The 144,179-nt window shown below is 45.6% G+C and overlaps 1 protein-coding gene and 1 non-coding gene across 2 annotated transcripts; both read left to right on the forward strand.

The window, feature by feature from the left end:
* Positions 1-1,273: 1,273 nt before the first annotated feature.
* On the forward strand, positions 1,274-1,346 carry TRNAR-ACG. Its single transcript has one exon. It is a non-coding gene; the product is annotated as a tRNA-Arg (tRNA).
* A 52,026-nt stretch (positions 1,347-53,372) lies between these two features.
* Positions 53,373-119,902, forward strand: PDIA4 (protein disulfide isomerase family A member 4). Its single transcript, XM_030204278.1, has 10 exons — positions 53,373-53,670; positions 73,271-73,454; positions 96,525-96,730; positions 99,392-99,530; positions 99,674-99,879; positions 111,428-111,586; positions 112,232-112,383; positions 112,535-112,691; positions 113,483-113,716; positions 119,162-119,902. Exons 1-10 carry the CDS (start codon positions 53,571-53,573, stop codon positions 119,575-119,577), a joined length of 1,953 nt encoding a protein of 650 aa, XP_030060138.1. The 5' UTR covers positions 53,373-53,570; the 3' UTR covers positions 119,578-119,902.
* Positions 119,903-144,179: the final 24,277 nt, after the last annotated feature.

A 144,179-nucleotide genomic window follows, 5' to 3' on the forward strand; every position in this document is an offset into this window, starting at 1 on the left:
GGCAGCGGTAGCGATGTACACGCTGCCTTTGGCTCTGCCCCGAAGCCTTCTCTTCAAGTTCCTGTTCCCGCATAGGTGGGAACAGGAACTTGAAGAGAAGGCTTCCGGGGCAGACCGAAGGCAGCCGTGTACATCGCTACCGCTGCCAGGAACGCTGAAAAAAGCTGAAGATTGTTGCCTGCACCGGAGGGAGGGAGGGAGGAGAGAGAGGGGGTAAACGGAAGTCACCATCTTGGACCTCGCGGGGGGGGGGGGAGCAGAGGGAAGATGGATGGGACTGGGAGGGGTGGGAAGCAGAGGAAGGAGCAGGAGATGGATGGGTCTGGGTGGGGGGGGAAGCAGAGGGAAGGAGCAGGAGATGGAGGGGACTGCGAGGGGTGGGGAGCAGAGGGATGGACCAGGAGATGGTGGGATTGGGAGAGGTCAGGCACAGCAGAGGGAAGGAGCAGAAGATGGATGGGACGGAGGGATGGTGAGCAGAGGGAAGGAACAGAAGATGGATGGGGACTGGGAGGGTTGGGAGCAGAGGAAAGGAGCAAGAGATGGATGGGACTGCGAGGGGTGGGGAGCAGAGGGATGGACCAGGAGATGGATGGATTGGGAGAGGTCAGGCACAGCAGAGGGAAGGAGCAGAAGATGGATGGGACGGAGGGATGGTGAACAGAGGGAAGGAACAGAAGATGGATGGGAATGGGAGGGGTGGGGAGCAGAGGGAAGGAGCAAGAGATGGATGGGACTGCGAGGGCTGGGGAGCAGAGGGATGGACCAGGAGATGGATGGGATTGGGAGAGGTCAGGCACAGCAGAGGGAAGGAGCAGAAGATGGATGGGACGGAGGGATGGTGAGCAGAGGGAAGGAACAGAAGATGGATGGGACTGGGAGGGGTGGGGAGCAGAGGGAAGGAGCAAGAGATGGATGGGACTGGGAGGGTGGGGAGCAGAGGGAAGCCTACTAGAAAGAAGACACTGCATAAAACAGAAGACACTGGGATCAAAGCGAATAGAAAAACTAAATGATCAGACAACAAAGGTAAATAAAAGTATTTTATTCATAATTTATTAATTGAAATGTCAGCTTTTTGAAATGTGCATCTGTGATATTTTGCCTGTAAATTTCATTTCCTTCCTCCATATTAGCATATTCATTTGCATATGTATATATGCAAATGATATGCTAATATGCTCCGCCCATTCTTTGCCCCCCCCAAATGAAACAGTCAAACTACGCCTATGTCTCTGGCCTTGTAAAACAGCTGGCAAACTCCAAAGCAACATGGGCAGTGGCGCAATGGATAACGCATCTGACTACGGATCAGAAGATTCCAGGTTCAAATCCTGGTTGGCTCGCACAAGCTGTATTTTGTTCCATTAGTGAAAAAAAAACAAAATCATGGAGGTTATATAATTCACCAGCCCAGATGAAAAAAAACACAAGCGTTCCTCACCTTCCGCAATGACCAAAAGGCCTTCAAGGGGAAGTAGAAGATCCAAGAAGCACTCAAGAGCCCAGCAGTATACATCCCACTATAGGCCCTTTATAGAGAAATATATAGCTTTGCCCAGACTCCTCTTTCAGGCTTCCTCAGCTCCACCAAGTATCGCAAGAACTCTAACAGGGAACCCACAAGAGAACTCCTCCACTGCTGTTCCCATCTACAGCAAGCCTCAGATAACCAAGCAGGCTCCTACCTGCTTCCTAGCCTATTCCCATAGAGTTTTCCTGGCAGAAATTCAGTCACCAATTGTTGACACACAGCCAGAATTACCAGCCAAACCTTTTCCTCCCATACCAAACATCTTCCGAGGCGTAGCTACAAAGGACGTCCTGGCACCTGGCTGGCTCCAGAAAAATCAGGAAATATTCACATCTTAGCACGCCAGAGATGCTTATCTTGTGCCGAAAAGAAGGGCTGCTTTAGGCCCAGGTCTCTATCAATTTGTCAATCGCATTCAGGTGAGGGTGCGAATTGCTAACAATCAAATGGAATAAAACCTCAAAAGTTGCAGATCTGCCCAATCACTGGACCCTTCAAGTTCCACTGAGATCCCGAAACATGTCAGTAAATGCTTGACTTCCAGCAGACAAAACAGTATATTCGGGGATACAATAAACATTCCTCGGAGACAGGAGGACGTCCCACTGCTAGGGTAGATTCCACCAAGAAGTACCTAGGAAATGAATCACTCGGTGCGAAACATTCCAATTTAGGGGAAGAAAGGATCATCTTTTCAAAACCTTCTGATGCATTTTCGTTACGGCATTATCCTCCACCAGGAAGCACACAGTGCTAGAAATCATACACTTACGTTTCAAAGTGATTGCCTAGTAGCCAGCTTCCAGCCCTGGTCCACAGCATCCCATGAGTAGGCTGCATGCTAGCCATCCATAACAGATGATAAGCAAAAGAAAGCTGTTCACAATTCCCCTGTAGAAACACATCACTGGAGGAAGAGCAGCTTCAGGTTGTGCCCTTCTCTCGGCCTTGTAAAACAGCTGGCAACTCCAAGCAAATGGGCAGTGGCGCAATGGATAAAGCATCTGACTACGGATCAGAAGATTCCAGGTTCAAATCCTGGTTGGCTCGCAAAGCTGTATTTTGTTCCATTAGTGAAAAAAAAAACAAACTCAGGAGGTTATATAATTCACCAGCCAGATTGAAAAAAAACACAAGCGTTCCCTCACCTTTCCGCAATGACCAAAAGGCCTTCAAGGGGAAGTAGAAGATCCAAGAAGCACTCAAGAGCCCAGCAGTATACATCCCACTTATAGGCCCTTTATAGAAAATATATTAGCTTTGCCCAGAATCCTCTTTCAGGCTTCCTCAGCTCCACCAAGTATCGCAAGAACTCTAACAGGGAAACCACAGAGAACTCCTCCACTGCTGTTCACATATACAGCAAGCCTCAGATAACCAAGCATGGATCCTACCTGCTTCTAGCCTATTCCCATAGAGTTTTCCTGGCAGAAATTCAGTCACCAATTGTTGACACACAGCCAGAAATTACAGCCAAACCTTTTCCTCCCATACCAATCATCCTCCGAGGCGTAGCTACAAAGGATGTCCTGGCACCTGGCTGGCTCCAGAAAAATCAGGAAATATTTACATCTTAGCACGCCAGAGACTCTTATCTTGTGCCGAAAAGAAGGGCTGCTTTAGGCCCAGGTCTCTATCAATTTCTCAATCGCATTCAGGTGAGGGTGCGAATTTGCTAACAATCAAATGGAATAAAACCTCAAAAGTTGTAGATCTGCCCAATCACTGACCCTTCAAGTTCCACTGAGATCCCGAACCATGTCAGTAAATGCTTGACTTCCAGCAGACAAAACAGTATATTCGGGGATACAATAAACATTCCTCGGAGACAGAGACGTCACACTACTAGGGTAGATTCCACCAAGAAGTACCTCAGAAGTTGCAGATGAACTTGCTCCAGAAATATTTGCCCTTTTGAAGTTTTCGCAGCTGACCTGCTTATTGTTTCCATAGTTTTCAGCATTATTCCCATTTTTACCTTTAACCACTCAGGTCTGTGCTCCTGCTGTCTTTTGTTGTTATTATGGCTAAGTGATATGTGTCACTGTGCACGTTTTTTAGTATCTCTTAAAATTTGTGTTTTCATTTTCACGTTTCCTTTCTATTTCTCCACTATACTTTTTTGCTTTATCTAGTTCTTCTCATTATCATTCCTCTACTTAATGCAGCACATATATGAAGTCCATTCTGCCAATTTTCTGGTTTCTTCACCTCATCTGCCAGAATTTTTTTCTACTTTTTCCTTATCTCTCAAGCTTCAACATTTCCCTCTTTTCCTGAGCACATGTGATGTTCTTCACCATCGTCATGCCTCTCATTCTCTTCCTTGTACTTTCTTGCTTCTTTTCCTCCTCTCTTCTGGTGTCTCAATTCTAATCCTTGCCTTCAAAATCAGCTCTCACTGTACTGGTGCTGGTCAAGTCTCATTCTCTCTCTTCTGTTTTCTATTCCACTGTTTCCTCTCTCATCTCTCCTTGTCTCATGTGCATTGTGACATGTGCGCTCTGCTTCCAAGGTTGCCTACATTTGCATCCTCTTGATCCCTCATACTCCTCATACTCTTGCTCTACCTGAAGCTTGGCTTTTTATCAAGGACTTCACTTCTGTTGCTGCCTTCTCTTATGAAAGTTACATTTTCTCCCATACACCTTGATCTGCTCTGGCAGTGTTGATGAGGTGCTACCTCATTCTCACTGTTTTTCTTCCTTTCAAGTCTACTCCATCCACACATTCACAAGGGGAATAGCCAGATACCACATTTTGGGTGGGCCTGAACCCAAAGTGGGTGGCACGAGTACCTCAACGCCCACCTGCCTTCCTGCCATCTATCCCTCCACTCCCCCTCCTCCCTGCAAGTTACCGGTCTTTTCTTAATTCCACCCACTCCTGCCCCTCTGTACATTCAGACTCAGTGCTTTGCCAGCAGCAAGCAGTGACTCACATCCACTGCTCTCACTGGTTCGGAGCCTTCCTTCTGACCTGGCCCCATATATCCAGAAACAGGAAGCTGTTTAAGAGGGAGGCCTCTGGGGTGGCATGAGTAGCGGGTATGAGTTGCTGCTCGCTGCCAGCAAAGCACTGAAGTGTTGAAAAGATACAGAGGAAGTAGGGGGTGGAGTTGACAAGTGCCAGAATGCCTGTAGGTGAGGGGAGGGAGAGATGCTGAAAGTCTTCTGCTGGCAGAGTTTGGGGATGCCCACCAGGTGCATCAGAGAAACTCTACTTATGGGTGGGCCTGTGCTCACCTACGGCTATGCCACTACTATTCATTTACTACTTCATCTAGAATACCTGTCATTTATCAACCCTCTGATAAGTCCTTTCTTTCTTTCTCATGTGCTTTGAATCCTGGCTTCCTTTCTTGAACCATCCTCCTCTTACCTCATTCTTGGGAATACATCTATCTGCCTCTTATGACTCTAAGTTTCTTGCTTTAACCTCCTCAATCAATCTGCAGCTATGCTGCAGGACCCCTACTCACCAGCATGGCCACTACCTTGATTTTGCCTTCTTCTGCAACTACTCACTTTCTGATTTCTCCACCTCAGTTTTTTTCCCTTCTCTGACCATCATCTGATAACTTCCATACTTAATTATCAACCCCCTCAGTCTTATGCAATCCACACAACAACATCTCCTTCCTCTGTTGATCTTCTGATGATTTTTAGCAAACCAGAAAATGTGGAAGATCATACTAGAGAATGATACAGGGACAAAGTTTGTCCCCGTTGGTTCTGTCTCTATCCCAAACCCAACCCCGCATGTTCTGTTTCTGCCCCATCCCATCCTCGCAGGCTCCGTCTCTGTCCCCGCTCTACCCCCACAGGTTCTGTCCCCGTCCCCGCCCCATCCTGTGGGCTCGGTCTTCATCTGCAGAAGCCTTGAACATTTATGATTTTATATTTATATTAAAGTATAAAAAGGAACAATATGCTGTGCAACTGTTGCTTATAAATCACAAATAGAAAACAATAATAACAATGAGCAACTATAGTAACCCCCCCTCCCCCAATCACCACCCTCTGCCCTTCTAACCCCAACAATAACTGACTTCTACTACCCCAAGGAATCCTAATCAACCCTGGTAAAATGTCCAGGGGTACAAAATACAACTTGTTCTGTGTGCCCCTGTGGGGGAGAAATATGCCCTATGAAGCACTGTTATGATTTTTTAGTCTTTGGATAAATAAGTCATCAACAATCTCAGGATTCAGTCTAGCTCTCCTGTCTTCCATTGTTCTTCCTGCAATAGAAGATATCTTCTCAGAAGATATGCTGGTAGCAGGAATGTACAGGATCCCTCATGCAAATTTTGCTAGTTGTGGCCAGCATCCTTGCATCACTCAAACATAAATAACAGTCCAGTTCATTAACAGGCTTCAAAGTAGAAAATGACCAAGGGACAAAGTTTGTCCCTATCCCATTCTCTAATTCATATCTGTAGAATTTTAGATTGCCTTACTTCACTTCGTGTTGCTATTCAGTATAGATACACCCAGGTACTACAATTGGATTTGAAATTTTTTGTACATCTTTTTCAGTAGTAGCTCACAATCTAGGTTTATACCTGAGGCAATAGGGGTTAAGTGACTTGTCCAAGATCACAAGGAGCAGCAGTGGGAGCTGAACCAGACACCTCTGGATCACAAGACCAGTGCTCTAAACACTAGGCCACTCCTCAGCTCCATACAATATTACATGCAGCATCAAGTTACTGCTGTTTAACTTGTGCACACAGTAGAACATCTCTTTTCCCAAAACCAAAGTCATTTTTAAGAGACCTGAGAAAAGAAAAATAACTTGGCTAACATCAATTCAAGAATGGGCTAAACACAGCAAACATTGCTTCTCTGGGTCCTAACACAGTGGATACATACCTGACATTGAAATCCCTTTTGGGAAGTATGAACTCACCCTCAAATCACAAGTCAGGAACCTTGGAATACAGTTAGATTCATCACTTACTCTGATTCCCCAAATCCAAGCAACCTTCAAGAGCTGTTTCTACTATTTGCAACAGCTACGCTGCCTCTCTCCTTACATCAAGAAGGTAAATCTTATCCCAGTTGTGCATGCCATGATAACATCAAGACTGGATTACTGCAATACACTATACAATGGTCTGACTACAAAGGGCCTGCACCATCTCCAGTTGATTCAGAATGCAGCAGCAAGACTCATAAAAGGTTGCAAGCAATATGACCACATCATACCATTTTTGCAAAATCTTAATTGGCTACCAGTACAATACAGACCTAAATTTAAAACTCTATGTTTGATCTTCAAGGCCTGTACTGCTATGGATTTACAGCCTGTCTCACTAACACAGACTGCTCAATAATTACCGTGGATTGTTTTAGATTCGTAATAAGTACATGAAACCTTTATTAGGGAAGCTAAATTCTACAATGATTAAGATATATATATATATATATATATATATATATATATATATATATATTGTGAAGAGCAAAGAAACTACAAGCCCCAGAAGGCAGTGCAGCACCAGAGAGATTCAGAACCAAGGAACTACAAAGCCCAGAAGGCAGGGCAATGTCAGAGAAGCCAGGAGCTAAGAAACTACAAGCCCCAGAAGGCAGTGCAGCACCAGCAGACAGATCAGGTGAAGGGAGAAGAATCTATGCAAGGGAGGGAGGAGCCGGGGTGTGATTGGGAGATGGAATCAGATGGGGGAAGGGAGGAGCCCCTAGACCGGGAGGAAGGGAGGAGAGAATGGAACTGGAGGAGGAGAAAGGAGGGGAGAATGAGGAGGAAATGGAAGTGCTGGTGGAGGGCTCTTAAAGTGAGTTATGAACTGAACTGGAGAGAGTGAATGAAGCTTTGGTGAAGTGACCCGGTGGGTGGATGTCAGGTGGTTTTGTGCTGACAAATGAGGGAGGTGGGTCATTAGGTCTAAGAGTGAGAAAGTGACTTAGACCATATTGCCATTGAATTGAACTGTTTAATTTCATTTCTAAGATGAACTGTGTTTGAAGGCAATGCTAGACTAAACTGTGTTTGAAAGCAGTGCTAAAACTGAATTTAGGAGGAAAACATTGCTAACTGAACTGAATTGTGAGCAGTGCTCATTAACTGTGGGAAAGAGCAGTGCTACTAAGTACTGGATTAGAAGCAGTGCTGGGGAAAGCCATATTGAAAGCAGGGCCAAAGTGAACTGTGTGGAAAGCAGGCCCAAGCTGAACTATATTGCAAGGAGGGCTCCAATGAACTGTGTTTAAAAGTGGAGCTACACTGAGGAGAGGGAAAGGCCTGTGAAGCCTTAAAGCAGAGTAAATGTACTCAGGAGCTAATAAAGCACTTCTGGTGATTTGCCTGTTGTCCGGAGACCCTGATTGCAGACTGTCGACTCGGGAGTGAAGGGCGTGCTTGGTAAAGAAAGGAAGAGACGGAGAAAGAGTGGTGCGGATTTGGCGGCTGAGCATGACAATATATACACACACACACACACACACACACAATGGTTAGCACATATACCATGATTAACTCTAACTCTATACACAATCATTACATCACTGGTTTCTACATCTCTTAGACCAGGACAAGAAGCAATACAGTATATACTTACAATCATCACTGGTCTCCATCATCCAGGCTCTTATCATCAGTGGGGGGGGGAGATTCGCAGCGAGAGCTAGGAGCTTTTTAGACCAGGAACAAGAGATCCTCTGCACAGTCCATATGTTACTCACAGATTAACCCCACCTCTACCGTGACAAGCCCTCCCTTTTATTAGGCTCTGAGCTCATATTCAGAGCTATGGAAAATTACAGCTAAGGAAAATTACAGAATGCTTAACGTGGTCACATGCTTTCCCAAGTCCAGGTGGCCAAGCTGGGCCTGGGAAATAAGAACCATCCTCCCCTTTGCATACCAAATTAGTTAGAGCTGTGTCTTAGCTTCTGCATTCCAACTTGTTTTTATATTTACAGAAAAGTTACTTTAAGTCAAAGACAAGATTTCAGAGTGTATTATCGGACAAAGCAGGGTTGAAAAGCAATCCTTTAAGGTAACACTTAAACAATCAATTTTAAACAGAATTACTTCTAATCAACAACACAGACCCCCAAGTGCACAGGTCGTTCAAGACAGGGTTGAAAACAATCTTTAAAATTCACTTCCATTACAAGGCCCTAAAAGGAAATGGCCCTGAGTATCTGAAGAACAGGATGATCCGCCACACACCACCAAGGACACCAAGGTCCTCCCAAGGACTTTCACTAACTACACCCTCTCCAAAAGACATTACACAATGTGATACCCGCAAGCAAGCCTTCTCCGGAGTAGCCCCCACACTCTGGAATGCATTGCCTGAAAGGCTCCGCTTAACACAAGACTACCTACTTCAGGAAGCAGGTGTAAGCTTTGCTCTACAACCAAGTCTTTAACGGAAGAAGTAACTAACTTGTTAGTCTCACTCACACACACAAGGATTGACTCGGGCTGCACATACTGCAGTGGGACATGTTTATCCACTTCTACCCTAGCTGAGATAATATTTAACCATCTCTCTGACCTCCCGTGCAACTTTCTTCAAATCAATCACCTTACTTTCTAATTCTTCCTTCTTCAGTGCTTCATTTGGGGATCACTTTGCTGGACTTATTCACGTCAGCCTGGTCTTCCATCATCCCTCTTGGCCCTCTTGGACTTCTGCTGTTCCTCTTTGCCTCCTTTGCCTTTCCCTTCTTGCCTTGTCCTCCCGCCCTTTCTGACGAAATGTAACTGTACTGTATTTATTTTAATGTATTTATTTTAACTAGTTCATTGTAAGCCGCTTTGGGGCTGCAACACTGCGGCAAAAGGCGGGGTATAAATGATCTGAAATAAATAATCTATATGTTACAACTTTGCCTTACCCTTCACTACCAATTATAATGTTCTAGTACATATTGTGTTGTCATTGCAAGTAGTATACCATACCATACTTTGTATTGTTGTTCGAATATTTTTACTGCTCTAATTGCCTCCTGCTCATGTTTGATCTATTCTTACTGTATACCGCCTTGAGTGAATTCCTTCAAAAAGGCAGTAAATAAATCCTAATAAATAAATAACATGAAGCCCTCCATTGAAAGAAGAGATATCCTGCTAAATGATGCCAAACCCTCAGAAAGATGTGCTTCACTGACCCCATTTCTCTGAATTCCATTGTCAAAGTGAACAGACTTTTTGAATTATACAAGGATCTTAATAGCATGGATGGATTTAAGAGTGGGGATCCAGTCAGCTTCCAGTTCCCATACAACTGCATCCCACAAGAAGGCTGCATTCCAGCTACCCAGAATGGATGCAAGAGAAGAAAGTTGTCCACAACCCCCTGTGGAGATAATTCAACAGGAGAAAATGGAGAGTATAATTATGTCTTAACATTCAATGGCCATGTCAGAACTCTCTGGCATTTTTCCTCTTTAAATCATGTTTGCAAGAAACTAATGATTTTGCTTCTAGTTTGATGTGTTAGTATGCAGTATTAAAGGAAAACAAATATAAGCACTAAGTGACAAAGACAGATTTATAAAGCTCAGGAATATTTCAGGGTACCTTTTTCTCTGACTACCCAGTAATTCTTGACCCCAGACCCCCTTCCTCCTCTCAAGCTCTGGTGTCAGACAGATGTTTTTTTTCCTCTCAGGAAAGAAAAAAAAAGCATTTTTAGCTGGTGCAGGATAAAAACCAAAATTATATTTTAGGCTTTAAAGGGCGCCAAGGCAAAAGAACTAGTGTGAACGGTTATTGTTGAATTTTAAACAATTGTTCCCCTCTCAACTTCTCTACAGCAAGCTCTTGTATATACAGAAACCAGCAGATCACCTGCTTTAAACACACTTCTCAAATCATGCTGTTTTAAAACTCCTTTTCAGATTAGTGCAGCAAAAAAACTGGTTTGATTTTTAAGACGGTGCAAGCTCTTGACTGTGTTTATTTTTGTATAATTATACTACAGCAAGAGGCCCTCACTGGATGCCCACCGGAAGGGTGGAAGGCCAGATTTTAGGACTCAGGCTGTAAAAAATACCAGCTAGGTTTAAAAATCTATGACTGGCTGAGCAAGGACTTGCTTTTCCTGCAAGTTAATATGTGTTCTAGCTTGAGACCTATCCACTGGAATAGTGGTGGGCCAAGCTACATAGCTTTAAACAGCTGAAGAGCACTGACTAGGCCTGAAACCAGCTGATGGCCTTATAGCAGAGAGCCTGCAAGAGTCTTAATGAAATCTGGTACAACTTTCAAATTGAATGTAACACATACGATGTAGAAATTATGGACGAAAATGGAAAGTTTGGTTTGTAAGATGGAGAATGTTTTAATAAGTTGGCACCCAGATCACAAGATGATATAAGACAGAGATGTCCATGTTTTGATGTTTGGATGTCCGTATCTAGGGAGATGTCCATGTTTGGATGTCCGTATCTAGGGAGATGTTGACAAAAAGGGAAATTGCGCAATAACTTGCAATAGCTAAAACGGAACTTCATAAGAACAAATTGTTGACAAAAAAGGAAATTGCGCAATTCCCATAGACTTGTATTAGGACCAGATACTATATAAGGAAGGGCATCAGATAGATCGTTGGAGGTTCTCCCCAACGCATCTAGGACGCAGAGCTCCGGTCAGCTGAATCCAGAATTTGTCTGATGAATGTATCTGATTAAAGTCTGATTTGCAATAAACTCTTCATTCCAAATGATGATTTGTGGGCTTCACTTAATGATGAAAGGCTGTAAGTACAAATGCTTTTGCTACATCAGGCTATCATTCGCTGCATTATATAACCTGTAGCCTAAATCCAGTTTGTCATAAGGCTGGTATCTATTCCTTGCCAGTGCTGAGAGGCGGACTAATGCCGGTATTTGAGACCTAACGTCTCTCTCAGTGGCAATTCCTTTTAAAACCTCATAACTCCTGGATTACCCCAGTACTAGTGTTATCTAGAGATGGAGTCAGATTGAGGTCACTCTAGCCTTCTTGGGGGGCTCGGGACCCCCCAATTCTCAACATTGGTGACCCCTCCGTTCGATTTAAACACGCCATGAGAATTTTTGTCAAAGTGGGGGTTGATTCTAGCTCTTGACTAAAATTCTGTTGTTTTATTTTTCCTTCCCACCACTACGCTCTGTCTTAATCCTTCCTTTTTGAATCCCTGTTCTCTTGTTCTATGTATTCTGTTCTTTCTTTCTGGCTCCCTACGGATGTTCTTTCTTCTTCTGCCAGGCTTACTCCCCTTCCCCATCCCTTTCTCTGTTCTCCTTCACCCTAACTTTTTCTGCCTCTACCTGTGTCCTTGATGAGCTCTCTTAGTCGTCCCGGAGTCCCTTCTTCCCCCCCCCCCCCCCCCCCCCCCCCCCCCCCCCCCCCCCCCCCCCCCCCCCGTACCCGTAACTGTGATTCACTGCAGTTCCCTGAAATCCTATATCTCTCCTTTAAAATCATTTTGGTTTCTCTGTTCTTCAAAACTGACAGCTCACCACTGACAGCCCCCACCTTTTCACTTCTGCTTTCACTTGCCTATTTTGTGTAGTTAGCGTTATGTATCTTATGAATGTCTACTAACGCTATTCTTCTGCTTTAATTTCACTGGACTGGCATATACCCTGGTGAAAAGTGCCCATTTGAGGGGTACTGGGAACTGGTATTCAGTCCGCTCCTTTTCTAACCCCTCCCTCAAATACTTTTCTATCTTTCTGCCTTCTTCCTCTGTTCCCTGCACGCCTTATTCTCCTGCGCTGGACTGGCACACTTGTTTCTCTGACCCGGATTGCTGATGTATACTTTCTGTTCCTTCATGTCCGTTATATAAGTTTTTTTTCTCCTACTCTCTATGAATTCACTTTTTCCTGTGGTTATCTCCTCGCCACTTGCTCTTCCGTTATACTTTTCTATTACTGTCAGTGAACTCTATAACCTTCGCATATCCTGCAGTGCACTCTATGCTTTCTCCGCTCCTTTCTCCGTACTTGGTTTTGTCATCTTGAACGGAGAGTGCTATCAATATTGACTTCTCCCCACCCTTGTTAGAAATTTTCCTGATGTGTCTTTGTGAAAGATTTATAGTTTAAACCTAACAATTCTTTGTCAGCTTCTTAGCTGCACTTCACTATTTTCTGCTTCCTTATTTTGCTGTTATTGCCAAGCTCTATGGGCAGCATTAGAACTATGCTTCAACACTGACAGGCTTGCCCCCACCTCTGTTCCTGCTCCCTCAGATGCTCGCTATCGCCTATACGCTTTTGTTATCTCTGTCTGACCTTCAACTGCAACCCTCTGCTTAATTCTGACTCAATCGGGTGTTAGATTGAGTTACCTTTTACTGTCACTATGTTAACTGCAAGCTTCGGTTAACGGCGCTCATCATCCTAGCCACTTATTGGCCTAATACTTTTGACTATGAAGGAGATGCCGGTTTCCTATACGGCTGTGGTTTTTCTTCGCACTTTATGTAAGTGCCTGGCTTCTTGGGCAGTGCCCAATTCCTTCCTCTTCTCTGCACTTTCTCCCTCTCGTATATGCTAATCCTATTTCTAATAATCTTTTGTAATAATGTCTTGCCCTGTACTTTGTATTTGCCTCCGTTGGTTACTGCTACGGCTATTTTGCAAGTGCGTCTCATGCTTGCTTGCTGTCCGTTTGTGTGCTGTAAATGTTTTGTGCCATTACTTTTGACGGACTGTCACCATCTTCCGCTTTGATAACTCTTTCTTTCCCCCCCCCCCCCCCTTCCTTCCTGTTATACTGCTTTAGACTTCAAAAACCACACTTATTTCTATGGCCGTCTGCATTGGAAACTCCCGTCTGAAACTTTCATGATATTATAAATCTCCGCTTGAGAAGTCCCGGTCTGTATTCTGTCTCTGTTCCCCGTAGCCACTTTATATATATGAAACTGTTACTATGCTCTAAGTCTTCTACCTTTGTATTTTGTCTTTGCTAAAAGTCCTGCACTAATCCTGACAGTTGTCTGCCTTAAGCTCCCGTTGTTACTGCTTCTCTGAGTGAATTTGCCACTTTTTTTTTCCCTGTACCCCCTCTTTCCTGTCACAGCCTCGGCTGTAAGACTGTTAAATTTATCTCACTTCCACCTATACTTTCTCCTTGACGCTCCATACTTGGGATATACCTCACGGCCCTCCTCTCTGATGCTCTACCGACTCTTGATTTAACACTTCCAGACCATTAATTTACAACCTGGTTTTATTTATTAATTCTGTTCATTTATTCTATTGCTTTTTGCTTTTGGTCATTTCTAGCTTGTGTAATCGGTTCTGAATTCACTTTTATTTTAAGGTTCCTGTTGTTGACAATGCCAGCCGATGTTTCTTTCTCCCAAGCTGTGCATAATTTCATAATAATTGCTGAGGTTTTCCTGAACTAGTAGTTTGAAATGGGGCTTATTGTGACATAATAGGAAACATATCTTTACAGTTTGCTGTTTAAACACTATATAGATTATATCCTGCTCTCGTTATAAGCTAGGCGTTATGCTGTCCTCGCCCATCAGCTTCTAATTGTTGTACTATATATGGACATTTTACTGTTTGTGTTATACTGCGCTAGATATGAGAGGATCTCATTCACTCTCTTGATAAGATTCTAATATGCTTTGCATTTCCGATGCTTATATAGTTCAGGTTTCTTGTGCTCTGTTTTAATGGCGTACTCGTTTAAAAGAAATATCGTTTTAGTTAATGGTTTGACTTTAAATAATACCACAAGCCTGTTTATCTTCAGGAAACATGGGTTTCTGAATCCTGGTTTTGAACAGTATTATAGATTGTCAGAATTATAAATTGTCCTCATATTTAAGTCTCATTTTAAGGATGCTTTTAATAATTTTAATATTCGGTGAGTCTAACTATATTATACCGTTATCTACAGGAAATACTGCACTTCCTCGCTTGCATTGTGGTTTTCGTCCTCCGAGTGCATACAGCCTGGACTGGCTTATTTTAAACACTTGTAATAATGAGCTATGTTATAATGTTTCCTGATGAATATTTCCACGTCCTCAGAATGACCATCACTTTTACATAATATGGTTCTATAATGAATTAAATTGTGTAAGTCCTTATAACAAGTTTTCTGTTTTTACTCAACAGCATTGTGAACTCGGATCCAACACAGAAAGTTACTTGAAATTACAATGGTTAATTATTACATTAAGAGCTAGATAACCCCTTATATAACTTATATGATAGTGGAAGTATTCTGTACTATATAGAAACATTTCTTTGCTTTTACTTTAATAGATATGTATATAAAATAAGTTTTACCTTCCCGGTTGAGAAGATGATGCCTGCATGCCATGAGAATACAGCGTTGCTTCGCTTCCTCAGTTATTTCCTGTTGGTTCATTATAACCCAACCCACCTTCTCTTTCCTTCTAATGCTGCAGCTGTTCTGTTTGTCATCATTTAGACAGGTCATTTCAGTCACTGATTAGTATGTATGTTTTATGCCGTATCGTTGGAAGTTCTTGGTGTAAGAATCACATGCTTTAATTTGTTTTTTTCCCCCTTTCACCTGTTTAGGCACAGAAGCTTCCTGCCATCGCATTCGGGTTTATTTTATTTACTATTAATTTGTCATATTTATGGGTATTAACTTGTGATATTTGCACCACGATTCTGGTGTCCTGTTTCACAATTTATTGAATTATATGCTTCTCTTATATTTTCCTGTTTAGATGCTACTTCCAACCTATCCGGTACCCGCCCCAAAAGCATTTAATATATATTTACTTTTATTTCATTTATTCTAGGGGTATAGCTCCGGACTACACATGATACAATGCCTTTCTTGCCTTTTGTGAAATCGGTGTTTCAGTAACATATTGTGGTTTATTTGCCCCGTCCTTGCTCAATTTTTTGTGTCCTCTTTAATGCTCTTGATTTTCCTTCTCGTGGTTTGTTGAATGGAAAACATATTGTCTAGCGAATGATGAACGTGAAATTTTTTCACATTTTTTGTTCTGACTAATGTGTTCCAACTAATGACTTTTTTATGGTAGTACCTTCCCCGAAGAGCTTACATGTGTTTTATTTCTTTTTTATTATTATCCTTTCTTGCTACCTCTGAAGTAGGTTTCAGGGGTTCTTCCTAGGGATATGTCATACTTTTGTTCTTTCTTTTCCCTCCTTTTTATTTATTATTTTCTACTAGTGTCACGCTATAACCATTGGGTTTGATATCGATGCCTGGGGCTTACACCCATTGGAGGTGATCCTTCAATGGATGACGGTATCTCAATTATTAGATTTAAAGCAGAATTCCATTCCATTTTCGGAGTGGCCTGCGGATTCGGCGTTATTGCCCACATTGGGGTTACTTGTATACATGATCGCTGTGACAATAAAGGGACGCCTAAGACATTGGTTGAGATTGTATACAGGTTGACTCGGGCATCTAAAATCTTATAAAGGTTAGTTGTAGATGAACTCCTAACCAGGGCTTTTAGGACAGTTAGTTGTAGATGAACTCCTGACTGATTCAAATTTATTAAAGGTTAGTTGTAGATGAACTCCTAACCAGGATCCAGGGGGGGTTTTAGTTGTAGATGAACTCCTAACCAGCGGAGACCCCTGAGACCCGTGTCCTCCGACTATGGGAGACTTTCTTCCGCGTCTCCTATATTCTTTTAAGGGTAGTAGCAACCCCCATTTGTTTTTTTGGGGTTCTAACATTTGAAGTCTACCTTGGAGGATAATTAATTTGGGATAGAGTAGAATATATATAACGGCTGACACTATCCACTTTCACTATTTTCTTCAACATTGTGTCTATCTTTGTTAATTTAATCTGCGGTAAAAGCGTTGAGCTTCCCGCCAATTAGTAATTTTTATTTTAGGTCCCTTTGTTGGAGCACATTAATAGATGTGTGAGTATGATTGTGTTATGTCTCTGCATGTTTTACTATCAGAATAATCATTGCATGTTATCATTTCTAAGTCTCCTTGCTATCTCTGAAGCTGCCTTTTGAACCACTAACCTTGTACCAGGTTCTAGATCTAATCAATATATATATATTACTAATCTAGTTCATTTTCCTATAGCATGTTACAGGTCTGGAGCTTATTTGTAGACCCTTGCTCACTAGGTCCAGTTATTATACATATTGGGTGATGTTGTTCACTACCCATTATATCATATCTTCCTCTCCGCACCCAACACCAGATACTGGTGATCTGACATCTATTCAGATTTCTGGTAAGGACTTTCCGTCTGAAACAAACCTTTCTATTTTGCGGTTGACCTCCCTATGCCACCGAGAGTTCGGAAGGGCATAGTGATCCCGCCAACTGTTCTCTTTCTCAATTGATTTTCTGCGCTGGAAATTACATTGCACGAATCGTGAGTATATTTTCATTTATTGTATGTGTTGCTATTGAACTTGCCGTTGTATACTTTCATGGCCTATTGGATTAGCTCTAATTTAAATGTTTTATTTTACCAAATTTAGGATTAAGGTTTTGTCCTCAGTACACAGGGACACCTCTGTATGTGGGACAATAACTTTGCATGTGTATGAATGTGGTTTTCCTTTTCTGTTTGTGTGCTGTGACTTGTGATTGGCTACTGGAATATTTATTTTTATATTTTTTGTTTTGAAACCCTAAACAATTCCTTAACTGTGCACAATTCCAATGATTGGTTTTGATCTACATTTAGAAATATCTCGCTTCATCTTCTCAGCTTTAAGTTTTCTACTTATCAGGATTAGGTTACTGTTTTAATTTTATGTCTATATGTTGCTGTGTGTCCTGTGATATATGGCATATATTAAACCAGCTATTTATTAAGGGATCATTTCTTTATTTTTAAATTAGTGCTTTAAGGTTACTCTGAGAGATTGCCTATCAACTGCAGTGGTAGTAAATCTCAAAGGAGTGTTTTTTTCCAGGATTGTATATTATTTCATTTAAACAATGTTTGTTTGATTTGTGACGTGATGTTAAATACCTAATTGTTTTTTATTTCTGGTAAATTACTTTCACTAGAAATGCAAGCACTTTGTAGTTCTAGTAGCTATAAATAGATTAAGGGTTTACGATAATTTATCTTTGTTAGCTCCGGTAATCACATCCGGATTCTAAATCTGGATAAGACAGATATACCGGACATGATACTTATTCAGGTATCATATGACAGACTTTTTAGTAAAAGAGATCCACTTACAGTTTTAATTTTATAGGTGTGCGTCCGTGTATGTGTTCATTGAAAATTGCATAATTATTCCAGATATTTACTATAAAAGGTTCTATATTATATGCCATCTAAAACACTGTTTATTTGTGACGTTGTTTAAAATAACTAGTGCTGATGTTCACTTCCTGGCTCTTTATTGGGGATGTGTTCCGTAATAATGAATTAACTGTTTTAATTTTTCTTTTCACGTCTTATCTACTACTTTCAAACTTCCTTCCCTGCCTCTTAAAGATTTATAGTTTTAAGAGATATTATTGTATAGAGTTCCAGCATTTCTGGTTCTCAATAGGGTTTAGAGATTAACTCTTGCATAACATAACTAACTGGTAAATCTGAACTAAAGAAATTCAGGTTGCTATTATTTCAGAGCTATGTTCAGATAAGACTAGCTACAATTGCCAATTTCCTTTTTATTGAGAACCGTACCTCTGGAAGCAGATCAAGTAATAACCTTCTTTTCCTCCTTTTTCCTCTCCTGAAGTATTAATTCTATGAAGACTCATTACACCAGCATGAAGTTTTAATACGAAAACTTGAACTTACAGTTTTTGTTTGATGTATAGTCCTATTTTCAGTCACCATAATATCCAATGCTTGTAATGAGCAGTAAACTCAAATTAGACACAGGAAGTACCGTTATTTCGTGATTTCCTTAGGACCGAATGACAGAGATTAACCCTTGTAGTTCTTATTTTCTGTAAAGTTCATCTTTGCAAATGCTTTGAACTCAGTATATATTCCAGGAATTCATTACATTTTCAGATTTTTACAAAAAAACACTTAATTGGTTTTTCTATGATTCTGTGTTATCCTTGCTACTCTTTGTTTAGAATTCAATTTACAATGTAGGCTTACAAGCTGTTCCATTTATCATACTGGTCTATATGAACATATTATACTGGTCAATTTATGCATTTATTGCATTAATAAAAATTGTTATTATATTCTTGATTTTCGAATTTTGGATTTTACTAAAATGTTTTAAGACATGCTCCTACGTGTCTCCTGCTTATAAAGTGGCTCCTCCTCTGTATGTAAAATATACCCTAAATTGTGAATTGGTTCCTGGGAATATATGAGCTTCTTTTTAGCAATCCCTCTGAATGTGAATCTTGATATGCTGTCATAATTTAGGGCCCAAATTGTGAAAGCATAGAAAGGATCAGTTTAATATTTAATATAATTTTCATTTTCCAAATTGGCTGTGAATTATTACAGAGGACTATAGATTATTGTCCTTCTCATATGACCTATTTAAACCTTGTAAAGGTCACGTGAGGAGGCCTCATAGACATATATAGTTTTTACATCTTTGTTTTCTGATATTGGCTTTTCTCTATCTCTCTGAATATAATATTGAAGGCTGTATTTTCCTGGAGCAGACTCTGACCACAATGTTTCCTCAGACTCTGTTGACTTCCTGTGCCAGCAAGATCTAATCTACAGAGAAAAATTGTTTTCTACTTGTAACTTATGATTTTATATATTGAAACTATGCTTCACCTATTGGTGCCCCAAGGAACTAACAATGCATTCTTTGACTTTCCTTTCTAATGATTCTGTGCTAAGATTTAACTACTAGGCATTACTCGTATCTCATCTCTATTTATTAAGTCCTGTAGGTTGAGTGAAGACTGAAAATCCAATTCCTGATCTACCGCCTCTATTCCAGTTTGGTACTTCTGCTGCTACTGACCTCTGGCAAGAAAAAGGAGCACCAACTTCTCCAATGAGAATTTTCTTTTGTCCAAATGATGTCCTTAATTTAGACCTTCTTGGTTATGCTCTTAAATATTCTGTTATATTAAATATTTTTGCAGGCTCATCTTTTCCAGAACCTACATGACACTTTACATATGAGCTCTCTATTACAACAGACAGCGACCGTGATTTCAGAAGATACTTCCATCACCTGGACTAGTTATGAGTTTTAAATTCCTGCACATTAGACTTCTGCTCTGAATATGACTATTTCCTAAGCCAACCCTTGGTGAATGTTAGTCATCGCAGGTGAAGATTCCATACCTACTGGCCATAGATTGCAACGCATTATCCGTGCCTTTAGACTATTTTTTGTTCACCATATTTACATCAATAATTCGAACAATCAATTTTTATTGTTAGTTTTTTTGTACTCTTTTCTTTTGTTCCATATACTTAACCATTATTATTTGATCATGTCTTCGTAATAATTACCAATCTGTCTTGCACATTATGCAAGCCAGAAGTGGGGATATATTATGCAAATCCCAATTCCTAGTATTAAGAGGGTTGAAGTTGAAGCTCTGACCCCTACCAATCAGGAGATATAATTGGCTTTTCATTATTGAACCCTTATGGTTTCGCTTTTGCTTTTGCACTTAATTAGCACTGTTTTCTCCATGTTTATATTCTTGACATCTATATATTATTTTTGCTTATTCAGTTCACGCTGATTATGCCCACCAAGATATAGCAATGTATCATTCAGGCATACAGTCATTTTGCTTATTCCTTTGCCAACCTCTGACTCTTGATGGACTGATTATGATGGTGCATGCCTAGAATAAAGACATGAAAAGATCCAAGTGTGTACACCACAAGTACGTCTTCAAGATCTATCTAGGCCCAAATGATGTTAGATCCCCCAAGGTTGTGGCAATAATCTTTACACCTTGCAAACTACTGGATCACAAGTTTTGGCTCCATGTGAAAGACCATCTCAAGACCAGCCACTTCCTTCAGCAGGCCAGCCTGAAAACCCAGATGAAAGAGAATTAAGAACTGATACTTCATTTGAGATTTACTGTTGCTGTTTATGGACATTATAGATTCATATTTTGTTTTATTTTCAGTTTAGCAGTAATCCTGTCTATATAATGAAAAGGTTTTATTTTTATTTTCCTATTATTTCCTTTATTGTTCTAATTGTTTTTCTAAGAGTTTCCCCGTTATTTCTGTTAATGTAATTTAAATTGAAGTTGATATTGCTCAGATACAGGGGTAACATCAAACCCTAATACTGGCTATGATATCATAATGTAGGTGTAAACCCTGTTGGTATCAACCAGTTATGCAATTGTTTAACTTTGGTGTAGGCTTACTTAAGCTTACTTAAGCTGCATGTCTTTCTGTAGGTTTGACTAAGCTCCAAGTGGGGTAACGGATATATGAAATGCTTCCCATACTTCCAGGTCATTATGCATATGTCAAAATCCATGCATGACCTTTGTTAAATATAAATTTTCCTAGGATTGACCCTTTTTGCTGTATAAGACAACCTCATACCTGTTTAAGGATTCTGAATACCTACAACCTAAACCAGTCTGCAATCTGAGTACTAACCATATATTTGTTGAGCCACCATAACAAAGCTTATCAAAACCACTATTCCTTCCCAAGACCACTGAGATACATACATTAGATTATCTCCCCATGTACTATGCTACAGATATAATAGAAGCCATAGAAAGACCTGAAAGTGTTTATTAGTATGATCCACCTGAAATTGCTATTACCCGCATACCTATACTTCATGGGATTTTGTGGATGAACTCATGGATTTGTCCCATTCATAAAACCTCTCTCACTACAGGTTTGAGTAAGTCTCAAGAGAAATGACATCAGGATTAAGCCCAAGGGGTGGGGTAATAAAAAGGGAATTCCATATGCCCAAATAATATATCACCTGAGAATGAAGTTTCCTATCTTGCACCATACCGTCTAACAATTTGTAAGACCAAAACTCCCCCTCTGGTTTGATAGCTTACCACCTTCTGGAATGGATGATGACAAGCTTGACGAGCTTTGTGTCACCCCTCTCTAGAGGGGGTGACAAGTGGGGAATGTATAATTATACTACAGCAAGAGGCCCTCACTGGATGCCCACCGGAAGAGTGGAAGGCCAGATTTTAGGACTCAGGCTGTAAAAATACCAGCTAGGTTTAAAAATCTATGACTGGCTGAGCAAGGACTTGCTTTTCCTGCAAGTTAATATGTGTTCTAGCTTGAGACCTATCCACTGGAATAGTGGTGGGCCAAGCTACATAGCTTTAAACAGCTGAAGAGCACTGACTAGGCCTGAAACCAGCTGATGGCCTTATAGCAGAGAGCCTGCAAGAGTCTTAATGAAATCTGGTACAACTTTCAAATTGAATGTAACACATACGATGTAGAAATTATGGACGAAAATGGAAAGTTTGGTTTGTAAGATGGAGAATGTTTTTAATAAGTTGGCACCCAGATCACAAGATGATATAAGACAGAGATGTCCATGTTTTGATGTTTGGATGTCCGTATCTAGGGAGATGTCCATGTTTGGATGTCCGTATCTAGGGAGATGTTGACAAAAAGGGAAATTGCGCAATAACTTGCAATAGCTAAAACGGAACTTCATAAGAACAAATTGTTGACAAAAAAGGAAATTGCGCAATTCCCATAGACTTGTATTAGGACCAGATACTATATAAGGAAGGGCATCAGATAGATCGTTGGAGGTTCTCCCCAACGCATCTAGGACGCAGAGCTCCGGTCAGCTGAATCCAGAATTTGTCTGATGAATGTATCTGATTAAAGTCTGATTTGCAAATAAACTCTTCATTCCAAATGATGATTTGTGGGCTTCACTTAATGATGAAAGGCTGTAAGTACAAATGCTTTTGCTACATCAGGCTATCATTCGCTGCATTATATAACCTGTAGCCTAAATCCAGTTTGTCATAAGGCTGGTATCTATTCCTTGCCAGTGCTGAGAGGCGGACTAATGCCGGTATTTGAGACCTAACGTCTCTCTCAGTGGCAATTCCTTTTAAAACCTCATAACTCCTGGATTACCCCAGTACTAGTGTTATCTAGAGATGGAGTCAGATTGAGGTCACTCTAGCCTTCTTGGGGGGCTCGGGACCCCCCAATTCTCAACATTTTTTATGGTGCATACCGCTAACCTCTGATACCCTCCCTCCTCCCGGAGCAAATCCTGCTCTTAGAGCAATATGTTGTATTGTGTGGGAGAATCCACATCTCCTCCCCTCACCCCCTCCCTATCTCCCACCCCTCCTTTCTGCAGCCAGACCAAAAGAAAAAAGCAGTGTTGAATTTTTAAAACAAACCTACTAGTTTTACAAACTTTTTTTTTCATACACAGATCAGCAAATATGCTGATTTTAACCATAGGCGTAGACTGGGGGGGGCGAGGGGGGGCAATGCCCCCCCAAATGACGCGAGGCGCCGCCGCGCCATTAGTTAAAGAAAAACAAAACCACATGCAAGCACGCGCTCCTCTCCATCCGCTTGGCTTCCCTGCCCTCTCTATCTGCGTCCCGCCTTCCTCTGACGTCATTTCCTTTCGGGCGGGACGCAGACAGAGAGGGCAGGGAAGCCAAGCGGATGGAGACGAGCGTGTACGTCTACCCCTCTCCATAGGCGCCCGGTATAAGAGGCTTGGGGAGGCTAAGCCTCCCCAGCCAGAAGTGCAGCAAGGGCAGGGCAGACTGGACCACCCCGGGTGCAGCTCCCGCTGCCTTGAACATCTCCCTCCCTCCCGTGGACCGCGCGATCATTACCGCCACCCCCCCCCCCCCCCCCCCGACTACTGCAGTATCGCTCTCCCCCTCCGCTCCTGTCACGTAGTCTTTGAATGTCAAGGATTCCTTCCGGTAGCAGCAGAATTGGCAATGATGTAAGCGCTGCTTTCAGCCTGCCCCGGAAGCACTCTCTGTACAGTTTCCCGCGTAGGAAGGACGCTGTCCAGAGAAGGCTTCTGGGGCAGGCTGAAAGCAGCGCTTACATCATTGCCAATTCTGCTGCTACCGGAAGGAATCCTCGACGTTCAAAGACATGACAGGAGCGGAGGGGGAAAGCGATACCGAACTAGTCCGGGGGGGGGGGGGGGTGAGCGATGCATCATGCCAGCCAGCTGCTAGACCAAAGGGAAAGGGGGTGGAGAGAGGAGGATGTGAGGTGCCACATCTAAGGGGAAGAGGGAGGAAGGAAAGCAATGGCAGGGAATAGGAAAAGGGGGGTGGAGAAAGGAGTGAGAGTGATGGGAGCAAGAAGGGGAGGGAAGAGAAAGGTGGGATGTATGAGGACGCTGGAGGAGAGAGAGAGAAAGTGGAAAAGTGCAGGGGAGAGCCAGGGACATGCAAAAGAGCAGGGGAGAGTCAGAGAGAGATGGGGAGAGAAAGAGGGGACATGGAAGAGAGCAGGGGACAGGCAGAGAGAGATGGGGAGCGAAAGAGGGGACATGGAAGAGAGCAGGGGAGAGCCAGAGAGAGATGGGGAGAGAAAGAGGGGACATGGAAGAGAGCAGGGGAGAGCCAGAGAGAGATGAGGAGAGAAAGAGGGGACATGGAAGAGAGCAGGGGAGAGCCAGAGAGAGATGGGGAGAGAAAGAGGGGACATGGAAGAGAGAAGGGGACAGCCAGAGAGAGATGGGGAGAGAAAGAGGGGACATGGAAGAGAGCAGGGGACAGCCAGAGAGAGATGGGGCGCGAAAGAGGGGACATGGAAGAGAGCAGGGGAGAGCCAGAGAGAGATGGGGAGCGAAAGAGGGGACATGGAAGAGAGCACGGGAGAGCCAGAGAGAAGATGCTGGATGGAAGAGGAGAGAGAGAGAGATTAGTGGAAAGATGGGGAGAGAGAGAGAGAAGCTGCTGGGGAGAAACTGGGGCAGACCCTAGCTGTCAGACGGAGAAATGCTGAATGAAAGGAGGGAGAAAGAGGGAAAATGCTGGAAGGAGGGGGCAGAAAGAGGGAAGACACTGGACGTAAGGGTAGGGAGGGAAAGAGGAAAGACACTGGAAGGATGGGGATAGAGAGGACATGCTGAATGGAAAAGGGTCGAGAGAGAGAACTGTTTAGAAGGAAGGGAGATAGAGGGAGACAATGGATGGAAGGAGAGGGATACAATAGACGGAAGGATTGGGAGAGGGTAATGGGTAGAAGGATGGAGAGAGAAAGAGGGATGACACTGGATGGAAGGGTAGAAGAGAAAGACATGGATGGATGGAGGGGAGGGAAGAAGGAGATGCACACGGATGGAGTAGAAGGGAGAGAGGAGAAATGCCGGACATGGATGGAGGGGAGGAAAGACAGAGGAAGTTCATGCACATGGATGGAGGGGAGACATGCTGGATTTGGATGGAGGGGAAATTGCTGAATTTAAGGGCTGGATTGGAACACTTTGAGGGCAGATGCTGAAACTGGAGAAAGGATAAGGACAGGGCTACAGATGGTAGACAGGACGCATAAGGACACAGGAGGATGGTGGACATGTTGAGAGAAAAAATATCAAATGGAAAGAAGACACTGGGACCAAAGAATAGAAAAACTAAATGATCAGACAACAAAGGTAGAAAAAAGTATTTTATTCAGAATTTATTAACTGGAATATGTCAGCTTTTGGAAATGTGCATCTGTGATATTTTGCATGTAAGTTTCAATTTTTCTAGTATTGCTGCATGCTGAGTCTGACTTCTTGAGGTAACTTTCCAGTTTTGCCTTCATATCTGTTGTGTCATGTGTTTTTCATGTGTAATCAAGGTGCAGTATTCTACTAGTGTGTAGTATTTACAGCCCTTTTTTTTGTTTGTTTCAATAGGTTGTGTACTGGTGTTTTAGAGCCCGGTGTAATTACAGTGCTGCTTTTCCACGCATAAGGTTGTAGCTCATCCTGTCCTTGGAATTAGTGCTGTTATGGTTTGCTAAGGTTATGAGTGTGTTTTTGCAGAAGTTTGTGTATAGTGTTTTGCAGTGGAGAGATTGTGTATTGGCATTACTGAGGTGGCACCAAAACATCGGAAAGGGTTTTAGAGCCTAAATCATGACACACTACCTCTTGAAGGATCTATATATAGTTGTTAATAAAAGGAGCTCATTGTGAACACTATCCACCCTAAAAGGGTGTTTTGTGGCTCTACATGAGAATTGTGATATTATGATCCCTTGTTTCATATTGTTGACGGTCTGCATTTTCTATATGGGTAGTATATTGGTGTATTAGGGTCTGCCTAGTGTTATGGTACAGTAAGGTTTGAGTATGTTTTTACACAAATATGTGCATAGTGTTTTGCAGTTGAGCGATTGTGGTTAGTATATGCTTTGAGCAACCACTTTATTCTTTGAAATATGATACATATCTAATATCTAAATTTAACAAAAGGTATTGTGACTATTTTATTTTTACTTATTTTTTTTCTGTGTTAATTGTGGCTATAAGCTCCGCCCCTGGCTCCACCCCTAACCCCGCCCCCTTTAGCCTCCCCAAACAGTTGGGCCACCGACCGCCTATGCCCCTCTCTCTTCCTCCCTCCCTCCGGCGCAGGCAGCAGTCTTTTCCAGCGTTCCTGGCAGCGGTAGCGTTGTACACGCTGCCTTTGGCTCTGCCCCGAAGCCTTCTCTTCAAGTTCCTGTTCCCGCATAGGTGGGAACAGGAACTTGAAGAGAAGGCTTCCGGGGCAGACCGAAGGCAGCGTGTACATCGCTACCGCTGCCAGGAACGCTGAAAAAGCTGAAGATTGTTGCCTGCACCGGAGGGAGGGAGGGAGGAAGAGAGGGGTAAACGGAGTCACCATCTTGGACCTCGCGGGGGGGGGGGGGAGCAGAGGGAAGATGGATGGGACTGGGAGGGGTGGGAAGCAGAGGGAAGGAGCAGGAGATGGATGGGTCTGGGTGGGGTGGGAAGCAGAGGGAAGGAGCAGGAGATGGATGGGACTGCGAGGGGTGGGGAGCAGAGGGATGGACCAGGAGATGGATGGGATTGGGAGAGGTCAGGCACAGCAGAGGGAAGGAGCAGAAGATGGATGGGACGGAGGGATGGTGAGCAGAGGGAAGGAACAGAAGATGGATGGGACTGGGAGGGGTGGGGAGCAGAGGAAAGGAGCAAGAGATGGATGGGACTGCGAGGGGTGGGGAGCAGAGGGATGGACCAGGAGATGGATGGGATTGGGAGAGGTCAGGCACAGCAGAGGGAAGGAGCAGAAGATGGATGGGACGGAGGGATGGTGAACAGAGGGAAGGAACAGAAGATGGATGGGACTGGGAGGGGTGGGGAGCAGAGGGAAGGAGCAAGAGATGGATGGGACTGCGAGGGCTGGGGAGCAGAGGGATGGACCAGGAGATGGATGGGATTGGGAGAGGTCAGGCACAGCAGAGGGAAGGAGCAGAAGATGGATGGGACGGAGGGATGTTGAGCAGAGGGAAGGAACAGAAGATGGATGGGACTGGGAGGGGTGGGGAGCAGAGGGAAGGAGCAAGAGATGGATGGGACTGGGAGGGTGGGGAGCAGAGGGAAGCCTACTAGAAAGAAGACACTGCATAAAACAGAAGACACTGGGATCAAAGCGAATAGAAAAACTAAATGATCAGACAACAAAGGTAAATAAAAGTATTTTATTCATAATTTATTAATTGAAATGTCAGCTTTTTGAAATGTGCATCTGTGATATTTTGCCTGTAAATTTCATTTCCTTCCTCCATATTAGCATATTCATTTGCATATGTATATATGCAAATGATATGCTAATATGCTCCGCCCATTCTTTGCCCCCCCCCAAATGAAACAGTCAAACTACGCCTATGATTTTAACTCAGTATGAGCTCCAACAGGCTGAAAAGTGGTCCCCACTATCTCTAACCCTTCAAGCACTCCCCTCCCTTTTTTTCAGGGGTAGATGCATCAAGCAAACGTAAAAAAATCAGAAACATAAAAACCTTTACCGAATCTCAAATAACGAAGCATGCTCCAAAAACACAGCCCCAAAACGTTTGGTGCGGTATTGGAAAGAACGATGCACTAATCCCCGTCGGTAATCGGCTCGTAAAGCATGTGCAAAGCATGCTTTTTCTTCCTGTGTCCGCCCTCCTCTGACGTCAGTTATCTACGTAGATAGCTGACGTCAGAGGAGGGCGGACACTGGAAGAAAAAGGAGACATCGGAGGAGACATAAGAGCTAAAGAATAGCTGATCCATCCTGTGCAGCGCCTTCAAACATAGGTGAGAGGCGCTGCACCGGCCATTATGGTGGAGGGTGGGGGTCCGGTGGGGGGGGGGAGCGGCGGGGACGAAATCGGGGGGGGGGGGCACGGAGGTGGAGGAGGGCAGGAGGCGGAGCATTGCCGACTAAAGAAGAGAGACACAGGAAGGGAGGGGGAGCCCAGCAACTGCAAAGGTTTCATTTTTAAAAGCTTTTATTTCACAAACGGAGCAGCGGGGAGCAGCGGGGACTTCGGGGGGGGGGGGGGGCACAGGGAAGCAGGGAGCCACTTTTCTTTTAAAACATGCCAGCAGTTTGGTTTTTCATCGTGCAGGGGGCAGTGGGGAGATGACAGCTCAGGCTTTAACGACAGGTCTGAGCTGACGTTAAATTTCTGGTGGTAAGTGAATCGTTGCTATCATCGGTATGGTTAGTGCATTCCGAATTGTCTACATTTCAATGGTAGTTTCTCATTTGCATTCCAGTTTCATTAGCTGCTACTGCCGTCGAAAAATAGGCTTTAGTGCATGGAAAGGATAGGAAATTCTTCCTTAAGGGCTCATTTAACGATGAAAAACGTTTAGTGCATCTGGGCCTCAGTGGTCATGTTGAAAGAAAAAAACAGCTGTTTTTAGATATCAGAGCCTCACACAAAGGTCAGTGTGTTTTAAGGTAGAGAGAAAACCCCAGAGCCACACAATTACAGTGTTTTTTTTTTTTATCAATACTGCACAAGTTATGCAAAACACAGGAGTTTTGCATAACTCCACAACCCCCACAACCCTACCTCGGCAGTTCCTTTAGCAAAGAAAACTAACCCTCACAGCCCCCTACCTCTCCATCTATGCAAGTAGAAAGGTGGCAAATCCCAAAGCTTTTGTAGATAGAGAGGTGCTGCATCCAGCTATCCAGAGACCTCCTCCCCACTCCCCTTACACAGTCCCCTCCACCCCACAGCACCAAGGACTTTTTAAAATAAAGCACCCTCTTTTTTTACAACGTAGCACTAATGTTGAAATGTACACAGCCCTATGAAGTCATGTACAAAAAAAAAAAAACCTAAGCAGAATTTACACCAATCCAAAGGCAGTTGGGAGTTTACATTTTTTGTTATGGCTACTGGAGTCTGAGGCATGCTTGTGCCATCCCTTCTCATGCATCATAACAGGACCCTTCAACAGCGATAAAAGCAGTACATTTTTTCTAGCAAAAAAGGTGCTGGTATTCATATGCTAGGCCACCCTTCAGAAGTGAGGTGACCACTGAGGGACCCACCTCACAATAGACAGGTCCCTTGCAACCAATCACAGAATCTATGACAAGGCAGAATTGTTGTGTAGAGCCTGAGTTCTTTCATTAAAACTTAAGGTCCATGGGTCAGTTTTAGCAGACAATGGAAAAGGTGTTGGTACTCAGTACCCCCAAGTACCCCCTCAAAATAAGCCCTGGATAAAAGTTTATTTGTTAAAAAATTGTTAGAACACACCAATCTTATTCAGCATGACATTCAATCAAATCGTATGGTGTTACATCTGTTGGCAACCTATGTATGAAGAATTGGCAGACCGATACCCATTTATACATTTTATGGATTCACTGCTGGTGACCTGTTGTTTCCACCCCATAAAGTAAATCTGGTCATCGTCAATGATTTTATGGAATCTGCTTGTAAAAATGATGAGATCGAAAAACCCTTTATCAAATATACACACCACAGAAATTTAAGATATATATATATATATATATATCATGCAGAACATTTTTTGATAAGGCAGGACAAGCTGCACTATCACCTTAAATACAAAATATATGGTGCTGTTTAAGAATCCGAGAGATAAGGAGCAGATAACTGTTCTCACCAGACAAATGTACCGAGGCAAGATGTATTTTTTCTCAAGGCCTTCAAAGATGCTACCAGAAAACCGTATGGCTATCTCATTGTGGATTTGAACAAATTGACACCTGAGGCTTACAGATTGAGGACGGACACCTTTTTCCCAGCTTTGACAGTCACATACAGTGAGAAAATAGTGGATGCCTATAAAAAGAAGTGACAAACCACCACTTTTTCCACACACACTAATTGTGTTCTCACAGGCAACATGTCTAGCTTTCTGAAGAGGAACCTGGGGGTTTTATTGGACCATTGTTAAATACTGCCTTGCCACTGATCACAACCCCTATCGGCAATACAGTACGCTGGAAAATGTACTTGGTCCCTAGCTGGCAGCTCAATTGTTTAAGAGGTCTTCTAGGACCCCATGAAAATATTAGAATGGATGCTGTTCAAAAGCATGATGAAGAAATTAGAAGTATTCTTCAAAGTTCTGGACTAACCGACTATGGAAAAGGCCAAACATTATTCATCTGTGTTACAGTGCTACCTTCCATTTGCCAGACAGGGTGAAAGGGAAAGAGAACAAATAAACCTGTATCTCCGTAAACAAAGTCATGAGTAGACGGAGGAGTCACTAGATAATGATGGCCCACCTGACCCTGTTCTTCAGGAAGTGTTAAAAGGAATTGGTGCACATTATAGGAAAAATGTCAAAGTGTTGCTAAGCATGTGGTCACCTGGGGTGCAAATGGGACTTTTGTATACAAGGGGTACCCTATCAGCAGGTCTAATCTGCTTGACCTGGTTCATGGGGCTACACAGACAAACACTTTTTCCCAACAAAGGAAACCCAGAGGCTGGGAAGAGTTCATGCGGTCCTTGGCTGAACACAATATACCCTCCATGGTAGTCGGAAATGCAAGCAACGGCATCTGCTCAAACTTCTTAAAGAAAAGCCCATGGAGCTCTCTGTGAAATTCACCACCCCTGTGAAAACAGAAGAACCTCTTCCCCTTAAATAAATTAAACCTGTAAAATACATTAAGCTCCCCTATAAGAAGCAATCTGTATTGAACAGATGATAGTGGTTAAATATGTAATATGTACAGTTTTAATAAACATTTTGTACACAGACATATGACACCAGACCTATAATTCCTTTTCATAGTTTTATTTAGTCGCTGTATGGCACTCTTTATAGGCAACACATCTCTGTAGGTTTCAAAACAGACATTGAAAAGATCTACACACACAACTCTTTCTTTATTTTTCACAAACTGTAACACCGTTTCACCATTTTTCAGAAGGTCCTCAGAATATAATTATAAAATATTTTCAAAAGACAAGTCTTTAAAACGTTAGTGTAACAAAAACATGCAGTGGTAACCACAGGTAGTTGATAGGGTGTTCTGTCGTGGTACACAATAGTTTCACAGTGCTTCTGTAAAAAGTCCATAATACTGCTAGGAACCAATAAGCTATCAGGGGGGATGTCCATAAGAATAAAACAAAACTCACCAGTGCCTTTCTGATACAGATAGATGGCTAACCAGTGATAGAGAGAAAAATGATAAAATTAAATGTACTCTTCCATATCATCAAGCTGATCAATCCATAGACTGGTGGGTTGTGTCCATCTACCAGCAGGTGGAGATAGAGAGCAAACTTTTGCCTCCCTATATGTGGTCATGTGCTGCCGGAAACTCCTCAGTATGTTCTCTATCTCAGCAGGTGGTGGTCACACACAGCAGCAGCTCTGGCTAGGCCTCCAAGCCTAATCCTTAGGTTTTGTTGAGGCCTGGGGTTGAGGGCTCTTTTGAGCAAGTGCAAACCTGGTGGTGCCAGGTCCCTCCTTTTCTCCCCCCTCCCGCTGGCTCCGTTTAAAAAAAAAAAAAAAAAAAAAAAAAAAAATTTAAACGTCTTTAAAGGCGTTTAATTCGACGTTTCTTTAAACGTTCATTGCAGCTACTCACTGGGACACCAGTTCGTTACAGCTCGGAGCGGCAAGCAGGTAATTTTACCTTTTTATAGCGGGCAGGGGGTTCCCCGATTCTTCTCCTCGTGGCATATGGCGTCGGAGGGCGAGGGCGCAAAGGGTCGCTCCCCGGATCGCTGGAGCGCTTCTAGAGGGGATGCGGGGGTTTTACAACCTGATTCGCCCTTGATGGGTGACAGTTTAGTGACCGATGAATGTCCCGGTCGTTCCTCCGGCGTGGCGGTTTTTTCCCGCCATAACGCCCATCCCCCGCTCCTCGCCTCCGCCATCTTGGCCGGCCACGCGGCTCGGACGGCTTCTTCGTGGGCCGCCCTTGAGGTTGGAGACATTAATGCCATGAACGCCCTTAATTTGGGCGACGGCACAAAGCGGCTAAAGTTAAGCGCCGTTCTTCCCGCGCGGCTCCTTCGCGGAGTTTCGCGCCGGACGCCATTTTGGATGCGCAGCATGTCTCTCCCCCGCTATTGCGAGCGCCGGTTGAGAGTGCGTCTAGGGCTGTTGCCCAGGCTGCGGAAGTGCATCAGGCTTTCCTCATGCAAAACGCTGCCCCTGCTCCCTCTTCTGATAAAGAGGTTGAGGTTCCCAGAGGTAAACGCCCTCGGGTTGATTTCCAGGCCTTGGAGGACTTTGTCTCCTCCGATGTAGATGAGGGCAGCGTGTCTGAGGTCTCCCAACGGTCCTTTGCGGATTCCTTGGAGGAGATAGATCCCCGCTCGGATGGAGCGGATGACCCCTCTGCAGCGCGGCTTTTTAGCCCAGAGGATTTGCCCAACCTGTTGTTACAGGCCATGGACACTTTGAAGATTTCCTCTCCGGAGGACGTCTCTCCCTCAGCCCCTGTTGGCTCTGCCATTATGCTGGGGACGAAGCGCCCGCCTAGATCCTTCCACGTGCATGATGCCATGCACACCTTAATTGCGGCTCAATGGGATGTCCCGGAAACGAGCCTTAAAGTGGCTAGGGCTATGTCCCGCCTCTATCCTTTGGCTGTGAGTGAACGTGAGGCCTATCTGTGGCCTACCGTGGATTCTTTAATCACTGCGGTGACTAAGAAAACGGCGTTGCCGGTGGAAGGTGGCACGGCCCTAAAGGACGCCCAAGACAGAAGATTGGAGGTGGCCTTAAGGTCGTCCTTTGAGGCAGCTGCTTTAAGTTTGCAGGCCTCAGTTTGCGGCTCCTATGTGGCCAGGGCGTGCCTGACTATGGTGCAGCGGGCTTCCCCCTCGGATCTTTCCTTGAGGGCTGATTGGCCGGCCCTGGAATCGGGCTTAGCCTATTTGGCAGCCTTGCTGTATGATGTCTTGAGAGCCTCAGCTAAAGGCATGGCTCAGACAGTCTCTGCGCGGCGGTGGCTTTGGCTGAAACATTGGTCTGCTGACCACGCCTCTAAATCCCGCCTGGCTAGATTGCCTTTTAAAGGCAAGCTGCTCTTTGGGGTCGAGCTGGACAAAATCGTGACCGATCAAAAAACGGCACGTCTAAGGGCAAGAAATTACCAGAGGTCAGGGCTCGGGCTAGTACTCGTCCCGGTACCTCCAGAGGACGGTTGCTGGAAGCCCGTCGGTACCGCCCGGGCAAGTCGGGTTCCTCTGCCCCCTCTTCCTTCAAGAGGAATTCTCCCCCAAGCAGCATTCCTTTCGCAGAGACCGCCGTCCCGGAGGTGCTCCCTCCGGTCCTCCCCCAGGGTCTCGTACCCAATGACGGGGCCTTGGTCCACGCCCCAGTGCAGATTGGAGGACGGCTGTCCTCGTTTCTGGGCGAGTGGACCACTATAACTTCAGACGCGTGGGTGCTGGAAGTCATCAGAGATGGCTACAAGCTAGAGTTCTGCCAACCCTTAAGAGACGGGTTTGTACTCTCTCCCTGCAAGTCTCCGGTCAAGCTGTGGCAGTGCAGCAGACCTTGGACAACCTGATCCGCCTGGGTGCGGTCGTTCCGGTGCCAAAAAATCAGATTGGCAAGGGACGTTACTCCATTTTCTTTGTGGTTCCAAAGAAAGGAGGTTCTGTCCGGCCTATCCTCGACCTCCAAGGGGTCAATCGGGCCTGGAAAGTGAGGCACTTTCGCATGGAGACTCTCCGCTCTGTTATAGCGGCAGTGAAGGCAGGAGAGTTCTTGGCTTCCTTGGACATCAAGGAAGCGTACCTGCATATTCCCATCTGGCCTCCTCTCCAACGCTTTCTGCGTTTTACAGTCCTGAGACGACACTTCCAGTTCAGAGCCCTCCCTTTCGGGTTGGCTACTGCTCCGCGGACCTTTTCCAAAGTAATGGGGGTCATAGCGGCCTTCCTGTTAAAGGAAGGAGTACAAGTCCATCCTTATCTGGACGACTGGTTGATCCGAGCCCCCTCTTATGCAGAGTGCGGCAAAGCTATGGACCGGGTAGTTGCTCTTGTGAGCTCCCTGGGATGGATCATCAACTGGAAGAAGAGCCAGCTGCGCCCGACTCAGTCCCTGGAGTATCTGGGAGTTCGATTCGACACCCAAGTGGGCAGAGTGTTCCTGCCAGACAATCGGATTGTCAAGCTTCAGGCTCAGGTGGACTAGTTCCTAGTAGCCTCTCCTATTCGGGCTTGGGACTACGTGCAGCTGTTGGGCTCTATGACGGCCACGATGGAAGTAGTGCCCTGGGCCAGGGCTCATATGAGACCACTACAGCTATCTCTGCTGCTGCGCTGGACTCCGATGTCGGAGGATTATGCTGTGCGCCTTCCCGTGGACCCAGCAGTGCGCAAGGCGCTGAGCTGGTGGACGCAGACAGACAAGTTGTCTGCAGGATTGCCTCTGGTGACCCCGGAGTGGATTGTCGTCACGACAGACGCCTCTTTGATGGGCTGGGGAGCCCACTGCTTGGGAAGGACAGCGCAGGGGCTCTAGTCTCCTGCAGAGGCAAGTGGTCTATCAACCTCCTGGAACTCAGAGCCATTCGGTTGGTCTTATTGGAGTTCATCCCGGTACTGGTGTTGTAGCCTGTACGGGTCCTGTCGGACAATGCCACGGCTGTGGCCTATATCAACCGCCAGGGAGGTACCAAGAGCGCCCCTCTAGCCAAGGAGGCTATGAGTCTTTGCCAGTGGGCGGAAGCGAACCTGGAGCAGCTTTCAGCGGCCCACATTGCCGGAGTCATGAATGTCAAGGCGGACTTTCTCAGTCGCCATACCTTGGAGCCCGGAGAGTGGCAACGATCTGCTCAGGCGTTCTTGGACATCACGAAGCGCTGGGGCCAGCCGAGCCTAGATCTGATGGCGTCATCGGCCAATTGCCAAGTGCCGCGCTTTTTCAGCAGAGGACGGGACCCTCGATCCCTGGGAGTAGATGCTCTTCTCCAACAGTGGCCGACACAAGAGCTCCTCTATGTGTTCCCGCCCTGGCCCATGTTGGGCAGGGTGCTAGACCGGGTGGCAAAGCATCCCGGCAGGGTAATCCTGGTGGGTCCGGATTGGCCCAGACGTCCCTGGTATGCGGACTTGATCAGGCTCTCAGTCGACGATCCTCTGCGGCTGTCAGTGGAGCAGGGCCTGTTACATCAGGGTCCCGTGGTGATGGAGGATCCCTCTCCCTTTGTTCTTACGGCCTGGCTATTGAGCGGCAGCGTCTGAGGAAGAAGGGCTTCTCAGACAAGGTCATCGCCACTATGCTGAGAGCGAGGAAGCGCTCTACTTCTACTGCTTACGCCAGGGTTTGGCGTATCTTTGCAGCATGGTGTGAAGCAGGCTCACTTTCTCCCTTCACTGCTCCAATTTCTTCAGTGTTGGCGTTCCTGCAAGAAGGTCTGGAGAAAGGCCTGTCGCTCAGTTCCCTTAAAGTCCAGGTAGCGGCTCTGGCTTGCTTCAGGGACCGCCTGAAGGGTGCTTCCCTGGCTTCGCAGCCAGATGTGGTGCGCTTTCTCAAGGGAGTTAATCACCTGCGCCCTCCTCTGCACTCAGTGGTGCCTGCGTGGAATCTCAACCTGGTGCTAAGAGCATTGCAGAAGCCGCCTTTTGAACCCTTGTCGAGGGCATCTCTGAAAGACCTGACGTTGAAAGCAGTCTTTTTGGTGGCTATCACTTCAGCCAGAAGAGTTTCCGAGCTCCAGGCGCTCTCATGTCGAGAGCCTTTTCTGCAGTTCACTGAGGCAGGAGTGACTATTCGCACAGTGCCTTCCTTCCTGCCCAAGATTGTTTCTCGCTTCCATGTGAATCAGCAGCTCTGTCTCCCTTCCTTTCGTAGGGAGGACTACCCAGAGGAGTACTCCGCTCTTGAATATCTGGATGTGAGACGAGTCATCATCAGATACTTGGAAGTGACCAATGATTTCCGGAAATCGGATCATCTGTTTGTCCTGTTTGCAGGTCCTCGTAAGGGTCTGCAGGCTGCTAAGCCTACAGTGGCAAGATGGGTCAAGGAAGCCATTGCAGCGGCTTATGTGGCCGCGGGGAAGGTGCCGCCTATCCAGCTGAAGGCTCACTCCACGAGAGCTCAGGCGGCCTCGATGGCAGAGGCCGGATCCGTCTCCTTGGAAGAGATATGCAAGGCGGCAACTTGGGCTTCGGCTCATACATTCTCCAAGCATTACCGTTTGACTGTGGCTGCACGGGCGGAGGCCCGGTTTGGAGCTTCAGTGTTGAGGTCAGGGATTTCAATGTCCCGCCCTGGGTGAGTACTGCTTCGGTACATCCCACCAGTCTATGGATTGATCAGCTTGATGATATGGAAGGTAAAATTATGTATAATCATACCTGATAATTTTCTTTCCATTAATCATAGCTGATCAATCCATAGCCCCTCCCAGATATCTGTTCTGTTTTTATTCTGGTTGCATTTCAGGTTCAAGTTTAGTCTTCAGTTATTTCAGAAAGACTTCGTGTTCAAGTTCTTTCACTTGGATTCTTCAAGAGTTGAGACGAGTTTGTGTTACAGTGAGCTGCTGCATTCCTCTCCCCTCCGTTTTACGGGGCTGGATTGAGACATAAATTCTGCCGGCACTCCCTCCCGCTTCGTGCGGCTGTAGGGCAGCTTTGTACCCCTCCCGCTTCGGCGGTGTTAGGGTCAGTCAGCTCCTCCCGCGGTTGCGGTTGCAGGATAAGCCAGATCCCCCCGCATCGGCGGGTGTGGTGTCCCTCCCCCGCTCCGCGGGGATGAGCTGGACGGATTCCCCTCCCCCACTTGTGTGGGGATGAGCTGGGTTAATTCCCCTCCCCCGTTTCGGCGGTGGTGAGCTGGGCAGAGTGTCCCTTCGTGGTGTAATTCGTCTAAGTGCTGAGTCCTGCGGATGGAGCTTTGATATCGACATACTGAGGAGTTTCCGGCAGCACATGACCACATATAGGGAGGCAAAAGTTTGCTCTCTATCTCCACCTGCTGGTAGATGGACACAACCCACCAGTCTATGGATTGATCAGCTATGATTAATGGAAAGAAAATTATCAGGTATGATTATACATAATTTTACCTTCCTTTCAATCATATGTCCAGTAGCATTGTGAAGATTTTAAAGGACAATTGGCATATTATTCAGAGTTTGGCTCCTTTCTCACAGAAAGGACTGATGATTGCATACAAGAGGGAGAAGAATCTTAAAGATATGTTAGTGCCGTCTGCTTTGCCAGTATCTAGCCAAGAGAGGAACTTACCCAGGGCATTATAGATGTAGAAACTGTTCTGTGTGTAAAGTAAATTTGGTTATCAAAAGTTTTACAAACCTCTCTACTGGAAAGGAGTTTGCACTCAGACAATTCTCCAACTGTAAGACTAAGGGTATAATATTTGCTGCTTTGTGCCCTTGTGGCTTAGTTTATAAAGGGAAAAACAACAAGGTTTAATGTTAGAATTTACAGAGCATAAGAATGCTATGAAGAGAAGAACAAAGAAAAACCACTGGTCGAGCATACATTAACGGCTGGAAACACTTTTAAGGAATACAGATTATGTGTGTTGTCAGTACCAAGAAGGTCATGGAGAGGAGGATCTTTAGATGATCTATTGCTTAAACTGAACAGAGGTTTGTTTATTTATTTATTTATTTATTTTAATACCTGTCTTCAAACGGTCTAACTCTGGATACCTATATAACTATATATTTATAATTGTAAGTGAAACATGGATACAATGTACCCTGTGTATATGCCACATCTTCTGGCACAGTTTCATTTTCTTAATGTTCTATTTTTTTATGCTTTTTAAGTATTTGTTTAGTTTAGTCAGGGCATCAATATTTGTTTGATGCTATTCTCGATAAGGTTTAAGTATATCAGTAATGTCACTGGCACTCATAGACAGAAGTACATAAGTACATAATCCAGGTCACAAATACCTGGCAAGATCCCAAAAAAGTACAAAACATTTTATACTGCTTATCCCAGAAGTAGTGGATTTTTCCCAAGTCCATTTAATAATGGTCTATGGACTTTTCCTTTAGGAAGCCGTCCAAACCTTTTTTAAACTCTGCTAAGTTAACCGCCTTTACCACATTCTCTGGCAACGAATTCCAGAGTTTAATTACACGTTGAGTGAAGAAGACTTGTTTTTAGTGCTGTATATATTTTTAAATGGCATTCTGCACGTTTTTAAATAGCATTTTGCATATTCTTTTTAGCATTCTTTTTAAAGTGGCATTCTACACTTACTTTCTACACTTGTGGTGCCACTTTTTACTTTTTTCCATTATTTATTGGTTTTAGCTGCTTTTGTAATTATATGAATCTGCCTATTTTTGTTGCTCTCATTAATAATATTGATAGCAATTAGCAATGTCAGTGGCACACACAGAAGTCACCTAGTTTCAATTTCTATTTTGTTTTACAATGTTTGACTTACAATTAATATGCAAATTTTATTTGTTTTTGAGCTGAATTACCAATTTCTATGATGGCATTCACTTTTATAACCTTTTATTGGTTATAAATTTGGCTGCTTAAGTTGTTCTGATTTGCTATGATGAGAAGCAAAAGTGATGTCACTGAAATGCATATAGAATACCAAGCCTCGCTTTCATTTCTACTAATAATGTCACAGGAATGCATATAGGATACCAAGCCTCACTTTCATTTCTACGAGTGATGTCATTGGAATGCATGCAGGATACCAAGCCTCACTTTCAACACCACTAGTGTTGTTACTGGAATGCTTATAGAATTTCAAGCCTCATTTTCATTTCCATTTTTTAAAAGCTTCATTTATTGATTATTAAGCATTTTTAACTGTCTCTTAGTGATTTTGTTTTTATTTAGTATGGCATTTTACATGGTATGAATTTGTATTATTATGATTGAGGTCACATGACCTACGACCTAGATCCTCTTGGACATTTTCCTTTGTTCATACCATTATACTGCTAGTTGCATTACTAAAGTGCTGTGTGAGGTTGCCATCTTTTGGCACAGACTGTTAAGAGCTTTTTTTTTCTGTTTTGCTGTGAGACTGCCACCTCTTGTCTATTGTGATTGAGAATTCATAGCATATTTTATATGGTGCTTTCTTCTTTTTTTTAGGTGAAGTGACTTGTAAACAGCTCTTGAGTATGTGGCCTTGTTTTACATTTTCATTGGTTTGGAGGATCTAGATATATATTTTTTATTTAGTGTGTATTCATTTACCAATTTTATATTCATTTATTTGGTTTGACATGTTATATATTTTAGAATTGGTATGTATGTTATTATTTATATTAATGATTGTTTATTTACTACTACTCAGTGTTAATATGTTTTGATTTATTTGTTGTCAGTTGCTTTAGAACCTGATGCAGCCCTTGCGTGGGCAAAACACAGCCAGTGCCGGGCTTTTTTATAGACCTCATATTGTAGCATGATATGAGTTTAATTGTCAGAGTTATTGATTTTGCTGGATCAGATACAAATGTAAAACATACAGCTGCAAAGACTTATTGGAACAGTATCAAATAAATTGCTCTGACCATCACCCTCCTATGTAACAACAACTAGCTGGGTGGATACCCAAGTCCATCAACACATCTCCAAAGAACAAAAATCTGAAGATGGACAGCAATCACAGAGACTGGAGTTAACAAAAGACAGTGAAACTCCACCTATTCTTAGACAATGACTCAGAGACTGAAAGCCCATTTTCCTATCTAATCTAACAAAAGAAAGCCAAATCCTTTCACTACCAGCAGATGGCCAGACAGAAACTCTTATGATGTCATTAAAACATGTGACCAGTTACCATGCTCCATCTCAAAACTAGATGAAACTAGTTTTCAGCTATCCCTGAGTTTTCATTGGATCAAGTGCATCCCACCTGACTTCAGCCTATGGTCCAACAAGAAATTTCAAAAAGCTTGGAACATTTTCAGTTCGCTGTCTTGGCTCTTTTCGCTCTTCTCTCTGGCCCTGCTGTCTTGCCTCTCTGCTGGACCTTGCTGGACTTCACACACATCCAAGATCAGACTCCAGGGTCCAGCGACAACTCTGCAACAAAAAAACTTCTTTTCCAGCAAGGACTTGCTGGAGTGGAGGAGTAGCCTAGTGGTTAGTGCAGGAGACTTTGATCCTGCGGAACTGAGTTCAATTCCCACTTCAGCTCCTTGTGACTCTAGGCAAGTAATTTAACCCTCCATTGCCCCTAGTACAAAATAAGTACCTAAATATATGTAAATTACATTAAATGTAGTTGCAAAAATCTCAGAAAGGTGGTATATCAAGTCCCATTTCCCTTCCCCTTTCATCACTCCAACCAGCAGCCTCCATCAAAGTGAGTTACCATTAATTCAACCTAATCTATAATTCAGACTTCCTAATCTTGTGAAGCACATTTCCCTTGTGAAAGATGCCCCTAAAAACTGCCTCTTTTAACTTTATTACATTACCTGTATTGTAAGTAAACATTTTAAAGTTAAATATATGGTTTATGTTCTGAGCACATGTCCTTAAACCTTACAGTGCAGGTCCCAACACAGTTTTTGGAGTACAGAGTACAGTGTCCTCTTGTGGGTAGTTGGACTTGCGTCACACAGTTCCACTGGAAAGACGGCAAGTGCAACAGTGGGCTCGCTTTGATGGGCAATGTTCCATTCAGGTAAGGGGATTTCTTCCTGTAAGGTAATGTCTGTAGTTGTCAGATGCTCGGTCATGGGAGTGAGAAATTTTGGAAAATGTTCTTTTAGTCCATCAACTTGAAGTGGTGGCGGAGGCTGCAGAACCAGTGGTAACTACTGAGCTGGTGGGGATGGCTTGAAAGGGACTGAATCAGGAGCCTTGTAGATGCGGATATCTTTTAGGTGGACCCAGGAAGTGTGGTCTCGCAACTTGACTAATTTGGAAGGGTTGTACTTAAATAGGGGTATAGTACTTCCGGTGAACCAAATCTCCAACTGTGAGAGCTTTTGGATGACCGGTGGCAGGGGCAGGGCTATCATTACGCTCCCCTCTTCTGACTGAGATTGCCTGTGAAATCGAAGACAGAAAAGTAATGATATTTGGTAACACATCCTAATATACAGGGGAGAGTGTAGTACCCCATAGGATGGGTATTACTAGAGTGATAGATTATTCCAGAGCCCTGGTGGGAGGGAGGTCCCTGCTAGAGGGCTGGCATGGTAGTATGTCCCTGGGTGGAAGGAGGCCCAGCTCATGGGAGTAATTTTGAAGTAGAATGAAGGAGAAAAGAGTTGCCTTGATAGTGAATTGCAAGGGGTGAGGAGTTAAAAGGTTGGAATTATGCCCATAGAAGGGTCGTCTTTGGTTGCCTGATGGTCACCTGCCATGAGACCAGGAGGAGAAAAGGGGAATCCTGGGTGAGGAATGTGACCCCTCGACTGTAAGGAGGGCTGTGGCTCCTGAAAGCGATAACCGAGACACGGTGTGCGTTACAGGTGGGCAGAGGAGAGAACCATCCCGGGAACAGGGGACTGGAGCTAGGGAGAACTCAGTTCCAGGACCAGGTTAGATCCAGAGGGGGGTCACCAGTAGAAGAAAGTCAGACCAGAGAAAGGTCTGAGCCTGCAGAGATTGAATTTGTGCTGAAAGAGAAACAACCATGGAGAATACCACTGCCCTACAGGATAAGCACGGACAGGAGAACTGGAGCATACCAGAGTTGCAGGCCCAGCTGGCGGAAATCGCGGCCCGGTGCTCTCCATCTTCATCCTCGGCACTGCCGGTTCAACGCGATGCCAATCTGCAAGGTGGATGTTTGACGCCACTCAATCAGCACTTCCCTGGCACCTTTGTGTCCCGATTCTTCACCAGCCTTTCCAATGTTCCCGCAGGCTACGGTCGTCACCCACACTGCTTGTCTCAGGCATCTGTCACTACCTTCTCGGCTTTGCTGTCCTGTTCGCCTGCCTTAATGAGTCTCAGTGAGTCAAGACCTGATTTTGGCCTTTTCCTTCCTTCCTCCTCTTTTTTGCTTTCATTTCCATGCCTACTTATTTATTTGTTTTAAGATTGTATTTATATTCCCTTCCTTCCTTCCTCTCTCTGTTCCTTCTACCCTCTCAATTCTCATTGTAATTATTTCATTGGTTCATTGTAAGCCACTTTGGGGCTGCTAAAATGCGGCAAAAGGCGGGGTATAAATGACCTATATAAATAAATAAAATATAATAAAATGCACCTCCAACATTCTGAAGCCGAGAAAGTGAAGCCTTCAAGCCTTGAAGCATTCCTGCAACGTTCCGGAACTACATGTCGTCAATTGAGGAGATGGAGCCTTACAGAGCGCATGAATGCTTCAAGGCTTGAAGGCTTCACTTTCTCACACACACACACACACACACTCACTCACTCTCTGTCTCTCACATACACTCTCTCTCTCTCTCACACACACACTCTGTCTGTCTGTCTCTCTCTCTCTCACATACACACTCCATCTCTCACCCACACACTCTCTCAAACATACACACTCTGAGGAAAGGGGGGCATGGAACTCGGAGGGAAGGAGAGAGAGGGAGGGAGGGAAGGAGGAGAAGGGAGCGAGGGAGGGGGGCCTGCACCTCGGACAGAAGGGTGGCCTGGAACTCGGAGGGGAGGGGAGGAGAGGGAGGGAGGGAAGGAAGGAGGGGGTCATGGAACTTGGAGCCCCACACACACACACTCACTCTCTGTCTCTCACATACACTCTCTCTCACACACTCTATCTCTCTCTCACACACACACTCTCACACACACATACACTCTGTCTTTCATACTCTCTCTCTCTGACACAAACACACACACACACTCTGTCTCTCTCTCACTCATTCTTTTTCTCACTCACACACACACTCCATCTCTCACACACACTTTCTCTCTCACACACACACACTCTCTCTCTCTCTCGCAAACATACACACGCCGAGGAAAACCTTGCTAGCGCCCATTTCATTTGTGTCAGAAACGGGACTGTTTTACTAGTATATATATATATATATATATTGTAAGGAATATGCCGAAAGGAAGAGGGACCCCAGCTACCCACCGGAGAAAAGAGAGCCGGAGGGTAGGAGGGAAGACCCTAGGGATGCTCAGGTTTTGCCCAAAAGGGACATAAAGATGGGAAACTACAACTCCCAGAAGGCCACAGGAGAGCTCCGGGGGAGGAGAAGTAGGGTGCAGAACCAAGGAGCTCCAGAAGAGGGCCGCCAGGGAAAAGGAAAAGCTGATTCTCCCACCTGGTGGAGGAGGTGGTGGAACCGGTGGCAGGAGAAGGAAAAGCAGCCTAGCAGAGTTAATGAAGAAAAGTGTAATCAGCTGGAAAAGGGGTGGGGGGGGGGGGAGGAGAAAATGGACTGGGCTACTGAAGGAGAGGGGGAGAATGAACCAGAGGCGATGGAGCAAGAGGAGGCTGAGCTGGTCTTAGACGAACCCATGGAGCTCTTGGCTATGGCTCAGCCAGCACTGGAGGTATAGGGGAGAGGCCTGGGTCAATGCGGGAGGAGGTCAGGAGAATAGAGACTGACCCAGAGGGTGGGACCCAAGGCTTTGAGCCCGCGCAAAGCCTAGCTCTATTGAACTGTGCTGAGAGAAGCCAGGCTGTAATTGGACTGTGTTAGAAACAGCCTGACTTTATTGAGCTGTGCTGAGAGAAGCCTGGCTGTACTTGGACTGTGTTTGAAACAGCCTAGCTCCATTGAACTGTGCTGAGAGAAGCCTGGCTGTAATTGGACTGTGTTAGAAACAGCCTGACTTTATTGAGCTGTGCTGAGAGAAGCCTGGCTGTACTTGGACTGTGTTTGAAACAGCCTAGCTCCATTGAACTGTGCTGAGAGAAGCCTGGCTGTAATTGGACTGTGTTAGAAACAGCCTGACTTTATTGAGCTGTGCTGAGAGAAGCCTGGCTGTACTTGGACTGTGTTTGAAACAGCCTAGCTCCATTGAACTGTGCTGAGAGAAGCCTGGCTGTAATTGGACTGTGTTAGAAACAGCCCGACTTTATTGAGCTGTGCTGAGAGAATCCTGGCTGTAATTGGACTGGGTTTAAAACAGCCGAGGAGCTGTTGAAGAAAAGGGGGCTGGGTTGCAAATCCCAAAAACAGGCCCAAGAAAGAAGAAGAAACACATAAAGAGGAAAACAGAGAGCTCGGTGCTGGTGATGAGGAGGATTCACGGACTTAGCCAGTAGGAGCTTTGTTTACAAGTGGTGGCAGTGGTGGGATTTTGCTGTGGGACCTGTCGCTAGAGGAGGCCGTGACCCGACTGGACGAGAAGCCCCACGAGAGGGCCAACGCTGAGAAAGGCGCAGACCCATCTTGGGTTCCGGTAAGCGGGCCTAACTGGGGGAGGGGGGGGGAGGTGTTAGAGGGATCAGAGAAAGAGTCCAACTTAAGTGAGGTAATCACACTTGGAGGTGGTTCTCTGTTGTTTTGTCCCTCCCCCAGGTGGCAGTGCCAGTGCCGTGATGGACCCCAAGGAGATCTTCGGGTGGATGACTCTCCAGTTCCAAAAACAGCAGGAGCTGACGGCCAAGATAGTCGAGGACTCTCTGATGGCGGCCCGGGATCAGCAGCAACCAGTACTCAACAAGCTACAAGACTTTTTCCAGAGAGGGGCTAATGTTCCCCGTGAGGGGGAAACCGGAGCAAATGGACACGGGCCCGGAGGAGGCGGTGCGGTAGGACATGTCTCCATGAATGCACTTAACTGGGGGAAGTTGTCCGAGCAGGATAATGTGGACGATTTTTTGACAGCATTTGAGAGGGTGGCTGGGGCGGCTGGGTGGCCACAAGAGCAGTGGGCCATGAGATTGGTGCCTTCTCTATCCGGGGAGGCTTTGGCAGCCTTTAGGGATTTGTCTCCGGAAGAGGCTGCCAACTATGGAAGGTTGAAAGAAGCTATCAAGGACAGATATGGACTCAGTACTCAAGCTTACAGACGTAAGTTTAGAGCCACCAAATGGGAAAAGGGGACCCCCCCTAAAGCGGTAGCAAATAAGCTAATGGATTTAGTGAAAAAATGGTTGGAGCCCGAGCGACACAACCTGCACGAGGTACTGCAAGAATTAGTAGTGGAGCAATTCCTCCAGGGTCTGCCCGACGAAATTAGGGCCGAATTAATAAAGAGGGGATGTAAGACGGTAGAGGGGGTGACATCGGGTTTGGAATGTTACCTGGAAGCCCAGCAGTGGGGGGGGCCAGAGCGGGAGGGAGGCAGGACTCGGGCGTTAGAAAAAGGGGGCCCGAAAGTTTCCCTAATTAAGCCGGAGACCCCCGCAGGGAGTAAAAGACCGAGTTAGACGCCGGCCCGAGTAGAAAGGCTATTCCTTTTGGGAGCAAGGGGTGTTTTAAGTGTGGTAAGGTAGGCCATTTCAAAAAGGATTGCCAGTGGCGGGAGGGGTGGATCTCTCAGGTAGAAAAAGGAGTTAGGCCCAGGTACCTAACTCAAGTTAAGGTGGAGGGAGTACCCATCACCGCCATGTTAGGCTCTGGGGCCGACCAATCCATGATCTCCCGTAGGCTGTGGCAACAGATAAGAAAGAGGAGGGCCCCGGGCAGGGAGACCTATGATGGAGGGGTGTCTATCCAATGTATTCATGGGGCCAGGACCCGTTATGCACTCCAGCGGGTCAACTTACAGGGGCCCACCGGAGAGCTAGAGCTGGCCATGGCCGTTCTACCCAGATTGCCGCATGAGATGATTTTAGGGAGGGATTGGCCTCCATTTATAGAGTGTATGGGGGAGAGAAAAGTGTTAGTCACTACCAGGGCCCAGGCTCACCGCGAGGTAGACGAAGAAACAGAGGGAATAGGGGGGGGTTTTCCTTTTCAGGGGGAGGTATTGGGCGAACCGGGCCGGGAAAAAAAAAAGGAAAGCCGTGAAAAAAAAGGAGCAGAAGGGTAGAAGGGAGGCTCTTCAGCGGGCACAGAGGGAGAGTTACCTGCCAGTGGCCCCGGAAGAATTGAGGGAGCAGTTTCCCCAATTTCATAGGGAGCAGGCCACGGACCCTACCTTAGAGTATGCCTGGGAAAGGGCGCGCCAGGGAGAAGGCCAGGTAGCTCCGGGGTTCCTGATAGAAGGGAACATCCTATATAGAAGGGTGCCAAATTGGGAGCACTCGGGCGGAGGGAAACAGCTGGTGGTACCCCGAGCTTTTCGTCCGCTGGTGGTAAGGCTGGCCCACGACCATCCTCTGAGCGGACATAAGGGCTCCCAGGCCACCCTGACCCAAATATTGGCGAGGTTTTATTGGCCGGGCATATATGGGGAGGTGGAAAAATACTGCAAGTCCTGCCCCAGATGTCAGAAGGTATCAGACAGATTCCCTCCTAAAGCCCCATTAAAGCCGCTGCCACGGGTAGAGCAACCGGTGAGAAGAATAGCCATGGATATTGTGGGACCAGTAACAAGGTCACAGAGAGGGTATCTCTATGTGTTAGTAGTTATGGACATGGCCACCAGGTATCCATGGGCCCTACCCTTAAGGAACATTTCGGCCAAGGGTATTGTCTGGGAACTCATAAAAATTTTTTGTGAGGTAGGTTTTCCCCAAGAAGTTTTGACAGATCGGGGTTCCAACTTTATGTCCCACACCTTAAGACAAGTATGGGAGGCCTTTGGGATAAAACATGTACGTACGGCGGCTTACCATCCCCAAACCAATGGGATGGTGGAACGCTTTAACAGGACCTTAAAGGGGATGCTAAAAAAAGCCTTGGGGGAGGATAGGACCGGGTGGGACCAACTTTTACCCTTTGTGCTCTATGCATACCGGGAGAAGGTGCAAGACTCCTTAGGAGTTTCACCGTATGAGTTAATGTTTGGCAGAAGACCCAGGGGTATATTAGATATCGTACAGGAACACTGGGTACCTCCGGAAACCAGCGAGCAGTCCGTGGGCGAATATTTGCAGGATCTAAGGGGCCGATTGGGTAGGATGCAGGAGTATGCCCAGGACCGGCTAGAACAGAGCCAAGAACAACAAAAGGGATATTACGATAGAGGGACTCGGAACAGGGAGTTTGCCGCCGGGGATAGGGTCCTCATCTTAATCTCGGAAGATCCCCATAGGTTCGCCTCTAGATGGAAAGGACCCTGGGTGGTGAAGAGGAGACTCGGTCCCCTCACGTATGAGGTGGCGAATGAGAGGGGTCGGGTCTAGACGTTTCACGTTAATCTTATGAAACCTTGGGTAGCGAGGGTAGGGTTTCAAACGCGGGGGGACGAAAAGGAAGGAGAGGAGTTAGGGCCTCAAATAAGAGAGATTTTCAAACCCTGCGAGCCCGGAGTTAACCCCCGGTTACCCCAGGGGCAGCAAAAAGAGATAGGAAGGCTCTTAGAGCACTTTAAAGATGTTTTGACAGCATGCCCGGGGAGTACCCACCTAGTAGAGCATGACATTGTAACTGAACAGGGTAAGATAGTAAGGCAAAGGCCCTATAGACTCTCACCAATGAAAAGGAGGGAAGTCATTAAACAAGTGCAGGAAATGTTGGACTTTGGGGTAATTGAGGAATCCCATAGTCCCTGGTCCAGCCCGGTGGTGTTGGTGCCAAACCTGAAGGGAGTGGAGATTTTGTATTGATTTCCGTCAGCTTAATGCTATCTCTCAAGCTGATGCCTATCCTATGCCTTATATTGAAGAGTTGGTAGACAGGTTGGGGTCAGCCCAGTATCTTACCACTTTAGATTTAACAAAAGGGTACTGGCAGATTCCCCTTTCCCCCGGAGCCCAAGCAAAGACAGCTTTTAGTACCCCTATAGGCTTGTACCAATTCAAAAGGCTGCCCTTTGGCCTAAATTCGGCGGCGGCGAGCTGCCAACGATTGCTGGACCAAGTCCTCAGACCACATCAGACATATGCCGCGGCCTATATGGATGATGTGGTAGTACACAGTGAGGACTGGAACAATCATTTGAAACAGGTAGGGGCAGTGTTGCAATCGTTTAGGGAGGCTGGACTTACCCTTAACCCGAAGAAATGTTACTTTGCCCAGTATAGGGTGAAGTATTTGGGGTATAATGTAGGCCGGGGGGAGGTGCGACCCTTACTGAATAAAGTTAAAAGCATCCAAGACTTTCCCCGACCCAATCGAAAAAAACAATTGCGTAGGTTCCTGGGTATGGTGGGGTATTACAGGAGATTCATCCCGCACTTTTCTGTAATGGCTACTCCCTTAACGGACATGTTGAGGGGTAAGAGCCCGGACCAGCTGAGGTGGGGGGAGGCGGAGTTGCGAGCGTTAGAGCAGATGCAGCAGGCCCTGTGCCAGGAACCGGTGTTGAAGGCCGTAGATTTCGAAAAACCCTTTATCCTACAAACGGATGCGTCGGGGAGGGGGCTAGGGGCAGTGCTGTCTCAGGAACATGAAGGGGCAGAACATCCCGTGCTATATCTAAGCCGTAAACTCCTACCTCATGAGAACCATTACTCCACCATAGAGAAGGAGTGTTTAGCTATTAGGTGGGCAATACAAGAGTGTACGGTCTATCTCGAAGGGAGGCAATTTAAGCTAGTAACGGACCATGCCCCACTGAAGTGGCTAAATTTAATGAAAAATAACAATGGGAGGCTAATGCGGTGGTATTTAGCACTACAACCCTTCCAATACACAGTGGAGCATCGTCCGGGGAGATGTTTGGGAAATGTGGATGCCCTATCCCGGGTAGGCGAGGATAAGCAAGAAAAGGGGGAAGAATTGGGGAGTAAAAGCTTAAGGGAGGGGGTATGTAAGGAATATGCCGAAAGGAAGAGGGACCCCAGCTACCCACCGGAGAAAAGAGAGCCGGAGGGTAGGAGGGAAGACCCTAGGGATGCTCAGGTTTTGCCCAAAAGGGACATAAAGATGGGAAACTACAACTCCCAGAAGGCCACAGGAGAGCTCCGGGGGAGGAGAAGTAGGGTGCAGAACCAAGGAGCTCCAGAAGAGGGCCGCCAGGGAAAAGGAAAAGCTGATTCTCCCACCTTGTGGAGGAGGTGGTGGAACCGGTGGCAGGAGAAGGAAAAGCAGCCTAGCAGAGTTAATGAAGAAAAGTGTAATCAGCTGGAAAAGGGGTGGGGGGTGGGAGGAGAAAATGGACTGGGCTACTGAAGGAGAGGGGGAGAATGAATCAGAGGCGATGGAGCAAGAGGAGGCTGAGCTGGTCTTAGACGAACCCATGGAGCTCTTGGCTATGGCTCAGCCAGCACTGGAGGTATAGGGGAGAGGCCTGGGTCAATGCGGGAGGAGGTCAGGAGAATAGAGACTGACCCAGAGGGTGGGACCCAAGGCTTTGAGCCTGCGCAAAGCCTAGCTCTATTGAACTGTGCTGAGAGAAGCCAGGCTGTAATTGGACTGTGTTAGAAACAGCCTGACTTTATTGAGCTGTGCTGAGAGAAGCCTGGCTGTACTTGGACTGTGTTTGAAACAGCCTAGCTCCATTGAACTGTGCTGAGAGAAGCCGGGCTGTAATTGGACTGTGTTAGAAACAGCCTGACTTTATTGAGCTGTGCTGAGAGAAGGCTGGCTGTACTTGGACTGTGTTTGAAACAGCCTAGCTCCATTGAACTGTGCTGAGAGAATCCTGGCTGTAATTGGACTGGGTTTAAAACAGCCGAGGAGCTGTTGAAGAAAAGGGGGCTGGGTTGCAAATCCCAAAAACAGGCCCAAGAAAGAAGAAGAAACACATAAAGAGGAAAACAGAGAGCTCGGTGCTGGTGGTGAGGAGGCTTCACGGACTTAGCCAGTAGGAGCTTTGTTTACAATATATATATATATATATATATATATATATATATATATACACACACAGTGGTGTACTGGTAAATGTTTAACAACAGGCTCTCTCCCCGGTCCCCCTCTGCGCCCCCCCCCCCCCAAATTGCAGAGCTCGCTATAGCTGGGGAGAGAGCCTGGGGGGGTGGCAATGCATTCCTCCAGGAAAAAAAATTAAATGATCCCAGGTTCCAATCTAATTCATGTTTAATGTGCGATAAAATGCCATAAATAAGTAAATAAATATAAACTTTTAATGTTGAGCACCTGATTCTCAAAGTGAACATATTCCAAACACTATAATGAAAATAAAATGATTTTTTTCTACCTTTGTTGTCTGGTGACTGTTTTTCTGATCATGCTGGCCCAGTATCCGATTCTGCTGCTATCTGTCCTCTTAACTCCCTTTCCAGGGCTTCCTTTCCATTTATTTCTTTCCTTTCCTCCTTTCTTCTTCATTTCTGGTCCTCAGCTTCTGCCTATTTTCTTCATCCATGTGCAGCTTTTCTCCTCTCTTCCTTTCCCCTCATCTCATCTCCTTCCTCACTCTTCCCTCCCCTCCATGTCCAGCATTTCTTCTCTCCCCCCTCCTCCCCCTGCCCTCCATCCACCCATGTCCAGCGACCCTCCTCTCCCCTGCCCTGCAAGCACCCATACCCAGCGACTTCCTCTCCCCTGCCCTGCATGCACCCATACCCAGTGACCCTCCTTTCCCCTGCCCTCCATCCACCCATGTCCAGCAGTGACCCTCCTCTCCCCTGCCCTTCATCCACCCATGTCCAGCAGTGACCCTCCTCTCCCCTGCCCTGCATGCACCCATACCCAGTGACCCTCCTTTCCCCTGCCCTCCATCCACCCATGTCCAGCAGTGACCCTCCTCTCCCCTGCCCTGCATGCACCCATACCCAGCGACCCTTCTCTCCCCTCTATCCACCCGTGCCCAGCGACTCCCTTCTCTCCCCTGCCACCCCCTCCCGAGTTGTTCAGCGAACTCCCTCCCTCCCGGTCCCTCACCGACTCCTTGTCCTTCTAATTCTTCGGGGCAGGCAGTCTTGCCTGCCCGCTGCCAGCGCTGACTCTCCCCCGCTGCTGGTTCGCGCTTCAAAATGGTCACCGAGACTTCAGCAGAAGTCTCGTGAGGCCGCCTCTGGAAGTCTCGGCAGCCATTTTTAAAGCGCGAATCGGCAGCGGGGGAGAGTCAGCGCTGGCAGCGGGCAGGCAAGACTGCCTGCCCTGAAGAATTAGAAGGACAAGGAGTCAGTGAGGGACCGGATCCGGAGGGAGGGATGAGGAAGGGAGGAGTGCCAGAGCCGGCTCGCGATTTTTAACAACCGGCTTGCAAGTCGGTAGAAAGTTTAACAACCGGCTCCAGCACACCACTGTGTGTGTGTGTATATATATATATATATATATATATATATATATATATACCGTATTTTTCGGACTATAAGACGCACTTTTTTCCCCCAAAATTTGGGAGGAAAATGGGGGGTGCGTCTTATAGTCCGAAGGTAGCGTTTTTGGACCTCCGTCCCGTACTTACACGATTCCATGTTCCCTGGTGGTCTAGTGACGTCGGGGCAGGAAAGAGCCCCCTCTTTCCTGCCCATCGCGCTGCACTCCGTGCTCCTCAATGCTTTCTGACGGTCTCGGCGAGATTCAAAATTCTCGGCGGCCATTTTGAATCTCGCCGAGACCGTCAGAAAGCATTGAGGAGCACGGAGTGCAGCGCGATGGGCAGGAAAGAGGGGGCTCTTTCCTGCCCCGACGTCACTAGACCACCAGGGAACATGGAATCGTGTAAGTACGGGACGGAGGTCCAAAACTCGGACAAGACGCACCGGAGCACCTAGGTTTTAGAGGAGGGAAAAAGGAAAATTTTTTTTTTCCTATTTCCCTCCTCTAAAACCTAGGTGCGTCTTATGGTCCGGTGCGTCTTATAGTCCGAAAAATACGGTATATATATATATATATATATATAAAAGGCACCACCAACGTTCTATGAAGCCTCCAGTCGGAAGTGTGAAGGGGGAGAGATATCCGGTTTCCCCATGAGTGTCTGCCCCGCCCTCTCTGTAACACAAACAAAGTACGAAATCAAATCGCTCTCTCTGTAACAGTGAAGGACTCAGAGGGGGGAGGGGAGAGAGGGCAGAGGGCAGGGACACACACACTCCCACATGCACACAGAAGAAAATCTTGCTAGCCCCCGTTTCATTTGCATCAGAAACGGGGTTTTTTTAACTAGTATATATATATTTGGTGCCCATGAGGAGAAGTGGTATATAAGTTCCCCTGAGGAACACCAGAACAATTGGATCTAAGTTGGAATTTTTATGCTTTTTGGACTGCTTAATAAAGGTTTGAAGTACTGCTTGTTGCAGAGTTGGAAGAAATAAACTGTTTTCAGTTTGCATAAGATGTGACTACAGTGTATCTTTGAGCCCAAGGGCACAAGCATCTCCCAAACCCTTGGATCGCTGTTCCAGATCATCGACCCACTCTGAAGCTTGACAGCAGGCAAACTAGAATGGATAAGTGAGGAGAGAGTGGCCTGGAATGCAAAACTGAAGTGAACTGATCTGCTTTGTGGCCCATGGCCAGAGATAGCACACAGGTGAAACCTGGTTAAACTGTTTGAGTAGAGATGTGATGATAGCTGTGTTAGTCCACTTTTAAAGGTAATCAATAGAAAGAAAAGAAAACAAGATACCTTTTTTATTGGACAAATACATTTTTTGATTAGCTTTCTGAAGGTAGCCCTTCTTCATCAGATCAGAATCCTGATAAGATGAAAAAGGACTACCTAAGTTCGAAAGCTAATCAAAAAATGTATCAAGTTAGTCCAATAAACAAAGATATCATCTTATTTTCTTTGCTGCGTTTTATTTTATTTCTATTGATTACTGTTTTAGTTGGAGACCATATGACACACCAAAAGTTATTTCTTCTCAGGCTCTGCATAATGTTAAGATGCCAAATTCCAGAATTTAATCAATTTTCCTCTTTGCTATTATTCCCCACCTCTTTAAAGCCCCTGAGGGACGCTAGGAATAATTTGTCTTTTGTTTAGCATACCCCGCCCCCCCCCCCAACATTTTTGTAAAATTAGCTCCTACTTCTATAATGTGCTAGTGAATGGTGATATAATTATACTGTACTTCCCAACCCTGTAGAAAAAAAACTAAGTTAATGCTTAACTCAATAAAAGTTTGTGCCAGTTCTTAATCTCTATCAAGACTCTGTTATTGTATAATAACGCCCCCCTCCCTTGCCGAAGCCAACAAGTTTGTTTGCTTGTGTTCACCCACACCCACCCCTCTGAAAGCACATTACGCGGAAACCGCTCATAGGCTCTTTCCGTGCTATTTGAACCTTCCGCCCACATCGAGAAGCCAACCAGCTTCTAGCCCCTGGCCCCTATCTCCCACCGTATAACCGCCTATTTTAGATAACTCCACCAATACGAGAGCGACGTGTTTAGTATCTGTTTCCTGGTCAGCGCACGTTTTCCTGCTTTGCCTATTGCGGAGAAGTGTCAGCGCGCTATTGGTTGGGTGTACAGGCGGCCAATAGGAGGCGGGCAGCTCATTCTCGCCGGGCAACTTAGGAAAGAGAGGGTGGGCGGGGAGCAGAGCAAGAAGGTTTGGTTTTTCATCCAACCTCTTTGGAACAGGCAATGATCCTAGGTCGCCTTTTTACGCCGAATCAAACGCGAGACGATATTACTCACACACGGCCTAGGGGATGGGGATGTAGAAGAAGGAGGAGGAGGAGGAAGAAGTTGTAGGGTGTAACTGATTGGCTACTAGCTTAGCGTCCTGTCAGGTCGACCAATCGGTGCGAGGTGGTGCTGGATTTAGGTGCACGGACTGTGGTGGTGGTTGTGGCGGGTGCTGCTGCTGAGTGAGTGGTGCGGGTTCACGATGTCGCGGGGTAAAGTGACAGTCGGGTGGCTGCTGCTGCTGTTTCTTGTGGGGTTTGCGCGGCTGAATGAGGTGGCACGCGCGGCGGAGGCAGAAGGAGGTGAGCGCGAAATGCAGTTGGAGGGAGAAGGGTAATAATGTGAAGAAACCCGTTCGTTCCCCGGGCCTGGCTGCACTTCCACCCCAGTGGGCCCGGGGAAGGGGCTCCGAGATGTGATACTATAACCGAGAAACTGCGTGTGAATTCATATTCCTGTTTGGGAGAGGTCCCACCCCTGTCCTCTTCTACAAAAAAATAATCTGAAAACCCAATAACATGTTTTAATTGGGAGCCGATTGTCCTTTTGTTCAGTTTGATGAGTCCTGAAGTTTGTCGTACCTCAGAGGGGGACGGGAGGATCCCGAGGATCCCGCAGATCTGGCTTTTACACCGTCCCACCTCAGAGGTGAGGGAATCCCTCGGTGCCCTACAAAAAGAGACATTAAAGTTATTAAATATAACCGAAGTGATAGTAGTATTACTTGTATATCGCCTACAAGCCTGAAAATGATCTCTCGTCTATTTAATTTTTTATGTTTCTTATTGGGTTAGATACATTTTGCTGTCTAATTTTCGGGAGAGAACACCCACATCCTTTTGCCTTGTGGTAAACTCTGCTAAATTTTATACTAAGTTCAATAAGAAGCTATCGTTATATTTACTTTGTATTGCTCTTTTCATTCTTTGCCGACACAGCGGCCACACTACATTTATTAAAGCAAAGAGAGATAAGGCAGAGGGGAGGAGGGAGATTAAAAAAAAAAGCAAGCAGTAAGATGAACTTGTCTCCGATAGTGTGAAATATTGTAAAACAAAATGACATTATTGCTTTTAAGGTTGAATGGAGGTGTTATCTTAGGGTCTCTGCCAATTCATATCAGATTTGAGGGACATTTATACTTTCCTTTTAAACTTTATTCTTGTAATATAGAGCACCCATCGAATGCGCTCTTTTTACCTTCATGATGACAACTGGAAATGGTGTAGACAGTGATAATACTCGTGTCGAAGATCTATTTTCTTGGCTTTTATTTGAACACTAGTAAATAATGTATTGTAGTGTTATGGAGAAAGATAAGGGTTGGCATCTTGGCATACAGTAATAGGATCACAGCTGGATGATAGTAAAGATAGGCTGTAACATACAGCGTTCAGAACATTTTTTTTGTTTGCTGTTTTTTTTTTGTTTTGTTTTGAACTCCTATCTTATTTTCTTTGTTAAAATGCATTTTTTGCATTTAAACATTTTTTAAAGGTAAAATGCCTTTTAAAAATTGACCACACTTCCAAATTCTGGTGTAAATTAGTCATGTTGTAGTAGATGTGCTTTATTTGCATTTGTATGGTGATTCTAAGACCAGGACAGCATTATTGATTTGTACTTCATGTTTATCATTACTTGCTAAATAGGTGATGCTTTCAAGAACAATTAAAAAAAAATTCTTTGGAACAAAACAAAATTCAGGATGAACAGGGGCACTTTCCCTCTTTTTCTGAAACTCCCTGGTGGGAATGGTTTTACATCCAGTTTTTCCATGAAGATAGAGAGGTGTGGTAGCCGTGTTAGGCCACTTTTAAAGGTAATCAATAAAAATAAAACATGGAAAAGAAATTATACTTTTTTTATTGGACATAATACCATTTCTTGATTAGCTTTCGAAGGTTGCCCTTCTTTCCAATCTGACGAAGGGAAACCTTTGAAAGCTAATCAAGAAATGGTATTATGTCCAATAAAAAAGTATCATCTCATTTTCTTTTCCATGCTTTATTTTTTTATTTCTATTGATTATCCATGAAGATAGGAAGCCTAATGCAGTTAGGAGTAAATTATCTACAAGTCACCTAAAGTTAGGTACTATGATGCTGTATTATCTACAGGTCACCTAAAGTTAGGCGCTATGATGCAATGCTAACTGCAAATTCTCTATCAGCAATTAAGCGTACAAGTCCATGGTAAGTCCATAGTTGTGCACTAACACAATTAGGTGGGTTACACCATGTCAGTGACCTGTATAAATGTCCGCAACTAGATGTTACAATTGTACGTGTAAATGTTGATATTGGTAGCCTTCAGCATGTAAGTGCTGGGCATACCCCTGACCTCCTTATGTTCCTCCCATATGCATGCTTCCCATGCAGTTGTGTGCTGTTTATAGGATACTGACTAAGTTAGTTTTGCAGTTAAGTGCAGACTGTGTTATTTAACTCCAATTATCACTGATCATTGACGGTTAGCACCAGTAATACCTAAGGAGTCCTTTTACTAAGCTGTGGCAAAAGGGGGCCTGCACTGGCCTCAGTGCATGTTTCTTGATGTGCTGAAACCCCATTTTACCGCAGTGGGTAAAAGGCTGGGTGTTTTTCCCTTTTTTAAAGAAATGGCCATGTGAGAAGTGAAGCACTTGCACAGCCATTTTGGGGGGAGCACTTAATGCCACCCATTGAGGTGGTAGGGGCTCCCACGCTAACTTGCAGCAACCGGGCAGTGCAGCACTGCCTAATTACTACTGGGTAAACACCGGCACTACAAAAATATTTTATTTTTGTAGTGCCAGAAATGGTTTGCACTGGGGTGGGAACTACTACTGGGTTCTGCGATAGCTCGGCAATAGTTCTTGTTTAGTGAGTGGCTTACTGCTGCTTAGAAAAAGACCCCCTAAGTTACATGCATAACTGTCGCTGTTCTATAACCTTCACACACAATTTTGTATGCTAAGGGTGGCAATGTGTGCACACGATATATGAATTGGGAGATTAAGTGGTAGTTCTATAAAGTGTACACCAATGTGTTGATTATGCATGTAAATCATTAGAATAATGGTATATAGGCACGTATGTAAATGCCAAAATTCCACCTGTATGCTATTCTGTACATGTCTCTTAGTGCATATTTTACAGGTAAGCATACAAATGGGTGGAGCATGGTGAGATTAATGCTTATGCATATCTTGTATCTCCTGGCATTTAGGTGTGAGCAATTATGCCTGCTTTGACATGTAAGTGCTTGTGCCTAAACTAATTGAACATTAGTATAACAGCAAAAATACATACCTATACAAATAAGGTACCTACCGTATTTTTTGTACCATAAGACGCACCTAGGTTTTAGAGGAGGAAAATAGGAAAACAAATTTTGAAGCAAAAAGTGTGGCGGAGATCTGCTGGAGCCACACAGGTTGTGGAACACTCTTGTTATGGGGACAGCAGTTTTGCACAACCTATGTGGCTCTGCAGTGGAATTTGTCCTCCCCTGCCATCCATGCCCAATGATTCTCCTCTGTCTCTCTCTTCCCCTCCCCATGTCCATCGATTCGTTCAAACTCCTGCCCGCTGCCTGGCCACCCTCAGCTCCCCGACTTTCCGTTCATGCAACCGTGCTCCCTGCCTTGAAAATCTTTAATTTACATACCCGAAGTCGCAGCGAACCAGCAGTAAGTAAAAGCAGCAGGCTCCCTGTTTTGAAATCTAATTTACTCGAAGTTGCGGCGAACCAGCAGTAAAAGCAGCAGGCAGGCTCGCCTTCTCGTTGCTTCCCTTCCCTCTCAGCGCGTCCCGCCCTCACGGAAAGGAAGTTACACCAGAGGAAGGCGGGACGCGCTGAGAGGGAAGGGAAGCGACGAGAAGGCGAGCCTGCCTGCTGCTTTTACTGCTGGTTCGCCGCAACTTCGGGTAAATTATATTCAAAACAGGGAGCAGGGGTGCACAAATGGAAGGGAGTGGGCAGGTGAGCCGGACCTCACAAAAAAAAAAGCACTGGGCAGGGCCCCTTTGAATGCGAGGCCTATGCGGTCGCAACGCTCGCCTCAGCCTAAGACTGACCCTGGCCGTCCCCCCCCCCCCCCCCCCAACATCGAGCAGATACGCTACATGCAGACTATAAGACGCACCCACATTTTCCTCACAAATTTGGGGGGAAAAAAGTGTCATAGTCTGAAAAATACGGTAATGCCCTTTATAAAATAGGCTCCTTCCTGTTGCCCCATAGGCGCTCAGAGAATTATCTCCCAAGTTTAGCTTGAACTATAATTTTTGCAAAACTTTAATAATTTTTGCAAAACTTTAATAATTCTTTAAGAGGAGGTCACCGTCGTGGGCAGTGGTGTGCTGGTAAATGTTTAAAGGCTCTCTCCCCGGGAGTCTTGTGGTCTTCCCTCTGATCCTACTCCTTCACCTCAAAGAAAGCTTTCTCCCCCGGACTGAGATACTCAAGGTCCTTGATTGTCCTTTGCCACCTAAGGAGTCATCCACTGTCCATTTGCATCATGTCCTTAAAGAGACATTGCTTAGGAACTGGATGAAACCACTAACTAATCCCACCGTTCCCAAAACAGCTGAGTCCCAATATCGGATTCATGGTTGTGGATTCCGCTCTCAAGAGAGCAAGGAGTTCTAGAGATTTTGCCTTGGTGCCCCCGGGACGAGAATCTAGAACCCTGGACTCTTTTGGGAGGAAGGCCTATTAGTCCTCTATGCTCGTGTCCAAAATTCAGTCTCACCAGTCTCACCATGAGTATCCACATGCGGAACAACGTGAAGCAACTGGCGGACTTGGTGGACAAGCTCCCTGTGGAGCACGCCAGGCCTTTTCAGGAGGTGGTCAGGCAGCTGAAGGCGTGTCGCAAATTCCTGTCCAGGGGTGCTTATGACACTTTTGAAGTTGCATCCAGATCTGCTGCTCAAGGTATAGTGATGCGCAGACTCTCATGGTTGCGTGCCTCTGACCTGGACAATCGAACCCAGCAGCGGCTTGCAGATATTCCTTGCCGGGGGGGATAACATTTTTGGCGAGAAAGTCGAGCAGGTGGTAGAGCAGCTCCACCAGCGGGAAACCGCCCTCAACAAGCTCTCCACCGGTCGCCTTCAGCACCTACCTCAACAGGTAGATATTTTTTCCGGGGAAGGAGGACTGCTCCCTATGCTTACAATAAGCATAGGTACAATCCGCCTTCCCAACAGCCTTCTCTGGCTCAGCCCCAGCGCGCTCGTTCGCGTCAACAGCGTGCGCCCAGACCAGCCCCTGCAGCTCCCCATCAAAAGCAAGGGACGGGCTTTTGACTGGCTCCAGATGAGCATAGCCGCTATAATAGTACCTGTGCCGGAAGATCTACCGGTTGGGGGGGAGGTTAAAATTTTTTCACCAAAGGTGGCCTCTCATAATCTCCGATCGGTGGGTTCTTCAAATAGTCCGGTTAGGGTACTCCCTCAATTTGATCTCCAAACCTCCAAATTGCCCACCGGGAGCTCAGTCCTTCAGCTTCCAGCACAGGCAGGCACCAGGGCAAGAAGGGCTGGGATTCTATTCCAGGTACTTTCTGGTGCAAAAGAAAATGGGGGATGCGTCCCATCCTAGACCTAAGGGCTCTGAACAAATTCCTGGTTCGGGAAAAGTTCAGGATGCTTTCCCTGGGCACCCTTCTTCCCATGATTCAGGAAAACGATTGGCTATGCTCTCTGGACTTAAAGGATGCTTATACACACATCCCGATACTTCCTGCTCACAGGAAGTATCTTTCCGTCTGGGAACGGAGCACTTCCAGTATTGTGTGCTGCCCTTTGGTCTCGCGTCTGCGCCCAGGGTGTTTACAAAATGCCTAGCGGTGGTTGCAGCGTCGCTACGCAGACTGGGGGTGCATGTGTTCCCTTACCTCGACGATTGGCTGGTAAAGAACACCTCCAAGACTGGAGCTCTACTTTCCATGCAGCTGACTATTCCTTGTCATCAGCAGCAGATGAATCCATTAACTGATGGGTTGTATCCACCTACCAGCAGGTGGAGATATAGAACACTTGAAAACCACAGTGACCCTTGGACGGCTAGCCCCCAACTGCCTTCAGTATTTCTCTGTCTCCCAGCAGGTGTGGACGTAGCTTGATCAGCTCCTGGATTTCAGACTTCTTGGGGTGGCTCCTGTGATTTGCCAGTTGAGCAGGGGTGTTGTGGCTTGTGGTGCCCACTTTAAAGGCATATAGGTTCGCCATTTCCCTGCCTTACCCATTCCCCCCGCCTCCCGGAGTCCCTCTGTTGCTGCCTGCCAACAACTTTCCTCAAAGTGTTAAAAAAAAAAACAGCGAGCTTTTACTGCGTGGCTGTTCTGAGGCTTTTCCCAGAGATTCTGCTTCTGTGCAGCTTGACTGGAGCTTGTTGACTCGGTCTTCTGAGGTGAGAGTGGTGACCAGCTCCTCCGGGGAGGTCCCGCAGATGCCGTTCCAAACGGGGTAAGTTTTGGCGTGAAGCTGCCATTTTATTGCCATATTTCTGTCCTGTCGGGCGATGGCTGCTGAGGGAGTTAAGCGCTGCTCCCGTTGTGGTAAACGTAGATCAGCAGTGGGGCTGTGTAAAACGTGCTCCTTAGATGCTCACGCTGGTATGAGCATGGCGAGCAATGTTTCTTCCCGCTCGATGGAGCTGGCTGCGTTCGCCATTTTGGAAGCGCTGCATGTCTCGACCCTCGCGATTGCGGAGGAGTCTGATTGCAGGGGGACGCCTCGTTTAGAGGCTGCCAGAGGAGCCTCTACATCTGTTTCTCCTAATTCGGAGGAAGGGGGTCTGGGTGAGTTTTTCTCCCCTGAGTTTTTGCTTTTAATGCATAAGGCGTTCATGCTGAAAAGAGCTCTGCCGCAGGTGTCTGACACTGCGTTGCATCCTGGCTGCCCTCCGGGTGTTGAGGCTCCGGGGATGACTTCAGATGTTATTTCCTCCCCCGAGCGTTCGAAACACGCTAAACATAGATGGGTATATTCCCCATCTGAAAGTGGCGCATATCCCTCCCTCCCTCCCTCCCCCCCGTGGTTGGGCTGTGGGGAGCCTGAGGGGTCTGGCAGGCCCTCACGGACGGATGATCCAGATGAATGTGCCTGTTTGCCACTGGATTTGGATGATCCCAATGCAGTCTGGATTTTCTACCGTGACGAGCTGCCAGCTCTCATTACTGACGCCTTGCAGGCCCTCTCGATTGATGATCCTGCTGAAGGTGAGGCCTCCTCTGTTAATCTTAGGATGACGAGTACTAAGAAGCCTACTCGGGCCTTTCCAGTGCATGACTCCATCCAAGAGCTTAGTTCTGCTCAATGATCTGACCCCGATGGGCCTTTGAAAGTGGACAGGGCTATGGGTCAGCTTTACCCTCTGAATGAGGAGCACTTGGCCCCTTTGGGGATGCCTAAAGTGGTTGCGTTGGTCACTGCGGTGACAAAAAAGACCACTCTCCCAGTAGAGGAAGGGGTCGCTTTGAAAGACATGCAGGACTGGTGGATGGAGTCCGCGCTGAAGCGATCCTTTGAAATTGTGAGCCTTGCCTTGAGGGCGTCTATTTGCAGTTCCTATGCAGCCTGGGCATGTCTTTCCTGGCTACAGCAGGCGGTGGAACAGCCCGCCAATGGTGCGGGCCCCCTTTCGGAGGTTGCCCCGCGGATGGAGTCGGCCCTGTCATTTTTGGCTGACTCCCTTTATGATCTGGTCAGAGCTTCAGCTAAACAGATGTCTGTGGCGGTGTCTGCCCGCCGCCTTCTTTGGCTGAGGCATTGGGTGGCTGACATGGCTTCTAAGCAAAGGCTGGTGAAGCTACCCTTTCGGGGCCTCCTGTTATTTGGAGAGGAATTGGAGAAGATTGTGAAAGACCTGGAGACTCTAAACCTCAGCGGTTACCGGAGGAAAGGCCAAAGCCTTCTTCCAAGGGTTCTGTGTTTCCCTCCTCTTCCAGACCTCGCTTCCGTGAAGCTCGCAGGTATCGCCTGGGGTGCTCTGCTGCTTTTCTCAACGTGCCCATTTTCAGCAGAGGAACTCCTTTCACTCAGAGAAACATTCCGCAGGGGCCGGTTCAAGGCCAGGAATTCAGGGGCGTCCTCCACAATGATGGGACGCCGGTCCACTCCTCCATGCCTGCAATAGGACGTCTTTCCCTCTTTCTAGAGGAGTGGACCAAGATTACCTCAGATCGGTGGGTCCTGAATCTGTCCAGAGAAGGTTACCGACTGGAATTCGGTGCCCCGGTGAGAGACGTGTTTGTGGAGTCCCGATGCGGCACTGCCGTAAAACAGGCGGCGGTAGAGGAGACCTTACAAGTTTTGCTGCACCTCGGAGCTATGATCCCGGTGCCTCCCGCCGAACGCAGCTGCGGCCACTATTCCATTAATTTTGTCGTGCCTCGAAAAGGCGGGTCTTTCAGACCGATCCTCGACTTACGAAGAGTCAACAAGGCCCTCAGAGTACGACATTTTCACATGGAAACCCTGCACTCCCGTCATTGTGGTGGTACAGCCAGGAGAGTTTCTCATGTCTCTGGACCTAAAAGAAGCATATTTGCACATTCCTATCTGGCCTCCACACCAGCGGTTCTTCCGCTTTGCGGTGTTGGGAAAACATTTCCAGTTTCGGGCCTTGCCACAGCTCCCCGAACCTTTTCCAAGGTAATGGTGGTCATAGCTGCCTGTCTCAGGCAAGAGGGTATCAGAGTTCACCCTTATCTCGACGACTGGCTCATCAGAGCGGATTCGGAAACTGAGAGTCGTCTTGCCACAGCCAGAGTGGTTACAGTCCTGCAGGCGCTAGGCTGGGTGGTCAATATACCCAAAAGTCACCTGACCACCTCTGTCTCTCGAGTATTTGGGGGTCCAGTTCGACACGGCATTGGGGTTTGTCTTTCTCCCCGACCAAAGGCGGTGCAAGCTTCAGAAACAGGTCCATCTGCTCCTGCGGATGCCTCGCCCGTGAGCTTGGGACTTTGTCCAGCTACTGGGATTGATGACGGCCACCTTGGAGGTGGTTCCTTGGGCAAGAGCACATATGAGGCCTCTGCAGATTGCCCTGCTTCAACAATGGTCTCCGATGTCCCGGGAATATCAGCGCAGACTATCGTTGCTCCCTGTGGCCTGGCTCAGTTTGGAGTGGTGGCTCTCCGACAGGATGCTGCACCAAGGAATGCCTTTTGCGCTTCCTTCTTGGTGTCTGGTGATAAGATGCCAGCCTTTTGGGCTGGGGAGCGCATTGCCAGGGAAGCTATGCTCAGGGTCGTTGGACACCCGTGGAAGCGGGGTGGTCCATCAATCGCTTGGAACTGAGCGATATTCCAGGCGCTTATGGCCTTTCAAAAGATTCTGAAGGGGCTTGCTGTCCGGGTCCTGTCTGACAACACGACAGCGGTGGCAAACAAAAATCGTCAGGGCGGCACTCAGTGCAGGGCCCTGGACGCGGAGGCCGCTCAGATTTGCCACTGGGCCGAACTACAGCTTCTGTCGGCAGCTCACATAGCAGGTCAGAGCAACGTGCAGGCCGATTTTCTCAGCAGGCATCAAATCGACCCGGCAGAATGGGAACTGGCAGAAGTTTTTCTTCAGATTTGTGCCAAATGGGGGACTCCCGGAATGGATCTAATGGCGTCAAGTGCAAGCGCCAAAGTACCTCGCTTTTTCAGCAGAAGGAGAGATAGTCACTCGGCGGGGTTGGATGCTCTGGCTCAACCCTGGCCCTCGAGCCTCCTGTATGTGTTCCCTCCTTGGCCCTTGATAGGGCGAGTCCTACTGCAGATTTGACAGCACCAAGGTCTGGCGATTTCTCATCGCTCCAGATTGGCCAGGGCGTCCGTGGTAGGTGGATCTCCGCCAGATGCTGGTGGATGCTCCTGTTCATTTGCCCCTGGTGCCGAACTTGTTGTTTCAGGGTCCGGTGTCTATGGAGGATCCCTGCCAATTTGGTCTTACGCCTGGCTATTGAGAGGGCGCAATTGAGAGACAAGGGCTACTCTAACAAGGTAGTCTCCACTCTCGCAGGCCCACAAGCAGTCCACCTCCACAGCTTATGCTCGGATCTGGCGCAAGTTTGAGGCGTAGGGTGTTTCAAAGGCGATCACAACCATGTGGGCTACAATCTCGACAGTGCTGGACTTTTTGCAGGAGGGCTTACAAAAAGGCCTGGCTTACAATTCCCTGCGGGTGCAAGTGGCAGCATTATCATGCTATCAAGAGAAAGTCGCTGGCTTGTCCCTTGCTGCTCATCTGGACATTGCCCGATTTCTCAGAGGGGTGCTTAGGCTCCATCGTCCGGCCTGGAACCTGAGGATGGTTTTGAAGGCTCTCCAGTGTTCGCCCTTCGAACCGCTTAAGCGAGCTTCGGAGAAGGATGTGACTCTCAAGACTGTCTTTTTGGTGGCCATTACATCGGCTAGACGCATGTCTGACCTGCAGGCGCTGTCCTGTCAGGACCCTTTCCTGCAATTCTCGGAGTCCGAAGTAACAGTACGTACAGTGCCTTCCTTCCTGCCTAAGGTGGTTTCAGCGTTTCACCTGAACCAGCCCATTTTTCTTCCTTTTTTCTAGGGAAGAGTTCCCGGACTCCTTTGGGCAGTTGCATTTTTTGGATGTCCGCAGGGCGCTGTTGCAGTATCTACCGACGTCAAATGACTTCAGGTCTTCTGATCGCCTGTTTGTCTTGTTGTCAGGTCCTCGGCATGGAGGCCCGGCATCCAAGGCCACTATAGCCCATTGGCTCAAGGAAGTAATTCTTTCTGCGCATCTGCTTTCAGGTCGGTCTCCGCCTGAAGCGTTTAAGGCGCATTCCACGAGAGCGATTTCCTCCTCGTGGGCTGAAATGTGTGCGCACTCTCTTCAAGAGATCTGTAGGTCGGCTACTTGGGCTTCTCAGCTCTCATTTGTCCGGCATTACAGACTGGATGTTGCAACGAAACAGGACGCTATTTTTGGAGCACAAGTGCTTGCTCGCGGTGTGGCCTGTTCCCACCCTATTTAGGGAGTGCATTTGTACATCCCATCAGTTAATGGATTCATCTGCTGCTGATGACAAGGAAGGGAAAATTAGGTTCTTACCGTGGTAATTTTCTTTCCTTTAGTCACAGCAGATGAATCCATGATCTCTCCCTGTATGTCTTTGTTTTTTGTTCAGATCTTTCATGCAGATATAAATCTCATTGGGAGAAGTTGGAAACCAGTTCTCATAATTTCTACATGATGTTCTACTACAGGAGGTTGAGATCGTCCCTCCTTTGCATGGTTATTGCTCCTGTTCTGGGGCGTTTGTTTGCTGTGAGGAAAGTTTGTTGTTATACTTTTATGGTTCACTCTGCTTTGGAAATCTCAAATACTGAAGGCAGTTGGGGGCTAGCCGTCCAAGGGTCACTGTGGTTTTTCAGTGTTCTCTATCTCCACCTGCTGGTAGGCGGATACAGCCCATCAGTTAATGGATTCATCTGCTGTGACTAAAGGAAAGAAAATTACCTAGGTAAGAACCTAATTTTCCCTTCAACTCCTGGAGCTATTAGGGTTTGTTCTAAATTATTCAAAGTCCCATCTTCTTCCAGTTCAAAAACTAGAATTCATAGGAGCTCTGCTGGACTCACAGGCGGCTCATGCCTATCTCCCCAAGGCGAGGGCAGACAACCTTCTGTCTCTTGTTTCCATGGCCAGAGCATCTCAGTAGATCACAGCTCGGCAATGTTGAGGCTTCTAGGCCATATGGCCTCCACAGTTCATGTGACTTGGCTCGTCTTCATATGAGATCGGCTCAATGGACCCTAGCTTCCCAGTGGTATCAAGCTGCAGGGAATCTAGAGGATGTGATCCAGCTGTCCACCGACTTTCACAATTCCCTTCGGTGGTGGACGATTCGATCCAATTTGACCTTGGGATGTCCTTTTCAAATTCCTCAGCCGCAAAAAGTGCTGACGACGGATGCATCCCTCCTGGGGTGGGGAGCACATGTAGATGGACTTCACACCCAGGGAGTTTGGTCCCTCCAGGAATCGGATCTTCAGATTAATCTCCTGGAGTTGCGAACGGTCTGGAACGTTCTAAAGGCTTTCAGAGATCAGCTGTCCAATCAAATTATTCAAATTCGGACAGACAATCAGGTTGCCATGTACTACATCAACAAGCAGAGGGGAACTGGATCTCGCCCCCTGTGTCGGGAAGCTGTCCAGATGTGGCTTTGGGCACGTCAGCACGGCATGCTTCTCCAAGCCACGTATCTGCCAGGCATAAACAGTCTGGCCAAGAGATTGAGCAGGATAATGCAACCTCACGAGTGGTCGCTCAACTCGGGCATAGTCCGCAAAATCTTCCGAGTGTGGGGCACCCCCTCGGTGGATCCTTTTGCCACTCAGCTCAATCACAAGATCCCTCAGTTCTGTTCCAGACTTCAGGTCCACGACAGACTAGCATCAGATGCTTTTCTGCATTGGGGGGAAGGGCCTTCTGGATGCGTATCCTCCCATACCTCTGGTGTGGAAGACTTTGCTGAAACTCAAGCAAGATTGTAGGACCATGATTCTGATTGTGCCCTTTTGGCCGCGTCAGATTTGGTTCCCTCTTCTGGAGTTGTCCTCCGAAGAACCGTGGAGATTGGAGTGTTTTCCAACCCTCATCACTCAGAACGAGGGGTCGCTTCTGCATCCCAACCGCCAGTCTCTGGCTCTCCTAGCCTGGATGTTGAGGGCGTAGACTTCGCCTCCTTGGGTCTTTCTGAGGGTGTCTCCCGAGTCTTGCTTTCAGAAAAGATTCCACAAAGAGGTGTTACTCTTTCAAATGGAGGAGGTTTGCCGTCTGGGGTGACAACAAGGCCCTAGATCTTCGCTCTTGTCCTACACAGACCCTGCTTGAATACCTTCTACACTTGAGTCTGGTCTCGAGACCAACTCCGTAAGAGTTCGTCTTAGTGCAATTAGTGCTTTTCATTATTGTGTGGAGGGTAAGCCTATATCTGGACAGCCTTTAGGTGTTTGCTTCATGAGAGGTTTGCTTTTGTCAAAGCCCCCTGTCAAACCTCCATCAGTGTCATGGGATCTCAACATCGTTCTCACCCAGCTGATGAAAGCTCCTTTTGAGCCACTGGATTCCTGCCATCTGAAGTACTTGACCTGGAAGGTCATTTTTTTGGTGGCTGTTAATTCAGCTCGTAGAGTCACTGAGCTTCAAGCCTTGGTAGCCCATGCTCCTTATACTAAGTTTCATCATAACAGAGTAGTCCTCCGCACGCACCCTAAGTTCTTGCTGAAGGTGGTGTTGGAGTTCCATCTGAACCAGTCAATTTTCTTGCCAACATTTTTTCCCCGTCCTCATACCCGCCCTGCTGAACGTCAGTTGCATACATTGGACTGCAAGAGAGCATTGGCCTTCTATGTGGAACGGACAACCCATTCAGACAGTCTGCTCAAATGTTTTTCTTTCGATCCCAACAGAAGGGGAGTTGCTGTTGGGAAATGCACCATTTCCAATTGGCTAGCAGATTGTATTTCCTTCACATACGCCCAGGCTGGGCTGACCCTTGAGGGTCATGTCATGGCTTATAGTGTTCGAGCCATGGCGGCGTCAGTGGCCCACTTGAAGTCAGCCACTATAGAAGAGATTTGTAAGGCTGCGACATGGTCATCAATCCACACATTCACAGCTCACTACTGCCTTCAGCAGGATACGCAACGTGACAGTCGGTTTGGGCAGTCAGTGCTGCAGAATCTGTTCGGGGTTTAGAATCCAACTCCACCCCCCTAGGCCCATTTTTGTTCTGTTCCAGGCTGCGCACTCAGCTGTTTCTTCATAGGTCAATCCTTGTTATGTCCTCACCGTTGCGAGGCCCAATTGACCTTTCTTTGTTTTGAGTGAGCCTAGGGGCTAGGGATACCCCAGTCGTGAGAACAAGCAGCCTGCTTGTCCTCGGAGAAAATGAAGATACATACCTGTAGCAGGTATTCTCCGAGGACAGCAGGCTGATTGTTATCACATACCCGCCCGCCTCCCCTTTGGAGTTGTCCTTTTCCTCTTTGCTTTATCAAACTAATTGGGACTCTTGCGCGACGGGCGGGAAGATGACCACGCATGCGTGGTGCGCGCGCTCGAAGGCTCTAGCAAACTTTTGTTGGTAGGAGGATTTCCGTTCCTTGGGGCTGCCATGGACGTCACCCAGTCGTGAGAACAATCAGCCTGCTGTCCTCGGAGAATACTTGCTACAGGTATGTATCTTCATTTTTTGTCGAGGAGCTTTTGCTGTCATCATTGGCCAAAAAACCTCCATCCACCATTTAATTTTTCTCAAATCACAGAAATATATAGCAAAACTTATCTGAACACGATGCCCAGTGTTGTCCACTCGCACGTCCAACTATGGCCAGAGTTTCGGCTCTTCCTCAGGGTCCGTGGCAGATCGCACTGTTAGATGCAAAGCATCACGTTAGTGATTCAGAATTATATTTCAACTTAAACTAATAATTAACAGCCTTTCTCACTTCATTGCTATAGCATCCGGTTCAACGCTTGTAGTAGAATTGATGGGGGAAGGGAAGTACTTTTTTTTTTTTTTAATTTGGGGAAACTCTGCTAGCAACGTTTTGACAAAATAAGCCTGTCACATTACACTGCTGTCTCTGTTCATCTCCCATCCATAATAGTTTGGTTTGGCATGAAGCAGAGATGCCAAGTTCCAGGCTGGAGATTTTGGGCCAGTCCTGCATTCCAAAGCAGTGTGGGATTTGTAGTGCCTGATCTGCCCATTGAAATCAGTGCTGCAAGTTCCATAATGCACCAGAATGGGCTGGATAGAAATCCAGGGCTGGCCAAAAAGCTTCAGCCTGGAACTTGGGTAACTTGGAATCTCTGATGTAGATTCAAACATTGGCATTTACTTTGTAGCAGCCTTGTTGCAACCAAATGCTCATCTGACTAATCTTGCTATGCAAATCATTGGATGCTTCTCTTTTTTTTCTTTTTCTTTTTTGCCGAAAGCTTCTGTGCTAACCCAGTGCTGAACAGGTTAAATCATATTCTTCTAGTTAAATCTTAACACAAAATTGCTGACTATGTAAAACCGACAATTTTGACTAAATATTTGGTTTTAATGATTGTATTACTAATGGCTGATCAGTTGTTTTAAAAAGGCATTCAGTGGCACATATTATGGCGGTTGTCATGAAAGCCATACATGCCCTGTGTTGCAGTGAAAATATAAAATCTGCAAATTAGAAGATCGTTTCTTTGATGGAAAAGTGGCACAAAAACACAAAACTCATGGTAAACGTTTGGCATTACATCTTTTATAATGTATTAATATAGTAGCACACCATGGTACAGTATTACCTTGAAGGCATTTGTCATATGTAAATGAAAGATGTTCTGTACGGTAACTGTCATTCCCTAACAGAAATGACAACTTGTATAAAATGGGCCATTCGAGTCCACGAAATGGCCAGTTCAGGCTTGGTCTAGAAGAGAAGAATAGTACTTTTTAAAATTTAAGGTGTCAAAACTTATTTTTGCATTTTTCAGTTAGCATAATGTTAGTATATTTAAATTTGTGTTCTGATCTGGTAATACTGAATTCTTTCCTACAGATAAAAAAAAAATGCTTGCAAATCAGGCAATGCAGCCTTAGGGCCCGATTTACTAAACCGCGCTGTAGGCGCTAATGATAAACACCCATTATATTCCTGTGGGTGTCTCTAGCAGCATGCGTGGCTTAGTAAACAGGGCCTCAAAAGTGAAGGAAATGCCACCTGCACTCTCAGTATTGTAAAAGGCAAGTGGCAGCTGTGAGTATATTTACAGACTATAGTGCTGCTTCCATTGAGATGGCCAGGATAAATGACAATGGCTAGAAACAGACTGCTAACCTGGTATTTGTGTCCTCAGATGCTGCTGAAAATATGTCGCAAGGATAAAAGCAATGGCCTTGGAAAGCTTTTATAAGTTATATCTCTATTATCCTTTTTTCAGAGGCGAGACTGAGATGGCCACTGTTATGAATATAATATGCAGGATGGTGTCCTGAGACATGTCATGAGATGTGAAAGGGAGAAAATATTGAAGGGATATTTTAAAATACTGGAAAAAATATCTAACTGGATATGAGTGCTTATTGGATGTTTCCCTGAAACTGTGCCATTGGCTAAAAATGTACAACAGATATATGAACGAGGAAGATGTATAAATGATAACTACCAGAATCTGCATAGTGAAGCTGCATGGCCAAAGGAGAATGAGTTTATCAGACATCCTACAGGTGTTATAAGAAAATGATGATATTCTATACACGGTGAAGAATTTATTAATGAAAGTAAATTTCAGATATTGGAAAATGTCATCTACAAAAAGAAAACATGTAATGAAAATGAGACAAAACTAAGGCTTTCATGATTCCCTGGCAACTACAGTATAATTGATTTTCCTTGATGTACCAGTACAAAGATTCAGTTTCAAGCAGTGGTTTGTATGTTCTGTGTTCTATTATGATTATAGCAGGATTGAGCAGCAATTTTTTTTTCTAACCTTTTATCTCGTGGCATACCTACAAGGTACAAAAAATCGTCAAGGTACACCGTCAGTTTAAGTATATTTTATCATTTAACAAACTAGTAGTAAGATTGTGTTTAATGTGCATTTACAGTGCTGTGTACAGTTTTGAAGACTTTATCTTCAAAAAGTAAATGGGATAGTCAGTCCAGAGGACAGCTACTAAAATAAGTCAGTGGTCAAATAAGAGCAAAGTAAATTATCTACAACAAAAATTTGATAATTTTGTGTTTATCAAGTAAACTACCATTTCCTTTACTCAATATTCAAATATGCCCTAGTACCTGTATCTTTCTTAATGTTTGCTTAAAAATCACAGAAATACTGCAGTCATGTATGCAGAGGGCATTCAAAAATGGCACCCATGCGCACTCCTGCCCTTCCTTCACCAGTACAATGCTCCCTAGCCATTTCACTGCCCTTCCTTCACCAGCCTGCTCTCTAGCCCTCCCTCCACTGATGCCCTCTCCTGCTTTCCTTCACCAGCCTGATGTACTCTAGCTTGCTGTCCCCCTACTTCCCCCCCTGTTTTCTCCTCCCTTCACTGGGCCAATATTCTCCAGCCCCCCCCCCCCCCCCCCCCATGCTCAGTCCTGCATTCCTTCAAGGTTACAATGCTCTCCAGGCACCCCCTCCCCCCCATGCACTCTCCTTCCTTCACCGGCCCAATGCTCTCCAGCTCCTCTCTTCCTCCCTCTTTTCTCAAACTTCTTCACCAGACCAATGTTCTCTAGCCCTCCTCTCCTGTCCTTTCACTGGCCTGATGCTCTCCAGCACCCTCCCCCTTCCCCCATGCTATATAAATCAAGAGTACCTTTGCACACAAAATTCTCACCTTCTGGGAAACTGCAGTTAACTGGCACTGTTCAGCAAATATTGAGTTGTGCTTTCAATAATTCACTGCAGCCGCACTTGCTCTCTGCCCGGGCTGATGCAGTGAGGCTGACACCGACATGCACAGCTCAGCTGCATGTGGAGTTTGCCACTTGCATGCATCAGTAGATCAAGTGACCTCTGATGATGCTACTGCCTTGTGCATTGATGCATCAGCCTAGGCAGACAGCAAGTGCAGCTGTGCTAAATTATTGAAGGGAGGAGGAGGCGGTACTTGAAGTCTTGGAGGACCCTGGGTAGGTAGATGGTCACTGAGAGGCTCGTACACTCTCACTTGAGCCCCACAGGAGCCATTTACTTACCTGTGGGAAAGCTGCAGACCTGGAGGGGATTCTGGCAGGATCTCCATGGGCTCCACAGGATTCCTTTGCAGCTCTCAACTGCAGTACATAATGTCCTGAGACACCTTGAAAAACGCTGATATAGAGGATAGTCTGAATTTACCTTAGCCATAGATTAGAACACTGGATTATAAGTGATTCAAGTTTTAAGTTTATCTAGTCTTTGATAAACCACACAGTGAGAGAACCTTTCAAGTGGATTAAAATAAAATATACCCTAGAAAGTGAAAAGAACTCCACTTGTTAATATGAAAGGGGGAAAAAAAGGACATAAGAGTAGTTGGGAATCATCTTGCTGTATTCCACACTGCCTGTGGAAGTGTGCTCACATCAATCTTTTCAATGATTTGTCCTCAAATTTGCAAGATCTAGTGGCCACCAAACTAATGCAATTGATCAGTTGTCTGCCTCACTTTTTTAAGGCTTATTAGTGCCGTAGATTGGTAATATTCAGATGTAAGTGTTTTGTGGAATGGCAAACACTTGAGGTCGATAGCAGAATCTTTTGCAACATAGCCTGCTTTTTCAATATGAGAGTCTTTTGTAAGTAAGAGGAGCACTATAGGGCAGGAGCATGCAAAACAAAAAAAACATTGTAAGGACCAAATTTATCTTTCTGCATTAACTGTCTTCATATAAGTTGAAGGATATCTAAACTGTGCAAATTATGTCAGTAGTAACAAATTCAGCTAAATTATTATCAATACAACACCATTTACTTTGAAGTCATATTTCAATCAATACCTTGAGGCGTATTTTGTAGTTTTCTGAGTTTGTTTTCTATTTGCAGTGATCCAGAAGAGGGAAAAGATGGGGTTCCAAAATATTATTGTTAGTTTTTGTGTAGAATCTGAAAAGACTCATTAAATTATTTGAGCCATTTGGCTAGAAGTGTCTGGCTTAAATTGTTTCGATTAGGGTTCTAGTTGGAAGTGACTTCATAATTCACTAGTAACGCTATGCACTGTAGATATTTAAACTTCATTATACTTCTCTTTGAAGGCTTTATTAGAGAGTTCTAACCCAGCCATCTCTTCTATTGGTAGTATCCATGATCCTGAATTGTCTAAACATGCTAGGATAAATGTCCAATATGTTAAGAAATTGGAAATATGGAAAGACATGTTGCATTTTCTTGGATTAAAGCACAATTGCCGTCATGCACTCGGGATAGATATCCAAGGGTAGTTACCTTTGGCAGCCTTTTTTGAAGGTAGAAAAATGGCAAACATGAGCACCCTGAAAGTCCGTTCTGACCTCAAAATAACCGATCAGTATGCCACAGCTGTTGAGAAGGGTGAGGGAAAGGGATTTTAATTTAGTTCAGGCCTCTTCAATAGTTGTTCAAGTCACGTTACATTCAGTTACTGTAAATAATTTTTCAGTCCCTGAGGGCTCACAATTTTAAGTTTTGTATCTAAGACAGTGAAAGGTTAAGTGACTTGCCGAAGACCACAAGGAGCATTGTTGAGCACTGGATCGCTAGTTCTCAGCCTGCTTCTCTAATCATTAGGTTTATTAAGAACAATATTACCTTGCTGGTGAGACCCCACTTCAAGAAATGTTTCCTTCAGAGACCATTTCTGAAGGAGAATATTAAAGTAGAGGTGATTTGAAAAAGGGCATGGACTATACAGTACTGAAACCTCTTGCAGATCTGAGTGTGTGTGTACTTTTATTTCCTTTTTTCCTCTTCTAAACTTCAGTAAGTACTAAAAAGTACTCTTGCTGTGAACTAGATATTCTAAAACAAGGGGATGATTAAGGGAAACTAAAGGGTGGGAACATGTAAACAGTCATGAAGATCCAAAACATGAAATTGGCAGGGTTCAGGTTTGCAAAGGATGGATACACGAACTCTATGGCGGCAGAATAAGAGCAATGACAACAAAGCTAGTAAAACCTGTGATAGTGAACAAGGTGGGCCAAAACAGTCTGTCTACTGGTTGTTAAATTTATTTTTCTGTTTTATGACCCTCCTGCACTTTGGCTGGGCTCTAAAATAAAAATAAATAAAGCACCTCAGGGGGAGGAGTAATGTAAATTTGCTGTGTTATAAGACAATAAGCAGTGTTGTATAAGCAATATTTGCCTTAGTTTTCTTTATGTTCAGTTGCCACTCTGTTCCTCTTCCACTTTAGAATCTCTTCCAAAGGAAGAAGCTGCAGATGAAGACGAGGAGTTGGAGGAGGAGGAGGAGGAGGAGGAGGAGGATGATGATTCTGAAGTAAAGGAAGAAAATGGTGTTTTGTTATTGACTGACACAAATTTTGAAACTTTTACTGCTGACAAAGACACTGTATTGTTAGAATTTTATGCCCCCTGGTAGGTATAAAATACTGCCCAAGTTTTGTGTGTGTTTTGGCCTCATTATGCACCACCTGAATTCTATAAAAATTGTGCAATTTAATTACATAATGAGCCAATTACTGCCAATTGGCTTAGTTGTTTGTGTAATTTAGATGGGGCCCAGAAAAGGGGGTGTGGAAATGGGGAGAGTCATGGGCGTTTTGGGGCAGATCGGGGGTGTGGGTTTATGTGCATAATTATAGAATATGGGGGCTCCGTGTGTAAATTTAGGCGCAGGCATTTGCACCATGTTTTTGTTGGTGCAAATGGTGGTATCTAACCTTACACGTGACCCCTGGGCATAAGCACTTGTCTATAAACTGAGCCTAACTATAAGCGCAGTTTATAGAGTAGCCCTTTTTCTGCACTTCTTTTTTTACGCCATATATAGAATCTAGCCCCAAATGCCTTGACCTTGCTTAAAAACAAAAAAACTACAAAAGCAATTCCCTTAAAACAAATATTGAAGTACTCCAATGGAATCTAAGTAGTACCATGCAAACCAGAATGAAACAATATGGAGAGATCAGGGTTTTTTTCCAATCAACAGTGTAAACTACACTGTCGCCATGCTGAGCTACAGGGCTCAAAGAACAGTATCTCTTTATCAAAAGCATCAAACTGGCGCAGATAGTGATCCAAAAGAAGGCGAAATCTTGATTCCTAGTTGTCTGGGCTTATTTAGATATCAGGAAATGACAATTTTTGGAAATCGGATATGTTTTTCAATTTTTAGCTCCCTGTATGGGTTATTTAGCTAGTTCTGTTAGAGTACTTGCAGCCATCTGCATAATCCCAGCCTTCTCCGGGGTGACCCTCAGGTCCATCCTGAACCACCACCCAGGGTCTCCACTCCAGGTGCCGCTCTACAGGTTTTATTTTCTTTCTACTATTCCTAATGACTCACTACAATTTTTTTTGATACCATCCCTTCACAATCTTTCTCCATCTGAAACTATTGTATATATTGGGACCATATTGCCCACCTTCTGCTTTCATCACTTCACCATCCCTTTTTGTCTTCTCCCTTCTCAGCTCTCAAGCTTCAACATTTTATTCATTCAACCATCTCTATTCTGTCTTATTGCATCTCATGTTAGTCACTTGTCATGTCTCTCCTGTTCGCCGTACTCTTATGCTCTTCTGCTCTCTGATGGGCATAACAGTCCCAATCCTGGCCCTCCAAATTAGCTCTCACCTAACTCTTGCAGGCCACACTGCAATGTCTCCAGTCCAATTTCTGTTCCTCTCACCTTCTCTGCCTTTCTCATGTGCTCTTTGAATGCCTGCCGTCTCCAACAAGTTTTCCTACATCTGCGGCCTCTTTCTCTCGAAGTGTCCATCCGCTTGCACAACTGACACTGAAGACTCCGCTTCAGCTGCTGCCCTGTGTCATGGTGGTTGCCATTTCTCCCATACACCTCACCAGGTTAGCCATGGAGGTAGTGTTGAGCTACTACTGTCATCCTCTTCTTCCACCTCATTCTCGCTGCTTTTCTTCCTTCAAAGTTCACGCCATCCGTCTATTCACGCCTACCTCTCTCAGCCCCCCCACCACCACCACCAGTCCTTTCTCAAATCCTTATTGCCTTCACTCATTCTTGGGGATTTTAACGTTCATGCTAAAGGATTAAAAAAGGAGGAGGGAAGGCCAAGTGACAGCTGGCATGGCTAAAAAATGAGGTGAAGGAAGCTGTTGGAGCTAAAAGAAAATATTTCAGAAAATGGAAGAAGGATCTGACTGAAAATGATAAACAAGATAAGGCATGGCAAGTCAAACATAAAGCACTGATAAAGAGGGCAAAGAGACTTCGAAAAAGATTGCGTTGGAAGCAAGAACACATAGTAAAAAATTTATGTATATTAAAAGCAAAAACCCGGCAGAAGAATCGGTTGGACCGCTAGATGACTGAGGGGTTAAAGGGGCACGTGGGGAAACAAAGCTGTAGTGGAGAGAGTAATGAATTTTTTGCTTTAGTCTTCACCAAGGGAGATTTGGGAGAGATACAGGTGCCAGAAATGGTATTCAAAACGGAGCTAAATTAAATCTCTATAAACCTGGAAGATGTAATGATGCAATTTGACAAACTAAAGAGTAGCAAATCGCCTGGACCATATGGTTTCAACCTAGAGTAATGACAGAATAGAAAAATGAACTTTCAGAACTATTAGTAATATATAATTTTATCTTTAAAATCAAGCATGGTACTGGGAAGATTGGAGGGTGACAAGTGTAATGCTGATTAAAAAAAAAAAAAAATTACAGAGCACATTCAAAAGCATGGATTAATGAGACAAAGCCAACATAGATTAGCGAAGCAAGATTTCTCTTCACTAAGTCAGTTACATTTCTTTGAAGACGTGAATAAAGGTGAGCTGGCCTGCTGATGATGATATCTGGATTTTCAAAAGGCATATGACAAAGTACCTCATGAAAGACTCCAGACTAAACTGGAGAGTCATGGGATAGGAGGTAGTGTTCTATTGTGGATTAAGAACTAGTTAAAAATATAGAAAACAAGAGTAGGGTTAAATGGTCAGTATTCTCAATGGTGAAGAGTAGATAATGATGTTCCCCAGGGATCTGTGCTGGGACTGCTGCTTTTTAACATATTTATAAATGATCTAGAGAGATGAGAGTATCTAGAGAGGTAATTAAATTTGCTGATGATACAAAGTTTTTCTAAGTTGTGAAATCGCAAGAGGATTATGAAAAATTACAAGAGGACCTTACGAAACTGGGCATCACAATGGGAGATAATGTTATCATGTGAGCAAGTGCAAAGTGATGCATGTGGAAAAGGGGAACCCGAGCTATAGTTACGTGATGCCAGGTTCCACATTAGTACTCGCCGACCAGGAAAGGGCTCTCTAGGTGTCATTGATGATATGTTGAAATCCTCTGCCCAGTGTGTGCTGGTGGCTAAGAAAGCAAATTTAGGAAAGGAATGGAAAGCAAAAATGAAGACATAATGCCTTTATATTGCTCCATGTGCAATTCTGGTCACCGCATATTTAAAAAAAATAAAGTGGAATTAGAAAAGGTACAGAGAAGGGCAACAAAAATGATAAAGGGGATGGGATGACTTTCCTATGAGGAAAGTCTAAAGCAGTGTTTGGATAACTTCCTAAAAGAAAAGTCCATAAGCCATTATTAAGATGGGCTGGGGAAAATCCATTACTTATTTCTAGGATAAGCAGCATAAAATGTACTGTTTTGGGGTACCTGGATTGGCTACTGTTGGAGACCGGATGCTGTGCTTGAATGACCTTCAGTCTGTCCCAGTATGGCAACAATGTATGATGATACATATCCCTCTGGCTCTTATGCCTCTCAGTTTCTTGCTTTAACATCCTCCTTCAATCTTTAGCTGTGCTGCACTACCCTTGCCAGAATGGCCACTGTCTTGATCTTGTCGTCTTTTACAGTTTCAGTACCTCAGTTCTTCCCCTCTCTGACCATCATTTGATAACCTTCACAACACCCTCCCCCCAGTCCCATCCACTCTCTACCTATACATTTTGGGAATCTTCAGGCTGTTGATTGTTGCACTCTCTCCACTAGTGTTTCATCCCCCTTCTCGACCACTTAGCTATCCATGTCAATGAGGCTGTATCGTCCTATACTGCTATTCTCTTCTCTGCTCTGTATACCTTCGCTACTCCCATTTCTCGTTCGGTAAGGCATTCTAAAGCCCAGCCTTGGCTGGAATCTGCTACATATGCTCCTGTTCTGAATGCATTTGGCTGAAATTCCGTGCCCATGCTGACTTCATACAGTTCAAATTCTTGCAGACCTCCGTCTGCTTTCACTTACCAAACTTGATTACTATATCCACTTGACAAACTCTCTTAGCTAAAGCCCTCAACGTCTCTTTGCCATGCTGAACTCTTTCCTTTCACTTCCAGCCCTTCCTTCATGTTCTCTTCAGACTGTGGCTGAGTACTTTCATGACAAGGTTCACAAGATTAACCTTGTTTTCAACCAAGTCACCTCCACCTCTCCTTCCGCCAGTTCTTTCTGTCAACCCTCCTTCAACCTCTGCCTCCTTTTCTGAAATCACTAAAGAGGGAACTTCACATATTCTTTCCTCCTCCAAACTGTTCATTTTGTCCTATTCCTACCCATCTGCTCAGCACTATCTCTCCTACTGACATTCCTTCTGTCATATTCTGTGTTTTTTGTTTCTTCAGTGGCCCTCTCCTTAAGCTACTTTACTGGCTTCATATCTGTTTCTGCATAAAAGTCAAACTTTTCTCTTATTGACTTACAAGTGAATTCACTCTGCAGTTCCTCTGCATTCCTCCTCAGGAACGCCATTCATTGGATAAATCTGTACCCTTCTCCTTCACTGCGAATTCCAGACAACATTCCTTTTATCTTGCTCCAGCTCTGGCCATCTTCAAATGTAGGCTAAAAGCTCACCTTTTTTGAGGCTGCTTTTAACTCCCAACACCTATTCACTTATTCAGTACCCATATTTGTTTTATAAATCCCATCTTAAATAATTCCCTTATTGGTCCTGTTTGATTAGATTGTAAGCTCTATCGAGCAGGGACTCTCTCTTGTTCAGTGTACTATGCTGTGTACGTCTAGTAGCGTTATAGAAATAGGTAGTTAGTAGTAAAATTGAGGGGGAGGGGCAGCCTCTAAAGCCTTTCCATATCATCATGCTGATCAATCCATAGACTGGTGGGTTGTGTCCATCTACCAGCAGGTGGAGATAGAGCAATCCTTTTGCCTCCCTATATGTGGTCATGTGCTGCCGGAAACTCCTCAGTATGTTCTGTATCTCAGCAGGTGGTGGTCACACACAGCAGCAGCTCTGGCTAGGTCTCCAAGCCTAATTTTTAGGTTTTGTTGAGTACCTGGGGTTGAGGGCTCTTCTTGAGCAAGTGCAAACCTGGTGGCGCCAGGTCCCTCCTTTTCTCCCCCCTCCCGCTGGCTCCGTAAAAAAAAAAAAAATTTTGGACGTCCTTAAAGGCGTTTGTTTCGACGTTTATTTAAACGTTTATTGCAGCTACTCACTGGGACACCAGGTCGTTACAGCTCGGAGCGAGAAGCAGGTAATTTTTACCTTTTTATAGCGGGCAGGGGGTTCCCCGATCGATCTCCACGTGGCCTATGGCGTCGGAGGGCGAGGGCGCGAAGAATCGCTCCCCTGACCGCGTGTGCGCTTCTAGCGGGGATGGGGGGTTTTAAAGTCTGATTTGCCCTTGTTGGGTGTCAGTTTGGAGGCCGGTCAGTGTCCCGGGTCTTCCTCCGGCGCGGCGGTTTTTCCCGCCATAAATGCCCATCCCCCGCTGCTCGCCTCCGCCATCTTGGCCGGCCACTCTGCTCGGACGGCTTCTTCTTGGGCCGCCCTTGAGCTGGGAGACGTTCATGCCATGGCCGCCCTTGATTTGGGCGACAGCTAAAGTTAAGCGCTGTTCTTCCCACGCGGCTCCTTCGCGGAGTGTCACGCCGGACGCCATCTTGGATGCGCAGCATGTTGCTCCCCCGCTCTTGCGAGCGCCGGTTGAGGGTGCGTCTAGGGCTGTGGCCCAGGCTCCTGAAATACACAGTCTGGGGTGTTTCTCCCCCGAGTTTATTTTGCTGCTGCATCAGGCCTTCCTTATGCAAAGCTTCCCCTTCTCCCTTGTCCGATAACGGGGTTGAGGCCCCCGGAAGTAAACGCCCTCGGGTGGATTCCCAGGCCGTAGAGGACGCTGTTTCCTCTGATGTAGATGAGGGCAGCGTATCTGAGTTCTCCCAACGGTCCTTTGGGGATTCCTTGGAGGAGACGGATTCCCGCTCGGATGGAGCGGATGACCCCTCTGCAGCGCGGATCTTTCGCTCAGAGGATGTGCCCAACCTGTTACTGCAGGCCATGAGCATTTTGAAGATTTCCTCGCCAGAGGACGTCTCTCCCTCAGCCCCTGTTGGCTCTGCCATTATGCTGGGGACGAAGCGCCCGCCTAGAACCTTCCACGTGCATGATGCTATGCACACCTTAATTTCGGCTCAATGGGATGTCCCGGAAGCGAGCCTCAAAGTGGCTAGGGCTATGTCCCGCCTCTATCCTTTGCCTGAAAGTGAACGTGAGGCCTTCATTTGGCCTACCGTGGATTCTTTAATCACTGCGGTGACTAAGAAAACGGCGTTGCCGGTGGAAGGTGGCACGGCCCTAAAGGACGCCCAAGACAGAAGATTGGAAGCGGCTTTAAGGTCGTCCTTCGAGGCGGCTGCCTTAAGTTTGCAGGCCTCAGTTTGCGGCTCCTATGTGGCCAGAGCGTGCCTGACGATGGTGCAGCGGGCTTCCCCCTCGGATCCTTCCTTGAGGGCTGACTGGCCGGCCCTGGAATCGGGCTTGGCTTATTTGGCAGACTTACTGTATGATGTCTTGAGAGCCTCGGCTAAAGGTATGGCTCAGACAGTCTCTGCACGGCGCTGGCTTTGGCTGAAACATTGGTCTGCGGACCACGCCTCAGTCCCGCCTGGCTAAGTTGCCTTTTAAAGGCAAGCTGCTCTTTGGGGTCGAGCTGGACAAAATCGTGACTGATCTCGGCACGTCTAAGGGCAAGAGGTTACCAGAGATCAGGGCTCGGGCCAGTGCTCGCCCCGGTATCTCCAGAGGACGGTTTCAGGAAGCCCGTCGGTACCGCCCGGGCAAGTCGGGCTCCTCTGCCCCCTCTTCCTTCAAAAGGAACTTCTCCCCCAAGCAGCATTCCTTTCGAAGAGACCGCCGTCCCGGAGGTACGCCCTCCGGTCCTCCCCCAGGGTCTCGAACCCAATGACGGGGTCTTGGTCCATGGCCCAGTGCAGATTGGAGGACGCCTGTCCTCGTTTCTGGGCGAGTGGACCAGAGTAACTTCAGACGCTTGGGTGCTAGAAGTCATCAGAGACGGCTACAAGCTAGAGTTCTGCCGACCCTTAAAAGACGGGTTTGTACTCTCTCCCTGCAAGTCTCCGGTCAAAGCTGTGGCAGTGCAGCAGACCTTGAACAATCTGATCCGCCTGGGTGCGGTCGTTCCGGTGCCAGAAAATCAGCTTGGCAAGGGGCGTTACTCCATTTACTTTGTGGTACCAAAGAAAGGAGGTTCTGTACGGCCTATCCTCGATCTCAAAGGGGTCAATCGGGCCTTGAAAGTGCGGCACTTTTGCATGGAGACTCTCCGCTCTGTTATAGCGGCAGTGAAGGCAGGGGAGTTCTTGGCTTCCTTGGACATCAAGGAAGCGTACCTGCATATTCCCATCTGGCCTCCTCATCAACGCTTTCTGCGTTTTGCAGTCCTGGGCCGACACTTCCAGTTCAGAGCCCTCCCTTTCGGGTTGGCTACTGCTCCGCGGACCTTCTCCAAAGTAATGGTGGTCATCGCGGCCTTCCTGCGAAAGGAAGGAGTACAAGTCCATCCTTATCTGGACGACTGGTTGATCCGAGCCCCCTCTTACGCAGAGTGCGGCAAAGCTGTGGACCGGGTGGTTGCTCTTTTGAGCTCCCTGGGGTGGATCATCAACTGGGAGAAGAGCCAGCTGCGCCCGACTCAGTCCCTGGAGTATCTGGGAGTTCGATTCGACACCCAAGTGGGCAGAGTGTTCCTGCCAGACAATCGGATTGTCAAACTTCAGGCTCAGGTGGACCAGTTCCTAGTAGCCTCTCCTCTTCGGGCTTGGGACTATGTGCAGCTGTTGGGCTCTATGACGGCCACGATGGAAGTAGTGCCCTGGGCCAGGGCTCATATGAGACCACTACAACACTCTCTGCTGCAGCGCTGGACGCCTCTTTGTCGGGCTGGGGAGCCCACTGCTTGGGAAGGACAGCGCAGGGGCTCTGGTCTCCTGCAGAGGCAAAGTGGTCTATCAACCTCCTGGAACTTAGAGCCATTCGGTTGGCGCTTTTGGAGTTCATCCCGGTACTGGCGTTGAATCCAGTACGGGTCCTGTCGGACAATGCCACGGCTGTGGCCTATGTCAACCGCCAGGGAGGTACCAAGAGCGCCCCTCTAGCCAAGGAGGCCATGAATCTATGCCAGTGGGCGGAAGCGAACCTGGAACAGCTGTCAGCGGCCCACATTGCCGGAGTCATGAATGTCAAGGCGGACTTTCTCAGTCGCCATACCTTGGATCCCGGAGAGTGGCAGCTATCTGCTCAGGCGTTCTTGGACATCACGAAGCGCTGGGGCCAGCCGAGCCTAGATCTGATGGCGTCATCGGCCAATTGCCAAGTGCCGCGCTTTTTCAGCAGAGGACGGGACCCTCGATCCCTGGGAGTAGATGCTCTTCTCCAACAGTGGCCGACACAGGAGCTTCTCTATGTGTTCCTGCCCTGGCCCATGTTGGGCAGGGTGCTAGACCGGGTGGCAAAGCATCCGGGCCGAATAATCCTGGTGGGTCCGGACTGGCCCAGACGTCCCTGGTATGCGGACTTGATCAGGCTCTCAGTGGACGATCCTCTGCGGCTGCCAGTGGAGCAGGGCCTGTTGCATCAGGGTCCCGTGGTGATGGAGGATCCCTCCCCCTTTGGTCTTACGGCCTGGCTATTGAGCGGCAGCGTCTGAGAAAGAAGGGCTTCTCAGACAAGGTCATCGCCACTATGCTGAGAGCGAGGAAGCGCTCTACTTCTACTGCTTACACCAGGGTTTGGCGTACCTTTGCAGCGTGGTGTGAAGCAGGCTCACTTTCTCCCTTCACTGCTCCAATTTCTTCAGTGTTGGCGTTCCTGCAAGAAGGTCTGGAGAAAGGCCTATCACTCAGTTCCATTAAAGTCCAGGTAGCGGCTCTGACTTGCTTCAGGGGCCGCCTGAAGGGTGCTTCCCTGGCTTCGCAGCCAGATGTGGTGCGCTTTCTCAAGGGAGTTAATCACCTGCGCCCTCCTCTGCACTCAGTGGTGCCTGCGTGGAATCTCAACCTGGTGCTAAGAGCCTTGCAGAAGCCGCCTTTTGAACCCTTGTCAAGGGCATCTCTGAAAGACCTGACGTTGAAAGCAGTCTTTTTGGTGGCTATCACTTCAGCCAGAAGAGTTTCCGAGCTTCAGGCACACTCATGTCGAGAGCCCTTTCTGCAGTTCACGGAGGCAGGAGTGTCTATTCGCACAGTGCCTTCCTTCCTGCCCAAGATTGTTTCTCGCTTCCATGTGAATCAGCAGCTCTGTCTCCCTTCCTTTCGTAGGGAGGACTACCCAGAGGAATACTCTGCTCTCAAATATCTGGATGTAAGACGAGTCATCATCAGATACTTGGAAGTGACCAATGATTTCCGGAAATCGGATCATCTGTTTGTCCTGTTTGCAGGTCCTCGTAAGGGTCTGCAGGCTGCTAAGCCTACAGTGGCAAGATGGGTCAAGGAAGCCATTGCAGCGGCTTATGTGGCCGCGGGGAAGGTGCCGCCTATCCAGCTGAAGGCTCACTCCACTAGAGCTCAGGCGGCCTCGATGGCAGAGGCCGGGTCCGTCTCCTTGGAGGAGATTTGCAAGGCGGCAACTTGGGCATCGGCCCATACCTTCTCCAGGCATTACTGCTTGACTGTGGCTGCTCGGGCGGAGGCCCGGTTTGGAGCTTCAGTGTTGCGGTCAGGGATTTCAATGTCCCGCCCTGGGTGAGTACTGCTTCGGTACATCCCACCAGTCTATGGATTGATCAGCATGATGATATGGAAGGTAAAATTATGTATCATACCTGATAATTTTCTTTCCATTAATCATAGCTGATCAATCCATAGCCCCTCCCAGATATCTGTACTGTTTATATTCTGGTTGCATTTCAGATTCAAGTTTAGTCTTCAGTTCCTGTTCAGGAGGACTTCGTGTTCAAGTTTTTTCAATTGGATTCTTCAAGAGTTGAGACGAGTTTGTGTTACAGTGAGCTGCTGCATTCCTCTCCCCTCCGTTTTACGGGGCTGGATTGAGACATAAATTCTGCCGGCGCTCCCTCCCGCTTCGTGTGGCTGTAGGGCAGCTTTGTACCCCTCCCGCTTCAGCGGTGTTAGGGTCAGTCAGCTCCTCCCGCGGTTGCGGTTGCAGGATAAGCCAGATCCCCCCGCATCGGCGGGGTGGTGTCCCTCCCCCGCTCCGCGGGGATGAGCTGGACGGATTCCCCTCCCCCACTTGTGTGGGGATGAGCTGGGTTAATTCCCCTCCCCCGTTTCGGCGGTGGTGAGCTGGGCAGAGTGTCCCTTTGTGGGTGTAATTCTCTAAGTGCTGAGTCCTGCGGATGGAGCTTGGATATCGACATACTGAGGAGTTTCCGGCAGCACATGACCACATATAGGGAGGCAAAAGGATTGCTCTCTATCTCCACCTGCTGGTAGATGGACACAACCCACCAGTCTATGGATTGATCAGCTATGATTAATGGAAAGAAAATTATCAGGTATGATACATAATTTTACCTTGTTGCTCACTGAATAAAATAAGCTATTTCCTCAGCTTACCTTTTTTTGAAGGGGGAGGAGGAGCTTGTCTCTAAAACCCCTTGTCGGATGTAGTCTGTTTTTCAACCCCTACCAGCACCATCACTACATGCAAATTTTGATCCTGTTCCATTAAAGTTTTGGAGAGTCAAGAGAGTCTAAGATTAGCTCGAGTTATCTACAGCAGGGTCGATAGGAATAAAATGGACCCTGCTGCAGATAACTCAAGCTGATCTTTAATAAAAGAATCCCTAAAATCTCCTATGTATAATACTTTCCAACATAATGGATATTGTAAAGACTTGGTGGTTGGTCCAATGTAATGTTCTTGGTCCTAAGCCTGCTTATTTTAGGTTTGAAATCCAAAGTAGCATCCGTTGTGGGTTATTCAGCCAGTTCTGTGAAGCAAAATATTTTTAATCTTGCTTCCTGATAAGTTTCTGTGATCATTGGATGTTGTTGGTATTTTGATTTTAATTTAAAATGTTAAAATTGTTTTATATGTTTAAAATGTGATGTTTTCAGCATAAAAATACAGCAGGGATGTTCTGTAACTTTTGAATGTTGTATATTGAGGAACTGGTGAAATGCACGAGTCTAAATGTAAACAAACATTAACTTTTTAAAGGTGACTTTCCTTGTCATCAACAGCAGATGAATCCATTAACTGATAGGTTGTATCTGCCTACCAGCAGGTGGAGATAGAGAACACTGAAAGCACATGGTGTTTCTGGACGCCCAGCCCCCTCTGCCTTCAGTATATCTTTGTCTCCCAGCAAGTGTGGACGTTGCTTTTTCAGCTCCTGTATTTCTGCCTGGGGTGGCTCCTGTGCTTTGCCAGTAGAGCGGGGAGTGTTGTGGCTGGTGGTGCCCACTTTAAAGGCATACTTGGTTTTCTCTGTCCCTGCCTTACCCCATTCCCCCTCCTCCCGGAGTTCCTCTGTGGCTGCCTGCCTCTAACTTTCCTCACAGTAAAAAAAAAAAAAAAAAGAGAGAGAGGCTTTCTCCTGAGCTCCTGGTTCGGTGCAGCTTGACCATAGCTTGTTTGACTCGGTCTTCTGAGGTGAGAGTGGTGCCCAGCTCCTCCGGGGAGGTTCCCGCTGACCGCTTTGTGCGGGGTAAGTTTTGGCGTAAAGGCGCCATTTTGTTTTCTGTGTTTGATGGCTGCTGAAGGGGTTAAACACTGCTCCCACTGTGGGAAACGCAGATCAGCAGTGGGGCTTTGCAGCACATGCTGCCTAGATGCTAATGCTGGCACGAGCATGGCGGGCGGTTGATTCTTCTCGTCCAACTGAGGTGGCAGCGGCCGCCATCTTGAGGCGCTATGTGACGACCCTCGCGGTTGCGGAGGGGCACTGAGTGCAGGGGGACGCCTCATTTCGAGGTTTCTAGAGGAGCTATTGCCTCTGCTTCCCCCAATGTGGGGGCAGATGTACAGGGTGAGCTTTTCTCCCCTGAATTTGTGCTGCTGATGCATAAGGCTTTTATGTTAAAAAGAGCACTGCCTGAGGCTCCTGACAATTCCTTTCGGACTGGGTTGCCTCCAGTTCTTGATAGCCCAGTGTCTGCTGGAGACGTTATTTCTTCCCCCGAGCTTTTGGCTGACGCTAAGCATAGATGGGTGAATACCCCATCTGAGGGGGACTCTTCACTCTGTTCTCCCCCGTGGTCTAGTTTCAGGGAGTCTGAGGGGTCTGGCAGGCCCTCACGGACTGATGATCCAGATTAGGGTGGCTGCTTGCCACAGGAGTTGGATGACCCTAAAGCGGTTCGGATTTTCCACCGCGACAAGCTGCCAGCTCTCATTTCTGATGCCTTACAGGCCCTTTGTATTGAAGATCCTGACGAGGGTACTGCCTCTGCTATTAATCCTAGGTGGCTAGTACTAAGAAGCCTTCTCTGGCTTTTCCCGTGTATGCTTCCATCCAAGAGCTTATTTCAGCTCAATGGTCTAACCCTGATGGTCCCTTGAAGGTGGCCAGAGCTATGTGTCATCTTTACCCTCTGAGTGAAAGTCAGTTGACCCTCTTTGGGATGCCTAAAGTGGATGCTTTAGTCACGGCTGTGACTAAAAAGACTACTCTCCCAGTGGAGGGAGGGGTCGCTTTGAAAGATATGCAGGACCAGCAGCTGGAATCCGCGCTGAAAGCGGTCCTTTGAAATCTCGGACCTTTCCTTACGGGCGGCTATTTGCAGTTCCTATGCAGCCCGGTCCTGCCTTTCCTGGTTGCAGCTGGCGGTTTAGCAGCCCGCTGATGGAGCGGGTTCCCTTGCTGAGGTCAGCCCGCGTATGGAGTCTGCCCTGTCTTTTTTGGCTGATGCCCTTTATGATCTGGTCAGAGCTTCGGCTAAGCAAATGTCTGTGGCGGTTGCTGCCCGCCGCCTTCTTTGGCTCCGGCATTGGGCGGCTGACATGACCTCTAAACAAAGGCTGGTGAGGTTACCCTTTTGGGGCCTTCTTTTCTTTTCTTTGGGGAGGATTTGGAGAATATTGTTAGGGACCTAGGGGACTCTGTCCCAACGGTTGCCTGAGGATAGGCCGAGGCCTTCTTCCAAAAGTCCTTCTTTTCCCTCCTCCAGGCCACGTTTTCGTGAAGCTCGCAGGTATCACCCGGGGCACTCTGCGGGGTTTGATCAATGTACCTGTTTCCAGCAGAGGAACTCCTTTTTGGACAAACGCGCGGCGGCGGCATCCGGGCAACATCCAGGAGTTCAGGGGCATTCTCCACAATGATGAGACACCAGTCCACTCGTCGGTTCCCACAGTAGGGGGTCGTCTCTCCCTCTTTCTTGAGGAGTGGACCAAGATTACTTCAAATCAGTGGGTCCTGGACTAGAATTACTGACTAGAATTTGCTGCCCCAGTGGGAGATGCGTTTTTGGAGTCCCGATGCGGCACTGCCATCAAGCGGGCGGTGGTAAACGAGATCTTGCAGATGTTGCTGAAGCTGGGAGCAGTGGTTCCGGTTCCTCCCACCAAACGCGGTTGCGGTCGCTACTCCATCTATTTTGTAGTGCCTCGAAAAGGCGTTCAGACCTATCCTCGACTTACGCAGAGTCAATGAGGCCTTAGGAGTGCGACACTTCCGCATGGAACCCTGTGCTCCGTCATTGTGGCGGTACAGCCAGGAGAGTTTCTCACGTCTCTGGACCTCAAGGAAGCATACTTGCATATTCCCATCTCACCGCCGCATCAGCGGTTTCTCCGGTTTGCGGTATTGAACCAACATTTCCAGTTTCACGCCTTGCCTTTTGGCCTGGCTACTGCCCCTCTGACTTTTTCCAAGGTGATGGTAGTGGTGGCTGCCTTTCTCAGGCGAGAGGGTATCAGAGTTCACCCTTACCTCGATGACTGGCTCATCAGAGTGGATTCAGCAGATGAAAGTCGACTTGCCACAGCCAGAGTTGTTACAGTTGTTCAGACTCTGGGCTGGGTAGTCAATGTGCTCAAAAGTCACCTGAACCCCTCTCAGTCTCTCGAGTATTTGGGGTCCAGTTCGACATGGCTTCGGGGTTCGTTTTTCTTCCTGACAGCAGGCAGCTCAAGCTTCAGAATTGGGTCCGCCTGCTCCTGCGGATGCTTCGCCCTCGAGCTTGGGACTTTGTTCAGCTCCTGGGATCAATGACGGCCACCATAGAGGTGGTTCCCTGGGCGAGAGCTCACATGAGGCCACTGCAGCTTGCTGTGCTTCAGCAATGGTCTCCGATTTTTCCCAGGAATACCAACGTAGACTAAGGTGGCTTCCTGCGGCCCAGCGCAGTATTGATTGGTGGCTTTCCGACAGCATGCTGCGGCAGGGGATGCCACTTGTTCTTCCTTTTTGGTGTCTGGTGATAATGGATGCCAGCCTTTAGGGCTGAGGAGTCGTTGCCGGGGACGCTATGCTCAGGGTCTGTGGCCCACCGCGGAAGCGGGATAGTCCATCAATCGCTTGGAACTGAAAGCAATATTCCAGGCTCTTCTGACCTTCCACAGGACGCTGAAGGGTACGAGTTCTGTCAGACAACACGACAGCAGTGGCCTACATCAATCGTCAGGGCGGCACTCAGTGCGGGGCCCTGGCTGCGGAGGCGTCTCAGATCTGCGACTGGGCCGAGCGCCACCTAGAGCTGCGGTCCGCGGCTCACAGATCCGTTCAGAGCAACGAGCAAGCCGATTTTCCTCAGCAGACATCAAATCGACCCGGCGGAATAGGAACTGGCAGAAGAAGTTTTTCTTCAGATTTGTGCCAAATGGGGGACTCCAGGCTTGGACCTCATGGTGTCAAGCGTAAACGCCAAAGTCCCTCGCTTTTTCAGCAGAAGGAGAGATCCTCGCTCGGCGGGGTTGGATGCTCTGGCTCAACCTTGGCCCTCGGGCCTCCTGTATGTGTTCACTTCTTGGCCCTTGATAGGGCGAGTACTACTTCGGATTCGCCTGCACCGAGGATTGGTGATGTCTCATCGCCCCGGATTGGCCAAGGCGTCCGTGGTACGCGGATCTCCGGCGGATGCTGGTGGACACGCCTCTTCCTTTGCTGCAGGTTCCGAACTTTAGTTCAGGGTCCGGTGACTATGGAAGATCCTTGCCGCTTTGGTCTTATGGCCTGGCTCTTGAGAGGGCGCAATTGAGGGACAAGGGCTATTCTAATAAGGTTATTGCCACGCTCTTGCAGGCTCACACGCGGTCTACCTCTGCGACTTATGCTCGGGTCTGGCGCACTTTTGAAGCGTGGTGTACTTCAAGGTCTATCTCGCCGACTCTGGCGACAGTCTCATGCTTGCTGGACTTTTTGCAGGACGGGCTACAAAAGGGCCTGGCCTACAATTCCCTTCGAGTTCAAGTGGCAGTGTTGGCCTGCTTCCGGGGGAAAGTCTCTGGCTTGTCCCTTGCTGCTCATCCGGATATTGTCTGATTTTCTCATGGGGGCGTTACGTCTCCTTCCCCCTTTGCGGTTGTCCGGCTTGGAACCTGGGGCTCGTGTTGAAGGCGCTCCAGCGATCTCCGTTTGAGCCTCTTAAACGGGCTTCTGAGAAGGATGTGACTCTCAAAACAGTTTTTTTTTTTTTTAGTGGCTATGACGTCGGAATCCGGGGTACCTGTTCGTACGGTGCCTTCCTTTCTGCCTAAGGTGGTTTTAGCTTTTCACCTCAACCAGCCCATTTTTCTTCCTTCCTTCTGTAAGGAGGAGTTTCCGGACTCCTTTGGGCAATTGTGCCTTTTGGATGTCCGCAGGGCTCTGTGGTAGTATCTGCAGATGTCAAATGAGTTTAGAAATTCTGATCACATATTTGTTCTGTTGGCAGGTTCCCAACGGGGGTTTCCGGCGTCTTAAGGCCACTATAGCCCGCTGGCTTAAGGAACTAATTTTTTCGGCTTGTCTGCTTTCAGGGTGGTCGCCGCCTGAAGCGTTTAAAGTGCACTCTACAAGGGCAATGTTCTCTTCGTGGGCTGAAACGGGTGTCTTTTCTCTTCAGGAGTTCTGTCGTGCGGCTACCTGGGCTTCTCAGCTCTCTTTTGTGCGGCATTACAGACTGGATGTCGCAGCGCGGCAGGATGCGCATTTTGGAGCGCAGGTGCTTGCTCGTGGAGTTCCTGTTCCCACCCTACTTAGGGAGTGCTTTGGTACATCCCATCAGTTAATGGATTCATCTGCTGTTGATGATAAGGAAGGGAAAATTAGGTTCTTAACTTGATAATTTTCTTTCTTTTAGTCACAGCAGATGAATCCATGATCCCTCCCTGGCTGACTTTTTAGTTTTTGTACAGACGTTGCATACAGACATTGTGCCTCATCAGGAGTACTTGAAGACGAGCTATCAGAGTTTCTACATGCTGTTTTTATTGCAGGAGGTTGATAACGTCCCTCCTTTGTTTTGGTTATTGCTCCGGTTCAGGGGCATTTGTTCTCTGTGAGGAACATTTTGCCTTTCTTATTCACTCTGCTTTGGAAATTTCATATACTGAAGGCAGAGGGGGCTGAGTGTCCAGGAACACCATGTGCTTTCAGTGTTCTCTATCTCCACCTGCTGGTAGGCAGTTACAACCCATCAGTAAATGGATTCATCTGCTGTGACTAAACGAAAGAAAATTATCAAGGTAAGAACCTAATTTTCCCTTCAATGTGTTTGAAAATGTGAATGTTTAGCCAGATGAGGGGCAATGAAAATGACTAATTTTAAAATAGAAAAATGATTACATGGGTAATAATGGTTCTCTGAGAATAAGTGGGCTTCTTATTCTCACAAATGGGTAGATGCAGTCCCGCATCACCCAGCCCGGCAATATTGCCATAGAAAAAACTAGAGCTTTTAGGAGCGCGAGCGCCTTCCCGCCCACCGTTCAATTTTGCTTTTTCCATGTGAGGAGCCAGCTGCTTTCTGTTGTGGCTCCTCACATGCCCGGTCGGAGCATTTCTTCATTTTTGAGTGCCTTGGGTGGTTTTCTTTACCTGCTTTCTTTTTTCTCTTTTACAAAAAAAAGGAAAAAAAAATTTTTTTTCTGCCCTGTGTATTTTTTTTTCCCCCCGACATGGGCTGTTTTCAGGTCTGCCTGGTCGGGCTTCTTTCCTTTGTTTCTTTTTCAGGCACCATTGAGTCTTTGATTTGGCTGGTGCAGTTTTTCCTTCCATGTCCATGAAGACTCCTAGTGGCTTCAAGCGTTTGTACTCTGCGACCAGATCATCTTGGGGACAGACACTCATTCATGGTGTCTTCAGTGCCTAGGGCCCAACCATAGCCCTGCTAACTGTGTTCTCTTCCTTTGTATAAGAAAGAGGGGACAGGCATCCCGAGAGGCTCAACGTGCAAATATTTTTGGAGCCGGGTCTGTTTCCTCGGCTTCGAGGTCGGAGGCGTCAACATCGAGCATCGCACTGACACCAGGAGCCCAGGTGAGAATGGCTGCTTCGAGACCCTGGGAGCCGTGAGGCATCGAGTGGGTCTCCATCTGTCTGAAGGCCTTCAGCTGTGCAGGCTCCCCAGGACTGTCCACTGTCAGACCCGAGCCCGAGACGACAGGAGAATTCAACGCTGTCCTCGTTGGCACCAAGGAGCATGGGTGATGTGTATTGGGTGAAGTCCAAGAAGTACCGACAACAATCTCCTTCGATGCATGGTGCCAGGAGCTCCGGGGCACCTAGGGATTCAGCACCTGAGAAGCGTCGACGCCAGGAGGACTGCTCCCCCTCTATTCAGGAGGTGCTGATGCGTGTGTCTAAGCAGCCAAAATCCTGCTCCTGCACTGGAGGAACATCTGTATACTTCAATTTGAAGACCCCTGAGGAAGGCCTTTTCAGCCGAAACACGGACCGTGTAGGGTCCCAATAAAACTTTTTTTGCTGCTCTTTCCATCTGTGGTTTGTCTGGTCTTTTTGGGTTTCTTCCGCTTTTCTTGTTGTTTTGTGTTTTTGCGGGAGATTTGGACTCTCTTTTTGTTGTCCCTGCACTGACCCCAGCAGTTCTACAGCCTGCACCTCAGCCTTTCCCGATGTCCCTCCAGCACATCTGTGCCTTGCTACCTGAGTTGGATGTCCTAATGCAGCTATTTGCGTTGGTATTGGGGATGCTTGCGCCTACCGTACCTCCCGCTGCGGCCCTGTCTGGCCCTCAGCCTGCGGTGTGGCCTCTGGCGCTGCTTGCAGCACCAGTGTCAACAGCTACTCAGGCCGGCACCCCTCGACGTCGGTGGAGGAATCTTCGCAGGAGTCAAGACGGGAGCCAATTTCTTGACCCCCCCCCCCCCCCCGGGCTCTTGAGGGCGTAGATCCTCGGCATAGAGGCGGGCCCGGTCTCTGATATCCCTTAGTGAAGTGCTATCCAACACTGAAGAGGAGCGCTCATGGGAATCGGAAGAAGATCCCAGGTACTTTTCCTCCTACGAGTCCTATGGGATTCCTTCTGAGCGCATCCTGGCCTTGCGTACTGATTTTCTGGATGACCTAGTGCAGCAATGTGCGTCCGGTATCGGGGGTGCTTGCACCTACTGTACCTCCTGATGTGGCCTCCAGGGCCACTTGCGGCACCAGTCTCGACAGCCACCCAGGCCGCATCCCCTCCTCGACCCTCCTCGACTGTGGAGAAAGCTTCGCCGGAGTCGAGATGTGAGCCAGTTTCTCGATGCTGCTCTCGAGGGCATGGATCCTCTGCATTGAGGTGGGCCTTGTCTCTGACATTCCTTAGGAAAGTGCTATCCGACACCAAGGAGGAGCTCTCGTGGGAATCGGAAGAAGATCCCGGGTACTTTTCCTCTGCGTCCTATGGGATTCTTTCTGAGTCCTCCTCTTCACCTGAAAGGAGACTATCTCCACCTGAGAGCCTCCCTTTTTCCTCTTTTGTAAAGGAAATGGCCATTCTGTTCCCTGTAGAGGTGGAGCATGAGTCCAGGGCCAAGATGCTCCTAACGAGGTAGTGATGGCTGCTGTCCTCGAGGTACTCAAGTCCTCATTAGGAACTGGGCGTCCCCTCTGTCTCCCTGTGGTCCCCCCAAAAATAGACACCCAGTAAAGGATCCACGCTGAACCTGGGTTTGTGCGGTCCCAGTTACCTCATGATTCCATGGTGGTGGACTCCACTCTCAGTAGAGTCAGGGACTATGTCTCGGCTCCCCCAGGCAGAGAAGCTAGAACCCTGGACTCTTTGGCGAAAGATGTATCATGCCTCTATGCTCATCGCCCGTATCCAGTCATACCTACTATTCACAAGTGTGTGCTTGTGGAACTCTGTGAGTCAGCTGTCAGAATTGGTCAATATGCTCCCTCTAGTTAGTCAAGCTGCAGAAGGCATGTCGTAAATTCTTGACCAGGGGCACAACACATTTGATGTGGCATCCAAGATCTCTGCCCAAGGAATAGTGATGTGCAGACTCTCATAGCTGTGTGTCTCTGACCTGGAACAAGCTGTTCAGCAGAGGTTGGCGGATGCCCCTTGTTGGGGGGGATAACATTTTTGGAAAGAAAGTTGATGAGGTCGCTGATCAAATAAAAAAACATACAGATGCCATATCTTCTCTTCCGCCAGTTGTCTTCTGCATCTGCTTCCTTATCCAGGAGCTATTTTGGCAATTCACAGAGTGCTCCCTATTACTATTTTAGGCGTTGGTTTACTCCTGTGGCTCACCAGCCTGCTCAGGCTCATCCCCAGCATGCTCGTTCTCGTCAACAGCGTGCGCCTAAGGTCCCTGCTTCTCCCCAGCAAGTACGAGCTTTTGATTGGCTCCAGCAGAGCATAGCTGTGGTCAAAATCTCTGTCCCAGATGACTTGCCAGTTGGGGTGAGGTTAATGTTTTTTTCACCAAAGGTGGCCTCTCCTAACCTCTGATCGGTTGGTTCTTCAAATAGTCTGGCTCGGATACACCCTCAATTTGCTTGCCAAACCTCCAAATTGTCCACCGAGAGCCCATTCTTTCATCTCTCAGCACAAGCAGGTACTTGCAAAGGAACTCTACCCTTCTCAAGGGCCATTCGGGTGAACGCGTTCCACCAGGTGAAGAAGGGCAGGGATTCTATTCTAGTCATTCCTTGTGCAGAAAAAGACAGGGGGTGGGGGAATGCATCCCATCCTAGACCTAAGGGCCCTGAACAAGTTCCTCATCCGCAAAATGTTCAGGCACCCTTCTTCCCAAGATTCAGGAAAACGATTGGCTATTTTCTTTTAGGACTTGAAGGATGCATACACACACATCTTGATACTTCCTGCCCACCGGATGTATCTTTGGTTTCGGCTGGGACCACATCACTTTCAGTACAGCGTGTTGCCTTTTGGCCTTGTGTCAGCTCCCAGGTTCTTTACCAAGTGACTAGCGGTAGTCACAGTGTTGCTACTCAGACTGGGAGTTCATGTGTTCCCTTATCTCGACGATTGGATGGTGAAGAGCACCTCACAGGACAGTTCTCGGGAGTCCATGCGGATGACTGTTTAGGTGCTGGAGCTACTAGAGTTTGTTATAAACTACCCCAGTCTCCATCCTGTTCAACAGTTGGAGTTCACAGGAGCCCTTCTTGACATGAGGACTGTTCGAGCCTACATCCCGGAGATGCACATAGACAATCTTATCTCCCTAGCGTCCAAGGTTTGGGCATCGCAGCAGGTCACAGCTAGGCAGATGTTGAGATTGTTGGGCCACATGGCTTCCACAGTGTACGTTACACCCATTGCATGCCTTCATATAAGATCTCAATGGACCCTAGCTTCTCTGTGGTACCAAACGACAGGGGAATCCAGAGGATGTCATCCAAGTGTCTCCGGAGCTGGTACGCTCTCTTCAGTGGCGAATGATTCGGTCCAAGTTGACCTTGGGACTTCAATCCAAATTCCTCAGCCTCAAAAAGTACTGATGACGAATGCATCTCTCCTGGGATGGGGAGCTCATGTAAATGGGCTTTACACTCAAGGAGCTTGGTCCCTCCAGGAAACGAATCTTCAGATCAATCTCTTGGAGCTGCGAGTGATCTGGAATGCTCTAAAGGCTTTTCGAGATCAGCTGTCCCACCAATTTAATTTAATTCAAACAATATATTACACCATGTGGGCACCAGATCTTGCCCTCTGTGTCAAGAAGCTATCCAGATGTGGCATTGGGCTCGCCAATATGGCATGTTTCCAAGCCCCTTATCTGACGGACGTAAACAACAACTTGGCTGACAGGTTGAGCAGGATAATGCAACAACACAAATGGTCTCTAAATATGGACGTAGCCCACAAGATCTTCTGAGCATGGGACACCCCCTCAGTAGTCAACCTCAAGTTCCCTTCGTTCTGTACCAGGCTTCAGATTAGCATCAGATGCCTTCTTTCTACATTGGGGGACAGGTCTTTTGTATGCCTATCCTCCGATACGTCTGGTGGGAAAGACTTTGTTGAAACTCTAGCAAGACCGTGGAACCATGATTCTGATTGCGCACTTCTGTCTGCAACAGATACAGTTCCCTCTTCTGGAATTGTCCTCCAAAGAACCATGCAGATTGGAGTGTTTTCTGACCCTCTTCACACAGACAAGGGTCACTTCTGCATCCCAACCTTCAGTCTCTGGCTCTTATGGCCTGGATGTTGAGAGCCTAGAATTTGCTTCCTTGGGTCTTTCTGATGGTGTCTCCTGGGTCTTGCTGGCTTCCAGGAAAAATTCCACTAAGAGGTATTATTCTTTTAAATGGAGGAGGTTTGCTGTCTGGTGTAACAGCAAGACCACAGATCCCCTTTCTCGTCCTACACAGACCCTGCTTGAATACCTTCTACACTTATCACAGTCTGGTCTCAAGACCAACTCCATAAGGGTTCACCTTAGTGCAGTTAGGCTTACCTTCTACACGTTGATAAGCACTATCTCTGGACAGTCTCTAGTTGTTCGCTTCATGAGAGATTTGCTTTTGTCAAAGCCCCCCGTCAAACCTCCACCAGTGTCATGGTATTTCAACATTGTTCTCAACCCAGCTGATGAAAGCTCCTTTTGAGCCATTGAATTCCTGCCATCTGAAATACTTGACTTGGCAGGTCATTTTCTTGGTGGCCATTACTTCAGTTCTTAGGGTCAGTGAGCTTCAACCTTAGTAGTGATGCAACTTTATACTAAGTTTCATCACAACAGAGAAGTTCTCTGCACACACCCTAAGTTCCTGCTGAAGGTGGTGTTAGAGTGCCATCTGAACCAGTTGATTGTCGTGCCAACATACTTTCCCCAACTTCATGCCCATCCTGGCGAAAGCAGCTTGCACACCTTGGACCGCAAGAGAGCATTGGCCTTTTACATGGAGCGGATGAAGTCCTTCAAACAGTCCGCCCAGCTTTTCGTTTCTTTTTGATCCCAACAGGATGGGGGTCGCCATCGGGAAATGCACCATATCCAGTTGGATAGCAGAGTGCATATCCTTCGCTTATGCCCAGGCTGGACTGACTTTTGAGGGTCATGTCACAGCTCGTAATGGAGCCATGGCTGCATCGGTAGCCCACTTGAAGTCGGCCTCCATTGAAGAGATTTGCAAGGCTGTGACGTGGTCTTCAGTCCACACATTCACATCTCACTGTTGCCTTGAGCAGGATACCAGACACAACTGTCGGTTTGGGCAGTCAGTGTTACAGAATCTTTTTGGGGTCTAGAATCCAACTCCACCCTTCTAGGCCCATTTTATTCTGTTCTAAGCTGCACTTTCATCTAGTTTGTATATAGTTTCAGGTTAATCTGAATTGCCATTGTGAGGCCCAATTGACCAATGTTTGTTTTGGGTGAGCCTGGATGCTAGGGATTCCCCAGTTGTGAGAATAATAGAGCCTGTTTGTCCAAGGAGAAAGCGAAGATACTTACCTGTAGCAGGTATTCTGCGAGGACAGTAGGCTTCTTCTCACAATCCCACCCACTCCCCTTGGAGTTGTGAAGTTTGTTTGTTTTTTGCTTTTATATTAAACTGAAGCAGCACATTTGCATGATGGGGAGGAAGGCATGAGTGCTGGAGTGCGGCTCGCGCTCCTAAAAGCTCTAGTTTTTTTTTTTTTTTTTTTTTTTGTGGCAGTTTAGCCGGGACGGGCAATGCGGGACAGCGTCTATCCCCTTGTGAAAATAAGAAGCCTGCTGTCCTTGGAAAATACTTGCTACTGGTAAGTATCTTCGCTTTACTCTTGACAAGAGCACACGTCTTATGTGTGGGGGGGATTTTTATGATCTTTGAACTAGATACTTTACTTGACTATAGGTGTGGGCATTGCAAGCAGTTTGCACCAGAATATGAAAAAATTGCCAAGACTCTAAAGGAGAATGATCCTCCCATCCCAGTTGCCAAAATAGATGCCACAGCGGCAACGAGCCTTGCTGGTCGTTTTGACGTCAGTGGCTACCCAACCATCAAAATCCTAAAGAAGGGACACACAATAGAGTACGATGGATTACGGACTGAGGAAGGTAAGAATGGCATTGCTCTACTACTTTGAAGTCGGATCTATATGCAACAGGGAAGCAAGACCAGGTGGAAACCGACATCTAGGAATTTGATATTAATCTTGTTCCCCATCTTTGAAAAGCACAAAAATGAATCTTTCCTACACTATTGTGTCGTGCTTTCCAGCATCGCCAAACTTGGTATAAGAGAGTGAACAAAAAATGAGACAAGTTTCTCATGTGCTGAAGTACAGGAGAAAATTGCATCCCAATTTTTTTAGCAGTTACTAGAACAACTATATGCATTTTCTCTTTTTTTTTCATGACGGCTCTGCTTCAGCTGAAGCTGCTTTTGAGAATAGTGAGCAGTGGGTGCTATTGCAGGGGTGTCCAACCTTGGCCCTTGCTCAGTTGGGTTTTCAGGATTTCCTTAATATGCATGAGATCTATTTGCATACAGTGAAAGCAGTACATACAAATGCCATGCATATTCATTGGGGAAATCCTGAAAACTCGACTCAGATTGAGGGTTGAGTATGAGGTTAGATACCCCAGGTAGCTACAGTGTGAGCAGGACCAGCATAAGGAACCTAATGGTGACAGTCCCGGTTCTGAACAGATGCAATAGCATTATATTCTGCTTTTGTCTAAATTCTCTCGTGCCTATTTCATGACTCTCTATGCTGTACTAATTTTGAGTTCCTTTTTCATTGTTAACTTTTATATTGTAAACTACTTTGCTGTTACGTATGGGAGGAGGTATATAAAATTCAATAAACCATAGGCAACTTCCACCACCACCACCCCCCCTCAGCCGCCATCTCAAGCTCCTCCCTCACAAAGTTCAGTACTTTTCTTTCTCTGTCCACTCCTCCAAAGTATTTAGCAGCTTCTTTTCCCAAATCCTCTGGAGTAGCGCAGGCAAAGCAGTCAGCAAGTCTGCAAAACACTCATTGCTGCCAATCCAATTTTGCTGCCCCATGCAGAAGCTTATTCTGCCCTGTGGTCAGGCTGGACCTGAATGTGTGTAGCTTCATCTTGGATTTCTCTGAAACAGTTTAGGTGAAACTGCTTAATTTAATTTTGTGCAGTTTAAATACATTTAAAGAAAAAGTGTTCAGTGTTTGTCATTTTGGGGCCCTTTTAGTAAAGCTTACCATGCACCAAATCTGCATGCCCTATTTTATACCTATGGGTCATGTGGTATTTTAGTGCACTAAGGGGGTCTTTGACTAAGGTACGCCAGCATTTTTAGCTCGTCCAAAATATCAGTGCTAAACGCTAAGATGCCTATACGAATATAATGGGCATCTCGGCATTTAGCGCCAGCTGATTTTTTTAGGTCAAGCTAAAAATGCTAGCACACCTTAGTAAAAGAACCCCCCCCCCCCCCCCAAGCTTTAGTAAAAAGGGCCCCTTTAGTGTTGATATGCTTACATTTATATGTGCATTGCACTACCGATTGGCATGCATGACACTTTTTTTTTTTAATTTAGAAATTTTACATTTATGTTTCAATCTTTTTTTTATTGCAACCAACCACAACAACACAATAAACAATGTCTGTACCAACAGTTTCAAACATACACAATGTACTTGAGAAATTTTACATTTAAAATAACCTTTATAACCTACCTAACAAGTCCAACACTAAGCAGCGCTCGACAATTAAATACAAATTTCAACATAAATCAACGTCTTCCCTGCATAGACTTATCTTTAACAATTACTTACTATAAAAAATTTAAAAAACAATTATCTGCAACCCAAAACAGGATAATTAAATTGTTTTTTTGTTTTGTATTAATAAGATTAAAACCTTGTCAGAGCAAGCATGAATTAGATGGAAAGTCACTACAGTGATTTCTGTGACCAGCTTATAAATGAAACTGTCTTGTGGCCACTTAAGAGATTTGTGGTGCCCTGAGCATTTTTTTTTGTCAGATCCTGCACTGAGCTCCCTTCAGCCATCCCACCTACGTCGGTTTCCAAACCGCCCATATACCTCCAAGGGACCCAGGATCGATACGGGCAGGAAAAATTATAAGGGAGTTCTGCTCCTCTCCTTCCCCCCCCCCCCCCCCCCCCCAAAAAAAAAAAAAAAAAATTCCTTCCTGCCCTGCTCATCCAATTCCCATCCACTGGCTGACATGTTCTGTATAGCCCTTTTCTTAAAGCTTGGGGAGCTCTGATCTATAGGATTGAAGATATGCATATCTATTCCATTTTATTTTGTTTACTTTGTATATGCAGTTGTATACCGCCTTCAAATTTTTTGTAGTTGGAGCAGTGTGAAAGTGTAAGACATGAACTGCTTTGGGATCTTGCCAGGTACTTGTAACTTGGATTGGCCACTGTTGGAAACAGGATGCTGGTCCTGATGGACCTGTCTGTCCCAGTTTGGCAACGCTTGTATTCTTATGAACATGACTTAAAACTTTCTCTGTGGATGAATGTAAAGAAGATTCTCAGTCTTGTTGACAAATGTCTGCAAGGCCCCTGTAACTATTTTCTAACCACCTATGGGGTACAAAAATCTAAAGGGAATATTTTTTTTTTTTTTATTCCTCTCTCCTTTTATCATAAATTACGAGAGCCATCATTGTATTCCCAGCTTAACACTTTTTTTTTTTGTATTGTTAGACTCCACCAATTGATTACTTCTGTTTTGGCTTTGTTTTGTAGCAATTGTAGCCAAAGTAAAAGAAATTTCCCAACCGGATTGGGTGCCCCCACCAGATGCCACGATAGTACTGACCAAAGATAATTTTGATGATGTTGTGAACAATGCTGATATCATTCTGGTGGAGTTCTATGCCCCTTGGTAAGAAACAGCACAGTTTGCAAGCTTTCTTCTGACCTTCTTTTGCACTCTTCTTTAAATAAGGATGGTAAATAAACCCAAGAATCTTAGCTAGTAAGCTGTAGTATTACATGCTTTAAATTGCTTCTTTCTCTTCTGAGCAGGTGTGGCCACTGCAAAAAGCTGGCTCCAGAGTATGAAAAGGCAGCACAGGAGCTAAGCAAGCGTACACCACCTATTCCTCTGGCCAAAGTGGATGCTACAGCTGAGACCGAAATTGCAGGAAGGTTTGGCGTCACTGGTTACCCAACTTTAAAAATCTTCCGCAAAGGCAAAGCTTTCGAATACAATGGTCCTAGAGAAAAATATGGTGAGGAGTTGTATGTATGTATGTGTGTGGGGTTTTTTTTGTTTGTTTTTTTAAATATTTTTAACCTCTGTTCCTATTCCATCACCTTTCGTCTGGGAGTTGCAGACTGAAGCCATTAAGGGCTGTGCATAAACTTAATGCATTTGGTACCCATGTTGAGATTATGTACTCTGCCATTCTTCCCTTAGCGATATTAGCTGGCCAAGAGCATCTGTTGCTAGGCATCAAAGGCTATGCGGTATCATTTGTAAATTCTCAATTGGGGCCTCATTTGGTCATACTCCTACAGGCTTTTTATGAGGATGTTCAGCTTGCACCCACCAGTTGAGAACCAGTTATCTGGTGCACTTGAACTTTAGGGCATGTGAAAGGGGTTTGCGGCCATGATTGTGATGCAGTAGCACCCTGGGGAAATGAGTTATCAGAAGATTTTTATACTTCCTTAAAACCGAGTGGCCTAGTGGTTAGGGTAGTGGACTTTGGTCCTGGGGAACTGAGAAACTGAGTTCGATTCCCACTTCAGGCACAGGCAGCTCCTTGTGACTCTGGGCAAGTCACTTAACCCTCCATTGCCGCATTGAGCCTGCCATGAGTGAGAGAGCGCGGGGTACAAATGTAACTAAAATAAATAATTGGACAGGAAGGTAACGGATGAAATAAGACATTCCATTATGTCACCAAAGGATCAGTTTAGACTAATGAGTTGTGCCCATCCACCAGCAGGTGGAGATAGAGAACACTAATTAGCGAGCTGTGCCATATAAGCACCTGCGCATTAGAACTCAGCCAGTATTCTCCAGCTCCAGCAGGTGGATAGACGTTCCTTGTGCAGGTCTGTGGTCTCCTGTCCTGTTACCAGGTTCAGTTGAGTTGGGGTTGAGAGAGTGCTGTGCCTTAGGGGTAAACCTAGTGATGCTAGGTCCCTCCCTGCCCCCACATTACCACTTCTTTGCTTCTGTTATTCCCTTGCTAATTTTCTCCTGCTTCGTTAAAAAAAGAAAAAGCTTTACCTTTGCATTTCTCTTTGACAATTACCTTTTTTTGTGTGAAGTTATATGACTTTACAGTACCTTTGAAGCAAATGGGCTGGCAGAAATAAGCAGCCTCAGTAGAAACAGTACTAGAGCGTGGCTGAACTTTTAAAATGCTGTTCCCGCTGTTGTAGCCGCTATCGCCATCAGGCATGTGTAATGTTTGTGTTAAACCAGCTGAATTACAAATTCTGCAAGATGCTGGAGCCGGCTTACATTGATCAGTGGGCTTCCTCGCTGCCCTCTTTCACCTGAATTTTGTACGCCTTTTACATTGTGTTTTCCTGTTAAACAGCAAACAGCCTGTTTCTCACACCTGCTTCTCAGCCTCTTTCTGAAGAGAATCTTTCAAAAAAAGAGAACATTATCTGCACTTGAGTTGGAAAAGCTTTCTCCGTCATATCCTCAAGATTGAAGAAAGATTATCAGTAACTTCTGAGTATTCATTTTCTACTTATTTGCCTGAATCAGATATGCCTGATAAAGCAGCTAGGTTAATTCTTAAGGAAGAACTCCCCTTATTAATAACCAAAACTATAGAAGTTTTTACCTCTCCTGCTCAGGCTGCGTCCTCAGCCCCCTTGATAATGTCTGGTACAAAAAGGCCCTCTAAATCTTTTCATATTCATGAGGCTATGAGGGGAATTCATTGTGGCTCAGTGGGTCACTCCTGATTAGTCTAAACTTTACCTCCTTCTATTGACTTTAAGCAGGGCCGGTCTTAGGGCGAGGCGACCGCATAGGGCCTCGCGCTCAAGGGGGCCCCGCGCCTCCGCCCCGACCGCCCGAGTTCCAGTCCCCCTCCCTCTGAATTTTAAAAGTTACCTCGTCTGGTTACAGGCAGCGACAGGAGTGAAAAGCGTGCAAGCTCAGCTGCTCGGCGATTCAGGAGCCTTCCTTTCCCTTTCTCAGATCTGGTCCCGCCCTCGTGGAAACAGGAAATGAGTGCGGGACCAGAGCTGAGAGAGGGAAAGGAAGGCTCCTGAAGCGCCGAGCAGCACAGCTCGCACACTTTTCACTCCTGCTGCTGCCTGTAACCTGACGAGGTAACTTTTAAAATTCAGAGGGAGGGGGGCCTTGGAGCTGGGTAGAAGGGGACAGGGAGGGGGCCTTGGAGGGAGGAGGATGGCCTGGGAGCTCGGAGGTAAGGGTGGCCGGCCCTGGAGCTAGGGCGGGGCTAGGATGGGGCCCCATCAAATTGGTCTGCATAGGGCCCCACACCTGCTAAGACCAGCCCTGACTTTAAGCATTGTTTTCTGAAAGTAGATGCTCTAATTAGCCCTTAAGGATTTGCATGACCGTAGACTGGAGTCCTCTTTAAATTTGCTTTCCAAATAACAGCTTTAAATTCCCAAGCAGAAGTTGTACCTCCTTTTTTTTTTTTGTGCTAGAGCTTCTTTATCTTGGGTTCAGCAGTTGTCTGACTTAGATTCTCCACTTGACTTTTTGCCGCCTTTGGAAGCAGCATGGTTTTACCTTGCAGATGATTTATATGATATCCTGTGACCATCAGCTAAGTCTATGGCCCTAGCGGTGTTTACAGGAAAGCTTTGGTTTAAGACATTGGGCAGCTGATGTAGTGTCCAAGTCTTGTTTGGCTAAACTGCCTTACAGGGGCAAACTTCTCTTTGGTTCTGATCTAGAGAAGATTAAGGCTTTAGAAAACTAAGTTGCGCACCTTCCTGAAGACAAAACTAAACCTCGGTCCTGAATAGCTAAAGCCCGTTTCAAGGAAGCCAGGTGTTACAGATCGGGGAAATTTCCAAGAGACTGTCTTCTTTCAAGGAGGTTTAAAAAAAAAAAAAAAGCTTTGCCAACCTCTTAGAGACCCTCTATCCTCTGGTCATCCCTCAATGACAGGGACAGGGTTCACTCCTTGTCTCTAGTTTTGGGAGGGCGTCTTTCCTTTTTTACAAGGCGTGGACCACCATAACTACATACCAATGAGTGTTGGATGTCATTTGTGAGATTACAAACTAGAATTCTGCCGACCAATCACAGATATTTTCTCACAATCACCTTGCAGCAACTCCAGCAAGTGTCTGTCAGTACAAGAGACTTTGCAGTCTTTGTTACTGCTGGGTGCAATTCAGCCATTTCCTCTGGCAGAGAGAGAGGAACAGGCAGGTACTAGATTTGTTTCATTGTACTGAAGAAAGGAGGTTCCTTCTGTCCATTTCTGGACTTCAAGGGTTTCAAGTCCCTCAAAATCCAGCACTTCGCTAATGCAATATTGCATCTTGAAATTTGTTTTATTGAATATACTTTCTCCTAAGTTAACGGCTCTTAGCCCCCGAATTGGTGGTCTAATGTAAGTTTTGAATGGTTTCCTGGATCTTGTTTAAATTGAAGATTTTCCAACTGTTTTCCTTATCCAAGTAGTAATGCTTGTAAATAATGTGAAAATGATAAAAATAAAAAAAAATAAAAAAAATCCAGCACTTCAGAATGGAGACCCTCAGATCAGTTATAGCCTCGGTCTAACCAGGAGAATTTCTTACCTCTAGATCTCAAGGAGGCTTATGTTCACATTCCAATTTGGTCTCCTCACAGAATATATCTTTGTGATCTTAGGGAGTCATTTTCAATTCACAGCAATGCCATTCAGACTATCAGCTGCCCCATGCACTTTCTCCAAAGTAATGGTGGCCTTTTTTTTGCAAACAAAGGTATTCAAGTGCACCCTTATCTGAATGACTGGCTCATTCAAGTACCTTCCTTTTGAGAGAGTCTTCAGAATACTTCCAAAACAGTTTCTCTGCTTTGTTGCCTAGGATGGGTGATAAACAGCAGCAAGAGTCATTTGAACCCATCTCAATCTCTTTTGAAGATCTGACATTAAAATCAGTTTTTCTGGTTGCTATCTGTTCTGCAAGGCGGGTTTCTGAACTTCAAGCCGTCTCTTGTCTGGACTTTTTGACTGAGTCATTCCGTCCACTGCTTAGCTATTGAATACTGGCTTTCTAATGTATAGGTGCTTGTATGGCACAGCTTGTTAGTGTTCTTTATCTCCACCTGCTGGTGGTTGGGCACAACCCATTAGTCTGTACTGATCATTTGGGACTAAAGGAAAGAAAATTATCAGGTAAGAACTAATTTTTTTCCATAGGAAATAGTAGAGCACCATGTTGCTTAAATCTAATTTTGATGCTGCTGTTGAAATAATTGGTATAACAAATGTTAGACTATCCTAAGTAGACTTTATTATTCAGCTGAATACAAATAATGAAAAATATTTGGCCAAATACCGAATATGAATAATTGGCATTGAGCTTTAACATAACAAATACTTAATCACATTGCTTTTATTATTTGTTTTAGTAGTATTTAGCACAGACCCTTGAATTATTCATATTTGAATTTGTCGCTATTTGACCAAATATAAATAATGTATTCAGTGCACTATTTGGGGCCAATATGAATATTCAGTGCAACCCTAATCCAAAGTACAAAAATTGTCTGTACCCTCCATGTTATGATATCCTTATCACATGTATAAACAATTCAGGAGTTCCCTCCAATAGCATGCTCCAGATATCCCCTGAGGCTCTGATGTCCTGAATTCCTTTTTGTCCAGCAAAACCAAACTAGGTGACCGGCCCAGAAGCTGCCTCGCCAGCCTAGTCCAGAGCTGCATGTGGAATACTTTATTACTATCGATTAGCAACACAGAATGTTGATGATGCATGTTTTATAGTGCAGAACTCATAGGTCATTGGTTTCTCTCCATCTGCTGGCTGACAGGCATAACCTCAGAAATTCTGGACTGGTCTGGTTGGGACAAAACAAATATTTCATCTTCAGTGCCTCCAATGCATGTAAATCCAAGCATGAATATTCATTGCAGATATTCTGAAAACCTGACTGGTGTTCCCCCAGGTGAGGTTTGGGAACTACTGCTTTAGGAGCAAGTTGCCTTTCAGAAAAGATTTGAGGGAAACCAAGCCTCCAAAGCTGCAGGAAGATAGACTGTGAGGTACTTTGAGTGCATTCCAAGTCACATGCACTTTAGAGAAGTGAAGTGAGATGTTAGACAAGCAGGATGGCTAGTTTCACAGCGTAGTTGTCCACTTTTGTTTGAACCACAGGAAAATATTCCCAAGGTCAGAAGGCCACAGGAACTTCTGGAAGCCCTCAGTACAAGCTTGGGGATTTCCCCCCCCCCCCCCCCCCCCCCCCAATGGAGTGGATAAGAGCGTGGCTATTTGCATCTTTCAGGAGTGAACTTGAATAAACTTTGCTAACACTACATCCAGGACCCACTAGTCAGGAGTACAAATGGGAATTTTCCCACTGCCTCATAGATGACTTTAGTTTCTCCCTACTAAGCACTGGGGGAAAAAGTTAAAAGTACCCTGGAAAGGTTGATTGCTTTAGATCAGTGTTTCCCAAGTCAGTCTTGGGGTACCCCTTTGCCAGTCAGGTTTTCAAGATACCCACAATGAATATGCAAGAGATTGATTTTGCATAGACTGTCTCCATTGTTAGCCACAATGAATGTGCATGAAAGATTTGCAATCTTGAAAACCTGACTGGCAAGGGGTATTCCAGGACTGACTTGGGAAACACTGCTTTAGGTGTTACTACCATACCCACGCAGGAGAGAGAGGTTGATAACTCTAACTCTATTAATTGGTACCAAAGAAAGGGTACTTTTCAACTGATTCTTGATTAGAGTGTGACCTGAACTCTGTGGATTCCTCCCATTTCAGAATGGAGACTTTGCATTTGGTCATTTCAGGGGGACCAGGGGCAGAGGTCTTACTTCACTTGATCTCAAGGAGACACAGTTACACGTTTCCCATTTGATTTCCACACCAAAATTTTGATTTGTCATTTTACTCTACCTTTCAGCTTGTACAGCTCCCTGCACATTTCCAAAGGTCATAGTTGTTGTGGCAACTGCACTGCGCAGAGTGGAGCTCTTGGTCTACTTGTATCTATCTCATGACTGGATTATTAGAGCAAGAGTCGTCAAGTGACGGCACAAGTGGTACAATCCTAGAGTTCTTGGGATGGATAGTTAGTTTTGCCAAAAGCAAGCTGCAGCCCCCCCCCCCCCCCCCCCCCCAATGCATTAGAGTATTTGGGGACTTTTTTTAATACCAGACTGGGAAAAGTGTTCTTGCTCAGACAGAGGATCCAGAAACTTCAGGCTCAGATTCTTGACGGTGCTCCCTGGGTCTGGAATGATATCAAGGTACTGGGGTCAATGGCTGCAACCCTGGACTTAATGCCCTGGGCTCAAGCTAACAGTTGGCCCCTTGTAGTTGTCTGAGTCATTGGTCCCCTCAGTTTCAGGAGTACAATATAGGCTCCCATGGTTAACGAGTCAAAACCATCATGGGATGGTGACTAGACTCCAGAATTTGGCAAGAGGCCCTGAGACCACTAAATTGGATGGTGATGACTACAGGTACAGGTCTGGTGGAGGAGGCAGAACATGGCTTGGGGGGTGCATGGACACAGATGAGCATGGCACCCTCTGTCAATATCAGATTACATAAAACTGCTAGACAGATCAAAGCTTGCCATTAGGAGAGCACTGGAGGCTTTTTAGCTCTTGGTCTAGGGGAAAGAAGTGAACTGCTGTGGCCCTACAGGAGAAGATTATGTGTCCTATCAGGGATGCATAAAGTTAGAGTAGCCAGAGAGGCTGCTATGCTCTTTTTCTTTCTTGGAGTCAAACGTTTTCAGGCATCGTCGACAGCAAACATAGCGGGAGTCGAATGTACAAGCGGGCTTCTTTTGCAGGAATGTGTTGTATCCTGTGTTGTATCCTCTCGGTAAAGTCATTTACCATTGATTTGCCCACTGGTGGGGAGTTCAGTTATGGATTTCATGGTGTCCTCTTTCTTTTTGATTGGAGGAAATAGCTGGAATCAGCAGGTCTCAATGCACTTGTTCAGGCTTGTCCACAAATGGACTTACTGTATATATCCCCCTCCCTAGCTGCTGTTGGGGTCATCTATTACAGAAGATCGTGCCTCCATCCTGGTCTGGTTAGCCAACTTTTTTGGATGCATGCTACCTCTTTGCCTTAATGCTAGAGTCCAGAGAGTCATTGAAGCATGATGTGCAGAGAGGATTATGTTGTTTTTCGAGCTTCATTAGTTCAGACTTTGAATTTGCAGGAAGATTTTGTGAAAAGGTCTGTCCTTTATCCTCTCAAAAGTGCAGGTGATGTCACTGGCATGTTACAGATCAATTAGAAGGAACGTTGGTGGCTTCCCATCCAGATGTTGTATGTTTCCTTAAGAGTGGTAATATTGTACCCAACCTTGTTTCAATTACAGTGTACCGCACTGAACCTTGAATAGGGGATATTAGCAGTATATAAGATCTGAACTGAATTGGTGTACTTGGATGCCCACTATGCATTTTAATTTGGTCTTGCAGGTGTTTTCGGCTCCACCTTTTGAATCTCAAGAAAACATCTTTAAAGTATCTTGCATTGAAATTTTGGTCTTTTTGGTGGCTATTTGTTTGGCTAGGTTTTTGGAATTATAGGCCATAAGCCATATCCTGCTGAGAACCCATTTTATGTTTTACAGAAGGAATGTCAATTGATATAGTTTCTTCCTTTCTTCCCAAAGTAATATTGTTTTTTCATGTGAATCAGATATTGCCCTCCTTACTACTACTACTATTTGACATTTCTAAAGCGCTACTAGGGTTACGCAGCGCTGTACAATTTAACATAGAAGGACAGTCCCTGCTCAAAGGAGCTTACAATCTAAAGGACAAATGTACAGTCAGTCAAATTGGGGCAGTCTAGATTTCCTGAACGGTATAAAGGTTAGGTGCCGAAAGCAACAACTATAGAGTACTAGGTCAATCTTTTCACTATTAGGGCTCCTGGAGTATGTTTAGGAATAAGCACTCAAAGGGACGAAGTTCTAAAATGTTTAGGTACTTGGAGAACTGTTGGGGCTGGCCTACAAGCAAGCAGGACTGACCCTGCATTGCTCTCGGTACTTGTCTTTGTTGGAGAATGGGGTTTTTTTTTCCCTCCGGGGATGCAGAGTGCAGCTTTTAAACTGTGAAACTGTAAAGGCATTAGGTTTTTGTCAGATGTTTTAGAGGAAGATGAAGCCCAAATACTGGATTTGCTGCATTAAAATCAAAATATGACCTATTGAATAAGGGTTGATATCCTTACATTCAAATGTAACATTATTTTAAGAAGGTAATTAGCCATTCATAAAGCCTTGATGGGGATAACGTTTTGAAAAATATGGCCTCTACCAGCGTCATGTGGTGAATAAATGGAGGGAGGAGTTTGTGGGTTGGAAGTTTTTCAGAGGGGGGTTATAGGGGGGAAGAAACCAGTGGGAAATAGCCAGCTTTGAGATTTAAGCTGTATAAATTTCTACATAGGATATACATCATCCCAATAGGACTCAGGAAATGGGGCTGCCCACTAATGGTACTTGTAAGCAATGTGGGGAAATAAGAAAGTACCTGGAAACATGTCTGAATATTCAGGAATTTTGGATATGGGTGATGTTAGGAGTAACCTTGCCTGTGAATGCGAGCTTGAGTTTGTTAGATTGAATGGAGGATTTACATGAAGAAAAGCAAGTCCCTGCATTTTTTTTATTTATTTATAAAGCTTGTTTGATGGCATAGCATTCTATTTTGTTGCAACGGATAGAAGAGCAATCCCCTTCAATGAGTGTTACGGTGGAATCAAGTGCATGAGCTACTCAGAATGAGCAGAATGTCTCTCTGTGGAAGAGGTAGGGGAAGAAAAGCAAAAAAAAAAAATTCTTAAAAGTATGGACACCCTTTTTGTAATTGACTGACTGTGCTCTTTGTCAGGAAAAGTGAAGAGCCACAAAGGCAACTGTTGTGTTGACTAAAGGAAGTGATTGCTTTGGCCTATCTTCTCAAAGGTTAAGTACTACCTCAAGTTCTCAGAGCTCGTTCAGCTAGAGAAATACTACTACTATTTATCATTTCTGTAGCGCTACAAGGCATACGCAGCGCTGCACACTATACACAAAAAGACAGTCCCTGCTCAAAGAGCTTACAATCTAGATAGTGACTTCTTGGGCTGTATAAGTACATAAGTACATAAGTAGTGCCATACTGGGAAAGACCAAAGGTCCATCTAGCCCAGCATCCTGTCACCGACAGTGGCCAATCCAGGTCAAGGGCACCTGGCACGCTCCCCAAACGTAAAAACATTCCAGACAAGTTATACCTAAAAATGAGGAATTTTTCCAGTCCATTTAATAGCGGTCTATGGACTTGTCCTTTAGGAATCTATCTAACCCCTTTTTAAACTCCGTCAAGCTAACCGCCCGTACCACGTTCTCCGGCAATGAATTCCAGAGTCTAATTACACGTTGGGTGAAGAAAAATTTTCTCCGATTCGTTTTAAATTTACCACACTGTAGCTTCAACTCATGCCCTCTAGTCCTAGTATTTTTGGATAGCGTGAACAGTCGCTTCACATCCACCCGATCCATTCCACTCATTATTTTATACACTTCTATCATATCTCCCCTCAGCCGTCTCTTCTCCAAGCTGAAAAGCCCTAGCCTTCTCAGCCTCTCTTCATAGGAAAGTCGTCCCATCCCCACTATCATTTTCGTCGCCCTTCGCTGTACCTTTTCCAATTCTACTATATCTTTTTTGAGATACGGAGACCAGTACTGAACACAATACTCCAGGTGCGGTCGCACCATGGAGCGATACAACGGCATTATAACATCCGCACACCTGGACTCCATACCCTTCTTAATAACACCCAACATTCTATTCGCTTTCCTAGCCGCAGCAGCACACTGAGCAGAAGGTTTCAGCGTATCATCGACGACGACACCCAGATCCCTTTCTTGATCCGTAACTCCTAACGCGGAACCTTGCAAGACGTAGCTATAATTCGGGTTCCTCTTACCCACATGCATCACTTTGCACTTGTCAACATTGAACTTCATCTGCCACTTGCACGCCCATTCTCCCAGTCTCGCAAGGTCCTCCTGTAATCGTTCACATTCCTCCTGCGACTTGACGACCCTGAATAATTTTGTGTCATCGGCGAATTTAATTACCTCACTAGTTATTCCCATCTCTAGGTCATTTATAAATACATTAAAAAGCAACGGACCCAGCACAGACCCCTGCGGGACCCCACTAACTACCCTCCTCCACTGAGAATACTGGCCACGCAATCCTACTCTCTGCTTCCTATCTTTCAACCAGTTCTTAATCCATAATAATACCCTACCTCCGATTCCATGACTCTGCAATTTCTTCAGGAGTCTTTCGTGCGGCACTTTGTCAAACGCCTTCTGAAAATCCAGATATACAATATCAACCGGCTCCCCATTGTCCACATGTTTGCTTACCCCCTCAAAAAAATGCATTAGATTGGTGAGGCAAGACTTCCCTTCACTAAATCCGTGCTGACTTTGTCTCATCAGTCCATCTTAGTTCATCTTCCTGGAAGAGATTTATAGAGCCACTACCTGATGATCTTACATTCCTTTGCCAACTTTTACAGGCTTGAGGGGAGAGAGCAAGGGAAGCAGCTATGTTTGGTTTGGAGCTGGAGTCTTAGCAGAAGTTTCTTCACCCGACATAATGGGTGCTTTGTTACCAGCTTGACGGTTTTCTTAGAGTCCAACCAAACCAGGCTGGACACCACCCTGTAGCTGGAGAAGTGTTCCTTTTTGTGTATCTGGTACTATCTCTACCTAGGATTTCCTGCGAGGAGGAACTGGTGGCTCTAGAAGTTTCCCCAAGGGACCACTTGACTGTTTTGGATCCCTGAATTCTCATCTTCTCTGGAGTTTATGTATGGAGGAATTTTAGTTTGGTTAGTCCTCATATGCTTTGTTACAGGAATACTGATGAGCTGTGGCTGCATGGTGCCTTTTTATAGTGTAGCGCTTGTAGCTCATTAGTTTCTGTCCATTGGCTGATGGGTACAATCTGGACTAGTCTGGATGGATTCAAGAAAAGAAAATTAGCAGGCAAGACCAAAGTTTTCCATGCACATTAAAGTGCATTATAGTATGTTAATGCCTTTTAATGTGCAGTGAAACATCTTAGTGCACATACCAGACAAGGCATGTTAATTCTCACAGCAATGTGAAGAATACAGTTACTATATGGATCCAGAAAAAGGATGACAGATTGAGCCAGTTTGGGATTTACTTACATTGCTTTCAATGGAATCAAAACCCGGACTGGATCAATGTGTCCTCCTTTTTCTGGAGCCATATGGTAACCCTAGTGAAGAAACCAAACTGAAAACGGAAGCAAATGACCAATCCTAAATAGTCTACAATTTGCAGTTCGGCTGTACATCATCCCCAGCGTTGCATCTGAATTAGTAGCTTTATCTGTTTTGCTGATATGTCTAAGTAACATGAACCAAATATCCCCATAAGGCATTTGCCTCGTACTATAGTGCTGAAAAGTTTTGGAAGAGAATACAGTTCTGTGTTGCCTTGCCTAAATAGATTTCTTTTTCTTTTTTTCGCGTGATCTTTCTGGCACAGGTATTGTCGACTATATGACTGATCAGGCTGGCCCTCCATCCAAGCAGATACAGGCGGTCAAGCAAGTACAGGAATTTGTGAAAGATGGTGATGATGTCGTCATACTTGGCATCTTCAATGGCGAGCAGGACAAGGCCTATCAGTTGTATCAAGATGCAGGTGGGTTCTGTGGTTTTGTCAGAGCGAGGTATGGAGGGCCTGCCCTTCAGGACTCTCTTTATTCCCATTACCTTATCTTTGGTGTAGAGTAGTATTTCTCAACCAGCAATCTTCAAGCCCCAAGTACTCCTACATTAACAAAACTGTATAGCATATCAATCTCCTTGTAGCAGATATTGTAGAAGAGGAATGGATTTCTTGCAGTCAAAAGAAGAGCTAGGGAAGTAGCAAAAGCCTACCACGTTCCAAACTTTTAAAAACAAAAGTAGAGAGGGGAGTCCATCGGTGACCCAACTCAAGCTATAGAAAAGCAGAAGGGAGAACTTGGTATGACTTAAGGAAGCAATTTCGAGCAGTCTAGGCCTATATATGATTTCAATTATGATTGTAAAAGCATAAAATGTTTTTGTATTCAAGTGACTGTTCATAAAACAAAAGGTTCTTCAACCAAAAGAAGAAAAAAATCTGTGTAATCTTTGGTCTTTGGCAGCATTCCATATTTTTTCCTGGTGCCAAATATGTCCCACTTTTTTTTGTGGGGGTTAGCTGATATATTCTTGGACACAGTATAAGATTTACACGAATAGGAAGATAACTCATCACGGTAAACTGATCCCATTGCCAATATGGTTTGTATCTTAACAGCCAACAACTTAAGAGAAGACTATAAATTTCACCACACCTTCAGCAATGAAATTACAAAATTTTTAAGTGCATCTCCAGGGCAACTGGTGGTCATGCAGCCTGAAAAATTCCAGTCAAAATATGAGCCAAAGAAGCACCTTTTGACTTTCAAGGTAAGGAACTGCCTTTGGGCTCCTTGCAGGAGTGTTTGACTACTTCAGCAGTACCTATTTTGCATGTGGGTTTGGAATTACAAAGAGGCAATCCATAGCCATATATGCCAGAACTTTGCAGTGAAAGATACATTTGCAATTTTTGTTACAGGACTCCACTACAGATTCAGATGTGAAGGAGCACGTGACAAAATACACTCTGCCTTTAGTTGGTCATCGTAAGCTATCCAATGATATGAAGAGGTACACTAAGCGGCCCCTGGTGGTTGTCTATTACACCATAGACTTCGGCTTTGATTACAGAGTTGGTAAGAACCTGGAGCAGCTTCACATGTCTAAGTGGTGGTGCTGAGCAGATTAACAGCCTTGCCTTATATGATGTTTGTTTTGGAGTATGAAAAGTCTTAGATAGGAGTCTGGAAGGGTGTGTAGCTTTGTTACTGTGCAAGTATCATCTAGCAGCTTGGAATCTGCAGTTTCTCTAGATTTTCTGTGGATTTCTCAATTCTAGTGGTATTGTTTGAAACTGTTCCACAGTTATGGTATGCATTCTGGTAACTGTATTTAACTTGGCTTTGCAGCCTCCAGTTCTCTAAGGTTGAGCCACATGCATTTGCAAAAAAGTCTGATTTTCCTTAAGGTGCTATAATCTTTACAGTGTTTAGTGTCACAGTTTTTTAGGCTTCTTGTCAAGTACCTGGAATGCATTTATGAATAAACATTTGAATACGAGTAGTGTACCTCATTACAAAAAAATAATCATTAAATGAGTAGATTTTGGTTGGACAAGTCTGAAAGGCAGTCTCCTTCTATATTCAAGCTCTATAAGACAGAACGATTTTCTAGCCATTCCAGACTGCCCTGTGTTTTGCTTTAGTGATGTTGAAAGGCATTAAAGTGTGAAAGCTGTATACATAAGGATGTTTTCCTGATTTTGTATTGAAGTTTGCGAGTTATCTCACTGTATAAAATGATAGATGGAACTTGCTGTTATCTGCTTCTGCCCCGTCTCTGCCTGTTGTCCTTTTTTTTTCTCCCCTGTTTGATTCCTGCTTCATATCATTCATGTAACATCTTCTTGTGACTTGGTGATTTTCAGCTACCCAGTACTGGCGAAGTAAAGTTCTAGAAGTAGCCAAGGACTTCCCCGAATACACATTCACCATTGCCAATGAGGAGGATTACTCATCGGAGCTGAATGACCTAGGGCTGGGCGATAGTGGGGAAGAAGTGAATGTTGCTATCCTGGATGTCGGTGGCAAGAAGTATGCCATGGAACCTGATGAGTTTGACTCTGATACTCTCAGGAACTTTGTGCTGGCATTCAAAAAAGGTATTGTTCAAGAGGATCAAAGAGACTATGTATCAATCCAATATAAATTCTTCTGCCACGAAAAATCCAACATATGTACTTTATCTAACACTTCCACAGTGGGTAGCCAGATAGATTAAGACCACATGGACTTTTAATAATTAGAGCTATGGAGGTTTTTACACCTGTGATTGTAAATATACCCTGTTAAAGTACCACTAATAAGGAAATAAGAGTTGAAGGTGGGGATCTAAGGCTTTCCTTCTAGTTAGATCATACTCCACTGTGGCTGTGTTAAATAAAGTACATATGCTGGATTTTTGTGACAAAGTATATTGGATTCAAAAAAAGATAAAGCTATGATCATGAAATATTTTTGGTCAAAGGTTGGTGATTACAGACTAAGGGAAGAGCTAATATTTGAGTCTCTGGTCTAAAGTGCGATATTAAGGTGCAGTAGTAGACAGCGTGTGCCTTTTTCCAGAAATTACTTAATTTTACCTTTTATTTATTTATCTGTAGCATTTGTATCCCACATTTTCCCACCAATTTGCAGGCTCAATGTGGCTTACATTTGCCGTAATGGCGATTGCCATTTCCAGGTAACAGAGTTACAAAAGGCATTGCATTAAGGTGCAAACATACATGGTAAAGAAGAATACGTTATGGTATTGCATATAGGTTCCCGAGTGATAGATTGGATTGTAACATACGTTAGGTCATCGACTATAGAGAGACCATTTTCGACATAAGGATTAAAGTGTTAGTGCTTGTTCATTAATAGCAATGAGGTTAGTCAGTCAAGTGCTAAGAATTCGGTTTTGTCTAGTTCATGTACAGTCTTATTTAGTAATTAGCATGGATGTTTATGGTATGCCTTCTTGAACAGGTCAGTTTTCAGTAACCTTCGGAAGATAGTTAGGTCTTGCGTTGTTTTTATGGCCTTCGGTAGTGCATTCCACAGCTGTGTGCATATGTAGGAGAAACTGGTTGTGTATGTGGATTTATATTTTAGTCCTTTACAGTTGGGGTAGTGGAGATTGAGGAATGTGCGTGCTGATCTTTTTGCGTTCCTAGTAGGCAGGTCTCTTGATACAGCATTGATTCACAGGATTATTTGCATAGTACATTTCAGTTTAATGAATATGGTATGATATGGTCTGGGGGTGTTATAGCCATGGAGTTCTAAAGAATTCATAGGGTAACAGCAAATTTCTTCCACTGCCAGCTTTTTTAAATTTTTTCTTTCCAGCCTAACAGAAGTCGGGGAGAGTTAGGCAGAAAGGGGCCAAATGTCTGGGGGGAAAACAACTCTCAAAAAATTAACCTGAATGAAATTTAGCATGAGGGAAAAATAATGAAAAGATACAAAAGTTTGAAAATGGGCCAGATCAGACCCATGTGTTCAGAGAAATAAGCACCCCCAAAAGAATGACCCAATTTCACTTTCTGTGCAATTTTGTTAAGAAATTGCTCCTTTCAAGCTGTCTACCCCTTGTTCTCAATGCTTCCCAACCTACACACATGCAGGCACCCACCAACCCACAAGCAGCACAGACAGGCATAAAGCCACAAAACATATGAGGTTGGACAGAATTCCATGAGCTTCTCATGCTTTTCCCACTTGTTTTCCTTTTCTTGTATACTGTTGATCATCAGCCTGTTTCTTGGACCATATTGCATTGTTATGGTAGTCTATGTGGCATATAGTTGGTGGGGGGATTCTCTCATAACTCAGCATCTAGTAACATTCTCTGGTAACGGGAGTCTTATTTAGAGCGTCCTACATTATCAGTTGCTCAGATGGTATTGTAGCTATAATTGACAGTGCGTCTTTTCTCTCCCACCCCACTCCCTTTTTACTGCAGCTGTAAAATGGCTGATTTTTCCAGGTTTTCTATTAATGGCCATAAGCTAATGTTGGCATTGGTGCTCGGCTATTTAAAAAAAAATAATTAGCACATGTGCACCAATTTTGTAGACAGTAAAGACTTGCATGCTATTCCTGTGCTAACCAAGTTTCCAGGTTTATTAAGAATTTACTATCCCACCCAATATACAGAGACATCTGAGCAGCTTATAGTCTAAAGAGAACAAATAAGATGTGTGGTAGGTTAGACGTGGCAAGTAGGATAAAGGAGATGAACTACAATTCAGACAGGATAGCAAATAATGGGGGAGGGGGGATAAAAATCATTCAGGCTCTTCTTGGGACCAACATAGTACTGTCAGAGCCATAGGCATCTACAGACAGGTTTTAAAATTTTCTGTTGATGTCTTGTGGCAGATAGATTGTGGCAGTTTATTCCAGTGAAAAGTACCTTGGACAGAGAATTATGTTCCTTTTCGTTGAAGATTCTTGAAACGAAAGTACGATCAGTTAGTACGCAGTAATGTATGCCGTGTAGCACAGGAATGTCTACTCTCTGGCCCCAGGCATGCCCCCTCCAACAAAAATGTAACCCACATACTGATTGCAAACTCATGAACGCATCCTGTGGTAAGGCTTTTTAAACTGGTACTTGCCACAGCTTAGTAAAGGGCCCCTAAATAGCCAAAACTGAACCAGCATTAAATATTTTAATGTGCATTCTTTTAGACCAGAGTTTCCCAAATGTGTCCTGGGGGAACCCCAGCCAGTCAGGTTTTCAGGATATCCACAATGAATGTGCATGAGATTTGCATACACTGCCTCCTTTGTATACAAATTTCTCAAGAATATTCATTGTGATATACTGGAAATCTGGCTGGCTAGGGTTCCCCCAGGACAGGTTTGGGAATCGCTACTTTAGACTTTGCATACAGGTATGTTCTCTGATATCTGTCTTTTTCTTTGCCCACACACATTGTACACATGTGGAGATAATATTCAATTGGTTTGACTACAGAAGCCAAGAAAAAAGTGCATTTGTGCTGTCTTGTCCCTGCTACCTGGCACTTGTTGATTGTAGCTTGCTCGCTCAGCACTGCAGACATGTTCTCTACACACTTTCCAGGGTCCTTAGATCCATGATCTTCCGTGCTGACCAACCTGTCTTCCTGAGGCATGTCAAACCACACCAGCCTGCTTCCAGCTTCAAAGCTTGAAAAACCAGCCATGATCTCCTCTTTCCCAGCTGAGTTGCTACTAGCCTCCCCTTTTGCCAAGAGGACTTTGCACCACATGCATTCTCTTGTCTCTACCCACGTGTTTTTATTTATGATGCATGACAGGAAAAGACACACAATACACCAATGTAACTAGGGCCGAAAGACCTTCCTATTTTCTTCAGCTGCTGCACCCCAACAGTCCAGGACATGTGAACACTTCTGTATGTATCCTATGTGCATATCCTATTTGTAGACATGCCCTATCCAACAGGCCAGTGATTCTCAATCCAATCCTTGGAGCACACCCAACCAGTTGGGTTTTCAGGATGAATATGCATGATAGATTTGCATATTCCTTGTGGATATCCTGAAAACCTGACTGGCTGGGTCAGTGTAATTTTTCTAACGAAAAAGTTCCGGTACTCAAATGTCAGGCCACCCTTCAGGGGTGGGGTAATCACTGAGGGACCCAACCCACAATAGCCAGGCCCCCTGCAACCAGTCACAGAACCTATGACAAGGCAGAATTGGTGTGTAGAGCCTGTGCTCTTTCATTAAAACTTGGGGTCCGTGGGTCAATTGTAGCAGACAATGGAAAAGGTGCCGGTACTCAGTACCCCCTCAAAAAAAGCCCTGGGTTGGGTGTGCTCCAAGCACTGGGCTGAAAAGCACCACAATAGGAACAGTCACTGAAGCAAAGCACACCTAAATTACCTAGCATACCCTGTGAAGAATCTTCATTGATTAAATGGTTATGTGAGTGGGATAAAATATTTATATACATGGGTGTGAAAAATGCTAGCTTTTCCCACCTTCTCCCCATTGCAGTATGCTGTTGTATAAGAAGTAGTATGGAGTACATTTTCTGTGTTTTTGATTGAATCTTGCACCTATCTAACTTTTCCAAAATATATTTACCTAGATTATCTGTACTGTAGGAAAATTGTCTGTACGATAGGAAAAAGGGTTGCTACTGGTATTTCCAATCCTACAAAAGCTTGTCGTTGAATAGTTGAGGTTCTTGGAAAGGCAAAGTGTACATACATAAGAAAAGAGTAGCCATACTGGGTCAGACCAATGGTCCATCTAGCCCAGTATCCTGTTTTCCAAACAGTGGCCAAGCCAGGTCACAAGTACCTGGCAGAAACTGAAATCGTGGCAACACTCCATACTACAAATCCCAGGGCAAGCAGTTGCTTCCTATGTCTGTCTCCTCAACTTCTAAGCAGCTTATAGATGCAAGGAAAAAAACACAATTTGAAGTGCCTGTATACAAATTCTAGAATAGCACTACATGATGAGGCAGATATAATAGGCATTTCTGAGACTTGGTAGAAAGAGGACAATCAGTGGGACACACTGTTAATAGGGTACAAACTAACTTGTGTGTCCACACTCGCCCCAAAAATGCAACGTTTCTATGTGATCTTTAGTCGAACAGCCTCTGAGCAGGGGGCAGAGTGGCTGTACTTAGTGCCAATCTGTTACCTTCTCCCTTTCCGTGCCTCTCCCATAACTTAATCTTCAATACTTTTGTTGCTCGCTTGTTCAGTTTTCTCAGCCCAGTCTCTGCATTGATTAGTACTTACTTACTCCTTTCAGGATCCCTCTTCTGTATTCTCTCCTCCTGTCTTTTGGCTATCTTGAACCATTGCATTGAGAACTGACAGGAGATCAGCAGCATGCTTATATAGACATTGGAAGTGTGTGCTGTCTTCTGTTACAGTTCATTGCAATGTCAACCTGTGCTCCATGCATATCAGTGCCCTCCTCCACCCCCTTCTCCCCACTCCCCCATGATAGTGCAGTTTGTGGGTTGAGAGTGAGAGAAGGAGGAGGTTCACTCCCTTGCTTTTCCCTCTCTACCTGGGCTAGTATTTCCTGTACATTCCGGTTTGAGCCCGGGCTAGTATTTCCTGTACATTCCGGTTTGAGCCCTGCAGGGGCTGCTTTGGTGGCACCCCCTCCCTCCTCTCCCATGTGGTTCAACATCTCTCCCTCTCCTGAGCTGGCTGAGCAGCCTATCATGCTGCTGCTCCCACCATTGACCAACATAAACTTTATATGACAGGGAAGTGAGAGGTGAGAGAACAGTGCTAGATCCGTAGGGGGGGAGAAGAATGGGATATACTGGACCCTTAGGGGGGTGAAAAGGCTTATCCTGTAGACCAGGTGAGGTCAGAGGCTGGATATTTTGGCACCCTTAATTGCTGGCACCCTGGACCAGATCTTCACCTGGTCCAATGGTTAAGCCGGCCCTGGAGTCCTGTTTCCAACCAAACCTTCTTGAATACTGGTCTACTAGCTTATTACTTTTATAGTTGCAAAAATGTTTTTGAAAAATGTATAGACTAACTGTATTATCCTTTTCAACAGGAAAACTGAATCCTATTGTAAAGTCGCAGCCTGTACCCAAAAGTAACAAAGGACCTGTAAAAATAGTTGTGGGTAAAACATTTGAACAAATAGTCCTGGATCCGAAGAGTGATGTACTGATAGAGTTCTATGCTCCATGGTGTGGACACTGCAAGGCCTTGGAGCCCATCTTCACTGAACTGGGCAAAAAGTACAGAACAGAAGAAGGCATTGTCATAGCCAAGATGGATGCTACCACCAATGACATACCCAGTGACAAGTACAAAACTGAGGGCTTCCCTACTATTTATTTTGCCCCAAGCAACAACAAAGAAAATCCCATTAAATTTGAAAGTGGGAGCAGAGATCTAGAGAGTTTGAGCAAGTTTGTAGAGGAACATTCCACCAAAGTCAGCAGAAGAAAAGTTGAGCTGTAGTAGGAAAAAAATGCAATTGTTTGTGGAGTATTTTTTTTTTTGGGGGGGGGGGGGGTGGAGGAGAGAAGGAAATAGGTGACTTGTTTGCATTATTGAGATTATTGGATTATTGGACTAATTATGCAGTATGGGCCAAGGAGAGTGGTAGAAAATGCCATGACCAGCTTTACAATCAAAGCTGCTCACTGAAGTATTTTGTATTGTCTTTGGTTCTTTTTCACTGAGCCTGACACATCTTTTCTGTTGACTGTTTTTGATTTGTTTAAAACTTTTGTATGTCTTGAAAACTTGTTCTGTTTTACCATAAAATATTTTGACAAATCCGTTTAAGGTAATTTTTTTTTTTTGTTCTTTTAGCATTCTTTTTTTTTTTTCCCCCCCGAGTTAATTTGTGGTGGTTTGGGCTGTGCTATGAGAGGATTGTAAGGACACAAAGGAGTGCATTTAGTTTTCAGTTCTGTGAACAAAAATTTCTACCAAAAAAGTAGTGTTCTCAATCTTTTTCTCTTGTTCGTTCATTTATTAATGGTTGAAATGGGCCACAAAGAGTGCTATTCACATTAACATGTGCTATATAGTAGCTAAGTCTTTTTATTAAGAGTGCACCAGAATAGTGATCATGGCCCTTCACACTTCACATCCCATAACTTTAGATTTGGGTTTTTTTTGTGTGTATAGTCAAAGGCTGTTTTCTTCCCATTCACAGATGCAAGTAATGGAGAAAGTTCATAGAGATCTTGGGTTTTGTGGGGAACCCCCAAACCAGTCAGGTTTTCAGGATAGATGTATACACAGAAGAAACAAATCCTCGCAAAGTACACAGTGTGTGGCAAGACAGTGAAGATGACACAAAGATGAGCGGACAACATTCCAATCGGTAAAAACAGTTTATTACGGATTGTTCTGGACGCGACACAGCTGTGTTTCGGCCAAATAGGCCTGCATCAGGAGTCTCATGTATCATATAGGAACATCCAGTTGTGAAATTGTCTGTCAAATTGTTAAAGAGAAATAAAGTAAAAGGTCCGGTCCTGAGGAACCTCAATTGGCAGTCACTCCGGAAGTACACTCTTGTTTGAATCAAAAATGCCATCGTATCGTAAACAAACTTTTGAAGAATATCGATAGTGACTATCCTTTGAGAGCAAAGTTGTGTGTTTGAATTACATTTTCTATAGATTTTGTATTTTAGGTTTGGGCCCTTTATTCCCTGAAGCAGCCTATGTATAGGTGAAATGATGGCCACGCTGCTTCCCTATTAGGATGACCCATTTCCTTACCTCTTATTTTAGTTCTTTTTTTTTTTCCTCGCCTTTTTTTTTTTTTTTTTTTTTTTCCCCACATTGGGCTGTTTTTGGACCTTGATGTCGGTTGCACTTCCTCACTTTTTTTTTTTTTTGGTGCCTTGCCCCTTTTTGTGGCACCATTTGAGTCATGATATGGCTGTGGAAGCTTTCCTTCCATGTTCAAGTTTCCAGTGGCTTTAAGCACTGTGTACCCAGGGCAATCAAACTATCTCTGGCAAGGACACCCATGCTTTGGTGTCTTCAGTGCCTGGGGCCTGACCATAGCCCTAACTGTGTCCTCTGTCTTTGGATGAAAATGACTCAGGTGGCCTGAGAGGCTCAGCAAGAATGGAATTTTTGAGCACGGTCTGAATCCTCGACGTCTGGTGTTGCATCGGTGCATATGACTGCCAGACCTGTGGACACTGGGAGCAGAGTGAGTCTCCACCTGCTTCAACGCCAGCTGATGTGTGGGGCCTCTGGGACCAATCTGCATTGGACCCGACCCCAGGGTGCTGTGAGGAGTCTGCGTCCTCAATGACAGCTTTGGGTAAAGGCCAAGAAGCATCAGGTTTTTTAAAAAATTTCTCTTCCCCCCCCCCCCCCCCCCCCCCCCCCCAGCAGCATAGAACCTAAGCTAAGTGAAGTTAAGGAACCACTCCTTTTCAAGCTGTCTATCCTTTGTTCTCAGTGCTTCCCAAGCTACACATGTACATTTGCAAACTAGCGAGCAACCCACAAGCAGCACAGATGGGCATACATCCACAGAGGTTGGACAGAATTGTATGAGCTATGCTTCTATTACTTTTTCCACTTTTTCCTTTTCTTGTATACTGCTGACAGCCTATTTCTTGGACCATATTTCATTGTTATGGTACTCCTATGTAGGGTATATATAGTTGGGGGATTTCTTTTCTCTCATAACTCAGCATCTAGTAATGTTCTCTGGTAACAGGCTGGGAGCTCCAGGGTGTCGAGGGATTCGGCACCCAAGAAGCATCTGCGCTTGGGGCCCACTCCCCCTCCATACAAGAGGTGCTAGTGTGTTGGTCTTTGGTTGCCAGGACCATCTTCCCCTCCCGACCACAGCGCTTCTGCAGACTGTCTTGGAACTGATACCCCAGCCTCTTGTCAACCCCTCAGTGAGTGAGCACATCCAGGCTTTGCTCCCTGAGCTGCTGGCTGGTTTCGTGCAACAGAGTACATTGGCATCAGGGGTGCTTGTGCCTACCTTGCATCCCATTGTAGCCCCGCTTGGCCCTCGGTCTGCACTGCAGCCTCCAACACCAGTGTCACATGTGGCCTCAGTGTTGACTTCCAACCAAGCTGGTACCCCCTTGATGTCCTTGGAGGAAGCTTTACTGGAGTCAAGGCGGGAACCAACTCCTCAATGCCCCTTTTGAGGATATGGTTCTTCTAAGTTGAGGCAGGCTCGGTCTTGGCCCTTCCATGATAGTTTTTAACCAACACCAGTGAGGAATGCTCATGGGAGTCTGAGGAGGATCCACGGTGCTTCTCGGAAGATGAGTCTTATTGCATCCCCTCCTTCCCTCCATAGGAAAGGAGAAAATATCCCCCTGAGAGCCTTCCCCCCCCCCCCCCCTCTTTTGTCAAGAAAAGGGCAGCTGCCCTTCCATTTCCTTTGGAGTGGAAGACTAGCCCAGGGCCAAGATGCTTGTAGTCCTGGACTACGAGTCTCATCCAAAGGAGGCTGTGACTGTGCCACTGCATGAGATCCTGCAGGATGTTCTCGTGTGGAACTGGGAGTCCTCTATGTCTGTCCCGATACTGCTCAAGAAGAACACAGCACAGAAACAGTACTACTTACCCTAATACCCAAGTTCAAACAAGAAATTTCAATTGGAAACAACATACTTCTTCTACAGTTCGACCTATCCAGTGCATTTGACATGGTAAACCACAATATTCTTACAAAATTACTGGACAAACTAGGGATCGGCGGAAACATCATCAAATGGATAAAAAGTTTCATCACCACTAGATCCTACCAAGTCAAATCAACCACATCAATCTCGGCTGTGTGGTCATCAAAATACGGAGTTCCCCAAGGATCGCCTCTATCCCCGATCCTCTTCAATCTTATGATGATTCCTCTTGCCAAATCCCTATCCAAATCTGGTCTAAACCCCTTCATCTACGCAGATGACGTCACCATATTCATCCCTTTCCAATCCAACCTAGCAGAAATCTCTGACAAAATAATCACTGGCATGAACATCTTAGCCTCCTGGGCCAACGCTTTCAAGATGACAATGAATAAAGAAAAAACTCAATGCTTAATCCTCTCATCACAGCACTCTACTCCCAACTACCCTGATCACACCTGACTTCACAATCCCAATATCAGACAATCTAAAAATCCTAGGAATAACTTTAGACAGCCACCTAACTCTAGAAACTCATGCAAAAGCCATGACGAAGATGTTCAACATGAAGTAGGTACTGAAAAGAGTGAAACCATTCCTCCCCCTAAAAACTTGCCACAATTTGGTACAATCCACTGTACTCACCCATGCTGACTACTGCAACAGCATCTTCATTGGATGCAAAGCCCAAATCCTGAAAAAACTCCAAACCGCCCAAAACACGGCAGCCAGACTCATTTTTGGTAAATCACGATTCGAAAGCGCAACACCACTCCGCAAAAAAACTCCACTGGCTCCCTATGAAAGAACGAATAAACTTCAAAGTCCACACTCTGATCCTCAAGATCATCCATGGAGAATCTCCAAGTTACATGACTAATCTGATCGACCTTCCAGCCAGGAACGGGTCCAAATCTTCTCGAACATATCTCAACCTTCACCTTCCCACTTGCAAAGGTCTCAAATACAAAACCTACTACGCATCCAACTTCTCCGTTATGGGTAGCCAACTCTGGAATGCCATACCAAGATCCATCCAAACAACCAACGAGCATCTACCCTTCTGAAAGCTGCTGAAAACTTACCTCTTCAAACAAGCCTATCCAAACGACCCAACTTAATTTACGAACCTAATCCACACCACTAATATTACCTATACCCAATCCCCCCCCCCCCCCTCCACATCTCTTCCTCTTATCCCACTCTATACAACCACACCATAACTCTACTATCCTACAACTGTGTTATTTCCTGTGATACTTTTATAAGCCGCACTGGACCTGCTATCAAGCAGGAAAGAGCGGGGTATAAATGCAACAAATAAATAAATACCATGTACCGGATCCACAGTATGCCTGGTTGTGATAATTCTCAATTGCCTCGTCATTCCATGGTGGTGGAATCCACCCTCAAAAGTGCCAGGCATTCTAGAGACTATGCTTCGGCACTCCCCCCCCCCCCCCCCCCCCCTTCCGGGCAGAGAAGCTAGAACCTTGGACTGTTTTGGGAGGACGATGTTTCAGGCCTCTATGCTCATGTCACGTATACAATCATATCAGCTCTTCACAAGCGTCTACTTTTGGGACTCAGTGTGGAAGATGTTTGACTTGACTGATGCTTTCCCACCGGAGCAAGCAGAGTTGCTTCACAAGTTGGCCAAGCAGCAGAAGATGTGTTGTAAGTTCTTGGCCGGGGATGCCTACGACATTTGATGAGGTATTGAGGATCTCTGCCCAACTATAGCGATGTGCAGACTCTCATGATTTCATGTCTCAGACTTGGGAACCGGCAGCTCAGTAGAGGTTGGCGCATGCCCCGTGCCAGGAGTATAACCTTTTTAGAGAGAAGGCTGAGGATGTCGCTGACCAAATTGAGAAAAACGCAGATACCATTTCTCTTCTGTCTCTCCTGTAGGACGCCTTCTGCATCTGCTGCCTCATATAGGAGTTTTTTTGGTAAGTCAAGAAGGGGTGCCTAGTACTCACAGATGTTGGTGCGCCACCTCCTATCACCTGCCTTCTTGGGCTCAGTCCCAGCTTTTTCTCGCCTAAGGCCCCTGCTGTGCTGCAGTTAATGTCAGTAGCGGACAACTTGCCAGTGGGGGGAGAGGGGGAGGTGAAGTTTTATCATGAAAGGTGGCCCCTTATAACCTCCGACCATTGGGTTCTTCAAATAGTCTGTCTTAGATACCCCCTAAATTAGCGTTGGAAACCACCAAATTGCCCACCAAGAGCTCATTACTTCAGCTCTTGGCATGAGCAGGTACTTGCAGAGGAACTCTCGGCCCTTCTGAAGGTCCATGCGGTCAAGGTCGTTCCACCAGGGGAAGAAGGGCAGCGATTTCTATTCTACATACATCAGATAATTCCTTGTATAAAAATAATAGGGGCGATGCATCCCATCCTAGACCTAAGGGCCCTGAACAAATTCTTGGTCAAAGGAAAGTTCAGGATGATTTCCCTGGGTACCCTTTTCTCCATGATTCAGAATTCCATGATTCAGAATATGATGGGCTACGCTCTCTGGACTTAAAGGATGCATATACACATATCCTGATACTTCCATGGTTTCAGCTGGGAACACGATACTTCAGTACTGTGTGTTGCCCTTTGGCCTTGCGTCGGCTCCCAGGCTATTTACCAAATGTCTAGCAGTAGTTGTAGTGTCACTACACAGACTGGGAATCTGTGTTCCCTTATTTCGATGATTGGCTGATAAAGAGCACGTCAGAGGATGGTGCTTGGGAGTCCATGTAAAAGAGCACGTTGGAGGACGGTGCTCAGGAGTCCATGTAGAAGACTATTTGGGTGCTTGAGCTACAAGGATTAATTTTAAACTACCCCAAGTCCCATCTTCACCCTGCCCAGTAATTGGAATTCATTGGAGCCCTGCTCGATACACAGAAGGTTCAAACTTTCCTCCTGGGGCTGAAAGTGGACACTGTAGTCACCATGGCTTCTCAGGTTCAACCTCTCAGCAGGTCATGACTCAGCAGATGTCAAGTTTATTGGGACACATGGCTTCCACAGTTTGTGACACCCATGACACCTTCACATGAGAACTGCCCAATGGATCCTGGCTTCTCAGTAGTCTCAAGCCACGGGAGGTCTGGATGATGTCATCAAAGTGTCCCTGAAACTTTCTGACTCCCTGTTGTGATGGACCATTCAATCCAATTTGACTCTGGGACTTCCATTCCAAATTCCTCAGCCGCAAAAAATTCTGATGATGGATGCATCTCACCTGGGTTGGGGAGCTCATATAGATGGGCTTCACACTTAAGGTGCTTGGCCTGCCCAGGAAACGGATCTCCAACTCAATCTCCTGGGACTTTGAGCAATGATACTACTTTCCTTTTAACACTAACAGTTATTTCCTATTTTACTATCTACTAACAATAACACATTGTAAGCCACATTGTCAGGAGCTTTGCCGAGATTGGATAACAGAGCCGTGGAGCTGGTGGTTGGGAGTCGGGGATAGTGCTGGGCAGGCTTATACGGTCTGTGCCAGAGCCAGTGGTGGGAGGCGGGGATAGTGCTGGGCAGACTTGTATGGTCTGTGCCCTGAAAAAGACAAGTACAAATCAAGGTAAGGTATACACAAAAAAGTGGCACATTTCTTGGGCAGACTGGATGGACCGTGCAGGTCTTTTTCTGCCGTCATCTACTATGTTACTATTGAGCCTGCAAAGAGGTGGGAAAATGTGGGATACAAATGCAATAAATAATAATAAAATAATAATTTGGAATGCTCTAAAGGCTTTCAGAGGCTGTTTTACCAAATTGTACTGATTCAAACAATCACGTTGCCATGTATTACACCAACAAGTAGGGGGGGTACTTGGTCACATCCTCTGTGACAGGAGGCTGCTCAGATGTGGCATTGGGCTCTCCAGCATGGCATGCTCCTTTTCACCACTTATCTAGTGGGCAAAAAACAGCTTTGCCAACAGACTCAGCACAGTTATGTAACCACACAAGTGGTCTCCCCCTTGGTGGACCTCTTTGCCACTCACATCAATCACAAGGCCTCTCAGTTCTTCTCTAGGCCCACAACAGACTAATATTGGATGCCTTCCTCCTTCAGTGGGGGCCAGGCCTTCTCTATGCGTATCCTCCCATACCTCTTGTGGGGAAGACTTTGCTGAAACTCAAGCAAGCCTGCAGGACTACGATTCTGATCGCATCTTATTGGCCTCAACAGATCTGGTTCCCACTTTTGGCGTTATTTTCCAAAGAGCCATCAAGATTAGAGTGCTTTCCGACCCTCCATGCAAAACGAGGAGTCTGTTCTGCATCCCAGCCATCAGTCTCTGGCCCTCAGCCTGGATGTTGAGAGCCTAGAATTTGCTTCCATGGGTCTTCCTGAGGGTGTCTTCTGGGTCTTGCTAGCTTCCAGGAAAGATTCTACTAAGAGGTGTTACTCTTTTCTATGTGGAGGAGTTAACTCTTTCATGTGGAGGGGGTTTGCTGCCTGGTGTTAGGGTAAGGCCCTAGATCTCTTGTCCTGCACAGTCCCTGCTTGAATTCCTTCTACACCTTTCCGAGTCCATACTCCATAAGGGTTCACCTCAGTGCAATTAGTGTTTATCAGTGTGTAGAGAGGGTAATCCCATCTCTGGATAGCCTTGAGGAGTTTGCTTCATGAGAGGCTTGCTTTTGTCTAAGCCTCCAGTCAAACCTCCACCTCTGTCATTGGACCTCGAACATCATTCTCACCCAGCTAATGAAAGCTCCTTTTGAGCCACTGGATTCTTGCCATCTGAAGTACTTGACCTGGAAGGTCATTTTCTTTGTGGCTGTTACTTCCACTTGTAGAATCAGTGAGCTTCAGGCCTTTGGTGGATGCACCTTCCACTGAGTTTCATCAAACAGAGTTGTCCTTTGCATGCACCTTAAGTTCCTGCCTAGGGTGGTGTCAGAGTTCCATCTTAACCAGTCAATTGTCCTGCCAACATTTTTCCACAATCTCATGCCCATCCTGGTGAGAGCGCTTTGTACACCTTGGACTGCAAGCAAGCATTGGCCTATTTTATGGAGTGGGTTATGCCCCATAGATGGTCTGCCATCTTTTGTTTATTTTAATCCTAACAGGATGGGAGTTGCCATTGGGGAAATTCTTGTCTCTAATTGGCTGGCAGATTGCTTTTCTTTCACTTATGCCCAGGCTGGGCTGACCCTGGAGGGTCATGTCAAGGCTCACAATGTCAGAGCCATGGCTGCGTTGGTAACCCACTTACGGTCGGCCTCCATTGAAGAAATTTGCAAGGCTGCAACATGGCCTTCTGTCCACACATTCAGATCTCAGTACTGCCTTGAGCAGGATACCCGACATGACAATCTTTTTGGGATCTAGAATCTAACTGCACCACCCTAGGCCTGTTTTATTCTGTTCCAGGCTGCCCTCTCAGTTTGTATATAATTTCAGGTTGATCTGTTATTATGTTTCTTTTTTGAGGCCCAATTGAGCCAGCTTTTTTTGTTTGTTTGTTTTTGGTGAGCCTGGGTGTTAGGGATTCCCCCATAAATGAGAATAAATAAGCTACTTGTCCTCGGAGAAAGTGAAGATAACTGTAGCAGGTATTCTCAGAGGACAGCAGGACTTATATTCTCACAATCCCTCCCGGCTCCCCTTGGAGTTGTCTCCTAATTTTCTTTTTTTTTTTTTTTCTCATGCTGTAGTATTGTACTGCGGTAACCGAACTCTCGCAACGGGCAGGAAGACACTCTGGCATTCACAGTGCAGGGCCGCCCCCCTGAATTCAAATCATAGTGCCTCACCTCGACCTCGCTCCATGTGAAAGAAGCGCAGCAGCGGCAGTCTGCAGATCGCCTCCCTTCAGGCCTTCCTCCCTGTGTCCCGCCCCGAGAGACACAGGGAGGTTAATTATATTATCAAAGTAATTAGCCCCAGAAATCACAAAACCCACTTAGGTACCTGCAGTTTTGGGGCTGTAAAACATGAAAAATATCAAAATTGATCCTGCCCCGCCAAACCTTTAGAGCCTTTGTTCTTTGTAACCTCACTTTTGGTACCATTCGGCTCAATGGGGTCATATATACATTCCTTACCTTGTTGTTTTGCCTTCCCCCCCCCCCCCCCCCCGATCTAGTAGAAGGCAAATGAAGGGAACAGAGCAGTTACTAGGTGATCAGATGTACAAAGATGTAACTTTTTTTTAGGTTTTTTTGATTTTGAAGCATCAGACACCCATCACACACAAGTGAAATAGCATGTGCACTTGCTTTATACCTCTGCCACAGAGTGCTGAATATTAGGCTGAAGTGTTTAAAGAGGGTTAGTGTTTACGCATGCTAATATTACCCAATATTCCTCTAGGCAGCCTGTAACCTTCAATGATGCTATCTGCTCTCCCTCCTTTCACTATTAGTATACGTTGCTTCTGTTTCACTATCTAGCTGAAATAAATCTCAGCTAATGTACAGCTGTCAGATTTTGGTTGACAAGGGTCTGACATTTAATTCTTTTTTTTACACTATTGAGTCTTCAGTTGAGGAAATCTGTATGAGGATTTCTCCTCTAAAGTTAAGGAATACATTGTTACTGTGACTTCCAAATCTAATTAAAGTTGATCCTGAATTTCTAAGGAAGAGTCAGTTTCATTATCCTGCTTCGGATTAAGGTTGGTGAACTTAGATTATATCAGACTGGATCACACAGTTCTTCAATTTTATTACTTAAAACCATGGGAAGCAATAGAATATCTGTTTCTGGAATCCTGTCTGGATTTTATGTCAGTTATAAGCATTGTTTCAGTATGGATGATCATGTCTCAATTAAAAACCCAGATTGATAGTAGATCAGAACCAGAAGCTCCATTGTATTGTTCTTTTGCCTTCCATTGGAGTACAGCAGCGCACACAGTTTTTCTGGATTTTTTTAAATGCATTTCAATTGGTTATACTTAATTGGATGACTTTGCAGTTTTAAGCACAGTTTGGGAACTGATGCACAAACAGTATTGTAACTTGAACACATCACATACAGGAAACCTGATCTGAAGGAGTATCAATCTGCCCATTTCCTAACTAGATGGGAGGTAGCAGTAAGAACTTGATAAACTCTGGCTATGAGCTATTGGCTGCTCTAGAGGTCAAGCTGGAAAAGCACAGCTAGCATAAAAGTTATTGCCTACCACCTCCATAGCTAAGGTCTCTTATTTGTCCATGAGCTCTATTTTGTTTGTTTTTACCACAAAAATAACATTAACATCAAAGCATTTTCTCAGAAAGATCTTGCAAAATGTGCCTTTGTTACATTTTACAAATACTATGATTTTTATCCCTTTTGGTATTCTAGATTTTAATGTGCTGGTGGTGCTTTAATACTGTGCTAGTATTCAGGTTTCCTCTCAGCAGAATGTGTTGCCTTGCTTTCCCCTGGCTTCCTGTAGAAAATACTATTTTCCCCAGGCCCAAACTGAAAACATTTATTGTATTCTTTTTCCTCAGGGGCTAAATAGTGTTGAGGGCTGCTTTGTTTCATTTTTTTAATGACAATGTTGTTTAATATTCGGGTGAACTTAATGATTAGAAACAATATTACTGACTGGTTTCCAAACAAAGCTGTTGCGAGGACAAGTTTGTTTGTTTGTTTTTTTTGTTACATTTGTACCCCGCGCTTTCCCACTCATGGCAGGCTCAATGTGGCTTACATGGGGCAATGGAGGGTTAACTAACTTGCCCAGAGTCACAAGGAGCTGCCTGTGCCTGAGGTGGGAATCGAACTCAGTTCCTCAGTTCGGAGTAATGCTTCAAAACGAGCATTTCAGTAAAACCGGGCTTAGCTGAATTACTTTCCCTGTGGGTGTCTATAATATTGCATGAAATACAGAAGTGTTATTTTAACTTGCAATGAAGCATAGATAATAGGGAAAGTTACTGCTTGCCACCTCGGAGAGTTAAAAACCAAGGGCCAGATGCACTAAACTTAACGAGCCATTAACAAGCAAGTAGTAAACCCTGGCATGCACTAAATACTTTTTTCCGATGAAGATGCACTAACCTTTTCCAACTGCCTTAATGCTGGAAAACAGTGGAAAATCTAACGAGAGGTCTGTACCTCTCGGGTCTGTGCGGGATTGGAAAACTTCATAAAATGTTTTTTTAAAAATCGGGGGGGGGGGGGGGGCAAAAACGGCCAAGTGCTCGTCATGGACGGCCATTATGGGAGTGCTCGTCAGGAGCGTCCTTTATGGACGAGTAGCCTAGTGGTTAGGGTGGTGGACTTTGGTCCTGGGGAACTGTGGAGCTGAGTTCAATTCCTACTTTAGGCACAGGCAGCTCCTTTTGACTCTGGGCAAGTCACTTAACCCTCCATTGCCCCATGTAAGCCGCATTGAGCCTGCCATGAGTGGGAAAGTGCGGGGTACAAATGTAACAAAAATAACTCCTTTTTTGGCCGTGCTTCACTCCGCTGAGAGACCTGGAAATCTCTGAGCCGATCACAGCGCGTTTAGCTCGGTTGAATGCGTTGTGATTGGCTCAGGGACTTCCAGGTCTCAGCTGAATGAAGCACTGCCAAAAAAGACGTTTTTATTATTGCAAAGGGGGAAGGCGGCCAAAATGGGTGCCCACCCCACCCCCCAAAAAAAAAATCCATTTTGGTCCCCTTAATAATAAAAACGTTTTTTTTGGCAGTGCTTCACTCAGCTGAGACCTGGAAGTCCCTGAGGCAATCACAACGCGTTCAGCCAAGCTAAACGCGCTGTGATTGGCTCAGAGACTTCCAGGTCTCTCAGCTGAGTGAAGCGCTGCAAAGAAGTTGCAAGAGATGTTTCTTTTTTTTTTCCTTTGCAGCTCGTCCCGGCAGTCTGAGCAGCTGCCTGGGGGGAGCTAACCATGCGTCTGGGACTTTTGAAAGGCTTTGAAACGGATTGAGTGAGCATGTCCTTGTTTGAAAGGCTTTGAAATGGATCGGATGAGTTTTTTTGTTGTTTTTTGAGTGAAGGATGTCAATTTAAGGACGTCCTTGGCATGCGCAGAGCAGCCAGCATAACGCTTGGTTGCTCTGCGCATGCTCAACCAGCTGACTGGCCGAGTGTTTACCAATAGAATAGAGAATGCAAGTGAGCTACACCGAGCAGCTCATTTGCATTCCCTTTCTTTAATGCATGCCCGTTTCTTACTGATTCGCTAAGGGAATCGGTAAGGGAAGGGCTCTAACGATTTTTTAGTGTATCTTCCCCCAAGAGCCTTGGGTCTTCACTTCCAGTCTTCAAGGGCTGCTACAGGTAAGGTTTTCAGGTTATCCCTTATGCAGATCTCATGCATATTCAGTAGGGGTATTCTGAAAAGCTGTCTTCATTCCTAGTCTACGAGGGTCACTGAGTGCCAAGAGCATGTATGTTTTCAACTTTGTTAGAGATTCAACAGCGAACCTGGAAGCAACTGAATTTAGTTCTGCTGGCTTTTAAAGGTATGATAAGATGGGAACTCCTCTACACTGAGACTGACAAGAATTCTATTCACGTTCCTGGTGGGTAGACATGGGCTTTGTTCTATTGGATTTTGTAATATGAAGTACCTTACTCAGTGTTCAATAAAGTCCAACTTTTGTCTTCCAGACTTCTGTGTGTTTCCTTTCTGCTTTGCTGTGTGTATTGCCATTATCTCTGTCACAGGTTTGTTTTTTTTAAATATATACAAACGTTGTACACATAAAGGAAAGCCAGTAATAAAAAAAAAAAAGTGAAATATTTACTGTTATGCTATATGTAAACTCATCATCTTTGACTCTTCTCATCTATTGAGAAAAGAGATATAGTTAGTCCTTTTTGACTGGATCACTCAGGTCTCCAATTTTATTACTTAAAACCATGGGAAGCAATAGAATATCTGTTTCTGGAATCCTGTCTGGATTTTGTGTCAAGTTGTAAGCATTGCTTCAGTATGGATGATTATGTTTCCATTACAAACCCAGATTGATAGTAGATCAGAACCAGAAGCTCCATTTTATTGATCTTTTGCCTAACATTGGAGTACTGCAGCACACACAGGTTTTTTTTCTGGATTTTTTTTTATTTCCTATGCTTTTCAATGATACATCAAAGACAATATTTTGACAAGAAATCCAGAAAACTATACTTAATTAAATCATCAACAAAATAATAAAAGGGAAAATATTACTTCAACTTTGTCCTTGTTAAAGAGGAAACCTAGATTTAGAAATCCATAGGAAGATGGATGCAAAAAGAATAGGATAAAATAATATGAGTAAGAACCTATCCGCTTATAAAAATCCTAACAAACCCAGCAAACTAGGAGCTTAAGTGAGAGCAACACCTTTACCTTCCAAAAAGAATCTCAGCGTTACACGTTCATAGAAAATATGTGGAACATTCTGATATCGCACAAAACATTTACAAGGAAATCTTAGTTGGAAGGAAGCTCCTAATGAAGTTACTGCGGAATGCAATTCTAAAAACTGCTTTCATCTGGACTGCGTCGACTTAGACACATCGGGGAAACACCTGTACCTTCTCGCCATTAAAAGAAGTATCTGTAGGCTTCAATACTGAATCCCTATCTCGATGAAAAACAAAGGAAACTAATGGCTCTAGCAATTTTTTCAGTTTCTGAAGATTCCAAAATATGAGATATTCAAGTCAGCTGGGATCTCAGTCATTCTTGTTATCAAGCAAAGTCACATAAAATATTTTTTTGAAGAGGTGGAAAAGCTGCTTCCGGAAATTTCAACACTCTTTGTTTGCAAAAAAACTATGAAAACGGTCTCTCGCCGGAGTCAACCTTGATTGTGGGGAAATTTAAGAATCTTAGATTCAAACTTTTGTGAGACTTCTCAAAATTTTCAATTTCTGCATCATAAGTGACTTAAAAGTGATCGAGAAGATTTTATCTCAGCAACAGATTTATCCAGTGTATCAACTCTAAAAGTGCAGGAGTTTACCTTTTGTCTCCAAGTCTTGCAGTTTATCCACAGAAGTGGTAGAAATAGAAGAGCAAATCTGGTGTAAATTCTCCAAAGCCATTCATAGCGTGTCTAGGGTCACCAGCTCTGGCTTCACCAACAGTTTAAGCAGGGGAGAAACAGTCAAAGCAACAGGAAGCACATCTACCCATGATGTATCTGGCCCAACACCAGACTCCTCCTGTGCCATTGGGATCTGTGCCATAGTCTCCCGCGATATGACACCAGAGATCTCACAGGTGTCGAAGGTAACAACATTCCCCCAGTACTTGCTTCGCCACCCCCACAACGCCAGAATTATCAGTGTTCTCCCCACAGTAAGCTATGTTGGGCAGCAGTTCCAGGAATCGGGAGTCAAGGGTCCTCCAGGGCTTAGCGAAAACTCGCTATCCAAGATGGGACTCTTCACCGCCCCAGCAGCAGCAGAAACGCCCAACATCAGGGAGGGAACCACAGGATGTTATGACAGTTTGTCGCTAGGAGCCAAAGGACAGGGAAGCACTCCTCTTGGCTTCCCCCTGTGTGTCGGCATCTTGAAGAGTACATTTGAATGAAGAAAGATTCAAGGTAAAAAAATTACCTCGGTGCGGGAGCACCCAACCCCAGAGTCTTACTCTGATGCCATCTTGGTTTCCAGTTTTTCTGGATTTCTGTTACATTTTACAACTAATGCTTTTTAATAGCTGCTGTTGAGCTCTTCCCATTTACCTGTCCATCATTTTTTCTGGTGTAGCCCCCTCCACCTGATTTTCCTCATTTTTTAAATATACTTTTTCTCCTTTCCACAGCCTCTGCATTGTTGTACCTGTTGAACGATGGTCAAGAAAACATGCAACTAAAGTTGGTAAACGGAATTCAAGAATATGGGATTGTGTTTACCCCCTGTTCATCCATTCTATGATGTTTTAATTTTCTTGAGAGTCTGAACTTGTCATTTTATTTTTGTGTTAGATATTTCCATGGAAAATTCTTTCCTTGTGCATTGTTTTAGGGCCTGCACCATATTCTACTATGCAGATGCAGTGTTCTGCAGAATCAGTTCATGTTCTTCTTAAGAAGCTTGAGCTATACTGGTCTCATAGATTGGACAGCATGGGTATACTGCTGAAGCACAGCACAAGTGTTGCAAACAATGGGAGTTGGCATCAGTTTCAAGTGAGACACCAGAACATTTAAAAAAAAAAGTGGGTGCTAGGGAAACTTTAGTACCAGCAGCGATCTGTTTAAACACCAGAGCTGTGTCTTCCAAACCTGGCAGGGACCCCTTTTGAATGTTGCAGTTAGACACATTTGCCTGTGCTGTTGCATGCACCAGCAACTGTATCCCTTTGGCAGGTAGAGGATCTCCTTTTACCCCTAAGCCTTCAACATTAGTGTGTCAAAATAGTGTCTCTTGTCATGCCTTGCCCTTCTAATGCTGGTATTTGAGAGAATTATACTGTCTTACAAACAGACTGGTGATGTGGTTGTAATTTATTAAAACACTATTCTGCTTTATATTTTTTTGTTACATTTGTACCCTGTGCTTTCCCACTCGTGGCAGGCTCAATGCGGCTTACATGGGGCAATGGAGGGTTAAGTGACTTGCCCAGAGTCACAAGGAGCTGCCTGTGCCTGAAGTGGGAATTGAACTCAGGGCCAAAGTCCACCACCCTAACCACTAGGCCACTCATATCTTATGCTTGCTCTTTTTTTTTTTTTTGGAGGGGGAGGGGCAGCCCTGGCTTTTGTCTACCACACTGCACTGACTGATATTTAGCTAGAAAAGTAATGGGACACGCTTTGCACTGACTTTTGTTGTTTTAATTTGCTGTGATAAATCCTGATGATAAAAAAAAAATAAAGTGAAAAAGATCTGTTTTTATATCTTTGGAGTTATTTGACTTTCTATTATCTCTTTTCTCTCCTTTTAGAAAATACAGCACACACATAGATCCTTTATTTTAACCCTGTCCCTACTCATGGTATTGCTTGATCAGTACTTTCATACTTCCATGTTTCTATCTCCCAGGAGTATCTCAGGCAGTGATTGTTATATACAGTGGTGGAAATAAGTATTTGATCCCTTGCTGATTTTGTAAGTTTGCCCACTGACAAAGACATGAGCAGCCCATAATTGAAGGGTAGGTTATTGGTAACAGTGAGAGATAGCACATCACAAATTAAATCCGGAAAATCACATTGTGGAAAGTATATGAATTTATTTGCATTCTGCAGAGGGAAATAAGTATTTAATCCCTCTGGCAAACAAGACCTAATACTTGGTGGCAAAACCCTTGTTGGCAAGCACAGCGGTCAGACGTCTTCTGTAGTTGATGATGAGGTTTGCACACATGTCAGGAGGAATTTTGGTCCACTCCTCTTTGCAGATCATCTGTAAATCATTAAGAGTTCTGGGCTGTCGCTTGGCAACTCGCAGCTTCAGCTCCCTCCATAAGTTTTCAATGGGATTAAGGTCTGGTGACTGGCTAGGCCACTCCATGACCCTAATGTGCTTCTTCCTGAGCCACTCCTTTGTTGCCTTGGCTGTATGTTTTGGGTCATTGTCATGCTGGAAGACCCAGCCACGACCCATTTTTAAGGCCCTGGCGGAGGGAAGGAGGTTGTCACTCAGAATTGTACGGTACATGGCCCCATCCATTCTCCCATTGATGCGGTGAAGTAGTCCTGTGCCCTTAGCAGAGAAACACCCCCAAAACATAACATTTCCACCTCCATGCTTGACAGTGGGGACGGTGTTCTTTGGGTCATAGGCAGCATTTCTCTTCCTCCAAACACGGCGAGTTGAGTTCATGCCAAAGAGCTCAATTTTTGTCTCATCTGACCACAGCACCTTCTCCCAATCACTCTCGGCATCATCCAGGTGTTCACTGGCAAACTTCAGACGGGCCGTCACATGTGCCTTCCGGAGCAGGGGGACCTTGCGGGCACTGCAGGATTGCAATCCGTTATGTCGTAATGTGTTACCAATGGTTTTCGTGGTGACAGTGGTCCCAGCTGCCTTGAGATCATTGACAAGTTCCCCCCTTGTAGTTGTAGGCTGATTTCTAACCTTCCTCATGATCAAGGATACCCCACGAGGTGAGATTTTGCGTGGAGCCCCAGATCTTTGTCGATTGACAGTCATTTTGTACTTCTTCCATTTTCTTACTATGGCACCAACAGTTGTCTCCTTCTCGCCCAGCGTCTTACTGATGGTTTTGTAGCCCATTCCAGCCTTGTGCAGGTGTATGATCTTGTCCCTGACATCCTTAGACAGCTCCTTGCTCTTGGCCATTTTGTAGAGGTTAGAGTCTGACTGATTCACTGAGTCTGTGGACAGGTGTCTTTCATACAGGTGACCATTGCCGACAGCTGTCTGTCATGCAGGTAACGAGTTGATTTGGAGCATCTACCTGGTCTGTAGGGGCCAGATCTCTTACTGGTTGGTGGGGGATCAAATACTTATTTCCCTCTGCAGAATGCAAATAAATTCATATACTTTCCACAATGTGATTTTCCGGATTTAATTTGTGATGTGCTATCTCTCACTGTTACCAATAACCTACCCTTCAATTATGGGCTGCTCATGTCTTTGTCAGTGGGCAAACTTACAAAATCAGCAAGGGATCAAATACTTATTTCCACCACTGTATATATACAATGTGGTATAATAATAGAGGGTCCAGGGCTAAACCATGTGCTTCTGTTATTTTAATATATTCAAACTTTACTGTGCCCATTCCCCAACCAAAGGAGGCATCTGCACTATTCCTATCAATCTGTAGCAAATACTGGCTCGTGATCAAGGAGCTGCTAATGGTAGTCTTCACCTCAGCTCATAAGGGTGGCACCTTTATTCCTAGATAACTTGCTGCTGACATAAAATGACTTTTTTTTTTGTGCCTGAATTGTCTTGCCATAATATTTGGCAAGTTAAAATTGGCTCCCCTGTACAAACAGGATGATCATCACTGAATGGCACATACTCATTTTAAAATGCTAGATGCCTGTCAACAGGTGCAAGCCCTGCTGAAAATCAGGACTTCAAGACTCCCAAATTCTGACCTATCAACCCGCTGGTTTCTGTGTTTAAAAAAAAAAAAGATACAGAGTGACTGATGTGCCTAGAGAAGTGTCCATCCTTATCCTGGTCAATAATGCTGTTAGGCAGAAGTACAAAATGGTAGTTAGGGCAAGGTCCATTATATTTCAATGTAATGGTTTGATGCTTTTTTTTCTCCTAAAGCTTTAAAACGGTTCTTTTAAGTTTGCTATGTGGTCTTTGAGAAGAGAACAGGGACAGTTGCTGTTGGTGGTGATTAAAACTAGTCTGTAAAGACAAAATGCATGGAGGTTGAGACCACCTTGTAGATTTATTGAAGCATAAGTGTTTGAGTTCATATTCTTGATTTGTGTCGGTTGCTTGAGGGCTCTTGTCCCCAAATTGTGTCAAATCTGTTTCTCAACTAGGTAACACCTACCACTGTGTTATTCTTGTAGTAAATGGCAATCTCTGAACTTTTGTTTTGTCATCTGCTGCTATCCTTTCCTTTCGTACTCCTTCTAATGCCAAAAGTTATATGCATCCCTAAGGGTAGATGTCATTCAATGAAATTTATGTCTGATTTTTATTCTTTCCAACCCAAAAGAAGTTGGAAAAGGTTACATAAAAGTTGTTGAATGTCAGTTGCTCAAGCGCCAAAATACCCCTCTGAAAAAGTAACAGAAGGGGATAAAACTTGGTATGAAAGAAAAGTAGGTAAAAAACAAAACAAAACATAGTTTTAAAATATGAGCCAAAGCAGACTAGGAAGTTCCCCCCCCCCCCCCCCCCCAATCCAAAAAAGGGTCCAATACATTTCTATGGGAGGAGGAGTTCCAGCGTCCATACTATATTAAAAAGAATGGAATGGGATAAAACGTGGCATGTGAGAAAAACTGGTAAAGAGACACAAGGCAGAAAGCTATGAAGTAGGACCACAGGCTGCAGCTTCTACTGTGAAATTAGTTCCAAAATATACTATAGAGATGCGGTAAGCAATGAGCATGCAAATTACAGTTGTGTTTAAAATGTGTGCTAATCAACAGCTCATTGTCAAAATGTCCTTCTTCTTGTCAGTAAGGGGCAGATGATCAAAAGCACAGGTGCTAGAGGTCAATAGTGTCTTACTAGTGTCCATGTTTGCTTCTGCCCGATGCTCACAGGTGGCCAGTGCACAATGGGCTCACCAGCTGTGACTGCTAATTGCTTGCAAATGCATCCAAATGAGGGTCTCTTGCATTCCTCCCTAATCAGTGGGCAGTACACCAAACAAGAGCGCTACTCCTGCTGCAAATGCTACGCCAGCACGGAGCTGGCATTAGGGTTTGCCAACAAGGGAGGAATCAGGGAGACCCACTGAAGAGGTTTGACAGGTCCAGAATTTTCTCCGGAACCTGTCAAACCTTTAGCCTGACCTCCCCCGCAACACAAGGCTTAGAGGTCAATCCCCCACCCCCAAACCATAAACCTCTGGTGGTTCAGTGGGACTGCTAGCTTCCCAACCCCCCCCCCCCCCCCGACATTGAACAAAAGATGCCCTGGTGGTTCAGTGGAACCACCCTCTCTCCCAATGCTGCCCCAACCCCCTCCTGCCTGCGGCCAACATTGTTGTAGTAGTTGGAGGAGGGAGGGACTAGCATTCCCTCCCTCCTCTTCGGGTGCCTCCTCAAAATGGTGGTGGCCTGCCTGGTGCATCCTGGGATGTGCTAGATGGGGCTTAACCCTTATATGGAAATTAACCCTGCCCATCCCAGGATGCACTGGGCAGGGCTCTGCCATTTTGAGGAGATCATGGGCGGATGGGTTGGGTTGGCATCAGGACAGAGGGATAGCTGGACTACCAGGGCATTTTTGTTCAATGTGTGGGGGGGGGGGGGGGGGAGGAAGCTAGCGGTCCCACCGAACCACCAGGGCTTTTGTGTTTTGTGGATGGGAGGCCTGGAGGTCCACTAGACCTCCAGGCCTTGTGTTGGGGGGAGGCGGGCTTAGGTTTGACAGGTCCAGAAGAAAATCCCTGACCTCTAAAACCTCTTCTGCTGTTTGACATGTCTGGGCTTTTGACAGCCTGGACCTGTCAAACAAGTGTGGCAGGATTGTGCTTGAGCATGCCTCCCAATCTTCACCCCTGTGATCAGAACTAATAGCATGCCTAAATTTGCACAGTATTATTTCTGATCATAGGGGTGGGCTTCTGATCATCAGCCTGTAAGTGAACAGTGATTGACACACACTGAGAGAAAGGGGGCATTTTGTAGTCACCAGATCTGCATTGGCCCCAAAATCATCTAGCGGCTCCTGATCTCCCCCCCCCCCCCCCAAACACACACACACGTCCTGACATAGTAGTTTTTTCAAGCGATTCATTTCTCTAGTAGTCTAGCAGCCCACTCTCCCCCTCTGACTGACCCCCACTCCTGCCTCACCAATAAAAAGTAATAAATTCTGTGGAGTCTAGCAGCATAATCTTGAGCACACCTCTCTTCTTGACCCACTGTTATGTAAGCTCCTTCTTTCAATTTAGCTCTAGCCCCATATCAGTGGGCTCCTTGCCATACTTGGCAGTAGGAACGGTTTCTGGAGAAAGATCTGCACTTCCACACTATCCCAGGTGTCCTGGACTCTCCTACCAGACAAAATCCAATTGTCTTCTCTGGAAAATATACCCCTGTGGCTCACTGCTCAGGGTGTCCCTACTCCCAGGGTTGGCCTTGGCCACAGTGGGCCCTCTACCCTGCCTAGGACTGACAGTCTGGCTTGCCATGCTACCCTCCATGCCTACTCATTTTTTGTGAAACTGAGCATGTATTGGGAGGCCTGTCCTCCTGCATGTGTTTGGGTTTTTGCACATGTGTGGAGGCTGGCGGTAGCCCATGGAAAGTGCCATTCAATCCCAGGCTGGAGGTGGAGAACCACTTCTGGCAGAGCATGGGCACCTTGGAAATGCCTCTGTTGCCTCTGCCTATTCCATTCTACTTGGAGGTGGTTCTTTTCCTTTGTCCTGCTGCCTGTATTTTGATCTAGGACTTTATTGGCAGGATCTGAGTCTGTCTGGCAGAACAGAGATCAGAAGACAAAAGATACTTTCCCTCCAAACCTGGGGCCTTAAATAATCTAAAGAACCCACTTAACCTGCCCTGAACACATTCCAGATGGGGTCCCAGCTACAGCAATAGCTTTTATCCAATTGTGATAAAATTCACCTGTGGTTGCAAGAGCTTTAATGATACCTGGATAACATATAGGTTGAATGAGCAGGACTTGAATTCAGTGATGAGATTATATTTTTGGAATTTTCTATTCTATGGAGGAAAAAAGTGTGGATTTATCAGGATGTGACTTGGCAAACGCAATAGCATAGGAAAGCTTTCCTAGCTCTAAGGCAGGAAGTCCTGTCTATGGGGGTGTCATTTTTGTTAGCTTACCCCTGTAAATATTTGATAAAATATTTGGGTATAAGATATGTATATTTTCAACTGGAGCAACTGAGAGTTTGTCTTGATTTTAAAAAAAGGTAGACCTCTCCAGTAGATAACTTGAGTTGTGTTGTTAGTGGGAATTGGAGGCTTTCCTATTAATGGCCTTTTCCTTTTTCATTAGACCTTGTCTTAGGTACTACTCTCCCTGTTTTTTTGGGAGGGTCTAAGAAAGATGTTTGTTTTCTAAGTTCTTTATTGCTGTATATAGTATTACTCTTCTAGGTTACTTAAGCAAGTGTGTAATTTATAAATATGTTTAAAATTCAATTTAAAAAACACAGCAGCCAGGCTTATATTTGGAAAAATGCAATTTGAAAGCACCAAACCCCTCTGAGAAAAACTGCACTGGCTCCCAATCAAAGAACGTACTGCTTTCAAAATGTATTTATTTATTTTTTTGTTACATTTATACCCCACACTTTCCCACTCATGGTAGGCTCAATGTAGCTTACATGGGGTAATGGAGGGTTGAGTGACTTGCCCAGAGTCACAAGGAGCTGCCTGTGCCTGAAGTGGGAATTGAACTCAGTTCCTCAGAACCAAAGTCCACCACCCTAACCACTAGGCCACTCCTCCACTCTGGTTCATAAAATTATCTATGGTGAAGCCCTGGGATACATGACAGCCCTCATAGACCTACCAACCAGAAACACAACAGGATCAACACAACATACCTAAATCTCCACTACCTAAGCTGCAAAGGACTCAAATACAAATCAACATATGCATCCAGCTTTTCCTACATAAGCACACAACTATGGAATGCATTACCTAAAGCCGTGAAAGCAACTTATGATCACCTAAACTTCCGGAAATCATTAAAAACTAACCTGTTCAAAAAGGCATACCCTACTGACCCAACTTAAATGCCTCTACCCTGCAACACAATGAAACCAAAGCTCGTAATGGACATATAATAACTTCCTCTCTATGATTCCCTAATGTGTCTGTACACATGAACCTTATTGTACCATAACATTACTGTATTTGTTCATGCCGGAATTGGCGAATGCCTTTATGGTACTATGTAAGTCACATTGAGCCTGCAAATAGGTGGAAAAATGTGCAAATGTAACATAATAAATAAATATTTATTTTGGATGTGCCATCTGGCAACAAAAGACTGGTCAAGTGCAGTAGTGGGAAGGGGGAAGAGAGAACAAGGAAATCTGTAACTGACTGTGAACAATCAATTGAGATAACCCACTACCTTCGGACCAGCCAGCTATCATAGCTAGCTCAAATGGTATATAAGCTCCAAGATTTTCCTGCCTTTTAGCTTGTGGTAGTTCCTTCTGTTGTAACACTTCAGTATCAGACTTCTGCTTTTAGAGTTCAATAACTTTTAAGCTAAGTATAATGATAATATATATAAATAAATATAGTTTTTCTTCTGAAATATGAGGTAAGTTTGAATCATCTCAGCCTTGTGGTATGCTGGGAAAGTAATATGCAAATCATTTAACCACAGCATCTGAACTGCTTGGCACAAGAGGCTATATTATGCACCAAGAGGCAATCAAGGCTTGCAAAGATTATTTAGTATGCTATTACATGGTTTCAATTCATGCTGCTTAATTATAGCTGTAGGAAAGTAAATGTGGAATGTGCATCACGGCCAAGGGCAATCCTATCTCATAGATTTCTGTTGCTCTATTATTCTTAACCAGCAGATGTCATTGCAGACCACAAAGACAGGCCTCTGGAAGAACTATTACAGTTCTTATGCCCGACACACATGCTTTATCCATAAGCTCTAGTGCTGTTATTCCATAGTCATATTCAGATGCAAGAACATTAAGGCTCCTTTTACAAAGCAGTACTATCAAGTAGCAACACGCTGAATGTGAAGAAGCCCATTTAACTCCCATGGGCTTCTTCGCATTCAGCACATACTAATTGGTAGTGACGCTTTGTAAAAGGAGCCCATAATTGGTATAACAATTTGTATCATCTTGACAACACATATGCATAAATTACAGAAGAAAAACAACTAGACAAACATGGTAAAATACAGTGCAGAAAGGACTATAAGTAAGAGAATGTCTGGGTTCTGGTGCTGGTTCATATTGTTTTGGGTCAAATCACTTTTCAGGCCTGAAGACAAAATACTATCAGGCTCATTTTCGAAAGAGAAGGACGTCCATCTTTCGACATAAATCAGAAGATGGATGACCTCCCAGAGACGTCCAAATCGGTTTAATCGAAACCCGATTTTGGACGTCTCCAACTGCAGTCTGTCGCAAGGATGTCCAAAGTCCAAGGGGGCATGTGGGACTTAGGCGTGCCTAACATTTGGACATCTTTGACCCATAATTGAAAAAAACAAGGACGTCCCTGACAAACACTTGGACGTTTTCACCCGGACCTGTTTTTCTTACGAATAAGGCACAAAAAGGTGCCTGAAATGACCAGATGACCACGGGAGAGAATCGGGGATGACCTCCCATTACTCCCCCAGTGGTCACTATCCCCCTCCCACCATCAAAAAACATCTTTAAAAATATGTCGTGTCAGCCTCAGATGTCATACTCAGGTCCGTGACAGCGCATGAAGGTCCCAGGAGCAGTTTTAGTGGGTAGTGCAGTGCACTTCATACAGGTGGACCCAGGCCCATACCCCCCCCCCCCCCACCTGTTACATTTTTGGAGGAAACACCGAGCTCTCCAAAACCCACTACAAACCCACTGTACCTATATATAGGTGTCCCCTTCACCCGTAAGGGCTATAGTAGTGGTGTACAGTTGTGGGTAGTGAGTTTGGGGGGGTTGGGGGGGGGGGCTCAGCACACAAGGTAAGGGAGCTATGTATGTGGAAGCATTTTATGAAGTCCACTGCAGTGCCCCCTAGGGTGCCCGGTTGGTGTCCTGGCATGTCAGGGGGACCAGTGCACTACAAATGCTGGCTCCTCCCACGCCCAAATGGTTTGCATTTGGACGTTTTTGACATGGACATCTTTGGTTTTGAAAATCGCCAG

The sequence above is a fragment of the Microcaecilia unicolor genome, chromosome 1 (assembly GCF_901765095.1).
Source record: "Microcaecilia unicolor chromosome 1, aMicUni1.1, whole genome shotgun sequence".
NCBI classification, from domain to species: Eukaryota; Metazoa; Chordata; class Amphibia; order Gymnophiona; family Siphonopidae; genus Microcaecilia; species Microcaecilia unicolor.

Excerpts from the sequence above, each read along its gene's own strand:
- PDIA4 (XM_030204278.1), top strand. The coding sequence starts at position 53,571 with ATGTCGCGGGGTAAAGTGACAGTCGGGTGGCTGCTGCTGCTGTTTCTT. Across the intron at positions 96,731-99,391 it reads TGGATTACGGACTGAGGAAG|CAATTGTAGCCAAAGTAAAA; the intron begins GTAAGAATGGCA and ends TTTGTTTTGTAG. Across the intron at positions 99,531-99,673 it reads GTGGAGTTCTATGCCCCTTG|GTGTGGCCACTGCAAAAAGC; the intron begins GTAAGAAACAGC and ends TCTTCTGAGCAG.